The sequence below is a fragment of the Medicago truncatula genome, chromosome 5 (genome assembly GCF_003473485.1).
Source record: "Medicago truncatula cultivar Jemalong A17 chromosome 5, MtrunA17r5.0-ANR, whole genome shotgun sequence".
NCBI classification, from domain to species: domain Eukaryota; kingdom Viridiplantae; phylum Streptophyta; class Magnoliopsida; order Fabales; family Fabaceae; genus Medicago; species Medicago truncatula.
The window spans coordinates 35,324,229-35,466,122 of record NC_053046.1 but is presented as its reverse complement, the minus strand read 5'-3'; the positions used below and the strand labels follow the sequence as shown (position 1 = coordinate 35,466,122).

Below are 141,894 nucleotides of genomic sequence, written 5' to 3'. Positions count from 1 at the left end.
TACTTCAATTACATGAGAGAAATTAAGCAAGTTTAATTTGTGGAGTTCTAAAACCTACAATTTAAAAAGAAAAACGCTATTTGATAAGTATAGAGTTAGAACTTAGATTTCCTTTCCCTTATAGGCAAAACTCTAAAAATCAGCTCCAAATCAGGGTGATTGAAGTAACCATCCTTTGGTGGGACATTCTTCTTCGATGAATAAACCACCGGCTTCTTTTTCGGTGCAGAGGGACACATCGTCGAGGGCGGTATCCGACAACCGCTGTGTTTTGGTGTCCGACAACCTTCTTCAATCTTCAATTTCATAACCATTTTTCAAAGTGTTTTTTTCTTGTCTCTTTGAAATAAAAGTTTGAGTTTGTAACTTGTTATTTATAGGTACACGGTTTAGGAGTTCCTTGCTGAGGAAGTCGTAGAAAAAACCGCGTAAAAAGCTTGTGTTGGAATCTAAAGAGAATCCACGTGGCAAAACAACCGTGTTTCGATAGCAGTGTATGGGGTGTGGGACCCAAAGTGTTGAAGACAAGATTCTGCTTGATTCTAGTTGTTTCCAAATTGATCAAAAGGGTACTAGAAAAGTTTTGTGTTGTGTTTCAAATCTAGGCCACATATTTGGTTTTGGCGGGAATAATTTAGATTAATGGGTTTGGTTGTACCCATATTTTTCTGTGCAGTTATATCAACACACAAAATTTTGGATTTTAATTAATTGATCGATACATAAATAGGACAATAACACTATTTTGTATTTGGTCTATATCCCTTTAAAAAATTTCAAATTTCTCTTTTCGTGTCTCTAAAAAATTTTGTCAATTTTTTGCCCTTTAAATATTTTCCGTCACTATTTTTTATCTCTACTTTTAAGTCGGATTATGTGAATATTTTTGCTCCTGGCTCATTTTGGGGTCATTGAGCGAATCATTAAGTATGAGAATAGAAACATCAATCTAATAAAACAAAATTTATATATAGCCATTCAAATCAAATATTTACATTGGAATCATAGCTTACTACACCTAATCCCAACACAATGAGACGTAAAAGAGATGGTGTAACATCAAATGACTTTAATCTTCAAGTCTCCAATGATCAACCTTGCTACGACCAATTGTTCTTCTTCCCGTGTTTTTTCTTTGTTCTCTAATGGAAAAAAGAAGAAACTCACTATGATCTAAACTACCTTACCTTAAAAAAGATGAATTCTAGAAATGGAAGGAAAAAAAATCTTATATTTAGCTTATTTTTCTTTGTTTAGGAGAAGTTATCATGTTATATGTAACTTATTTTACATTTGTACAATACAACTTGTTTTACAGTAAAGCCATTCACGGATATTTGGTTTTGGAAATGTTGAGATCCAAATTTCTAACCCAAGCATAGACAAAAGTATTTCAATTTAATACATCCTTTCCATATCCAATGCAGTCTCTGTTACATAAGGTATAGTAATGAAAAATAAATAAATGAAAAATGGGATGCCCAAATTTTTAAGTACAGGATTTTAAATTGACTGTTACTTTTTGCATCCTATTAGTTTTTCATGCGCTTTCGAATTTTATAATACAAAAAGAGTTAAAACGCTCGGTAAACCTTCCAAACACGTTAAAATATCCGAAGAAACCCTCCATTTTTTCGGATTTTATAATTCGAATTGGGTATACGAGAAGAGAGAAGGGTGGGAAAAGAAAAGAGTCTTCTCAACTATAAGTAAAAAACATGACACCTTAAAGAGGACTTAAGAAGTACTGAAAATGTATTAGTGCATCTATCTTTGAGTTTAGTCTTCTCAATTTGGTAGACTATTACTTTCTTAAATATGTCATCTGATTATAGATTATGATTTCACTATCTTCTGCCAAACTGGTTTTTCTTTTCTACTTAGCTTAGAACTGTTTGCTCAGTGATCGTTGGCTGCATCAACCAAGGATTGGGGAATTTATTGCGGTAGAAAGGGAGAGAAAAATTTAGGTTAGAATTAGGATTGAGGATGCTTGAGGGTTAAGATAATTATGGGGGTTTAGAAGCAATTATTGCGTTACAAAGGGATGAGAAAATCAATTGTGGGAATTTATTGCGTTGGAAAGGGAGGGAAAAATTTAGGTTAAAATTAGGGTTGGGGGATGCTTGAGGGGTTAAGCTTTAATAATAAGAGATAAGAGATTTAATGCGTGACAATGGTATGAGAATGTCAAATGTGAGGCATAAATGCATGGTAAAGGGGGGGAAAAAATTAGGGAAATCTCCTTTAAATGAGAAGGGCAAACCTAAATATGTTGGTTTAGAAGCATTTATTGCTTGACAGGGATAATAAACTCAAATGTGGAATTTATTGCGTTGGAAAGGGAGAGAAAAATTTAGGTTAAAATTAAGATTGAGGATGTTTGAAGGGTTAAGTTAATTATGAGAGTTTAGAAGCATTTATTGCGTGACAAAGGGATGAGAAAGTCAAATGTGGTAATTTATTACGTTGGAAAGGGAGGAAAAAATTTAGGTTAAAATTAGAGTTGGCGGATGCTTGAGAGGTTAAGCTTTAATAATAAGCGATAAGTGATTTAATGCGTGACAATTGTATGAGAAGGTCAAATGTGAGCATTAAATGCGTGGTAAAGGGAGGGAAAAAATTAGGGGAATCTCCTTTAAATGAGAAGGACAAACTTAATTATGGGGGTTTAAAAACATTTATTGCGTGATAAAGGGATGAGAAAGTCAACTGTGAGAATTTATTGCGTTGGAAAGGAAGAGAAAAATTTAGGTTAAAATTAAGATTGAGGATGCTTGAGGGGTTAAACTAATTATGAAGGTTTAGAAGCATTTATTGCGTTACAAAGGGATGAGAAGGTCAAATGTGAGCAATAAATGCATGGTAAAGGGAGTGAAAAAATTAGGGGAATCTCCTTTAAATGAGAAGGGCAAACCTAAATATGGGGGTTTAGAAGCATTTATTGCATGACAGGGATAATAAACTCAAATGTGGAATTTATTGCGTTGGAAAGAGAGAGAAAAATTTAGGTTAAAATTAAGATTGGGATGCTTGAGGGGTTAAGTTAATTATGGGAGTTTAGAAGCATTTATTGCGTGACAAAGGGATGAGAAAGTCAACTGTGGTAATTTATTACGTGGAAAGGGAGGAAAAAATTTAGGTTAAAATTAGAGTTGGCGGATGCTTGAGAGATTAAGCTTTAATAATAAGCGATAAGAAATTTAATGCGTGACAATGGTATGAGAAGGTCAAATGTGAACATTAAATGCGTGGTAAAGGGAGTGAAAAAATTAGGGGAATCTCCTTTAAATGAGAAGGACAAACCTAATCATGGGGGTTTAGAAACATTTATTGCGTGATAAAGGGATGAGAAAGTCAACTGTGAGAATTTATTGCATTGAAAAGGAAGAGAAAAATTTAGGTTAAAATTAAGATTGAGGATGCTTGAGGGGTTAAGCTAATTATGAAGGTTTAGAAGCATTTATTGCGTTACAAAGGGATGAGAAAGTCAACTGTGGAAATTTATTGCGTTGAAAAGGGAGGAAAAAATTTAGGTTAAAATTAAGGTTAGGGGATGCTTGAGGGGTTAAGCTTTAGTAATAAGAGATTTAATGCGTGACAATGGTATGAGAATGTAAAATGTGAGCATTAAATGTGTGGTAAAAGGAGGGAAAAAAATTAGGGTAATCTAATTTAAATGAGAAGGACAAACCTAATTATGGGGGTTTATAAGCATTTATTGCGTGACAAAGATATGAAAAAGTCAATCGTGGAAATTTATTGCGTTGGAAAGAGTGAGAAAAATTTAGGTTAAAATTAAGATTGGGGATGCTTGAGGATTTAAACTAAATATGGGATTCATAAGCATTTAATGCTTTACAAAGGGATGTGAAAATCAACTGTAGGAATTTATTTCGTTGGAAAGGGAGGGAAAAATTTAGGTTAAAATTATGGTTGGGGATGCTTTAGGGGTTAAACTTTTTTTTTTTGATAGTGTTTCTAAATAAAATCTTTTTTTTTTTTAACAATAAGAGAAGAGATTTTGTGTCTATGTTTCTAAATAAAATCTTCCATTTATTTGAGATATAGATTTAGAGAAATTGAGAGGATCCTAATTTTATTTTATCTTGAGAAGGAGAGAATCCTAACTTAACAAGCCTCTTTTTTAAATAAAAAAAAACAAAAAACTTAGCAAGACTCTAGCTACACAATTTTATAATTGGCTAAATTATATTTTTGGTCCTCCAACTATTTAATTGGTATTGAATTGGTCCTCTAACTAAAAATTGATTTAATTATTTCGGTCCTCTAAGTTTCTCATTGTTATTACATTTAGTCATTTCTGTTGGTTTTATTCAAATAAACGTTAGAGTTTGTGTTATGTGGGTCCTCTAACTTTATTTATTAATATCATTTTGGTTCTATGCCTTGTTAAGATATTATGATTAAATAGTGACTGATATTATTGGTAACTGTTATGGTTCATATGTATGTGTGAAACATGAGGTCAGGTACCCACATAACACAAACCCTAACGTTTATTTGAAAGGACTAAATGTAGTAACGGTGAGAAACTTAGAGGATCGAAATAAATCAATTTTTAGTTAGAGGGCCAATCCAACACCAATCCAACACCAATTAAATAGTTAGAGGATCAAAAAGGTAATTAAGCCTTTTTTTTTTAAGAAAATTTGTTATTTATGGTCACTAAAATTCATTTTTTGGTATGAGTAACTACAATTTCCTTATTCCTTTTTTAGAAAATTGCTTATTTCTGCATGCTCATAGTATTAGTATCAAATGCCGGATATTCTTCCCATTTTTGTGGAATTCATCTCTTCTAAAATTTAAATATATAACAAAAAAACATGTATTCCTGTACGATATAACCTCAAACATCACAACAACAACAAAAACACACAATAGCAATTTCCTCAACAAAAAAAAAAACACACACACAATAGCAATGGAGGGTTCAGCACAAATCACTGTATCGGAATCTCATTCAATTGAGGAGGAAAAGACACCGATGTCATGGGATGAAATAATAGAAAAAAGTTTATCAAATTTTGGTTGGATGGATTTCTTTCAAGCTGTTCTTGTAGCATTTGCTATGTTCTTTGATGCACAACAGTCATTCATAAGCATTTACACTGATAATTACCCAAAATGGCACTGCACAAACACAAACACAAATTCATCATGTACTTCGTCCTCTGATATTTGCAAACTCTCAAGATCTTCTTGGTCTTGGGACACACACCCTTCAAACACAATCATTTCTCATTGGAATCTTGAATGTGCTAGCACATTCATCACAGGTTTACCACAATCTTCTTTCTTCATAGGTTGTTTTTTTGGCTTTTCCTTTCTTGCAGCATTAGCTGATTCATCTTTTGGTCGAAAAAACATGTTATTCTTTTCTTGTGTTCTGATGTCAATAACTTCCATTCTGATAATCTTTTCCACTAATGTTTGGATTTACTCTGCCTTGAAATTCTTGATCGGTTTCTGGCGTTCATCCATTGCCACGTGTGTTCTTGTTTTGCTTACCGAGAAAGTTAACGCAGAATGGCGATTTAGGGTTGGAATTCTTGAGTATTTTACTTTCACAATGGGATACATGTGTTTACCTGGTTTCGCTTATATTAACCGAAACTCTTCTTGGAAATCTCTCTACCTTTGGTCGTCAATCCCTGCTATATGTTACTCTGTCATTGCTTATTTCTTCGTTACTGAGTCGCCAAGGTGGCTTATTATGCAAGGTCGAGAGAAAGAAATTATAAAAAGGCTCAAAAGAGTTTTATCAAAAGAAAGTGTTGATGATGATGATAACACTAATCTAGGTTCGAGTTTACCAAAACCACCCACAAAAGAAAAGGTTACAATTTTTCAACATTACTCTTCAATAGGTGAATTGATTCATAAAAGATGGGCTCTTATAAGAATAATAGCTGTTATGATTCTTGGAATTGGAATTGGAATGGTTTATCTTGGTATGCCACTAGCAGTTGGAAATTTGGGATTCAATATTTATTTGGCTGTGGTTTTTAGTGCTTCAATGGAAATACCCTCATGTGTAGCAACATATTTCTTGGAAAACTATAGAAGAAAACCTTCAATTCTTGTTTTCTCAATCTTAGGTGGAATTTGTTGTGTGATGTGTGCTGTTGTTGAGAATAGAGTACCAACAGTTAAAGTGGTGTTAGCAATGGTTGCGTTTTTCGGCGCTTGTACGGCTTATAATGTGTTTCTAATATACATTATAGAGTTGTTTCCGACATGTGTGAGGAACACAACAACTTCGTTGGTGAGACAAGCGATTGTGTTCGGTTGCATATTCTGTCCCTTTTTGATATCTGCTGGGAGGAAAAATAATATTTTCTCTTATGGTGTGTTTGGAGTTGTTATCATGTTGTCCAATTTCACATTGTTGTGTTTGCCAGAGACCGAAGGGATTGTTCTTTGTGATACAATGGATCGGCAAGAGAAGAAAGAAATAGCTCTATGTGATACCATGAATCAAGAAAAAACATAAAATGTTTTCTTGTAAGAGGCGTTCATTTTCATTCAAACCAATTAGTTCTAAGGTTGTAGTTTTTTTTTTTCTTGGTTAAATTTAGTAGTGTTCAATCAATGTACTTTTTTCTTGTCAAGTATGGTTAATAATGATACATTTTAAGTTCTATATATTGTGCATTCCATTAATGGATCTGTACAATACTACCATAAGCCAATAGGTAAATGCAATTTGACTGCAAATTTCCTGATTGTGACACTCTTAATTGTAGAATGTTAATCAAGTCTCCTTGTTTGGATATCTGTTATCAAATATATTCATAATTTTTTTCATTTAGTTTTAAATTAATCATCATTCTAGTCCGTACAAATATCAACAGAGTGACGAATTTGATTAAAATTTTGTAAATTTAGATATCGTTATGGGATATCGGTAATGTGAGAGTATATGAAATATATTAAAAGGAAGAAATTAAAAAGTAATACAAGGTCAACAACACAAGATTACATTTGGTTTGAGTAAAACAATAATGTCAATCACAGAAAGTAGCAGTTTGTTCACTGACAATGTGAAATCCTGTTTTATGCATACATTATCATAAGGTAAGACCACTGTATTATGCTCCTAAATATCTCTACAAATTTACATGATGAGGACAGTTATACACTGATTGAGTATATACAAATTAAATCCCCTACACTAAATTCAATCAAGTAAACCTTTTTTTATTTTTTATTTTGACGAAATAATCAAGTAAATTACCTTAGTTACTATCTATGAAGTACATATATAGACATTACAACATGTCAGACATAGAAGTGATTGAATGTAATCACATGTGATGGCATCATATAAGTATAGTATCGGACATTAAAACTTGTCAGATACTAAACACATCCTCAATCTTAAATGTCAGTGTGCTATATAGTTTACTTATGATTACACTAAAATATACTACCTCTGTTCCTTTTTAATTGTCATATTTTGACATTTTAGACAAACCAAGACAATCAACAATTGATACTACTTTTGATACAATAAGCTATATTTTTACTATAATGACCTTATTCATTTAATATCTCATTTCATATATTTCTCTCTCCGCAATAAATAACTAAGGATAATATTGGTAAAACAACATTTAACGTTGCATTGAACTTTGAAAGTGACAGTTAAATAGAAACAAAAATTTTCTGCAAAATTGACACTTAAAAAAGAATGGAGGAAGTATTCTTCAATAGTGCATAGCCATAAATTTTATAAAAAAAATACACTAAAATATCAAACTTTGACATATTCATCAATGGTTAGAAACTTATGATTACTTCTTTTATTCTCTAAAGCAATTTGCTCACTTTTAATAGGCCAATTAGGATCCTCTAAAGTAGGCCAAATTCAATAATTAGGATTCTTAGTCATAGTTATAGCTGGTCAACAAAATCATGATCACTTACTAATCGAAATATAATATCAATCATTGATATTACTCAAGTGACACTCTAATAACCCAATTCGTTCATCATAGATAGAAGAACTTGATTGCCTATCGCAACCTATATAAAACCGACATTTTCAAATTAAATATCCAGTGTCCAGCAAATATCAATATCATATGCGGACGTGTGATACCGACACATATAATTACATATTAAAATCATATAATTATGATTATTACATGAACAACAGTTCAAATAATGCAATGAATTAAAGCAAAAATTATTGGTTTATAATTGTTGTGGTAAATATCAATCAAATAAACGTGTATAAATACAAATATACAACCACACTACCACGCTTTTTTTTTCAATGATGAAAAAGAAAACTCAAAAACAGAATATAAAGATACCTTCATACTTCAATTCAATTACATATGAGAGCAAGTAAAATTTTATGGAGTAAGCTAAATTTTTGAAGTTCTAAAACTACAATTGAAAAAGAAAAACGCTATTTCACAAGTATAGACTATAGAGTTAAAACTTAGATTCCCTTTCCCTTATAGGCAAAACTCTAAAAATCAGCTCCAAATCAGGGGGATTGAAGTAACCATCCTTCGGTGGGACCTTCTTCTTCGTTGAATAAACCACCGGCTTCTTTTTCGGTGCCGAGGGACATATCGTTGCGGGTGGTATCCGACAACCGCTGTGTTTTGGTGTCCGGCAACCTTCTTCCATATCCAATTTCATAACCATTTTCAAAAGTGGTTTTTTCTTGTCTCTTTGAAAATATACAAATATGAATTGCAACTTGTTAATTATAGCCACTTGAGTTACTTACTGAGGAAGTCGTACGTAAAAAGCTTGTGTTGGAATCTAAAGAGAATGCACGTAGTAGCAGTAAAGACCGTATATTTTGCAGTGTATGGGGTGTGGGACCCAAACTGTAAAAGACATTAAAATTCTCTTGATTCTATTTCTATTTCTAGTTGTTTCCGAATTTATCAAAAGTGTGCTAAGAAAGTTTTTGTTTTGTGTTTCAAGTTTAGGAGACATGTTTGGTTTTGGCGGGAATGATTTAGACATAAGACCATTTCTTTTTTATGGACTCGCGTTTAAAATTAGGAAACTTCTACGGTATACTAACAAAGTGAGGTCTACCGGTACTCCTGCTTCATAATTTTATAAATTAACGATCATTTTTTATGTAATAAATAACTATTTGTCAATATTTATATTTTATAGAACATCATTTCATAAGAAAAAACATCATTTCATTGTTTATAAGAATTATAGTAATTTTTTTTACATATTATCATAAAAAATAATGAATGTTCTCGATTATGAGTGATAAAAATTCAAAAAATAATAATTTTATTTTGTTGACATTTTTTATGAGTAAGATTTAATTATTATAGTTATAAATGATAAAAAATAATATTTTTTCTCAAAAAACAACTTATTTAACTATTAATTTAAAGAGTGGGTGTACCATAAAATTTGCCTTAAAATTAAGTGGTGTGAAAAGATAATGTACATTAAATTACATTGTTCTCCTTTTGTTTTGTATACCACCATCTCAACAACCTTTGCTTACACTAAGATGATTCTCAAAACAAACATCCACGTAGTCAAACAAACATGAATTGTTGGCATGGCAACAAAACCCGTGCCTCTGGGTATCCGTCCAAACCAACCCCGATTTGATAGGTTTTTCCTGATTTGACTGGGTTTGAATTTTCCTCGATTTCAAAATATGGGTACCGGACGGGTAACGAGGATATATGTACCCACCCTGAACCTATATCCAAACCCTCCCCGAATGTAGAAAAGTCATATTTTTGTTGAGGGGATTGATAATGATATGTCATGTTATTTGGTTTGATAATTGTCATGATATAAGAACTTTCATTGATAGTTAAAGGAACAACCGAATTTTTCAGTAAGGAAATGAACGTAAATTGTTGGATAATGCATTACAATATTACCATTGAAACTTAAAAAAAAAAAAAAAAAAAAAAAACTCTTTTTTTTTATTAAAAAAATTGATTCCCTGCGGGAACGGAGATGAGGCGGGAATACCCGAACCCATTGGGGACGGGGATGTGATTTAATTTCTCATCCTCGTTGAATATGGGTAGGGTAACAAGTAAGTATATGAGAGTAGGGGATGAAAAAGGCAAAACCCGTCCCCACCCCATTGCCATACCTAATTGTTGGATGCATCAAACAACATATGTTTGCTTTATTGTGTGAATGCGGTATTCTTTTGATTGTAGGGTATATCCTTGATTGATTTGTGAAAGCAGTTTCTACTTTCCCCGATCAACACTTGTCTAGTCACAAATTTAAAATAATTACTACCTCCGTCCCTTATTATAGGACCCTTTTAAAAAAAAGAGGGATATTTAGAAAGTTGATTGTTGGATTTGTATTAATTTTGTTGACAATTATTATTGTTTTACATGTTTATCCTTTATGAAAGAGAATTAGTTGATGTTTTCATTGAGTATTTATTATATATTGCAGTTTCATTGAGTATTTATTATATATTGCAGAAAATTATACAATATATTGCAGAAAATTGCAGTTTCATCAACTCGGATTAGCAAAGCTTTTATCTCTATTAGAGTACACACAATCATTGCTATTTGCTAGTACCAATTCTCTGATTCATCCATATACTGTATAACAAGGGTTTATTTGGGCAATCAAATTGATCCTCATCTTCAGTTAACACCACTTTTTCAAGAGGCCATCAATTATGTGAATCAACTTCGGGATGAAGAAACTACAGAACTCGACACTTGTGAGTTGTGAAGCAAACTTGGCTGGTTATTTTACCAAAAATATTCAGATACTTCATAATAAAACTAAAATGCATAAGTATTGTATTTAATGAATTTTGAAAACATTAATGTAGAAAATGCCAATCCTGAAAGGTTTGAAGTAGCACTAGCACCAAATAGACCTATCAGTTTCCATTTTCCAAATACAGGTTTCATCCAAATTTCAATCCCCATCTGTTTTCTAGAATAACATCAACATACTCATTTTATCTGTGTTTTATAATTATAGTTCAAAAGAAAAATAAGATTTCTCAATAGAAGAAAATTCACAACCATGCCAACAAAATTTTGTATTACATAATTTATACACATATTTCACAATACAAGCCTTAGACAAAAAGCAGCTTAGCTAAGTTTGAGTCACTTATATACATTGTTTATATACATAATTCACTAGACCTATGCTTGTTGCTCTTTCAAAACCATAAACACAAAGCAGCTAAGCTAACTTTTGAGTCACAAAAAAACGGGATAACCGTTGGATGCGTAGGCAATAGCATTGCTTCAAAAACCAAAAAAAGACTTGCCCAACAACAAGTATAGTCATTTGGGTTCCCCGCTTGGAAAATCTAACAAATGATGATCATTCAAATCACCTGGGAAAAAGGGATCCTCGGATACTTTTTCTGTCAAGTCCACCGCTGCGTTGTTTCCAAAAGAGTCGTTTGACAGAGGTTGTGAAGTTACAGAGTAGTAGTCACCACACACAATAGGTCTCTCTTCATCCCTATTAAGATCTTCAGTGCTCTTTTGGATCATTGCTGCTTTAATTTCTTCCTTTATCTTCATGCTTTCCTCTTCATATGGCTACATGAAATGTAATTAGAAGTGGCAAATTTCAAACATCATTTATGGCAAAAATATAAATCTTTCAACTTCTTCTATTCGATATTATTATGTCAATTTCATTTATCGTACCAGTTTTTCCAAGGGGGACATCATCTTCCAAGCATCAATAGCCTTGAGTTTTCTGTCACCTTGAAACTGATGATCAGCTTTCAGTCTAGCGCATTCATGCTTGAGGAATATTTGATATGCACTCTTCTGTCCCCTTGGAACACCTCGATGTTTCTTCTTTTCTTTGTTATTTGTGGGTGCTTCTTTAACTTCTTCCTTTATCTTCATGCTTGCCTCTTCATATGGCTACATGAAAAGTAATTAGAAATGGCGAATTTCAAACATCATTTGTTGCAAAAAGATAAACTTTCGACTTTTAATCGATATTATTATCTCAAATTCATTTACTATACCCGTTTCTCATTGTCTGACAACTTATTCCAAGCATCAATAGCCATGTCTATGATTTTTCTTCCACCTACGTCCGGATGATTAGCTTTAAGTCGAGCACATTCCTGCTTGAGGAATATATTATATCCACTCTGTCCTATTGGAGCACCTCTCCGTTTCTTCTTTTCTTTGTTCTTTGAGGGTGCTTGTTGAACCACTTGAAATTCTTGATATCCAATTCCTGCATAAGCACCTCTGAATTCACATAAGCCACCTTTAAACTAAATTTTGATTGTGTGAAGTCACACTCCTGTGACTGTACACAGACAAGAACATCGGTGGTGGTTTGATCAAGATGGTCTGGTCCATATTTCAAACTCGTGTTTTAGATTTATAAAAATAAAATAAAAAATCAAAATCTGCAAAGTAATCTGAACCGCAGATCTTGTTCAAACCACCAATGATATGGTTGATTTTGGCATCACAGAATCCAAATCCCTTTAAACTCTTCCAACAAATCATTGAGTTACTAAAGTGAATTCATGTCCACAATTCAGATCATAAATACACAAAGTAGCAAACCGGTCAGATCATAAATACACAAAGTAGCAAACCGGTTTTGGAACTTTAATAAATTCAGTTACCACAATGAATTAATCGGCTGTGTTCAGTTACCAAAGTTAGTTGTATTCTATTATGATACTTATTTTGAATCAGGTATATAGACACTTGAGTGCATTCTTTTTCATTCAATCAATGAATTCAGTTTTCTCTCATTAAAATTCTATATCTTTATTAACCTGTAATTTGACTAGAGTAGTGTTCGGATATCTTTCGCGCCTTCAGATAATCTTGATCGTCCATTAATTGAGATAAACTAGTGGTTGAGTTTTGATTCCTTTCAACTGGACCTTATAAAGAAGAATTTAAAGTTAAACAAAACATATTCAACTTAATACGAAAATGCAACATAAACATAATACAATGAAGTTACTGAAATGAAATGTATTCTGCTATGTCCAACAAGTCAAGCAAAATTATAAACTAAAACCGTATATGTCGAAACCGCCAATTAACCTGTATTGCTGCCAGTTGCAGGAGACCTGTAGAAGTACAATGTCTCAAATTTGTACAGAAGTTCTTTATAGAGCTTTTCAAGTTGATCACACAAGGTTGCATTGTTTCCTTCCAGTTTTAGTGCAGAAACAACTTCACCCCATTTCTTTTCTTGATCAACCTGCAAGAAGCATTCAATAGAATGCAGAATAACATCTTAGAAAATTCATACAAGGATATATTAAATTGAACAAAAAAAACATATTTGGATGGATAAACATGATCTCCAAATGGAAGCTACATATTTTTTTGGTTTCCCACATACAGGAGGAAACCATGTTTGAGGCAACGTCGAAAACTAAATGTGGACACCACTCTCAGAGGAGATTCGAGCTTTTGATAACCGAACAATATACCTGGTGATAACCTCCTCTTTTCGTGACCTCCAAGTAAAACAGGTACAAGTCAAGGGATGTTTTTCGGACATCATATCTGCCAAATAGAATTGGAAAAAGAGGTGCATGATGATTCATACATTTTATATATCCATAAGAAAAATTAGTTTAATTAGTATACACCGAAAGTGTAAGGTTGTTTTACACATAAATTGCACGTCCATTAATGAATACTTCCTCCGGTCACATTTATAAGCAACTTTTACTTTTTTAGATTCATTAAATAAGTGATGTATCTAGACTATATTATATTCCAGATATATCAGTGATTTAATGAACCTAAAAAAGCAAAAGTTGCTTATATATGTGATCGGAGGGAGTATGACAAGTCGTGTTTTGATATTCATTAATCGATGTGGAAATAAAATAATTTAGTGTATTCTAATTAAATTCTTTTATTTTTCAAATAATTTCATGAAAAATTACATATAATAACATTTCATGTTTCATATTTGACATCATTTCTACAACACATGAAAAAACCAATAGACCAGAAAAAGACATTTGAATGCATGAATTCTTTTAGCAACCAAAACAGAACAGTAAAGAGAATGACATGCAAACGGAAAAAAAAAAAAAAAGAATGCCAAAACAGAACATGCAAACGAAAAAAATGGCAAAACATAAAAATGAGAAAGAGATTAAAGAAAGAGTAATAAAGAAACTAACATGAGATTGAATCCAGAAGGGTCCAAAAGCTCCTTGAGCTTACGATAGAAGCTCTCAGTGAGGGTATAATATGGAACCATCTCCAACTCCATCTCTAATTCCTTTCCTTCTTCCATTGATGAAATAATCTCATTTTCATTTTCATAAGGAACCATCTCCATCACTAATTCATTTCCTTCTTCCATTGATGAAACTAACTAAACTTATTGGAATGGAGAGTTGAGCTTTCTTTATGTGTATGGACTTGTATATATATTATACAATCAAAAAGTTGACAGCTACGCCAAATATGTGTCACACTTCTGATTTTTCTCTTCTTTTATTTCTTTTCTTCAATTATTATTATTATTAATAATAATTTTTTAAAGGATTATGATTATTATTATCATGTGAAAATACATTACAATACAATAATATATGCTCCCTCAGTTTAACTTTAATTGTCGTCTTAACATAATTTTTTTTTCTATTCCGGATGTGTCAGAATATCGAATCTAGGACGTTACAATTGAAGAGCAAATGGTCAACCAAGTAATTATAGAGTAACCGACTTTTTTGTTCCTATTTATGTGTCATTTTGATAGTTTAATAGTACAACTTGTCAATTACATCTCTTCTCAATTAATCTTACATCTTTTCAATAAAACTAGTTTTCTAAACAAAGTTTAGTTCTTTGCAAATTTAATCTTTCTTGAAACTAAATTGTGTTCCCCGTAATAATGGTTCCATTTATTGAAAAAAGATTTAATAAACAATAAATTTATATAATACGTTAAATAAATTGATCAATAAAATAGTTAAATTTTGCTGAAATAAAGAACAAAGAAAATTGACAATCGTTTATTATGAAGGAGGAGAGGACGCATCAATTTTATTGAAGAGATGGAATGTGTAAAAGGAAAAAAAAAATAGGAATCTATTAGAAAGAGAGAGAAAAAAAAAAATTGAGGATGATGGAGAGCTTAAAAGAAGGGATAAGATACTGATCAATGTATAAAAAATTGGGTTACAACTTTCTTCACATAAATCTCATATTTGTTGGCAGTAACAAGTAAACTGTGCAGGCTTTGTTAAGTTAAGATTTTTAATATAACTACAGAGAAATGGGTAACTTGGAATACACTCCTCAGGTCTCCAATGCATTTCACTGACACGGGACCTCTTTTTGTTATTTTGGCTGTGCAAGTCTTGATTCATATTTATTGACTTGAATGACATTGTTTGATATTTGGAGAAATTGTATTGTAGAGTAATTCACATAATTGGACATCATTTAAGGCTAAGAAAAAAGATTAAGGACCAAACTAATTGATATGATAAGTAATGTTTCATATGATAGACATGGGAAAAGTTAACTCAAGTGCTTTTTGAACTAGTTATAAGAACTTTCTCCATTCACAAGTGGAGATGTTTCAATCCATAAGTGCTTAAATACTCTCCCTGTCGTTCACAACCAAGAATATTGCTCTACAGCAGATGCACAAACAAGAAATCTAGGAACTGCTGCAAATGCGCAAATCCAAAACCGGTGATGCAACAGAAAATAAAATAAACAAGAAACGAGAGTGTGTTGCTAGCATAATTCTTAGAAACATTGAGTTAAGACTACTTCACTGTAAGCTAAGATGGGAATCTAAATTTCGATTATAAAGACAAAACTAGCTCAAAAAGCATAAACTAAAAAAATCCCAAGTTTTTGACAGATCAGTTTCAGGCGAAATGCAGCAAATTTAAAGGAAGAACACTTATATCACAAGAGAGAGAGAGACACGAAAATTCAGATTTGTTATGCTTTGGAAATGGGATTATGAAGTGTAGCTTGTAAAGAATCTAGAAGAGCCAAAAATTCACAAGAAACATGCATCATTGGAAAATAGAGCAACAAAGATGATTGAGAGATGTAAGCTAGTGTTTCAACTTTCAACCTCATCAGATTTAGCAATATACAATAGAATGTTATTTTCCAACATAAATACATACTCCCTCCGTCCCAAAATGTAAGCAAAAATGGGTTAACATAAGTTGATGAATGTGGCATAAATTTTGAACCAAATACATTAACTTTTGTTGACCAATTTTTGCTTACATTTTGGGACGGAGGGAGTATTGTCTTACCACCCTTAACAAATCAGAAGGCATTGAACAGTTAAAGTTCGAGAATTATATTAGCATCAAAACTTAGATGTAAATTAATGAATTTCCCAATTGCACATTTCACATTAAGCAGTGCTGTCAATCGCAGATTTGCAGAAAATGACAGTTTGCTCAATTTTTGCTGACAACACTGCATTTCGAAGTTAAAAAAAAAAAACATCGAACTATGGTTATAACTTACAGAATTTGCAACATGCTCATGCCAAAAATTCACCAGGACAAACCTCATGAAAAAACCTCTCTCTTTTGATTTGGAAAAGAGAGCAACAGAGATGTAAGCTAGTGTTTCAATCTCATCAGATTTTGATTGAGCAAGAGCAATAAACAATAAAAATGTTACTTTTCAACATTAATTAATACATAATCTCTTGCAATCCTTTACAAATCAAAAGGCATTGCAAAGTAAGAGTTCAAAAATAATGTTAGCATCAAAACTTGAATGTAAACTCATGAATTTACTAATTACATGTCTCACATTACAGCAGCGTGGTCAATCCTAGATTGCAAAAAATAGCGGGTTGTTTAAATTTTTCTATGCCACCCTGCTATAGCCGCTACACTATAGTGGTATAGCCATTATTTGACAACACTGCATTATAGAGTAAAAAACCATCGCCAGGACATACCTCATAAAACAACCTATATCTTTATTTCTGACTTTAAACCTTGACATATCAAATAGATCTCTCTCGACGAAGGTCTTGTGGCTTTAGGTCTCAGCCACACTGACTTTGTAAACAATGGTTTACAAATCTGGTTGATTTCTGCAGCAAAGATAGTAAAATAAAATTAATTAAATAACATATACACAACCAAATCAAGCTTGTTTTTATTCAACAAAAAATGAACCACCTTTGGCATCTTCACTCTCCAAAAGCTTGACTACAAGATGGCCACCAACTCGCAACAATCCCCCATCATCTGCACCAGATGGATCACATCGCTCCTTCACCTCGTCCAGATTATCACCATCAGAATTGCAAACAGAAGCAACCTTGCCAACAGCCAAGTCTAGCGCTCGCATCCCTAGCTCAAATGACAAAGCTGCATCTTTAGTCGTGATTCCAGAAACCAACGGACACATGTCTGAAAGTATTACAGAAAACCCTTTTTGCTGCATAAAGACAAATCAAAGATGCAATGTAAGGATTCAAACATTCTTAATGAAAGGGGGAGAGGAATCTCTTGAAGAGAAAATGAGAAAGAAAGATTACATTTGCATTACTCTTTACATGCATATGTTCTACTTGTATGTAGCATTTACTCTTCTAAAACTGCAATTCACTCTAGACTAGATGATAAAGTAATCTTTGAAGCATAAATCAATTATTGATGTCAAACATACATTATTTAAAAAGAGATTAAGGAAAATACTGTCAACGTAAATTTGTTTTGCACTAAATCCAATCATAATTCGCCAAGACAATAAACATGTAAAATCTTTTATTTAAAAATGTATGATATGATGTGGCAAATTACAGATTTGTGATTGGATGTTAATGTAAAAAATTTACACTTACAGTGCATATCCCTTAATCCCATAAAAAGAAAATATTGAAATATCAATCTTTGACCTATTCATCAACAGCTAAGAACTTAGGATGACTTCTTTTCCTGTCTCTAAAGTGAATTGCTCACATTAGGTTGCTCAAATTCTAAAATTTAGCTTCTCTAAAGTAAATAACAAAGTGAAAAAATTATGGGCCAATGTGCATGTTGGTCAAGTTCTAGATATTGAACAGCCTCATATTGAACACAATTATAATATCAGTCATTAATTCATCAATAGTTGATACATAAAACATCTAAGTTGATTTTTGAAATTGTATGACTGGAGGGGGTAATAACGTGGCTTGGTGGCACAGGGCCAACCCAATAATTTTTCCTTAATAGTCTATAAGTGGAACCTAAAGCAAGGTTGAATATATAAGGCCTTTTATTGTTAGAACATGAGGCTGTTTTGCTTGTAAAATCTAATGAAAAATAATATTTTGTTATTCGGCCTAAAGTGAGGGCTTTAGTGGCCTTGCCCTTGAGACAGACCTGTAGTGGTATTGGTTGTGCGGATTTAGGGATTGAGACGTATAAGATGTGGGGTTCGAGCCATATCCACTAATGCATGTTTGGTTCCACTTTTGAAGGAGTTATAATTGATTCTAGATGTGTAGAATTGTTTTTGACATGTTTGGTTTCTCTAGAGTAGAATTGATTATGCCTCTAGAATTGATTCTACTTGATGCTAGAAATTGTAGCTTTTGATTCTACAATTGTTTTTCACACAAATTTTTTGTTCAACTTACTTTTTATGAATGTTTCCAAACATAAATCACTTTAGCTTCAACTCAATTATAGTCAAAATCAATTCACTCAAAATCAATTTTTCTCACCGTAGAACTAAACACACACTAACAATTAACTTTGGTTGTTTCAAACAAAAAAAGAATCGCACGCCCGGATCAACCTAGTCCTCCATATAATCAAAATTCTAAAATAATCCCCAAATTGCAAAGTATTCGTCAAGTTCGTTCATGTGTTATCAAAATGCATCTCTAACATCTTCGTATTTCAAATCCATACAGATATTATGAACTTAATTTCATTACGGTCATTACAAATATTAAGGTCGAAGTGAATTTCTAGCCAGTATTGTTCGCCAACATGATACCAGCACACGTAATTACATTTAACTTGTTCCGTTTTCACAAATTATTAGCTGCGTTAATGTGTCAGTATCGTGTCTGGTGTCTGTGTCCAAGAAACAAAGTCACAAACTAATGGCTAACAGAATGATCTAACTAACTAACTGACTAACCTTAGGAGAAAGGTCTCTAAGCTGCTGTTTAGGAAGAGTCATAACATCCGCCGCAACGGTTTTCACCCTTGAATCACAATGACTGGTCGGAACCTTAACTTTCTTATGATCAATGCCGAGAACGGAACCACCGTTATGGAATGGACCCAAGCTTTGACAAGCAACCTGAAGCCATGAACCGGGAGCACAACCCAAGTCGAGAACGGATGAACCGGGTTTGATTAATTTGTGCTGTTTTTGGATTTGAACTAATTTGAAGGCTGAACGAGCTACGTAGCCGAGTCGTTGAGCTTCTTTGTAGAAGAAATCTGGTGCTCCGCTCTTAGCCATCTCTCCATTCACTGTTTCCGCCCTTCCTCCGCCGTGGCTCGCCTCAGGTTTAACGTTTTAAGAATTGGAAATATGTTCAAATTAGTCATTTTTACAGATTAAAAAACACATATGTTATTTTTTGTCTATTTATCATAATAAATTTTTATTTTTTATAATATTAATATTAATAACATCTAAAGTCTTTTTGATGAGATAATAAGGTCTCTTTTGAATTAACAATTCTTAACTTTAAATTCAATTTTGAAAATGAAAAAGTGTTAAATCTTTTAAACATGTTGAATACTTTCATCTCCTCTTTCCTCCACATCATCTCTCAACCAAATTCAACTCTCCATTGCAACACCACCATGTGTTGAAATTGGCTTTCAACACCACCATTGTATGTGGTCTTAAAGAGTGTTTTGTTGTCTATTATGATTGTGATAGTTTGAGATATTAATCTTTGTAGCTATATGTAAACCGCAAAGGACGCTTGATTCATACTAAAAAAATTATTAAGAATGTTTTTAAAAGAATTAGAGTATGCTTATTAAAAAATCATTTTTCATTAGGGTTTATTTCTAATATTTAAGGTTGATTTGAAATTATATTTATAAAAATAAAAATGTCTAATTAAACCTTACAAGTTACATTGGCCTAAAGATATTAGGGAACTCTTCACCATACCATTCATTCTCATATTTACAAATTAAGGGTTTTCTTTTTTAAGTTAAGAGATTTTGATTAGATATTTTAGTGAAGAGATTTCGATTTTACAATTTCTGAATTTAAAGATCTTCATATTTTTGAATTTGGAGAAAAGAATGGAAAAATAAAATGGTCCCTAAATTAAATTATTTAAAGATGAAATAATCGCTTAAAATTTGTAACTCCTAGGCAAAATACTCCTTGAAATTTGTAACTCATTGGCAAAGTTTGCTCCATGATATGTCATCAACATGAACAAGCCACTACCATTTAATGTGACACCTCAACATCCTTAGTAGAGCTATTTGACATAAGCAACATTTTGATTGACATACGTTGTTAAAAAAAAAAAAAAAAAATTAAAGACCAAAAATCTATGTTAATGAAAAACTAACCAATGCGAAAGGTGTACCAAGGATAAATAATACAATTGCAAAGCATGAAGCATACGACCAAAGTTAAAGCTAAAACTAAGACAAAAACAAACTATAACCACCTAATTCAAAACAATCTCACAAAGAATAAAAAGTAGCATTCAAGTTAAGGATCTCAAACACATAATAGGATGTGTCCGCCAATAATGAAGTTCAAACTTGAACCTGTTAACATAGATTTAATAGTTTCTACAATGTTGCCCAAGACACACTCATTATGTTATTTTGAGCTTAAACCACATACAACAACACTTTGTGATGCGCCTTCAAAACACAATTCGCCAAAAGACTTGGCATGTTCCAATACATTATGTGGCATTGCACTGTCAACACTCAACACTAAGTTCCAAACATAACCAAAAAAAATCACACTCTACATATAAATGTTGAGAATATCAAATAATCCACAACACCTACCACATTGTAACTCTAGAGATCCACAACTACTAACACATCTATACAGATTTCTCCACTGCTTACAAGATTATCCATTGTCGGAATATCACATTAACCTCTGCATAAAGAGATACCTCCAATTGAACAATTTTGTTTCATGCAATTATTTGGAGGAATTTGGAGTTTTACAATTTCGGGACCGAATTTGATAGTTTATTCAAATTTCAATCTATAAAAGAGTGTATATGTAAAATACTAATAAAACAATGGAGCAAATGAAAAGAAAATATCCAACTGAAGAAAAACGATATTATTTTCCTTTTTCTTCATTATGCTGTCATGATCTTTTGACAATTCTACATACATGCATGAAATTTGTTAATTACAAAAATAAAAGAACACAAACTCCAGTTACATTTCAACAATCTAGTTCCTTATTTAATTACAAGTTGCCAACCTGTTTAAATTCAAGGCCAGCAAAGAATTTGGTAAGGAAGGACATAACATGAATATGAAACAAATGTACAGGTTTGTTTACCATAGTTACAAGTCAACAACGTTAATTCATGTCTTTCTACATAATCACAAGTGGTTGGACAACATTGGTTTGATGCTTGACATGCTGCTTGGATTGGTGGATAGACCAGTAAGCATGTGCAGCCAAAACCCTATCCAATAGCTCCTGAGGAACTGGCTGTCCTCTCCTTTGTTGAGGAGAGATTTTTGCAGTGTGCACTAAAGTTTTCCATTTATCCTGCACACAGACCAAAAGTTCAAGTCATTAGCAATTAAACAATGTTACCATTACAACATGTAGCTAATGGCCGGTGTGCAGGGTGTGTGAGTGTTGTAAACCCCGAGGTACCAAGTCTGATCTTTATGATAAGAAAAATTACAACATAGCTAATGATGTGATAACCAAAAACAACTGCATAATTCTATTTATTCAACAAGATATTTGATACAAAATGCAACAAACTTTGTAAAAATGCAATGCAACTAAGATCAAAATAAGGAAAATGGTATGGACATAATTTGTATGATCAAAAGAAACAGAAGTCTTTTCACACTAACTCGGCTGCATAGGTCAAACGAAGTTAAATGTGTGCTTCGATTCAAAATCTACTGTGACAAAAATTGATTTGAATTGAATTAAATTTGGTTGAAAGTAAATTAAATATAATGTGGTTTATGTTTAGATACATTGACGTGAAAGAACAATAAATTTAAGGCTAGAATTTTATTTTTTTTCATAGAAACTATAAATCTTAGTTTTAAGTTAGATTTGGCGATAAAAGCATTTCTGCTTGAGAAGACCTAAACATGTCAACTAATGATCAGAATCATTTGTTTCTAAATTCATTTTTACCTGTCACAAAAGTGAATCCAACCTTAAACTAAAATGTTCCGTCAAAACTTCTAAAGGCGATATTGTACCATGTTTCCATTATAGGTGTTACCTCATCTTTCTCTTTAAATTTACAATGTAAAGTAAATAACTGTTTTGGTCAAACGAATTAAGATATGATAGAAGGGAGTACCTTCAAGTCTACATAAGTCCTATGGTCTGCATTCTCAAAACATCGCAACTTTACATCACGCCACCTGCATAATTTAAAAAAATGTCAGCAACCCAATTTTGCTGCCTAAAAAGACAGTGAAGCTGATAACCATCAAACCTTCCAGTTCCAACTTCCTCAACTGCATGAACAAGTGCTTCAACTTCAGACACAGAAAATGGTCTCCTGGTTCGACGCTGTACAAGCTCGGATGGTCCAGTGTTCTGATTCACGGGAACAACAGTTAACGCCTCAGTGCTATGAGCTGGAACAGAAACCAGCGCTCCGGAATCTTGTGTTAGTTTATCAGATATAATGTCAAGTTTATCAGATATAGTGTCAGCAAGGGAAGAAGCTGATTCATGGTTCATGCCAACAAGGTCACCGCCAGTATTTGTATGCAGGGAGGAATCCTGTTTGGCAACAGAAATCCCTGAATCTATGGAGGGAGTTCCTAGAGACCTAAAAAAATCCAATTGCAAAAATTAGATAAAGATATAAGAATTATTCAATTGAATGGAGCTGAACCGTAATCAAATTTCTTCAGGATGACCACTGACCAAAAGCACAAGCCACTTAATTTATTGCCATTAAAGGCCTGTTCAGGTTGCCTTATTTGAGTCGTGAGACTGTTTATGACATGTCTATAATTTGTGATTTTGTTCTTGGCTTATTTTCATCAGCTCTCCATGATAGCTTATAAAAACAACTTATAGCTTATATTAAAACAGTTGGAATTTGTTTTATCTTTAGTTATAGAAAAAGATTATACATACAGACTTATAAGATAAACACTTATGTTATATGCACATAAATAAGTTGTTTATCCAAACAGGGTCTAAGCTATGATGAACAAGAGAAACTGTTCAACTTTTGCTCACCTGGTAGGCTGAGATGCTACACAGTGAGAAGGATCACCAGCACAGACAACTGGAGAAGCTTGAGAAGAGCTAGGCTCCAACACGAAACCAAGTTTATCTATATTTTCTTTACAAGATATACCAGTCTGACGAAGAGTTCTGTTGTCGTCTCCAACTTTTTTTCCCTTAACAAGAACACCAACATGCACCCCACCTCCTATTATAGTCATCACCGCCTCCATGACTGTCCTCTATAAAAAAGTTAAACAATAAAAATAAAGTGACGAAAATAATGCACCGCATTGCAACCGCTCCAAACTATTGATGAAACTAAATGAAAACAGTAATAAACATAACACTTAATATAGTAAAATAAAATTAAAACCATTTATTCATCATACCTTTAATGAAGCAACAGTTGCGGTTTCGGGAACCTCAACGTAAAGTTCTGGAATCCTGAATGACTCGATGCGAAACTTTACTGTACGCAAGGACAAATCATCAATGCCAGTAGGATGCAAAGAACATATGCTAACCAAAACTAATGAACTCCGCGCAATAAATTACCATTAGAATCCTTAGAAACACGAACTTTTGCAGATGAGCTACGGTTATTTCCTCCAATTAATTTCTTAGGTGAATTGGATACACTCTCATTGCTGAATCCTCCACCATGAGTTAGCATCGAACCCCTGTCTGATAATTTCTTCCTCTTCAAAAGAGTGTGACACTGAGATCTTTCGAAATTGTAATAAGTCTTCCTCTTATGACTCGAGGGTCGCATTCCATTATCTACAAATTACACATTCTTTTCAGTAAAAAAAAAAGGAAAAAAACTTGGGTACAATGTTCTAGACACTGATAGTAAAATTGTCGCCAACTAAAAGGGAGCAAAGAAAAACTGTCTTGGTGAGAGGAACGGTAAGAACAGGACTTGCGGTACTGCATCCAAGTTTAGTCCAAAAAAAGAACAGCCTAACTCATAGACATACATGTGAAAGATAACAAAGCATGACATTGCAGACAAGTTGCTAAACACCTTACCATAACGAGAAAGTTCAAAATCTTTCAACTTTGGAGCAACCTTCCAGTGTTTGGAATTGGAAGTCCACCGCTTCCTAATTATTTTGCGTGCAATGTATCGTGAAGGTCTAAAAGCCTTCGGTTTGGTGCAAACTTTGTTGCACCTAATAAAGTTTTCGTCATCATCAATAAAACCTAACTTACTATCATTCCTCCCATTCCTTGAAAAGGAAGCATTGGGAAACAATTCCCCACAAAATGGGGATTTAATGTTACCGCTCAAGTTGGCTAAAGAAGGAGAATGAACAGCAGATAATCGCTTGAAGCCTGAACTGTCAGCCTCATGATGGTTTGGAACTTCTACTAATCTATTAGTATTAGAATGATTTCCAAACCTATTCTCCAATTTGAAAATTTCAGACTGCACATTATTGTTAGCAGAAATACATTCTAGTATACAATCAGTCCCAGCACTCTGGAGATGTTTCTCACTGCTCTTTTCTTCACAACTTCCATTTCGAAATCGCTCTTCTGTTAACGTTTTAACATCAGATGCATTGCTAGAAGCGGAACTTTCACTCTCCTTCAGCAACTCGCCGGCTAAAGATGCAAGTAGTTCAAAAGCACAAGAGTGGCCATCCTCGACTGGTTTCTTGAAAGCAACCGTCCTCTGAAGAATTTCAAACTCAAGTAAAACACCATCCAAACAAAAACAGGTAAAAATCAATTGCAAGAATTGTGGCGGTTACTTACTCTTACAGATCTTGGACATCTAGGTACCTTAGGGACCTGATAGTCCCTGAATCCATTACCAAGTCTCTTCTTCAACACCATAGCATGAACATTTATCACTCATCAACTCATCAAAAGCACGAATGTATCAGATCCTATCTATCTCTGTCATAAAAATTGAACATTCATATATCAAGTCGATTTTCACAAATTGGAAGAGCAATCATCCACATAATTTTTTTCGATAATACGAGTAATACAAGTAAAAATAACATCAAAACTTAAATGTAACCAACATCTAATCAAATAGAGAAATCGGCAAATTGATCAAAAAGAAGCACTATCCTAACACAGGTTGAGATGAATTACAAGGAAACAAATCAGATTCCATCCAAAATCAGTACATAATGAGCCAATATTAAACTAATTAATTAAAATAAATTATACACAAATCAACTAAAAGATGAACCATATGATAAAAAAAGTCAACACAAGCAAAAGTACAAAGAATTATAAGGCTGCATAAAGTAGATGCACATATTAATTAATTTGCAAGACAAAAAGTAGATGCACATTAATTAATTTGCAAGCCAAAATATCAAACACTAAACATCTCAATTATGATCTTAAAGTTAGTAAAGTACACACTAAACCCTTGAATTTCAAGGAAAATTAACAACATGAAGGAAAAACCTCAAAATTCAACACCCCACAATATAAAAATCAAAACTTTACAATAAAAAAATCTGTTTCACCACAAACATGGCTTAATTTCCACGATCGGATCTCAAATTCCAAATCTATCCATCATGGCTACCCAATTACATAAAAAATAAAAAATAAAAAAACTAAGAATTGAGAATTCTTAAAATAACATGAAACTAACCTATCTCTCTTTGTTTGGTTGAATTTACGATCAAGTAACAGAATTTACAAGAAAAAACATTTGGGTTGGAGAATGCAAATCAAAACATAGAAAGTAACGAAAAAATGCAAAAGAAATCTATGGATGCAAATCCCAAAAATCCTCTTTTTCTCTCTGTTTCAAGTTATGAATATTATATAATAATAATAATTTGTGTTTTTGTTGTGAGAATGATTGATAGATAGATAAACATAAAAGAATAGTAGAAAAGAGAAAAACAAAACCCTTACCTTACCCTACCAAAGAAAAGATGAATAAACCACGCAAACGCAACAGTTACAACCTCTGAAAGCTTAAACCCTTTTTTAATGTTCTTTTCTTTTTCTTTTTAATTTCTTTGTTACTTTTTGACCGAACAACTTGAACGACCTGTGCTAGATTTGTTATATTTCCACAATCGTATGTACACGTGGAGTTTTCTTACTCTTTTAATGACGTCATATTAAATGCCACGTCGGAAATATAGTATAAACCAAAATTGATTCAAGTTGAGGTATATCCATCCATCCTTAGTTGTTATTCTAATTCTTTTAAGTTTCTGTGGTCTAACTATTTCCGTGGTTGATTAACTTTTTTCTTTGCGATAATATAGTCAATATGAATTCTTAAATTATTTATTATTGTTAAAAATCATCCTGACATTGGGTTGAATATTTTATTATCAATTCAATTAAGTTAATATTCAAATCATTTTTTATATATATTTTGTAACTTTTAGTTTAATTTATATACACTGTCAATATAAAAAAGTTTTAAACGTATATATCAAAATGAAGTGTTATCACGTCAATCAATGAGGTTCGAAAGATCATGATGTGTTTTGGTGGAAATCGTGAACCAATACATAAACTCAACTCAGAGATTAGGAAAAAGGTAGTTTCCATGATATAATTTTTCATTTGTTACGAGACTCAGTTTCTAGGTTAAATTAGTTGCTTAAAGATAAAGTAAAGTTAAACTACCTCAACATAAGCTATAAGTTGTTTTCATAAACTATATATTCTCGAGAACTTATGAAAGTAAGTTAAAAACAACTTATAGACATGTATAAGATGTTTGATAAGTCCTTCACTGTAAAGTACACGCATATAAGCTCTTCATTTCCTCATTCTCAAGAAATTATTCAAGCCTACTACCATTATGTCGAAAATGATGAAGTATAATAACACAGAATCAAAAACTCTAACTCCATTTTCATCCTGGAAAATCCAAAACATGAATGAAATGCTCATGCTGCTGCCTGCTAGTGTTGGACTTTCTGGGCATTTCAGTTTGTGTACTTGTAAAACTCAATTTTGTACTGATTAAATTAGATGAAAAGAAGCAAAACAAAAAGGCAAAGAAAAAAATGTTATAAAAACTAGATCAAATAAGAATGAGTCGATAGATTGTCAAACTCACATCAAAACTTATTTTAAACAGAGTAAAAACTAACACACAATAGAGAAAATAACCAGAATAATAAAACTATGACATTTGCACCATCTGATTCATGGTTGGACCATTGTTTCTCCTCACTTATGTTCTCCTATTCACTCTTCTCTTAGGATGACCACCAAATATCATCACAAACCATCTAGGCTTTCCAATTAAAAACATATAATATCCAAGGCCTATTCCAAACACAAATCCACATCCATAACCAATTGCCACTGGTTTCCATCCAAAGCCAAATTTCTCTTCACTCCAAAAGTTGTTGGCTGAAGGTGGAGAATGTTGTTCCGGTCCACATTTCTTTGACAAGGGTAATCCACATAACCCCAAGTTCCCTTTATAAGAATCATTTGTAAATGTATTGAATTGCTTTCCTTGAGGTATTTCTCCCACAAGATGGTTATTGGAAAGATCCAAGACTTCAAGACTGTTCAAATTGGTTAATTCTGCAGGAATCATACCAGTGAGCATATTTGACGAGAGATCCAACGATTCCAAGTTTGTCAAGTTTTGTATGGATTGAGGAATAGGACCAGTGAGTCTGTTATGTGAAAGGTTAAGCCCTTTGAGTGCGTGAAGTTCTCCTATATCATTTGGAATTCCTCCATTAAACTTGTTTCTTGAGAAATCAATACTTACAAACATTGTTGGAATTTTCGTCAGTGTCATTTTGATGCCTTTTGTCGTCACAGTCACAGAATCATAGTAACTCACATTACCTTTAGTATTGTCTGCACGATAACTCAACATCATTTCCATATATAACAAACTGTCGTCATCCTTAACTTGAGTAACTTTCTTCATGGCTTCAAAATATTTTAAATAGGCTTTTGGTAGCGGACCAGTAAAGTTATTGCTTGAGATATCAAAAATAACTAAACTAGGAAATGGATGCCTGATCTTTAAATTGGCAATGTGACCATGCAACTTATTGTCTCGCAAAACCAGCACTTTCAAGTATTGGAGAGTTTGAAGCCAGACAGGAAATTTGTCTTCCATTTTGTTGTTGCGAAGATTTAGAACTTGCAGGTTTTCGCAGTGGGACAAAGATTTAGGAAAGTACCCTTCTAATTGGTTGTCATTGAGATTCAGAGTAATAAGTTTACTGGACTTTGAAAAGTTATTAGGCAAAGTGCCATAAAAGTTGTTCATTTGTAGATCCAAAATTTGAAGGGATGGTAAATTAGCAAGACATTGTGGAATGTTACCTGTGAAATTGTTGTGTCCCAAGTTGAGAAATTCAAGGGAACTCAAATTGCAAATTGACACAGAGAGGTTACCAACAAGTAAGTTAAAACTAAGATCAAGGTCACCGAGCTGGTCACTGTTCCTTGAGATTTGGTCTATTGATGTGAACAAGTTTTGAGAGAGGTTCAAAGATCTTGATGTTTCAAGTAACCAATTGGACACTGTTCCATTAAGTTTGTTATTGGACAAATCAAGTGATTCTAGTTTTCCTAATAATTTAGGAAATTCAGTCAAACTCAAGGAAGACAAATCCAATTTTGTTAGTTGAGAAAAATGGTAAGTAACATTGTATTCAAAGTTTAGTGATAATTGGCTATTATGTGAAAGGGACAGAGAATCCAATTTTTGAAGTTTTGTAAAGTCTTGAAAATTGACAACACCACTCAAGTTGTTTGATGATAGACATAGTGTAATTAGGTTTGCAAGGTTGAAAATTGAATTTGGAATATCACCTTGTAGCTTGTTGTTGCATAGAGATAGATACTCTAAGGAATATGATGAGATTTCACTGATAGGCCCTGTAAGTCGATTGTTTGATAGATACAGAAGTACCAAAGAAGGCAAAGATAACAAGGAGGAAGGAATTGTTCCATTTAGCAAGTTGTCATTTAACCTCAAATAAATTAGCTTTTGAAAACCTGCAATTTTATTATGTAGTGGACCCTCTAATTTATTATAAGCACAATCTAAATCAACAAGTTGATTCAAGTTAAATAATGAAGATGGAATTTGTCCTTCTAATTTGTTAGAAGCTAGATAGAATACTTGCAGTTTGGTCATCCTACCAAATACATCTGGGATTTGACCGCTAAGTGAATTGCCTGAAAGATACAAGTGGATGAGATTTTGAAGGTTTGAAAATGAGGATGGGATTGAACCGTTCAAGTTGTTTTGTGCAAGACTTAGGAAAGTAAGACGTGTGAGGTTGGAGAAAGATGGAGGAATAGGCCCTTGGAGTTCACAATCTGTGAGATCCAAGGAAATGAGAGAAGATTGATTGAAGATCGCATCCATGGAGTTATGTCTTAAAGAAGACATATCTGAATAATCCAAAAACAGCTCCCTTAAACTTGTTGCGTTTTGCACAAGTCTCTTTAAGGTGGTCTCTTTCCAAACTAACTCATAATGCCCAGAAAGATGAAGTGATTGTAATTTGGAAAGGTATGAGATTTGAGAAGGAATTTCACCGCCAACATGAGTATTAGACAAGTCAAGATGTGTAAGACTCGTAAACCTGCCAAACTTAGAATCAAAATAGGAACCATAGAAACCATTGTTAGAAAGGTTGAGTGTTTGGAGATGAACAATATTGAAAAGGGTACTATTAGGATGGAGTATACCTTGAAAGCCTTCACAACCAAGGTTAAGGCCAATGACGTGACCAGATACGGTGTCACACGTGACACCATGCCATGAGCAGCAATCAGTCCCATTTTTCCATGTTGCTGTTTTCATAGGAGATTTAACACAAGGAGTATCTATAGTGAAGGAGGACTTGAACTGAAGCAAAGCAAAGCTCTCATCATGATGACATAAGGAGGAGTTGAAAGAAGATGAAGAAGAGAATGATGGAAAATGGAAGAACAAAAGAATTAAAGACAGAAGCAAGCACTTCTCCATGGATAATTTTGTGGAAAGTAGTTAGTATAGCTAAAGAATGAAAAACCAAACCAATATAAGTTGTTTGGATTGACTCTATAAGGTCATAGTCAACTTAAGCAAGTGTTGGAAAACACGGTTAGGACTTTGTGAAAAGTGAGAATAATCTGCATTGAACTTTCTTTGTTTGGGACATAGAATACTTCTGCCTTGACTTTGCAGAGATTGTTTACTTTTAGGTACCTAACAGAAGCCCCTATAATTGTTCACTCTATATTAATTTTTTTATCATTTTAAAAGAATAAAAAACCATAACAAAATTAATATTCATAAAAACATTTTTCTAATTTTATATATACAGTGATATCATTTTGTCAGTTATATACAGACTTGTACAAACTAAAAACCAAATAATGAAAAAAAAAGATAACTTACTGTCATTTTCTTATATAAAAGAGGTAACATTCTTTATTTAAAAAATAAATAAAATATCTTATAATTGAATGTTAAGTAGAACTGATTTTTCCCTATTCCATGCATGTTTTATTGGGACTTGCTAATTTATTCATACTCATTTTTTAGTCGGTGAAGTTAGCAAGCTAAAGTATTTTTTACTTTTTTACCAAAGCAAACTTAACTTGTATCATTAATTGAAAAGACATAATCTCAACAATACGGCAACTCGCAATTAGTCTAAAAAAGGGCCGCCATTGTCAAGGTAGAGCAATCATCTTTGTTTGTTGTCTAACAAACTTCACCTCAAAGTTAGAATGCAAAGACAGACTATTAATAATACTATAGATAATTGAACTAAACATTGAATCACCTTGTGAACTAGAATTAATAGAGTTTAGTACTACTTGTGAGTCGCGTTCAAACACTACTCTCTCGAGCCCTTTGTTGATGGCCATTTGAATTGCTTCAAGAAGCGTTTTTGCTTCCCCTTTGATTGTTGACATCTCACAGATTTCCAGTTTGTTTGAGCAAGAAAAAGTTCCAATGAAGGTCGCATTAACGTTATACTTAATCAAACCTTCCCTTGGTCTTTCTTCCCTGGATATGTCATAGTACTAATGTCAGCTTCAAGAAAATATGTGTGGAGAAAGTATATTGATTTGAGAATTTTTGCCACCAAAGAGTCCAGTTTCTGCAAGATACGCCACCCTTACGTTGCCACCATAAACATGTTGAAAGCTTGGAATTTCAAAAAAGATCATACCACCTTCTGATTTTGCCATTTAGGACATGATAATCTATCCCACATCATCCAACGAATCCCTTTGTTATTAGAACCACCTCCCCACCAAAATGAATTTAGCATTCTTTCAATATCATTTATAAAAATAGTGGTCAGAATGATGTAAGTGCTCATAATATAAGATAAAGTGGCTTGTAAAACGAACTTAATCATCACCTTCTTCCTTGCTTTTGTTACTGAGCGGCATCTCCATGAATTTATCTTCTTTCAAATACGGCCCTTGATGTAAGAGAAGATTGTTTTTTTACTTCTACCAATCATATAGGTAGTCCCAAATATGTACCCGTACCTAACACATGACGGACTCCTAGAATTCTGGAAAGATCTTCCCGAGCTGCAAAATTGATGTTTCTACTGATGAACACGTCTGATTTGGTGAAATTAATTCCTTTTAAACTTAAAACCATGAAGATAGTCCCACATCTGACAAAGAAACAAGAGGAGCATTTCATGTTTTATAAGTTTCAAATGCATTCTATATTTATAGATCTATAGGAATGATTATGATTGATAACCGTTCTTTATTAATTATTATCTTTCCTTTAACAGATCTCTTTTATTATTATTTTTTCTATGTGTTCTTTTTATTAATTTGTTTACATGATTAATTGCATTTTCGTTCCACCTTAATTTGAATTTGTTAAATAAAATAAAAAATTGCAATTTTACATGTCTTTGTTGAAAAATCCAAATTCGATTTTGCATATGATTTTGCTGAATTTCAAAATTTAAATTTTGCAGGTTTTTGCAAATCCTCTCTATATATTTTATTTTTGTGTAAAAAAAAAATCAACTCATAATTCGATTTTTAGGTTCCGTTGTTTTTTTTTTTAAGTTTTTTCACTATGAAAATTCATAATTAATTCGTCTCTACTCAGAAATTTTTAATTTTACATGAAAAATCATATTTTAACATCATAAACATGCCTACAAAAAATTATGAAAAAATTCCACCTCTAGATCACTGTTCTAGAATTTATTTCTAGAGAGAAACATAAGAAGTAAAAAATAAGTAAAATCTTAAAATGCATGGTTATTTTTTAGACTTTGCGTATATTATATATTCAATTTAAACAATTAACCCTTTATTTTTTGAAACTTTTTATATTTGTAATAAATAAAAGATTTTATAAAAATTAAAAATTTTGGTCAAATTTTTTTTTTTAGGCATGCTCAAAAATATTTCTTTGCGCGTAAAAATAGTTAGCATGTTAGGCGATTAAGGTTTAGGCGACGAAACCCCACAACAAATGAAATGTTAGGTGAAGGGTGTAACAATCTATTGACGAAAAGTTGACTCTTACTCCAGTCTAATAAATAATAAATAAATACATGGGTCTTAGAGGATCGCATATTGAGTCAATATATGATTCGTATAACTGAACAATGATGCTTTTTTAAGAGGACATAATGAGATATATTACTACCAACAAACTATCTTCCCAGCACAAGACGTGTCTGAGAAGAAAGACAAAAGTTACAGCAAAAGTGCAACAAAACATAAAAACATTAACCAATTCCCAAACATAAGAAAGGGTTTTGACACCAATTATGAGACGAATACGGGAAAAACAACAAAATGAGAAATATTACTACCAGCAGACTATTTTCCCAGCACAAGACGTGTCTGAGAAGAAAGCCAAAAGTTCAACAAAACATAAAAACGTTAGTCAATTCCTAAACATAAGAAAGGGTTTTGGCATCAATTATGAAACGGATGTAAGTTCAGTTTGTAACCTAGGAATATTGGTTAATTTTTGCAAGTTTAGCGTTCTTGATAATTTTTCCGGAAACTTAATATGAATGCGGAAAAATAAAAAGTAAGGGTAGAAGAAAATGCACTGGTTCCCCTCTAAACCTAAGGGTCAGTCCACTCCTTTCACACCCCGCGAAGAAATTCACTATGTTAGAATCTTTGTTGCAAGCAATCTCACCTCAAGACCCCCCTAACAATCTTTCTAACATAAACACAAGAAAAAAACCCTCTCTCTTGATTACAACACAAACACCAAACATGTTTGGTGGACTTTGAATTTTCCCGAATCAAAGAACCTTTTACAATAATCACAAGACAACACCCCCACTATCTTAAACAATAATTCTCACCAACAATGGCAAGAAACTTTATAACAAAGTAGTTGAAGAATAGCAAATATATGGGTGTATATCTTTATCAGTATCACTCTAACAAATGGACTTAGTGCTCAGAAAACTTTTTAATAAAAGTTAAAGTGTAGGCTAAAAAGTTTCAAAAAAGAATTACCAAATGAATAGAAACATATTTGAAAAGAAACCTATTCTTAAAAATGAGTATCATATGTATTTAAACAAATATGGCAATGACGTGCTTTAAAAGAAAATTAGCCGTTAATCCTTCAATGGAAAAAAAAATAGCCGTTTTGACACTTGATGCAATTAGCACATTGAAATCAAATTTACTATGTTAAAATTGATTTGTACTTGAGAAAGAAAATTGTGTTGCCCCATGATGTGCACACATTTACAAATCATAATTGAGTATGATAACATGAAAAATATATTTTTGAATGTAGAAAACAGTTATGCAGTTTTCATTGTTAATAATGGCTTTTCATGCAAAATCACTTTTAAATAAATACCATTGTAAGTGTGTGATTTATTTTCAAGAGATATTAGGCATTGCTTCATATGCGGACTTAGAAAAAATGTTTGTAATTATTTTCTGAGCATTCTAAATTATTCCATAAGTTAAGAATGATAAATCAAAAGATAAAGTGCCATACTTACAAAGAGTATAACCCAGAAGTTTATGCACTAATCTTCATTCTTAATCTTCATCTTGTGCCTCCATAGTTTTCTTCTTTTGTGATGTGAGTTTGTTATCATCAAAACTCAGCCAAGTCTAAGAAAGAAATCTTCTTCGCAACGGATACTAAAGACAACAAATTTAGATTTAAACCACCAAAAGAAGAGAAGATTAATTAACAAAGTCTTTCTGTTTGTGTACTTGCAAAACTCAATTTTGTACTAATAAGATTAGATGAAAAGAAGCAAAATAAAAAGGCAAAGAAAAAAAGGTTATAAAAATATGAATTAATCGACCATGATGCTTAGAATACAATCAACCAATCTTGTGGTGTCGGGTAAACAAAATACATTGCCATTCTGAACCACATACATATTACTCAAAAATTATGTTAGAATTCTTGACATCAAATATATAATTAATTATTGATAAAGAGCACAACAGTGTCAAAATATCATCTTATTACTGCTACGGATTAGCCAGGAAACAAAAATGCATGGCAAAATAGGAAACCAGTTTCAGTGATCCAACATTGCATTTTACGACTCTGAGGTGACTGCGGGTAATCCAGGAGTTCTTACCACACTTTCTGGCTCAAAAACTTCTTCAAATCTGAGTTATAAACAATGTTATGTAGTGTAGTAATGTGCGCGCGTGCGCGTGTTTGTATCTGGTGAGCATCCACCAAAAGAACAATAGGCTCACAGACATTCAGACAGTAGCTAGATGCAAACATAAAAATAAACTTGGAATTTTATTATATAACACATGTTGATGCATACACATATAAGTTAAGTAAAAATCAAACTAGCTAGATCAAATAAAAAAGACTAGATTGTTACACTCACACCAAAACTTATTTTAAACAGAGTAAAAACTAACACACACAATAGAGAAAATAACCAGAATAATAAAACTATGACATTTGCACCATCTGATTCATGGTTGGACCATTGTTTCTCCTCACTTATGTTCTCCTATTCACTCTTCTCTTAGGATGACCACCAAATATCATCACAAACCATCTAGGCTTTCCAATTAAAAACATATAATATCCAAGGCCTATTCCAAACACAAATCCACATCCATAACCAATTGCCACTGGTTTCCATCCAAAGCCAAATTTCTCTTCACTCCAAAAGTTGTTGGCTGAAGGTGGAGAATGTTGTTCCGGTCCACATTTCTTTGACAAGGGTAATCCACATAACCCCAAGTTCCCTTTATAAGAATCATTTGTAAATGTATTGAATTGCTTTCCTTGAGGTATTTCTCCCACAAGATGGTTATTGGAAAGATCCAAGACTTCAAGACTGTTCAAATTGGTTAATTCTGCAGGAATCATACCAGTGAGCATATTTGACGAGAGATCCAACGATTCCAAGTTTGTCAAGTTTTGTATGGATTGAGGAATAGGACCAGTGAGTCTGTTATGTGAAAGGTTAAGCCCTTTGAGTGCGTGAAGTTCTCCTATATCATTTGGAATTCCTCCATTAAACTTGTTTCTTGAGAAATCAATACTTACAAAGTTTATTGGAATTTTTACCAATGTCATATTGATCCCTTTGTTTGCCACAGTCACAGAATCATAGGACCCTGCTGAATCTTGTACATATAGCAAACTGGTATTCTCTCCCACTTGAGTAACAGCCTTCATGGCTTCATACTTTTTGAAATAGTCTTTCGGTGGTAGCGGACCACTAAAGTTATTTCCCGAGATATCAAAAATAACTAAACTGGGAAATGGATTCTTGATCTTTAAATTGGCAATGTGACCATGCAACTTATTATCTCGTAAAACTAGCACTTTCAAATCTTGCAAAGTTTGAATCCAGTCAGGAAATTTGTCTTCTATTTTGTTGCTGCCGAGGTTTAGAAACTCCAGCGTTTTACAGTGGGACAAAGATTTAGGCAAATGACCTTCTATATGGTTGCCATTGAGATTCAGACTCCGAAGGTCACTGTACTTTGAGAAGTTACTTGGCAAAGCGCCATAAAATCTATTCATTTGTAGATCCAAGACTTGTAGGGATGATAAATTAGCAAGATATTGTGGAATGATACCGGTCAATTTGTTGTGCGCCAAGTTGAGAAATCGAAGTGATTTCATACTGCAAATCGACAAAGAGATATCACCTTCCAGTAAGTTAGAACTAAGATCAAGACTACCAAGCTGATCAACATTCCTTGAGATTTGGTCTATTGAAGTGAAGCAATTTTGAGAGAGGTTCAAAGATTCTGCTGTTTCAAACAACCAATTTGGCACCCTTCCATTAAGATTGTTATTGGACAAATCAAAATAATCCAAACTTAGGAATTTTTCTGATAATATGGGAAAGTTTGTCAAGTTGATAGAAGACAAATCCAATTCCCTTAGATGAGAAAAATTGTAACTGACATTGGATTCAAAGGTTAGTGATAATTGTGTATTCTGTGAAAGGGACAAAGAATACAAATTTTGAAGTTTGCCAAAGTGTTGAAAATTGACAACACCACTCAAGTTGTTTGATGATAGATCTAATACAGCTAAATTTACAAGGTTGAAAATTGATTCTGGAATATTGCCTTGTAGCTTGTTACCGCCTAGATTTAGAGCCTCTAACGAATAGGACGAGATTGCACTGATATGCCCTGTAAGTTGATTGTTTGATAGATATAAATTTAGCAAACGAGGCAAAGATAACAAAGAGGAAGGAATTGTTCCGTTTAGACGGTTGTCATTTAAACGAAAACGAACTAGCTGTTGAAAACCTGTAATTTTATTTGGCAATGGACCTCTTAATTTATTATATGAACAATCGAATCTAACAAGTTGAGTCAACTTAAATAAGGAAAGTGGAATTTGTCCTACTAAATTGTTTGAATATAGACGGAGTTCTTGCAGTTTGGTCATCCCGCCAAATACATCTGGAATTTGACCGCTTAATGAATTGTATGAAAGATCCAAGTTAATGAGATGTCGAAGGTTTGAAAGTGATGTTGGTAGTTCACCTCCAATCTTGTTACCACTCAAATCTATTATTTGAAATTTGTTTGACAGATGAAAAGAATCCGGGATTTGACCATTGAGTACATTGTCATCGAGATACAGAAAGGTAAGATGTGAAAAGGTTAAAATTGTGGATGGAATTGAACCGTTTAGGTGGTTCCCTGACAGACGTAGGGAGGCAAGACGTGTAAGGTTAGAAAAAGACAGAGGAATTGACCCTTGGAATCCACAACCTGAGAGATCCAAAGTAATGAGAGAAGTACTACAGCTCAATTCTGGAAGTTGGCCTTCAAGGTGGTCATTATATGACATATCTAGCTCTTGAATACTTGGTAAACAAAGAATGCTCTTTTTCAATTTTCCACTTAAGATTGTCTCTCTAAGATTAAGAGTAACCAGAGAGAAAGATCGATTGAAGAGCAAGTTTATGGAGTTTGGTCTTATCAAAGACATGTCTGTATAATCCAAAAACAGCTCCCTTAAACTTGTTGCGTTTTGCACAAGTCTCTTCAAGGTAGTCTCTTTCCAAACTAACTTATCATTCCCAGAAAGATGAAGTGATTGTAATTTGGAAAGGTCCGAGATTTGAGAAGGAATTTCATCTTGAAAGAAACAAGAAGACAAGTCGAGATGTGTAAGACTCATAAACCCGCCAAACTTAGAATGAAAATGGGAGCCAGAGAAATCGTTAGAGAAATAATTGTTCGAAAGGTTGAGCATTTGAAGGTGAGCAAGATGGAAAAGGGTACTATTAGGATGGAGTATACCTTGAAAGCCTTCACAGCCAAGGTTAAGGCCAATGACGTGACCAGATACGGTGTCACACGTGACACCATGCCATGAGCAGCAATCAGTCCCATTTTTCCATGTTGCTGTTTTCATAGGAGATTTAACACAAGGAGTATCTATAGTGAAGGAGGACTTGAACTGAAGCAAAGCAAAGCTCTCATCATGATGACATAAGGAGGAGTTGAAAGAAGATGAAGAAGAGAATGATGGAAAATGGAAGAACAAAAGAATTAAAGACAGAAGCAAGCACTTCTCCATGGATAATTTTAGCTGAAAGAATGAAAAACCAAACCAATATAAGTTGTTTGGATCGACTTCATAAGGTCATAGTCAACTTAAGCAAGTGTTGGAAACACGGTTAGGACTTTGTGAAAAGTGAGAATACTTCTGCCTTGACTTTGCAGATATGGTTTACTTTTAGGTACCTAACAGAAGCCCTTATAACTGTTCTCTCTATATTAATTTTTTATCATTTTAAAAGAATAAAAAACCATGACAAAATCAATACTCAAAAATATTTTTCTAATTTTATATATATAGTGATATCGTTTTGTCAGTTATATACATACTTGTACAAACTAAAAAGCAAATAATGAAAAGAAAAAAAAAAAGATAACTTATTGTCATTTTCATATATAAAAAAGGTAACATTCTTTATTTAAAAAATAAATAAAATATCTTAATAAATTGAATGTTAAATAGAACTGATTTTTCCCTATTCCATGCATGTTTTATTGGGACTTGCTAATTTATTCATACTCATTTTTTAGTCGGTGAAGTTAGTAAGGTAAAGTTTTTTTACTTTTATACCAAAGCAAATTTAACTTGTATCATTAATTGAAAAGAGTTCAATACAAGGAGGTATAATCTCAACAATACGTCAACTGGCAATTAGTCTAAGACACGGCCACCATTGTCAGGGTAGAGCAATCATATTTGTTTGTTGTCTAACGAACTTCACCTCAAAGTTAGAATGCAAAGACAGCCTATTAATAATAATACTATAGATAATTGAAATAAACTTTGAATCACCTTGTGAACTAGAATTAAAAGAGTTTAGTACTACTTGTGAGTCGCGTTCAAACACTACTCTCTCGAGCCCCTTGTTGATGGCCATTTGAATTGCTTCAAGAAGCGTTTTTGCTTCCCCTTTGATTGTTGACATCTCGCAGATTTCCAGTTTGTTTGAGCAAGAAAAAGTTGCAATGAAGGTAGCATTAACGTTACACTTAATCCAACCTTCCCTTGGTCTTTCTTCTCTGGATATGTCCACAGGTCTGATATTGGTACAATGGAAAAATATGTGGAATTCCACGTCGAGATCATGATCTCACAGTGGACAACCAGGGGTACATTGAACTCATCGAGTTATAAACGTGGACGAGTCGGAATGCAGCCTCGAAAAGTTCTCCATATCAAATGACGGGCCTTCGGTGGGGCCTAAACACTCCACAAATCATTTCAGTCAACATCAACATATAGTTGGACAACCAAACCAACTTATCAGATTATACCCCGACTTAATCAAATAACAACTATTTCGATCCTCATCCCAAACCAACTTATCCTCATGCAGCGAATGAAATAAAGGGACAGCGAAAATAGAGTATACAGTTTGCAGTTTCATCTGTGAAAATTATGAACTTTGTCAATATCCCAATGTCTCTCTCCAATTACTATCAATTGATTAGCATGCATGTTAAACACACCTTGGTTTTGGTGTGATTGCAGCCATTTTCCTTTGTCTCCTCTGAGCAATGAATCCATCATGATTCTAACATTACTACCATCACCAATCCGCCATCTACAACCATGTAAAATCACATATCTAGTATTCCAAATACTACGCTAGGCATAACTAGGGCTGTGACTAATGTCAGCTTCAAGAAAAAATATGTGTGAAGAAAGTATCTTGCTTTGAGAATTATTGCCACCAAAGTGTCCAGTTTCTGCAAGATACGCCACTCCACCCTTGCATCGCCACTCCACCCTTTTCGAGGCATGAATTACTTCAATAGCCTCCACGAAAGCATATTCTTCATGAGAAATACACTTGTCAAGGCAGCATTTCAATCTGTTAGCAAGAAGTTTGGAAATCATTTTATACAAGACGTTACACAACTAGATAGGACACAAATCCCTCATGGAAATAGGATTTTCACACTTCGGAATAAGCCAGATATTCATCTCATTAAGGTTGTTTGGGAAAAATCCATGATCTAGCTATGATGTAGCGGCTGCAAAAATATCATCACCGCAAAGATACCAAAAACATAAGAAAGAACGTCGGATTGAAACTGTCTGGACCAAGAGACTTATCCTGATGCATTTGAAATAAATCTTGCTTAAGCCCTTTCTTTGTAATAGGTATCAGACTCTGGTTATATTCCAAAGTAACTCTACTATGAATGAGTTCCAAGACAGGTTTGTGGACACCATCATTAGGCCTGAACAACTCATCAAAATATTTCTTGGCTACATCACACAACTCCTCTTGGCTAGTAACCTCCTCGCGTCAATCGTTAACCAATTTAGTTACCTTCTTCTTCTTGATCCTCATCATTGTTGACATATGAAAATATTTAGTATTCAAGTCACCCTCCTGATCCGGTGCGTTTTAGCTCTCTGTTTCCAAAACAATTCCTTTGAATAAGAATATTAACAAGTTTTTCTTTTAACTCTAAGAACCTCTTATTATCCTTTGAATAAGAATATTAACAAATTCACGAGAAGGTTAGCTGCATATACCTATTAATGAAGCAGCTAACCTTACTTAAAGATCAAGTTGTGCACTATCTTCACTTATAAGCAACCTAATGTCAATCAAGTCTCCAAACCAAAGCATGCAACCATGAGACCCTCCATTTATGAGAGAGTTTGCATATGTATTACAAAAACAATCCTTCAAGCACTCCACCTCACATTCTTCAAGTCTCATGCTACTATTTGTCCAGAACTGCAACAGCATTGGCGATTTCACTGTGGTTAATTTCTGAAACCTGTCAGCTTGTGTGCAGTTCAATAACTGCTCCATAACTGACATCAGTATAGCTGCTTCTAAAGAAAAAATATGATTGGATCAAACTTTATATAGCATTCAATAGGAAAGAGAAATCACAGACGAAATCATCGCACTGGTTCTTAATTCACAATAAATTATTTCTAAGATAATTAGTTGTATGTCTAAGGTAGAAAATATATACAGCATGTAGCACAACTTGTGAGACACAAAACAAAAGTGTTAAGTACTTAAAATAGAATGATGAATTGGTGACAAGAGAGAATAAATAACTTCACACTATATTCCAAATGAAAATTTTTTGGGAATTAAGTGATGCAGATGTGTGATAAGCATAGAAGCTTGACAGAAGCAGATACCTTATACCAACAACTTTCTTGATATCATTCATCTTCAAGTGCACAGTTCATGTACTTAAAGAAGATATTCGGCTCACTAACATTGAACCAGTAGTCAAGCAAGCAATAGTCTGCATAGTTGGATACCAGAAACTAGTGTCGTTGTCTGCATAGTTGATGTGAAAAAAAAAAAACTAATCCGGATACCAGAAACTAATTATGTCTCAGAATTTCGAATCTCCTTCTCTGGCTTTAATATTTTCATGCTGCAAAATTATCACAATCATACAAGTAAAACAACCTTTGGAGTTGTCAATGATAAAATGAACTATAGAATGTTTCTCAGCTTCACAAAAAACAAACAAGAAAACAAACTATCCCTAACTGCTACAGAATTCATCAGTTTAAAACAAAGAATTTTCTGAAAATGACAAACAATAAATTCGAAACATGTAATTTTCATAATTGTCCATAACTTTACGCATTTGAGATAACCAATGTGGCACCTACATGTTCAATGACATGTTTGCATGCGAGTTACTTAATATATTACATCAACATTAAGTTAAGTTCAATATATATAATATTGATGCATTTGGAAATCAAAACTTAAAATGCATAAACTGCGAGTTTCAATATTTAAGTTCTAGAATTTTTCAAACATAAAAATAATAATAATTAAGTTCTGGAAAGTAAAACATAAAAAGCAAAGAAAAATAAAAAAAAAGGATTGAGAGATTAAGAGAAGAGATAGAGTGCAGATAAGGTGGTGGATAAATGCTTGCTTAGGAAATGGGCTGCTGAATTATTCTTTTTTGTGTTTCTTTCTTTTAAACATAAAAGCATAGTCCCACATCGATAAACACCAGCAGTATGTCAAATTTTATAAGCTTCAAGGTGCATCTAATGATAATGATTCCTTAAGAATTGTTATTAATATTAATTCTTCTATTAAAAAAGTAGTTAATAATCACTCTTCTGTCTCCTTTTTATTACTTTGTTTATGTAATTAATTACATTTTTGTTCCACATTCATTTGAATTTGTTAAATCAAACATAATTGCAATTTTAAATGTCTTCGTTGAAAAATCCAAATTCGATTTTGCATGTTTTTAATTGAAATTTTGTAGATTTTTGTAAATCCTTTCTATGTATTTTACATGGGTTCTGCGCAAAAAAAAAAAAAAAAAAAAAAAAAAAAAAAACTTAAAATTTGATTTTTAGGTTCCGTCGTTTTGTTTTTTTGAATTCTTTCACTATAAAAATTCATAATTAATTCGTCTATAGTTAGAAATTTCTAATTTTAAGTGAAAAAAAATCATATTTTAACGTTATAAACATATCTACAAAGAATCATGAAAAAATTGTACCTTTAGGCATGGGCGGATCTAGACATTTGATATTGGTGTGGCAAAACTTTCAAAGCAACTATATATATTAACAAAGTAAAACTTTGATAACTTAAATGTTATAGATAAGTGGTTTGGGTGACTGCATTTTACCTTGTTGTTACTAGTTCGATTCCCAGCAACACCCTTTTTTAATACAAATAATTTAAAAAAAAACATCAAAATAGCAACACACCAGGAATCAAACTCAACACATTCACAATTCATCCATCCGCACATACCACTAAGCCAAGAAAGAAGTTCTAATATGTTTGCGACTTATATTATATATATAATAATTTAAGTCAAGTATATGAAAAAAAAGAGGAATAATCTGGTGTGGCAACTGCCACACCATGTTTCAGTGTGGATCCGCCCCTGCTTTAGGTCACTTTTCTCATAAGAAGAACCTTAAATTGGAGGGTTATTTGTTAGACTTTGTGTATAATATTCAATTTGGACAATTACCCCTTTATTTTTTGAAACATTTTTATATCTGTAATCAAATAAAAGATTTTATAAAATCAAAAAATTTCGTCAATTTTTTTTTAAGGCAAGGTTAAAAATATTTGTTTTCATGGGTCTTTCTCAAATCAAATAACTAAATACATTGGTCTTTGAGGATCACATATTAAGTCAATGATAAGTAGAACAGGACAATGATGTTGAAAACCTACACTCCATACTTACAGCGCCACTAATTAAGTTGAAGAATTTTTCAAAAAAATAATAATAATTAAGTTCTAGAAAGTAAAACATAGAAAGCAAAGCAAAATTTAAAAAAAAAAAAAAAAAAAAAAAAAAAAAAAAAAAAAAAAAAAAAGGATTGAGAGATTGAGATAAAAGATAGAGTGCAGTAATGCATTCAAAACGGATAAGATGGTGGATAAATGCTTTGCTTAAGAAAGGGCTGCTGAAACATTTTTTATGCATGAAGATAGTCTCACATCGACAAGCACCAGTAGTATGTTAAGTTTTATAATCTTGAGAGTGCATTTCATGTCATGGACTTTTGAGGAATGATGGATTATTAATTGTTCTAAATTAATTTAAAATAGAGAAAGATACTAATTATTAATAAATAATCGACCACTCTTCATTGGTTCTTTTTAATCGATTTCGCAGGTTTTTGTAAATTCTCTCTATTTATTTTATACCCATTTTTTGTTTTTTTTACAATGAAAATTCATAATTAATACGTGAAAAAACATATTATAATGATAAACTTGCCTACAAAAATTCATGAAAATTCACTCAAAATCATATTATAATGGATTATAAGAATGGTAGTAATCTTCGGTTGAGTCTAAGAGGCTTTTGCGGAAACATACAAATGTTTGCTTAATGCAAGTGTGACAAACTTTTTCTGATATCAGAAGGCTATCGTGTTTATTATGTGAAAGCTAGAGACACAATGTAGTACCTTTTTTTTTTTTTTTTGCCAAGTCAAATGTAGTACTTTTCATCCCAGAAATACCGATGAATGCAGCAGAGTTCTTGCTTAACTTGGCAACTGGACAAGTGTGTTAGTTTGTTTTGCTAATTCAAGTTTGTTAAGTGATATAATCATACTAGTTGGTTAATCACATTAGGAGTTTTAGTTTGTTATGAAGTTGTTACAAAATTCCTATTATCTAGCTTATAGTTGTTAGAGTTGTTACTTACTTGTGCTTCAAGTAAAGTTAACACAAGTTCATTCCTTGTATGGTTTTACATATCTCAATAATACAAACTCATTACTTCATTCTTATCTTTCATTATTCTTCTTAATCTCTCTAATTCACAAACATCACAAAGACCCTAGAAACCCTAAAACAGTTGCTTAGGCAACAAGCTTCCATAGCTGCGCTATCAAAGTGAATGACATAAGTGTTCCACAAGATATTTTGAAAGATCAAGAATCTAATGATCCTTCTATAGTGTTATTATAAGACTGGATTTATTATAGTTTATAGGTATTAATATTATATGCATGCATGGTCTATTATGTTTATTATGTTCTTGTTTATTATGTTTCTTTCTGTTTTAAAACATAAAGATAGTCTCACATCGACAAATACCAGTAGCATGTCAAGTTTTATAAGTTTTTAAAGTGCATATCATGTTTGTCCGTTTCTTTCAATGCTTGCTAATTGTTCTTTATAAAAGGTATCAATCATTTCTAGACCCATTTCTAGACCGGTTTTTGTAAAAATAAACTCAAAATTTAATTTCTAGGTTTTGTTATTTTGTTTTTTGAGTTTTTCACTATGAAAAATTCATAATTAATTCGTCTTTAGTTGAAAATTTCTAATTTTATGTGAAAAAATCATATTTTAACGTCATAATCATGCCTACCAAAAATCATGAAAAAAATTTCACCTCTAGGTCATTTTTCTAGAATTTGTGTCTATAGGGAAACATAAGAAGTACAAAATAGGTGATGAGTCAATAATCAGTAGTTTTAATATAATATTTGAGTCCGTTTTATTTAGATTTCATTTCGTTTTATTTAAATATTATTTCCTTTTAGAACTATTTTACTTCAATTGCAAGTTATTATATTTCAGGAACGAATATTTGATAGATTGAGTCTTGGAGCAAAAGAAAGAGGATTAGAAGCTGATTCGGGATGAAAATACGAAAATATGGGACAAAAATATGTCACTCCCCAAGTCAGAGAGGAGGCACGGCCCGTGCCACCAGCAGCACGGCCGTGCCAAGCTTCAGGATGCTCTTTTGCTACTTTTGCTTTAGAAACAAGCTACCTATTTTGACCTAAAAGCCCATGGTTTCTTGTGGAACATTCTAGTGATGTATTGCTTAGGTCTTAACTCGTCATAAAACTATAAATAGAGTAGCTAGCTGTCACAACAATTCATCTTTTGTTCTTGGAATTCAATAAGTGACAATTGTCTTTCTTAATAAAAAGTTATTTCTTTATTCCTTTGTTATTTACTTTATGTTCTTCTTCTTCCCTTCTATGTCTACGATGAACATGAGTGAGTGGACTCTTCTTGTCTTGGGATTGTTGGATAAGTCTAATGACGTAATCCTAATCAAACCAAACCATAAACCCTAATTTTATATAAATCTAATTTCACTGTTTTTATAATGAATTAATAATTAACAAACTAAGAAGCGAACGCGGAGGGTTTAGTAATTGTTAATTCATCATCTCAAATATCAATTCATAAAGCGAACGCGGAGCTTTGATATTGGAACAAGTGAAATTAGACAAGGGTTGCGAAACATGAGAATAGTCTAGCAAACCTTGAGACATATAAAGTTTCGTTCTTCAAGGATTCTAATAGCAATCAACCATGGGAATAGGCGTGGTTGCTAAAGGAACACACTCACTGACTCGAGAGAAGCTTTGATACGCTAAAGAGAAGCTTTGATACGCTAAAGAGAAACTTGTCTTTAGAAAGTAGGTCAAATATAAAGTTTAAGGTTTAGGGTTTGTTTGTGAAGGATTCATTATTATGATGAACCAATAATCCCAAGACTCTTTTTATTATTATTTTCTTCCGTTAAAAATCAAACCGTTTCAAACTGAACTTTCTTCTAATCATCTTCTAAAAGTTAGTTAAATTGAACAACTCCATGTTGGAACGACACTCTATTTTTACTACTTCGGTAGAACCGTGCACTTGCGGTTTTATCCCATCAATAGGCTAAATACCATTTGAGGTACTTTAAGTTTGACAAGCATATGAGATTAGTCCTTTAAGTTTTTTAAGTTTCAAATAGGTCCTTAAAAGGGTAATAGTCTAATAAATTAACAAATTAAGGACATAATTGAAACTTAAAGAAAAGGACCAAAAAAAGGTATTTGGCCTAAAAAATAAGAAGAATCTCAATTTTTTAGACTTCGCAGTATATTACATATTCAATTTGAACAATAAACCCTTTATTTTTTGAAATATTTTTATATTTGTAATCAAATAAAAGATTTTTTAAAATTAAATTTTTTGGTGAAATTTTTTTTAGGCAAGGTCATAAATCTTTGTTTACACGTAAAAAAAAATTAACAAAGTAGGATATTAAGGTTTAGACGATGAAACCCCACAACAGATGGAAGGTTATGTGTGGGGTAAGACATTGTATATGGAGATGATGTTATTGCCATGAAATCATATGACTAAGATAGACATAATTAAAGCTACTCTTGATGCAGTATTCAAGATTAAAGATCTTCGAAAGCTTAAATAATTTTTGGGCATAAAAGTAGCTCACTCCAAAACAGGAATCAGTATATTCCAAAGGAAGTATTGTCTTGATCCACTTGAATGACACTGGGTTGCTTGGCTCAAAACCAGTTCAAATATCTCTTGATCCTTCTCTTAAATTACATCAAGACAGTTCAAAACCTTTTGAAGATGTATTTAGCTACAGAAGATTAGTGGAAAAACTATTGTACCTCGCAGAATCATCATCCACATTCTTAACCATAATTATAAATAAACAACATAGCATCGCAAAAATATTTAATTAATATTTAACGCCAAAAGAAGAAAATAGTGTAGTTCTCCCAACTGCAACTTACAACCGTTCTACCAACGGTAGTTAACTACAGTTTGATGTCAACGGTAATTAACTACTTGCGTGTGCATTTCAGAAACAACAAAAATATGACGAAAAATCCTTCAAATGTAAATCGGTTAAAAGATGCATTACTTGTTTATTAACGTCAAATGTGTGTAGAAGTCTTCTAACAATCCTTCTTTAATGATTTGAGATAAAGATTGGGGGGAAAATTACACTTTTGGGGGTTTTTTGTTAATGAGATAAAAAAGTTAATGAATGAATAGTGAGCAGGACCGGCCCTTAGGGGTGCGAACAGCTCAATGGAGCTGGACCTCCCTAAGGTATGTGTCTCATATAAAAATTTATAGCCCAGTAAAAAATAATAAATATATTTAGCGTTAGTTATATATTATGTTGGCTGAAGTAGCCTAGTGTTACAATAGTAAGCTGATAATGCTTTGGTCATGGGTTCAACACTCACATTTTATGATTTTCTTTTCCTTTTTCTTCCTTTCTTTTCCTTTTTGCTTCTATAATTAATATTTTTTAGTATGACAAGGCTTTGATTATATATTTACAAATGAAAACATAATATAATATTTTTTTTCTTATTTTGTTAGAACACTTCTTGTAATTTTTGGCCCATGCTTATTGTATAAGATAGTTAAACTCTAACAACAAATATTATAATTTTTTTATTTGCAAGAACAAACATTATAATTATTCTCTAAAAAAAAACATTATAAACCTTTTATTTTTGGCTTTGTACAAACTAAGGAAAAATATAACCTAGAAGATTTTTTTTTTGTGAATAATATAACCTAGAAGATTGATAAAGATATTCACTTGAATTGTATTTTTATATTATTGATTAGAATATTGATCTTTTATGTATTAGTTACAATAAACACCTTTTTTTAGTCTTTAAAGATCTTATTTTCAATTTAAATAGATAATTGCTATTTTAAAAAAAAGTATATGTTTTTATTTTATTGGGGGCCTATTTTTACATGAGAGTCGAACCCCTAATTACCTAGGGACGGCCTTGATAGTGAGCTAGGAGTAGGTCTGCTGGTTTTAGGAAAAATTCAATCACAACAGTAGTTAACTATCGTGGAGGAGGCAATTGCAGTTAACCACTGTTGCGATCGTTGATGGTAGTTAACTACAGTTGAGGTCAAATGTTTAACTTACATGTGTTTTTCTAGCAATTTTACAAGTGGGAAGAGCAATTTTCAACAAAAAAAATGCATTGGCCCGTTAGATTAGGTAGTTAAAACTGGTAGTCAGTCTAGCTTTGCTTTATGCATTGAAGATTGTTTTTTGACACCCCCCCCCCCCCATGTGTTTTTCTAGCAATTTTACAAGTGGGAAGAGCAACTTTCAACAAAAAAAGAATGCATTGGCCCGTTAGATTAGGTAGCTAAACTGATAGTCGGTCTAGCTTTGCTTTATGCATTGAATATTGTTTTTTTGACACCCCCCTCCCCCCGAGTTGCTCTCAGGCCCTCTTAAATTTCAATTTTTCCCCTGCTAATAGTGTTCGGGAGATTCGACCCGAACCATTCGGAAGTTATCTTTTGTTGGATGTGTTTTGGGTGTTATCCCTCGAATAGAAAACTAATCTGTCAGTTACGATTTTTATCTTTTAAAAGTTTCAAAACACTATTCGTTCACCTAAACTTACTTCTTCATCCAAATTTTGATTCCTAACTAAACATACCAGATTGCACTTCTCTTTTGCCACATTTCTTCAACAACACAACAAGTAAGTCCTAATAACTTGGTATTTTGTTTTTTTATTTTAGTGTTGTTTTTGTTATTGATGAAATAGATTATGTTGAGTTTGTCTATGCAATATCACAATGATTACTTTCACTCCATCATATGATTATACAATCCTGAAACAACACTAAAACTTTGTAGTTTTTTACACTAAAATAACCACGCAACCTAAATGGACATATGCATTTTCTTGAATTTGTGTTTTTACGTTTCAACTTCATCGACTTTATGCATCTGAAACCATTACCAGGTTTATCTATTATAATAGTAGTAAATCATGTCTTTTTTGCTTGACAACGAACCCAATTAATCATCCGTTATGGATCTTCACATTTCTTTTCAAGGACAACATATTATGCAACACAATAGAATAGAATTTCGGATCCAGCTTTGGAACGACAGAATGTTCAACCATATCTATGTATATATCACACCCAAAAAAGATCATTAATTAACCAATCAAATGATTACTTTAATAAAATTTATGGCAATCTAGAGACAAATGGTGTGTATCTCCTGAATTCATAGTCATTATGATTCGGGAGTTATCTCCTGAAGGTTATTTAACATCATAACAGGAAAAAAAAATTAACAGAAACATAATGTAAACAAAAGTAATAAGCTTTACCTTCTATTTCATCGTAAAAAAGTGAAGATCTATTTGATGGAATGATTGTGATAAATAACACCAAAATCGTCCAAAAATTGCAAGGTTTTAGAGAAGAATATTGAGTGTTAAAGTAAAAGTAAAAATTAAAATACAACCAGTTATATTTTACATATAAAATGATCTGTTCCAGAGATAACTACCGAATGGTTGAGGGATAAAATCATCCATAAAATCATCCAAAAATGTAACTTTTACAAGTTCTTGAAGTTGTTGATAAAACTATCTAGAAAATAAATTAGTTAATTTCTTCAAAGATCAACAAACACCACCACCGCAACCCTAACTGACGTCACAATCACCGGCGTCGAAATCTGAATTTCCACCGTCGGAATTGCAACCCTAACTGATATGTGCTCCCCTATTCATGGTTTGAGAACTCAGAGAAGAGAGAAAAAGACACGTTTCATTCTTTGAGTTTGTAGAAAATAAATTAGGTTTTGAAAAAAATGGACCCAAACAAGGGGCCAATTTTTTTAAAAAAAAAAATTAAACTCGTAAAACACGGTAAACTCGGTCGAGTTTACACGAATTTACTGAGTATTAACTCGGTCAAACCTTCTGATTTTAGCAGAAACCGAATTTACCTTCGAATTAACACGATTTTGGTATCTAAAAACGTAAACTTGGTAAACTCAGAGTGTTAACACTCAATTTGCGGAATATTGGTGGCAAGGCTAGCTTGGGCCCAATAAATGATTAAAACAAAGCTTTCAAAAAGAACAAAAACAAAAGTTTGGGGCAATGGTGGTGCATGGGAGAAGTTAAAAAGTTGAAGATATGATTTGCAATCTACTAGCTTGCTTATGGGGAAAACTTAGAATTTATATGGGGATTGCGTAAAGATCAATAGAGCTTGCTCAATTGAGTAAAGGGTTTCCATTAAAGAGCTAGGAAACAGAACATGCTATATATTATAGTACAAATGGTCCAACATTGTCATGTAAAGGTCGTGTATGAACAAATGTGATGCATTATATCATTTTCTCTCCATCACACAATAATTTATTTATTTGTTAAATAAATTGTCTCACAATGACGTAATCAGAAAAGAAAATTGTCTCACAATAATTTATTTACATATAAAATGATCTTGTTTCCAATGAAACTATTTTAGGCTAATGATGAAAATATTAAAGAGTTAGTTGTTGAAATAGTTCATAGTCATTGTAAAAAACAAATTATATCTCTATATTTTAAAATTTAAAATTCTTCTTATTTTGACCACTCGGCAGTTTAGTAACATAGTTGACACTGACGTGGAAGGAAATCTTACCACACAGTTATTGCCAAGTAGATTTTTGTGATGCCAGGGGCAATTTTTGCCTAAAATATATTCTTTAAAAAAAATTGCCTCAAAAGAAATTTGTTTTCCTAAAAGAAATCTAACATTAATTGAGGAGTTGAAATCAAAGTTCTCTCAATATTCAATAAAGATCGGAACATAACGAAAATTATATACTATGCAAACTATGTGCAAATCATCAAGGAAATATATGAGTGGTGAAGACAATATGAGTGGCCAACAAAAAATGAGGGTAAACCAACAAATGAGATAAATTATAACGTGAATATACTTAGAAAGCATGAGTATTTATAAAAACACTAGAGCACATTGATCGTAATAAAAGATGTTATAAACAATGAAAGAGCATCATGGGCGAAGATGCATAACGCTGCCAAAAAGAAGTAAATAGGCAGTTAGTTTCTGAAATTGTAAGTTTCGTCAATTATTCTTTGACATTAACAAAACTTTAATCACTCTTTTAAAATTGCACAACGTTAATCAGTTTACCCCTTCCGTCAAATTCTTCTATTAGTCAACATGATGTTTTGCAAATACCTCACGTTAAGTTTTGCACTTATGTGCAAAATGTCCGTTGAACTTAAAAATTTATATTTTTTTTCTTATACTTACTCAAAAGATATTAAAGGCAACCAATTAACAGTTAGCTTTAAAACTTAAATATTAAAGTTATCTGTTAATTGTTTGCCTTTAATATATTTTGAGCCAATGATAAGAAAAAATATATATAAATTTTCAAGTTCAGAGGGCATTTTGCACATGAGTGCAAAACTTCAGAGCGGTATTTGCAAAACATCATGTTGACTAACAAAAAAATTTGATGGAGGAGGTAAATTAATTTATATTGTGCAATTTCAAGGGTAATTGAATTTTTGTTAATTTCAGAAGGATAATTGACAAAACTTACGATTTCGGAAGAGTAATTGCCTATTTACTCTGCCAAAAAGTTTTTTTTCCTACTTTTTGTCTCTAACATTTGTGAAAACTCTGAGCTCAGTCCCTAAGATTTTATTTATTTTTTCTTCGGTTGCTCAATTAATGTTAGAAAGAAAAGTTGGCAAAAAAAAGTTTGAGGAAAAAATTTGACGAAATATTTTTTACCACATCAATCCTCATGTGTGATTGCTTGATTGGCTTTTGGTAGACCAGAATAAGAAGAATCTTAGATTATAATATGTTTTTTTACATAAGTTATATGTAAAAGAAAAATGATATTTATATAATTATTTTGTGACAATTTTTGAATAATTATTGTTCTCATACTTATATTAGCTTCTTACTTTCCCTCTTTATTTTACTCTCTCTATTATTTTTTATTAATAAAAAGAAGAAAATTAGTTGTCACAAAAATTAACATTAAATGGTCGTACAAATATCATTACTTTATGCAAAAACATCATGTAATACATCAGTATAACATACTAAGTCTCTCTAACATTATCAAAATCCTTATCTTAAGGCTTCCACTTAATTATTAGTCCATCGAAGGATAATAAATTAAGCAGCACAAATTATCATCTGTTTAGGCACAGCATTCAGTTTTTTTTCTTGTAGAATTCTGTCTCCTTTGTCTTCAACCTCAAGCTAGTGTGTTGATTACATAATTACTTCAAAGAGTGTTTCCATAAGTTTTTTTTTTTTAGGTTTACATAAGATTTTATTATCATCAATTATACTATGCTTGAATGTTACCATATGTGAGAGAGGTATTACTTCTATTCAAGTTAGCTTCTTAGGGTGTACCATTTATTAAATTATATGGTGACTTAGAAATGAAACTTCAATATTCTCATAATATGAATCAAAATCCTTTTCTTTTCTTTTCGAGATGGTATTAAATTTGTTGATAATTAATATTATTTTTTAATTAGTTTATCCTTTAGAATAGATTATATTTCTCATAATATGTATTGATTACTTGTTAATATAGAAAATATATAAAATAACTATGTGCTTATATTTTGATGAAATAAAAATAATTAATGCAGTTGAAAATATGAGATAAATATTGTAAAAATAGATAATAAAAAAATTCCAAAATTATCCGGTAAATGCATCTCATATGGTAAAAGGTTGTTGAGATATTTCATGTGTAATGGCGTGGATTTAAACCCGTAACATATCTCTTATTCGCGATTAATGTGTATGTGAGTTTTGTCGTTAAACTCTTTGAAAAATAAATCAAAATCATTGTAGTTAATTACACTATCTTTGAAAAATGCAATGAACAGTCTATTTTTAACATTTACACTAACATTCATTTTTTTATTAGGTGAAATTCGTGTGAGTCTCTCATCATTTTATATAGGATCTAATTTCAAAGTGTGATACTCACATGGATTTCACACAATAAAAGAGTGAGTATCAGAGTGTTGGAAATAGAGTGTCGATAACACTCCTCTTACATATAATTAAGACTAACTAATTAGTTTTCGTAAGATATTGCTTGATTAATAATGACTATATTGTTAGACCTTTCACCCTGATTTGAATCCGGGATCTCGCAGTTGCGTGTACGAGATGATATTTGTACCATCATACTAAGATTAAAAAAAACTTGTAATCAATTTTTAGGATGATTAAAGTTTCATAAGTTAATGCAATTATGGTCGTAATATACATAAATTTCAAGGGATTGTTTTGGTCTCTCTTAAAAACGACAAATTAAAGACTGTCTCTAATAAATCATCATATAATTTGGCGTGGTTGATTGTCAATGACAACTGAATTACCTACCACCATGTGATTGAGTCTTTTCACTAAAGGAAAAAATAAAAAGTATAATAATTATGTCTCTCGGCTTATGAAGAACTTCATGTCTTCTTAAGAGTAATAAAACATCTTAATTCATTTACAAAACAAAAATCATAAATCCCAAAAGCTTTTATTAGAAGTTCCCTAGTTCCTTAAAAAAAAAATAGAAGTTCCCTAGTTGTTGTGAAATCTAATACTAGAAATTATTTGATGTCAAACAATCTAAGAGTTGTTCTCTTATTTAGAGGTACCATAAAGTATTTGTTTAAAGAAAAGTTGTATCTAATATCAACCTCTAGTAGTGAACGCTTACCATGTTTTAAAGTTCACTTCTAAAAGTTATTGATTCAACCTGTGGAATAATTATTTGTCGTCATGAACATTTTAGAGGGAGAAGTGTAGGGCTCACTCGATCCTTAAGCAAATAATGAATGGGATTTAAAGTCACAAATATTTTAAGTTCAAATATATTTAGCTTAATTCATTTTTTTTATTCATATGATTTTAATCATCTAATTTTTAAATGAAAAAGGTTAACACGTACTCTTCAATTATTAGTTAAGAAAAAAAATATGAATATATGAAAATTAATTTGGAACGTGTGTAGTTAAAATCATAAAAGAGTAAAAAATGTTATTTTCAATTCAAACGTACTTTCTTTGTTTCAATATCTACGGTTTTAAAGGTACTAGTAATCCAATTTCACAAGTTTTTATTATTCTCTACACAACTCAATATGGAGCTTTTTTTTTATGATGTTTCATTTTCATTAACAATGTGAAATTATTGTCATTTGTTAATTTGGATAAAAAAATCATGTTACAAATTTTTTGGTTGCACTGATCAGATGTAAACATATTTTTTTAAATTCATCATCATTAATGGCTCAAATCAACAATATTGTAATTTCACATTATTAATGAATATAACACGTCATAAAAAACAAGCTTCAAACTAAATTGGGATTCAAAAAAATCTTGAACCTTAAGAAAATAGCGCGACTAATTAAAATTTCAAATTTAAAAATTGGGAATTAAAATTTAATATTTTAGTTAAAATAGAGACCAAATGTGCATTTGAGTTTATAAATTTAGAATTTGAGAGTTGAATATCAAAAAAGACCTCTTATTAAATGGTGAAGACCCCAAAAAGTTTAGAAGGGAAACTTCAAACAAAGAAAGAAGAAAACAAAAAAAAAAAAAACTATGCAACGAATGTATTGGCAAACAACAATGGTATTTAAACACCTTATATTATCAAACACTTATTCAACGTCTCATTTATTTTTATATATCTCACCCTATCACATTACCAATCTATCACATATATCACATCATTCTCTTATCTCTTTCTATCTTAAAATGTATACTTAATTTGAATATCCGTCAACATTATTCAGTAACAAAAACATGGGTCTTGCGCGGGAAAGAAAAAAAATACGCATGCTTGCATGGGTACGTGAACATTTGCAGCACCGTTAGATTTCTTTTTTTGACAGACCACCGTTAGATCTTAATTACATATTAGGTTAAACCATTAAAATCTTCACATGCACACAATGTTAATATCCCTACCTGGGAAGGAAATGAATGTGACTGATTGCTTTCGTATGACGTCCACGTCCTTAACTTGCGTGGCAAGAAACAATATGCTAGTATCATATCCATAAACATATATATTTTAATGCTTGCTAGATCCTAATTAATGGTCTCAAAAATAATTGAGAATTTGGGATCCTCAAGTCAAATAATGTTTGATACCGTTAATTGGATCACATTTCGCATTAGGATTTAGTATCGATAGTTGTTGAACTACACAGCTTCATTATATTCGCTACGTGGCAGATTTTGTTGATTTGGTAGATAATATTGATCTAAAAAATTTAAGCAAGTCACGTCTAAAACTTTTCTAAGGGAGGGTGACACAGGAGTCAAGGGTCACAAGATTTGATTATTTTTATGTAGTTGAGATTATTGGTATTTGAGTCTGACATAGTATTAACTTTATAATTAGAAGATAAAATTTAATTTCCGTTTTTATATAAAAAAAAATGTGAATTTTACTTCTTTTTTTTTAAAGATACTTATTAATCTAATTTTAAAATGTGTTTTTAATAAACGTTTTAAAAGTGTTAAAAAAAAAAAACATTACGCTGGTATATTTCAAAAATGAACTATACACTAACAATATAAAAAAATGTTTATGGTAAGAAAAACACATTCATTTCATCATATCTTATTTTGATATCATAATTTAATACTAATACTAATAATAATTAAACACCAACACTTGGAAGATGAACATTAAAGAGATAGTGAATCACATAAATAACTAAAGTATGCAAGACTTGCAAGTAAAGTACGGAAAGACTCGACGGCGTCTCCAAAAGGTACGGCAAAGACATGGCGTAATACGTGGACCGATAAATGCGGTGGAATTAATTGGGACCCACTTAACTACATCTACTAAAAACTTCAATTTATTCCACTTTGGCAGTTACGCTTAATTGAAACCCTATGAAGTGTGAAAGACTTCATAATATATTGTAGATTTAGTGGTAGAAATAGAATAGGAACACTTTATTATATTTTCTTCTTTATAGAATAGGAACACTTTATAAATTATAATTAAAATGATAGTTTTGTTCTATGTTTGCACTTTGCACAGTTCATGTGAACTAGACAGACAACAATTTAGGATACAATGTGAAGTCTAATTAACAATGTTTCATTCAACATTGGCGTTTGCCAATTTTCTATGCCTTTTTTTATAAGTCATATATGAAATGCTTTAATTCTAAAACTTTTCTTAGTGGATGTCGTAATTCTACTTGATTTTTACTATTATCAGATTCTTTTTAAGTATTCTTCTTTAATTTAGTCTATCCGACTTATTGTGTGGATAAATTTTGACTATGTATGTAGCTCACCTTAAGAAAAAGAAAAATTGACTATGTAGTTGAAAATATAGAAAAATATGTGTACATAGTTAATGGGACTTTTCTATTTCATAAGGCTGTTCTAACTCTACCTTATACCTTCCTCTTGACACACACACACTCCCCATTTCAAAAGTTAGACCCAAACCTATCAAATAAGTCTATGATATATTATAGGTCGGTCTTTGACCAAGCAAAATCGCTCGATTTAGCTAAAAAAAATCTCTCTCGGTTCAGCTAATTCTCACCCCTAGGCATTAGGGTACACAACCATTTATTAAATTAGTATTAATATACTTACCATTATTATAAATGTAAAATAAAAGATATTAACTTGAGAGTACAATATTAGAGTGATACAAATATAGTTGGTACAAATAAAAACATTCATTAATATTGTATTGAAAATTGTAAAAAAAACACATTTATTTTGAATCATATTTTTATAAATAGATCACTCGTAGTATGGGCAGTGGCGGAACTTTTAAGGAGTCTAAGGGAGCAGTGGCTCCCCCCACCAAAAAAAAAAAAAATTATATAGGAAGATATCAAAATACATCTCATATTTGGGGGAAGTTACTAGACCCTCCCTCTGTTGGCTCCTCCTAATTGGGTAACATTGTATGACTTTTATGTTAGTATTTTTCGCTTCCCTTAATATTTTAGACAAGATCCGCCACCGAGTGTGGGGACTCGTAATGGGAGGCATGGATTAAATAAATAAGTTTTGTTAACAAATACCCTAAAGATATTGTTTCAAAAATCCATAAAAAAAAAAAAAGAAATTGTCTTGAAAAAGCAAGTTAAATACATATAAAAGTCATAACTACACAATTTTCAATGTAAAAATTACAATTTTTGGATGTTTAAACAATGATCTAACGGCATTTGTTAACATTTTCTAAAATAATATTGTTTGCTTAAACTATTTGACCAAACACACTTCTTAAACATCGCTTTAATTATAAGGTTTCGTTTAAATCTTGAAAGTGTACGGTGTGTAAAATAAAGAAAATGTTAACAAGTACATTGAGACATTCTTTAAAGACCTTAAAATTAAGTTTTTATAAAAAAAATTGTGTATGCAATACATTAGAAATTGAGTATTCAACTTTTTCAAATATTGTTTTCTTAATTTAAAATGTTTAAAGACACTCTTTAATATGGTCTTTAGAATAATGAACTTGTGTTGTAATTTAAATTTTGATTAAAAAAAGCGCGTAGTCATGATAATAATGGATAGTCTATTGTACCAAACATTCAACAATGATGTCCTTTTTTCCCACAAATAGAAGAATTATGGTTCTATATTTCTTAAATATTGCTTCAAAGTCAAACTGTCCAAAAAAAACATCAAGTATGAAAGTACAAATTCATGTATATCTATCGGTATATACTATATACAACCATTATCCACCACAACAAAACTGAAATTCAGATTTCATCAGAATCTTACATTTCAGTAACTTTTGACCAAAGTCCAAGCAAACCTACTTTTTTAACTTTCAAATTTCATCCTTGAGTTGAGAGTTGAGACAGACGAGTAAAATAACAAAAAAAGTGAACAACCCAAAAATTATAAAATCGAAATTGTTCAATATCAAATGTTTTGATTTTGGTAGCAGATCTTGCATATGAAGCAAAGAGATTTGATTTCAGTCTTTTGGTCCTCAAGGGTCCTAACCTCTTTTGTCCCCTACACACACTCATCATGACTCAATATCCCACCCCACATGCCATAGTTCTCTTTGCCCAATTTTCACTTCTCACCATTCCCTTCTTATTAGTGAAGTTTGTTGAATTCCAATTACCGCTAAACACAAATAACAAATTAATTGACCAATATTTTAATCAACGCAATGCAAAAACAAAAGAGCTTAAAGGGCATGCCCCGATAACTTCTAAACCGTTAATCTCTAATATCATATGATTTACTCAAAAACGCTTAGATAAAATGACACAAATCTCTTTTAACTTAATCAAGATTATGGGTTCAAATTCAACTTTGTGCATGCAGCAGCGTTAAAATTCTTAAACGAGTTTGTCATTCATTTGAGTCCCATAAAGTTCGAAGAATTAGTTACGACAGTTGCGTATGCGGAGGATACACAGTTTACAACAAAAAAAAAGTTATTATACAACTATTTTCAAAATATTTCTATGATATGGCGAAATGTAGGATGTTCATTGGATGTCGATAAACTCTTTTCTATTGTGAGAGTATCTTCTTTTTTCTCAAAACAAAAACCAAAACCAAGGGTCATAAATCAATTGTAAAAATTAAGTCTATGCTTACTCTCAATTTTTTTAAAATTTTATTTACAATTTAATTCATATAGATTTTTTTTTTTATATTGTTCGTCAATAGTTCGATCATAAAAATTGTTTAACTTAAACCACAACTATTTTTAAAGTCACTTGTATGAATCATTGTAATTTGTTGAAAGTGAAAACATTTTAGATTGATAGTGTGTCAAAATTAAAGTATTTATTTATTTATTTATTTATGAGTTTTAAATAAAGATGATTTACTTATAGAATGAGAAGATAAAAGTAGTAGGTTTGCATAGAATGAGAAGTTAAAATAAGTAGATTTTCAATATATTGTGTCTATATTTGTTTCTTTAATCAACGTCTTAAAACACTCCTTAACATTTCTCTTTGTATAGCCTTTCAAATTATAATTTAAACAATTTCTAGTCATATTTTCCATAAAGTTCGGCAAAAACCTTAAATTATCAAACTCTTTTCCCTTTAAAATATGAGGGCTACGGAAAAAAAACAGTGAATCGAAAAGATTTTATGCACCGTACGTTAATCTATGGTAATCTTTGTTTTTTTTTTTAAGGGAGTAATCTTTGTATTATTAAAAAAATTCAACTTTAATTATAATTTACTGTAAATTGTTTACACAATGATGAGTCAAAATTAAATTATACATAAAAAAAAAATGCATCATTAGATATAAATTAGTTTTACATAAATATTGATTGTGACAAAATATTACTCTCTCCGTTTTAAAATGAGTGTTGTTTTAGCCAGAAAAAAATTGTTTCAAAATGAATGTCACTTTCAGTTTCCAATAATGCAATAATAACTTTTTTTTTTCAATTATACCCTTCAATTAATATTATATTACACTACTTCCAAAATATTATTTTTTTCTTTAATGAAAACAAACTAATTTGACTACTTTATTTCATTCCTTAATTTGTGTGCAATTTGAAAAAGCAGACACTCATTTTGAAACACGGATGGAGTAGGTTTTTTATTTGATATAACTTTATACTCCCTCCATTCCTTTTTTTTTGATGTTTTAGCTCTTGACACAAGTTTTAAGGAGTAATTAAAGTATATAAATATTTGTGTATTTTTTACTTAAATGTCCTTATTTATCATTAAATTCACATATGATAAACCAAAGGTCACAACTACTTTAATAGTTTATTGTGTTTTCCAACAAGGGTAAACTTGAGAAAACAATAACAAATTCACTAAAACATCAAAAGTTTTGGAATATAGTTGAAGTTCTAAAACATCAAAAGAAAAGGAATGGAGGGAGTAACTTTATTATATTAACCTAACATGTCCCATTTTCTTTTTTTGTCAAGTAGCCTAGTGGCTAGAACTCACACAATTAATTGTGGAGAAGTGGGGTGTCTGGGGTTCGAACCCCGTTCGAACCCCAACCCCTGCATATATTATGCAATATCCCTATCAATGTCCCAATTTCTTTTTATTCACACTTCTCATGGATCCACATTTTTTTTTCTCTATAAATACCACCACTCCTCCATTTTCCCTCCTCAAAAACACAAACTCTCCCTTTTCCACACTCAAAAACAGAGCAATGACTAAGCTCAACATCACCACCATTTTCTCCTTCTTAGCCCTTCTCCTCACTTCAACCGAAGCCAGACTCCCCGGTGTCTACTCCGGCGGAGCATGGCAAACCGCTCACGCCACCTTCTACGGCGGCAGCGACGCCTCCGGAACAATGGGTTAGTACTAGAAAAAAAAAACAACCACCAACCATACCACAATTTTATTTATTTTTTGTTCTAAAATACCTAGCAAATTCAAACTCGTGTTGCAACATATCAAATGTCTCTGATATCTTCGTTTAATAATGTTCTTTTTTTTTTTGTTGTTAATGTTAAATTTTGATCACATTTCAGGTGGAGCATGTGGTTATGGAAATCTGTATAGTCAAGGTTATGGTGTGAACACAGCAGCATTAAGCACAGCACTATTCAACAACGGTTTGAGTTGTGGCTCGTGTTTTGAGTTAAAGTGTTCCAATGATCCTAGTTGGTGCCACCCTGGAAGTCCTTCAATATTAGTAACTGCTACAAATTTTTGTCCACCAAATTTTGCTCAAGCAAGTGATAATGGAGGTTGGTGTAACCCTCCACGACCACACTTTGATCTTGCTATGCCTATGTTCCTCAAAATTGCTCAATATCGTGCTGGTATTGTTCCTGTTTCTTACCGCAGGTAACTACTTCTCTTGTTACTTTCAATACAACCCTATATTTTATTGCCCTTGATGTTGTGTTTTATTACAACTTTATACCCTTGCTGAAAATACTTGTGTCCTTTGATGTGCATGTAGGGTACCATGCAGAAAACAAGGAGGAATAAGATACACAATCAACGGCTTTCGTTACTTCAACTTGGTTCTAATCACCAACGTTGCAGGTGCAGGTGATATAGTGAAGACTAGTGTTAAAGGTTCAAAAACTGGTTGGATGAGTATGAGTCGTAACTGGGGGCAAAATTGGCAATCAAATTCTGTTTTGGTTGGTCAATCACTTTCTTTTAGGGTTACATCAAGTGATAAACGTACTTCAACTTCTTGGAATATTGTTCCCTCTAATTGGCAATTTGGTCAAACTTTCACTGGCAAGAATTTTCGAGTCTAAGGAAGAAAAATTATAAAAGCACTTTTTTATACTATTTACTAGTAATTTTGAATGTTTCTTGGTATGTGGATAGAGGGAAACAAGGTGGAGAAAAAAATGGAAGAAAAAAAGTAGCATTATGATAGTGACTAGTGATGCTTTTAGGTTTTTATTTGTCTTGTTTGTTAAGGTTTGTTTGGTGTTTGGTATAATGGGTTTTAACTTTTTTAGTTTTAGAGAGAAAATGGAGGGAAAGATTATGTGAAATTTGTAAGGAGCTGAAGTGGCTTCAAAGTTAAAATTCACTAGCCCGCAGCTATGGTTCTATATATTCTACATTATGTAATATATATTATTATGTGACAAGACAAGATCAAGTGTGTTTGTCTTTATTCTCTTTTTTAGCTTTATAGTATGTTCTTTTTTTGATAGAATAGAGTTTTATACCAATTTGGTTTAGTTAAGTTGTTATTAGGATCTGATTAATTGAATCGTTATGATGATATGATAAGTTACTAGTAAGAGTTGAAATTTGACAAAAGTGTGTTTGATGCATGCATGTTGTTAAAAGCACGCTTAGTAGCGCCGAAAAGCTAAAGTAGGAAAAGAGAAAAGATTATGCAAATGGGTTTGTGTTAGTGTTAATCAATTAATTAACTGTATTTGTCTTTTTGTAGATTGGTATCAAAGTATACCTTGCGTAATATCTTTTGCAAATTCCCTTGATGTTTATAATAAATTAAAGTAATATTTATAAAGAAATGCTAGCCTACATTGTATCATTTTATATAGTTTGCCATATATCTAGCTTTAAGATTTAGACATATACCTTATTCCATTGCTTATCGTTTATCAAGTTGAGTATCCTTTTACAATAGGTCACTTTTTTTTTGTGGTGTCCGGGGTTCAGGGTTCGACCCCGAACCTTGCATATATTATGCATTGTCTTTACCAACTGAGTTAAACTCACGGGGACATTACAATAAGTCACTGTGTGAATAACATTTACTTTGTAATAATGTGTGAAAAACCTTATTGATTATTTTTCTTATGCCAAATCTAGAACTCCACAAATTATGTCTCTACTTTAATGCCACCACAAAAACAAAATGTTCAAATATTTATATAATCAAACACAAGTAGAAACTTAAATACACCCACCTTGTTGAATACATAAAAGCAAATTAATGAAGCAAAAGTTAACAGAAATGATGTTTATTAAATATGGTACAACATGTTTTACATTTAGTGTAAAAATTTAGGGGCTTAAAAGTTTAGGTTTAAGTTTGAACTTCGCCTAAATGAATAAGCATAAGCGCAAAGCATGTGGTTATGAAAGCAGTGACGATAGAAAGAACTCCACGGAAGCATGAAGTGTCAAGGAAAGCCAAATATATGATGTATTTCCTAAATACGTTCAACCGCACGATTCCCTTCGAGAAAACAATGTGTGATGATTCCTGCAGCCAACACCAACCTTTCAGCAACATGATCCACAGTTACGTCATAAAATAGCAGAATTTATTTTGTCTCGTGTCAAATGTGATTTTAGTGAACATACTTGTGTTTGGTTTATGCGAATGCAATTGCCAAATTGAACCTTAGTTTGACGCGTAATATAAGTTTTTGCATTGAGTTGAAAAGTTACCACTAATTTTTACACACAACTTGCATTCAGAGTAAAAACATCTAAATATAAACCACTTTACTTCAAACTCAATTGCTAACCAGCTCAATTATACACAATCAATTATACTCAATATCAAGTCAATCAATTAGGCAGGGGAAAATAAAACCAAAGATCTGTTTGGATTGACTTATTTGAACTTATTTACTGACATAAGCATTTATGGAACTATTTTGGAGAGCTTATGGAAACAACTTATGTCATGTTCATAAGTTGTTTTCACATTTATTTCCATAAGCTTTTTCAAGATAGCTTATGAAAACAACTTATAGCTTATATAAAAATAATTTGACTTTACTTTATCCTTTATTTATAATAGAAATTTGTACATAACAACTTACATGATAAGAGCTTATGTTATAGGTGCTTAATTATACCGTTTATCCAAACAGGACTTAAATGTTGTCAATACTATAAAATTGGAATTTTAAGAAAGGATTTGTAGCGTATATATGCTTATATACGCATCAGTAAAATCTTTTTCTAGCTATGTAGTTCAAAAGCAAAATGCAGTTTCATATTCCATTAGAAACATACCAGGCTTCACATCATTCCCCTTTTTTGTCTATTCAATTTCCACTGATTCAATAAAACTTTCACCCCTTCCTGCAAAGTCGCTCTCTTTCCCTCTGCATAATTCCATAATTCTGAGGTTATGTACCGCCCACTTGGATTATATTCATTTATCTCTTTCAATGCTGCCACCACAGCTTTGTAAACTTCTTCGCCCATCTCGTTTCTCAGTTCATTCAGCTTTTCATCTTCATCGTCTATAGCTTCCTGAAATTCAAAGCACAAAGGTAAGTTTCACAAGGAAAATATATAGAGAAAAATAATGCAATGTACTTGTAGGTTAAAACGAAAATGAAATCCATTGTGTAGATCAATTTGCTATATTAAAAGATATTTTCCTAAACAAGTAGCACGAGTTTGACAACATGAGCTACGTCAAGTTTTAGGTCTTACGTGCTTTTATTAAATGACATTAATCTTGACGTACTTCAGTGGCACATCAAATCATTTTAGAATAACATAAAAATTTACATAGATTATCTATATGATATGATTTTTCAAGCCAACGGTCAATTTTGTAATACAACCTGATGTTTCCCTTCGATTGTAGAAATTTTAAATGGATGCCAGTCAGGGTCCTTCAGATACTCTTCCCATAACGAACACAGTTCAGAAGCTCTATCTTCTGCAACATCTTCATTATATTTTTTCTTCATAGCTTCTAGAAATGGTCTAAAGTCTAGCTCCCCCATTCTCTTCACACGAATATCGGCACGACTCGGCATCTCTTTAATGGTCTGTGATAGATAAAAAAACCAAGAGAGTTTAAAAGATGCGAGGAAAGAAATTCAAAACACAAATCATTAGAAAAATTAAAAAAAAATTACAGTAATCAATTCCTTTCGAGCTTCCTGCAGTTCATCATTGCTCTTACGCTCTTTAATGATCAGAGTTTGGTTCAATGCGTCCATGTCTCGAAGTGACTGTTCCTTCTCTCTTAAATCTATATGTAAGGCATCCATCATATCCAGAACATCAAGCTCTCCATCATCTTCCATGTGCTTCATGACATTTAGTTTTCCTTTTAGTTGCTGAATCTCCAATTCCAGTTTTTGTTTCACATTTAGTTGTTTTTCAAGCTGGATGATTTTGGCATGGAGTTGTTCTTTTTGCCGCTGGATAAATAGATAGTCAAGTACCATTATCAGCTTGCCACTTGATGCTGACTAAGACTGTTAATAAAACCAAAAACCGAATCAAGCCGTTAAACCGAACCACACCGAAAAGGTAGTTTTGGTTCAGAACCACTGAACTGGCATATATATTTGGTGCACCAGTTCAGTGTATACCAATTGGGTCCGGGACAAACCCTCAACGGTTTGGTTCAAGTTTACCGAATATGGTTCGGATCAGTTTTACCGAATGAGATTCGGTTTTCCTTCCTGAACCGAACCATAAACAGAACTAATCCTGACATTAACACTTTTGGATGTTAAAAAAGCATTAAAACAAATTATACGGACCTTTTGATCTGCGGCAAGTTTCAAAACATTTTCACCAGCTTTTTGTTGCTCCATAGCAGCCATTTGAAGAAAGTGGTTTTTCGTTGCAGTCTAGAAAAAGCAAAAAACATAAGCATGGACCTAAATGAAACATTCAACAAGATTCTTAACCATATCATTATTATTGAAGAATTTCAAAGACACAAAAAATAAATAATGCAAAACTTTTGATTTATAGATTCCTCAGCAAGATCCTTGTTTGGAGAAAAAAGGGAAAAAAGAAAAAAAGAAGAAGAAAAAAGGAAAATCTAAACAGATAAATTTAAAATTATCTTAATTCATCACCCTTGAACAATATTTTCACTTTGATCTTCATTTCACAGGAATGTGAGTCACAGAACGATAAAAAAGATGAAACAAAATTAGAAAAGCAACACACCTTGTTAATCTCTTCATCCAACTTTTTCCTCTCACTTTCATTACGTGCCTCACGTTTTTCCAGTTCAATTCTTCGCAACTCAAGTTCTCTTTTCTGAGATTCCAGCTGCAACTTAAGCCTTTCATGACCATTCAAAACACTCTGAAAGTGTTGATTTGCACTTGACTGTATTTTCTTCATCTCTGAAATACAAGCAATGATGACATAAAACAATGTCATTTGCAAATGTGTTTAAAAAATCTAGCAGAATGTCTATAAACAACATTTAGAAACGATTGGCAAGTAATAATCAAAATTAGAGAAAAACTAACGCAGCTTCTATAATAATAGATACCTTGACTGTGAGATTGAGCAAGTCTGTCTATTTCGCCCATCACAATGTCCATGCGAAGTGTAATTTCATTGCATACTACTTCCATTTCTTTTATCTTGTTGTTCTTTACTTGAAGAATGTTATGCATACTCTGCACGAGTCTATTGAACCTTCTAGCATCTTGCTCCATGATTTCAGGTATTGTTTTAACATCCATCTTTTGTAGTTGCTCCCCGATTATGTTGTTCACTTTGTAGTCATCAGCTCGGGCAACCCACGCATACAGACCGGATTTTTGTTCAGTATAAGAAAGCCAGTCCTTTTTCCCGTGACAATCTAATTCATACGCCCTTTCAAATGCCAATGCATTATATAACCCTAGCCAACTTTTATTGAATTCCACAACTGCAGCTCCGGTGTGACCCCATGAATTCCAAAGCGTTCTGACTCTACGTGGATTAAAACCCCTTATTCGGTATTCATCCCTTAGCTTGGAACCACTTTCACCAATACATCGTCCATCTTCGGTTTGGCTAGTGGGAATATTAACCACAATCCCAGTCCATGGCCATACAAACTGCCTTTCAGAATTGACAAGAATGTTTTCATTCACTGGTTTTGTTCGATTTTGTTCCACATTCATAAGATTGTTTTCCAAATATTTGTTTGCAGGCTTTAATGGACGTTCCACATTCATAGTCATAAGATCCTTTTCCAAATATTTCACTAAAGCTAGATGGTTGGCCTTCTCCAATACACTTCTCCTTTGTGCGTCACTTTGACCTACCCCTAAAGCATGATTAAGGAGTTCGCTGTACCTATAATCGCATTTTCTCTTAGGGCAATACGGACATGAGAAAGTATCTTCTGATGTTTTGACCTTGTGAACTCCCTTCTTGAGTTCTGCATAGGATTTATTTACAAACAACGCATTTATTTGAGATGCACTATTATTAGTATCCTTCTCAGAGTGGCGACCTGTTACAGTTACTCCTCGGTTCGACGTTATGGTGCCTGCAAAACAAAATAAGGAGTTAGTAATGATTCTTGTTAAATGCTTCATAGATTACTTCCATTCCATTAAATATCATTGTGAATTGGCCAATGTCTGCATATCATTCCCTTTGTTTCTTTAGTTGTCGTTTTAAGATTATTTACTTTTGATGAAATTATTAGTTTTTTTACCTATAATACCCTTAAATATTTATTATGCCATTCCACTTATTTCTCATTCTGCACCAAATACTTAAGGGTATTATTGACAAAACAGTAGTTAATATTGCATTGAACTTGGAAAATGACATGAAAGTAGGAACACAATTTATCAACAGAAGCGGCATTTAAAAAAGATCAGAGGGAGTAAGTAATTGGAAAGAAAGGTTAAACAGAATTTTTTTTTCATAAATGTTTCATTAAGAGCGAGATATCACCTCTCTCTGTTGGTTTTGAAGGACCACCGACATTTATAAGATCCTTTTTCAAATATTTGACCAAAGCCAGATGATCCGCCTTTTCAATGTCAGTTCTAGTTTGTGAGATACTCCAACCCACCCCGGAAGCATGTTCAAGGATTTCCCTGTACACGTAATCCCGTTTTATCCTTTTATTATTAGGGCAGTATGGGCAAGTGAAAGTCTTATCTGAGGTTCTCACGTTTTGAATCCCCTTTTTGAGCTGTTCATATGTTCTTTTTAATTGCCCTAAATTTATTTGAGATGCACTTTTATCAGAATCTTTGTCGGAGCAGCGATTCGTCGCATTTTCTTCTCGGCTTTGTATCATGGCTCCTGCAAGACAAAATATTGTTTTAGTACCGATTGTTACGTTTTGATAAAATGCATCTCTTCGACACATGTTACTTCCACTAAATATCAATGTGAATTGAATTAGTCAAATTCAGTATATTCAATAACTAGGAAAAATTGAACTGAAGTTTGAACAATTGCTTACTTACCAGAAGAATCACCTTCAGTCACAGGTTTTGATGGAGCAGGCACATATATAATATCCTGTTTCAAATATTTCATTAAAGCCAGGTGAGTTGCCTTCTCTCGGACACTTCTCTTTTGCGAACTGCTCTGACCGACCCCAGAAGCATGTTCAAGGATTTCCCTGTACACATAGTCCGGTTTTTTCATTTTCGGGCAGTATGGACAAGTGAAAGCATCGTCTGAGATTCTCACTTTGAGACTTCTATTCTTGAGTTCTTGATAAAGTTTATCTACATACAACCAACTTATTCGAGGATCACTTGAACCGGTATCCTTGTTAGAGCATGGAGCCGAGACAGTTTGTCCTTGGTTTATCAATTTTGTACCTGAAAGACAAAAATTAGTTTTTAGCACTGATTTTTACTATGCTGCTTTACAGAATCAGTATTCTTTTACTAGCATGCAAAAAGGCGCCTGTCTTTCTGCTTTTTTATAAAAATAATTCAAGTTACAAATTTTAGTTGATTATTGATAAAAAAATATTAGTTATTTAGTAAATAAAAAGTTTAAATTAAGGGTAAAATTTACAGAGTAAAGACCACACCAAATCCCAATATTACTTTTATGTATAGTATAAAAAATAATATTACTGTGATTGGATAGTTTCAGCCTATTCAATTACTCAGAAAAATATATTAACTAGAACGAAAAAAATTCCGTAGTGTATTGCAAACAGCAGGATCATGATCACCTTTATCGACAGGCTTTGACGGTCCAGGCATACTTGTAATATCCTTTTCCAAATATTTCAACAAAGCGAGATGATTAGCTCTTTCTCTTGCACTTCTCTTTTCTGAACTACTCCGACCAACCATAAAAGCATGTTCTAGGAGTTCCCTGTACAAATAATCCTGTTTTCTATTAGGGCAGTACGGGCATATGAAAGTCCCGTCTGAGGTTTTCACATTCCGAGTTCCATTTTTGAGCTCTTCATAAGCTGTATCTACATACCACCAACTTATATCGGTATCCTTGATAGAACAGTGAGACATTACTGTCTGTCCTGGACTTATTGTGTTCGTACCTGAAAGACAAAAACTAATGTTAGCAAAGATCGTTGCCCTGCTGATTTACAAGGCAAATAATTTAATCAAAAGTAACAATATTAATTACTTTTATTGGTATATGTAAAGTCTAATGTAATTAACCTTAAAACGACGACTAAAACGGAATATAAGACTAACAACAGATCACCTTGATCTATAGGTCTCGATGCACCATCCTTACTGTTAAGGTCTTGCTCCAAATATTTTACCAAAGCCAAATGACTACCCTTCTCTTTAGCACTTCTCTTCTCTGAACTACTCCGACCAATCCCGGTGGCATGATTCAGGAGTTCATTTAACTTATAATCCTGTTTCCTCTCGGGGCAGTACGGACAACTGAAAGTCTCGGCCGAGGTTTTCACCTTTTGTTTCCCTGTTTTGAGTTCTTCGTAAGATGATACGAGATACCACCAACTCAACTGGGATTCTGCTATACCGGTATCCTTGATAGAGCAGTGAGCCATAGAGTTTCTCCAAGGCTCAACTCAATATTATGACACCTGAAATACAAAAATCAATATTCGTATTTGTTGTTTAGGTGCTACATCAACGGTTACTCCACTAAATACCATCGTGAAGTAGCCAGTTTCTTCAAAGATCCTTCATTTCTTGAAAAAAATATAAAATTTTAGAGCTTTGAATATAGGATTGGATTGGAGTATGGACTAACACTGCCTAATACAAAAATGTCACAAAACAGGTAAAACTTTCAATCAAAATGATAAAAGCATGACGAAATTGTTTGTAATAACATGCAATGTTTGCGGATTTCAATTCACTACGTTCACGCAATTACAGAATTGTCGATCTAGACTGTCAGATCAAATTTTAGATTACATGTGTTCCTACTTGAATTTTGGCGCGAATTACCAAAGCCGAAATATGGACTGTCCACATCATGTGACTGCGTAAAATGTGTACTTTCTTAGCTGCATGATTCCAGATTTAATGCTTACAATGGATTTCGTCCAATCTAAATGTATTGCAGTAACCAATCTGAGAAGTTATTAAAAAAGGATCGATGAAATTCAAATTTCCGTATTTGCGGAAGTCACAATGTGAGTCATCTAATCTTCATCCAATGACTTAAATTCACTAAATTGACGACTAGATTCACTGATAGAATGAAAGTCTGTTTGGATTGACTTATTTGAGTTTATTTACTAACATAAACACTTGTGATACCATTTGAGCGAGCTTACGGAACAGCTTGTGACATGCCCATAAGTTGCTTTCAGCATATTTTCATAAGCTCTAGTCTACAGAATAACTTACATGAAAACAGTTTGACTTAATTTTATCTAGTCATAGAAATAGTTAGCTTGTACATAAGCACTTATATGATAAGTGCTTAATTAAGTTGATTATCCAAATTGGGCACGAATACAACAAGTCCTTATAAATTCAACATCAAGTATAATCAAACAATGAATAACAGAGCAGATTAAATTAGAAAACATTGATCATGAGAATTAAACTAGAAAATAATGAAATGGAGTTTGTATATATAATTAAGAATGTGAGATGCATGAGCATCATGAAGAAAAAAAGAGAGGAAGGAATATTAACCTTGAAGAGATTGAAAGTACTGTGCATGTGAGAAATTGAAGAAGAAGCTATGGAGTTTGTTTGGTAAGAACAAGGAAAATAGATTGTTACAGTTGCTGTTCTGTTTGGAAGACACGCACGTTAGATGTTCCAAACATTTCAATTTTACTTTGACCCGACAAAACAATCTAACTACTACAGTACTACTTTGTAACTTGTGATAAAAGATGGTCCTTGTAACATGGACCATCTTATCTTATGGTCCATCATAGACCACCCAATTTTTACTGCAGTTATAAATATTTTATTTGGTTATTTGGTTCCAAAAAAAAATTATTTTTTAAATTTTTTAATAATTGATGTATTTCGTCTGTAGATTAGATACATATTAGTTATTCAATAAAACTAAAAATTGGTTTTTTGTTTATGATAGTGATCAGAACGTGTCATAATTTTAACCGGTTTGATATTTGATTGATGCGTATGAAAAAAATAGTGTTCAATCTCTTGAACGAATTTTGGTTATTTTGAGAGATCGGTTTATATAATTACGTGTAGATAATACATTTGGTTTAACAAAAAAAGAGTAATTATCTTAACTTTTATCTATTATTTGTCAACCTCTCAAAAAAAAATTGTCAATTTTACAATAAAATCAAAACGATGATTTTTTTGTGATCATTCAACTTTTTTTACAGGAAGGGTTTGATAATTCAATTAACTCCTCGAAATGTACCATTAAATTTTAACATTTTTTTTAGAGGAGCAATTTTTCATAGCTTGAACAGCACTATACATAAATCATTTATGTGATTGATCTATTATGTAATCAATGCATGACTTGTAGCCAAATCCCTTCTCTAAACCTTGACCTTATATGAAGTTGAACAATGACTACTCCTGCATTCAATGTTGATCTTCTTCTACTTGGGCTAGGTTGAATTGATGTTCAATTCATTTTAATTGATTGTGTTTGTTTTGGTAGGTCATTCAAATGTTGCAACCTTGTTATGTCTGCTATTGTGCTAGTTGTGATGCAGGAGTATACGTAGGTAGGCTATTTTTTTGTGCTAATTTGGCTTTTTAGCTTGTTTTGGCCTGTTATCTCTTGTATACCTCCGCTTTTGACTTTCTTAGCTTTTGGCTGGGCTATTATATGTGCTTGTTTTTATAGGGCAGATTTTATTTGGTGGAGTTGGGAGGTTTTGTTGGTTTCATCGGGTGTTACGTGTATATTCAACACCTTGATTGTTTGCCTCTTTGGCATGCCCGTGAATGTTTTATATCAGGAGGAAAACAATTGAAGAAAAAAAACAAAAGACTAAGCAACTTGGTGCCTAAAAACTCCAGAGTAGTCGGCGAACAAGATATAATCTAGCCGCGGAGGAGGAGGAGAGGTCCATATCTTTAAAGTGTCAATGTTGCCAGCCCCATATTTAGCCAACCAATCGACACATTCATTGCCTTCCCTCAAGGTATGGGAAAAGGAAACCAGCCAAGGAAGAGCAGAGAGCTTTCGAATAAGCAAAAGAATAGTCACACGAGGATGAAATTCATTCTGATGAGCATCAACAATCAAATCCAAAGCCGCCTGAGAATCATATTCCAAAGTAATAGATCGATAACCAAGGTCCCAGGCTAGTTGAAGACCTCGCAAAATTCCCGAGAGTTCAACAAATAAATTAGACGCTCTACCACAAAAACCAGAAAAATCTTGAATCCAACCCCTATAATAATTTCTTAAGAGGTCGCCTAAACCAGCATTGCCCGGATTACCGAAGGAGGAGTCATACACATTAACTTTTATATAACCATCTTTGGGGAATACCAACGAACCTGGCGATGAATAGGATGTTTGTCTCCGTGACCAAGAACTTGAATCATGGAAGAGTGATAAGAGTAAGTCAATAAAATTGCTCATAACTTTATTAGAGCGCCTCTAAAATGTATCTTTTTCTTGATCTCTTATAAATGTATTAATGTTAATATCTTTTAATTTTAGAAATTCAAATTTTATAGTATACCCTCAAAATTTTCTCATTTATGATTTATCATAATACTTTTTTTTGAAATAATTTATCATAATACTTGGAACCTCATTCACAATGTCGTCTATGCTAGAATGTCAATTTTAGCTAATACTCCATGAAATGAGTATATTTTTAACGGTTACTAATCTTTCATTAGGCGACAAATTAGAACACTTTCCTTTCCAATAGGTCTCAAAAGTTTGCTTCTTACTCGATACGCAAATCTCAGTCGGAGAAAAAATGTTCCACCAATTCGGAGCGACGGCGGAATCACTGAGCAAAGCTTCAACGGCGGTGTTCCGAATCGGTACCGACGCCGCCCTCTACGACGATCCCGAAGACGTTAACATCGCTCCTCTTCTCGATAGCAGATTCGATTCCGAGAAATGCGAAGCTCTCAAACGGTTACTCGCTCTCATCGCTCAAGGATTCGATGTTTCCAATTTCTTCCCTCAGGTCACTCCCTCCGATCAACGCTATTCGATCTGCTTCACCTTCGTTGCGTTGAAAATTTTGAATCTAAATTGTGATTTTGCATTTTTTTTGACTTGTTTTGATTTGTGAATGAAAATTGCAGGTTGTGAAAAACGTTGCGTCGCAGTCATTGGAAGTGAAGAAGCTGGTTTACTTGTACCTTCTACATTATGCTGAAAAGTATGTTGTATTCTACTTTCACAACTGCTTCTATTTTTCTTCGTTGTTTTGCTGTATTTAGCTATGTGTTTTTGGTTACGCGAAGACGAAATTTGATTTCGAATGAATTCATTTTTGTAAAATTGATTTTAATTAAAACTCAGTTGAATGTAAAATGGTCTTTGTTTGGTTACATATTTGTAAAAGTGAGTTGGATACTAATTTGAGTGTTAAATCACGTTTGGAGTTAAAAGATACAAATCCTAGCTTAAAGTTAAAATCAATTATACTGAAAGACATCGCACATTACGAAATTCATTCTACACCTCTAGAATCAATTTTGTTGTTTTAAGCTATTTGAGTTGATTAAATGTGTATATTTATTTAAGCATTTGAAGATAATATGATTTGAAGCGTGTTTTTGTTCTTCAGTTGGTTTGTGGACTCGTAGGTCTTTGATTTATTTTATCAATTCTTTCTACTCCTTTTTTCTTTGTTTAATGGATTTATTTATAACTACTTTTCGCAGATCCAAAAAATTGTTGTATGTTGTTCCTCGGGAATCGGGATACCAATGACACATAAAATTGTGGACGTGGTTTCTTAACCTTAGCACGAAAAATTAATTGAGCGTAGTAGAGAATAGGATGTTGTGTTGGATGTGTGGTAAAACTAGACAGGATAGGATTAGAAATGTAAACATTAGAGAGAGTTGGGATAACACCTATAACATAAAAGATGGTGGAAACCAGGCCTAGGTGGTTTGGGCATCTAAAGAGAATACCGGTGGATTCTGTACTATTAAGAGAAACAGAGGTAGACTTAGAAAAATCAATTAGAGAAATATGGTACTATATGATAGAACATGATGACCTCGTTTGATCTATGTTGCTGACCCCACTTAGTGAGATAAAATTTCGTTGTTGTTGTTGGCTCTTTAACCTTCGCATTCTTCCGTCTTTAATTTGCCACATAATTGGTTGTTGTTTGCTGTCGTTCTTATAGTTTCAATTTTATTTCTTTTGTTCAGGCGTCCAAATGAAGCATTGCTGTCGATCAATTGTTTCCAGAAGGACCTGGGGGACACTAACCCATTGGTTAGGGCATGGGCACTCCGAGCCATGGCGGGAATCCGCCTTCATGCAATTGCACCTCTTGTCCTTGTTGCTGTGGGAAAATGTGCTAGAGATCCGTCTGTCTATGTCAGAAAATGTGCTGCTAATGCTCTTCCTAAGCTTCACGATTTACGGATGGATGAACATGCAACTGCAATTGAAGAGGTCTGGTATACGTGTCTACTGTTATCATACTTGTTGAGATTTACCTTCTATAGGACATAGGTTACTTTATAACAATTAATAGAAAACACCTTATCTTCTCCCTGCTTTTCTTAAGTCTCATACATTTGAACTAATTAACTAAAGAAAGTTTTATGCCAGTTGCTTTATTTCATCAATGTATGGTTGAAAGGCTATAAAAGTTGTCAATAGTATAAATAAATTTTGATGCTTCATTTGGTGCAGATGGTTGGATTATTGTTAAACGATCATTCCCCAGGGGTTGTTGGAGCAGCTGCTTCTGCATTCACTTCTGTTTGCCCAAACAATTTTTCACTTATTGGAAGAAATTACAGAAAGTTGTGTGAGATTCTCCCCGATGTGGAAGAGTGGGGTCAAATAATGCTAATTGGGATTCTTTTACGGTATGTGATAGCGAGGCATGGGCTTGTCAAAGAATCCATCATGTTTTCTTCGTATAATAAAGATCATGGCAATTTAGATGAAGATGAGCATGATGTTACCTTAAAAAAAGATGCTGGGTATGCCACTGAGAAGACTGTGTCGGAATTAACACATATGATCTTTCAGTGTTACATTGAAGGGCCAGATGAGTACTTATCACGATCAAGTTCTACTATTAAGATTGCTCCTAAATTGGATGAATCGCTATATACATCTTGCAGCAATGAAGTTGTGAGGATCCTACTGCAGTGTACATCACCATTGTTATGGTCTCATAACAGTGCAGTTGTACTTGCAGCTGCAGGTGTACACTGGATAATGGCGCCTAAGGAGGACGTTAAAAGAATTGTTAAACCACTCTTGTTTGTTCTTCGATCATCGCCTGCCTCAAGATACGTGGTAAGTAATGTTCCTTGAATTGTTTGTTTATCTTGGTTTATTTGTTCCTCCATCTACATTTGCTACTAATTCTTTTGATTTTCTTTTTAAAATTATAATACTTGTATTTTATTCATAGGCTCTTCTAAGAAACTTGTATGTATAGCTGCTCTATGTCACTATAGGTTGTGTTTTATTGTCTAATGTCCAATGAATCGAAACTTCAATAGAAAAAGTTTTTGGGAAAACAGTGGATCAAACCTTGATATTGGCATTTAGTAACAGCCTAACAGTTATGGGTTGTCATTAGCAGTTGTGAGTCTATGTTACTATGTTAGTGTGTTAACATAAATAGGAAAGAGAGTGGAAAGCTGGAAGGGAGAGGATCTGATTTGGGTTAGAGTGAGAGTCCAGGGGCACTTACCCTAGAGTCGTAGTCTGAGTCCCATATACACTAGTAAATTGTGTGCAATATATGGTGTAAAGTGTAAACTTATTCTTTCTCATTTCCAGCCTTTATTACATTTCTGTTTATTTTGATACTGGTTGAAACATATCATGCCCACCAAGAGAAGAGAATTATCTACTGTGTCACTCTTAGGATACCAATACTAGTCTAGACATGGCAGTTGAAGTTATGGTTTGCCTAAGATATAAAAGGATTATTATTTTTTAATTTTTGTCTATGGCCAATATATGAATTGAATGGACATATCATGATCACTGAATTACTTAATGCTAGCGGGATAGGTATTAAACTCATATTGCGGGATCAAGGGTACAGCCATCTCCTAGAACTTAGTAGTGACCTCTTCCTTAGGAGTTAGGAGTCAACTTTCCGTGATGATTTACCCATATAATAGGTGATATCACAATATTTACATGGATGGTTTGAGTTTGATTTTAGATATTTTTCATGGAATTTATTAATTACACAATTTAGAGGTCAATGTTAATGGTTTTCCTTCAAAAGCATGATTTTATTTTACTTTTTTGTTGGCTTATATTTGAATGACGCAGAATTACCATAACATGTTGCCACAATTGACAGTTTAACATTTACTCAAGGCAGTCTCTAGTCAGTTGTGGTAACAAATTACAGAATGTGCTTATTGAACAACTTTTTGCTAATGCTCTGTTTCTGGCATGGGCATAAGTTCATAACATCACATTGCTCATTCATTCATTCATTTTCTGAAGAGTAACATAAATGAAATTAATGATTTACTGACTTAATTCTATCAGAGTTAATGTTGTATTTGCAGGGTGTTCAAATTTATATTACTCTTATAAATCTTAATCCTTTTAAGGGTTGGTGTTGTTGGGTTGTTCTTGAGAGATTTCGCACTTACTCTTACTATTGATATGCATTACTTGCAATTCAAATATTGAATTCTGACTTTTTTGGTTGGATAGTAAAATCGTGTTACGAAGGAAAAGGAAATACACAGAAAATTTCCTTAGATAAGGCAAGAAAGTGATAAATTCTAGTTAATCATCATGTATGATCAATTTCTTTGACATTTGACTTAGAAGTTAATGATTATTTGTTCATTGACTTATGCAGGTGCTGTGCAATATCCAAGTGTTTGCTAAAGCTATGCCCTCTCTATTTGCTCCACATTACGAAGACTTATTCATTTATTCTGTAGATTCCTATCAAATAAAAGCGCTTAAGCTGGATATACTTTCTATTATAGCTTCGGATTCCTCGATTTCATTCATTCTTAAAGAATTTCAGGTATTTCACATCAAGTATATGTTTTTCTGGACAGTGTTGGAATATGCATTTATTTGATCCGTCAAACTTTACACTATCTGAACTTTTTGTAGCTGTGCCTTTTCTAACTATTTTCCCTTGTTTTTTTTGGTAGTGGCCGGGGTTTGAACCCCGGACCTTGCATATTTTATGCATTGTCCCAACCAACTGAGCTAAGCTCACGAGGACCCCTTGTTTAGTTGTATATGAAGTGGACTTGATACCTCTGTTAACATTATCTACTAAAAAAAAGAATACAATCTAGGCAATTCTAGAGCCCTAGTGTCTCCCAATCTAGGCAACTTCTATTCTTCTCTCATTCTCTCTAATTTTTACAATCAAATACTATTCTCTGCCCCCTTTCTATTTTGCCCAACATACATCCTTTTTATTAATGGTCTAAATCAGTGTCCAAAGGTGAGGGTTTTGGTCCTCCCATACTCAAATATGTGTCTCTTTTTATTTTTTTGGTACAACCAATATGGGTCTTTTACCGCACTTAAAAAATACAAAAATAAAAATTGAGGACCTAGACATGCTTATGCAGGGATGAGGAATCCACTGTTACCTGCTCACATGTTTCATTAATTATTTATGGTTATGTCTTTGCCAACCCCACTTAGTGGGATAAGGCTTGGTTGTTGTCATTGCTGTTGTTGTTTTATGTCTTTTGCTATGACATTTAGAATCAGAGTTTGGTGCATTGATTGATGTTTTTCTTAGTGTGTTGCTAGGATTATATAAGAGATCCAGACAGGAGATTTGCTGCCGACACAGTTGCTGCCATTGGTCTATGTGCCCAGAGACTTCCAAAAATGGCAACTGCATGCCTGGAAGGACTGTTGGCTCTGATTAGGCAAGGTGTGTGGCCTGATTATTAATTCTATCTTTTGAAGAAACATTTCATGTTTCTTGAATTCTTGTTTAATATCTATATCTGCAGAATTTTTGTGTGGTGAAATCAGATCACTGGATGGAGAAGAGGGCGTACTAATTCAGGCAATTATGTCCATCATATCAATTATAAAGTTAGAACCGCCCAGTTATGAGAAGGTACTCTTCTGATTCTTTTTCATATAAAATTATTTCCAATGGTACTATTTTTTTTTTTTTTTTTGTATTGGTTTAAAAGTAAGTTTCAAATGACAATATGGAGATATGGAACAAAGTAGGCATGGGTTTAGTATATTAATATCTTGTATTTGGTCTAGCGATTATTTAGTTGTACTTGCATTGCAATTTTTTGATACATTGCTTGTGCAGTTATGACTGATCTCCAACTCTTTTAATTGTTATTATAAGGTTATAATTCAGTTGGTACGTAGTTTGGATACAATCAAGGTCCCTGCTGCCCGTGCAATGATTGTCTGGTTGTTGGGGGAGTATTGTTCTTTGGGTGAGATGATTCCAAGGATGTTGAGTACAGTACTTAAGTATCTTGCTTGGTGTTTTACTTCAGAAGGATTAGAAACTAAGCTTCAGATTCTTAACACAATCACAAAGGTATATCATTAAATTACTTTTGGTTTTTTGTACAAAAAAGCTGGTTCTTATATGCATTGTTACTTATTGATTGATTGACATAATAACTGGACAAAATGTATTCTACTAGTCTTTTCATTTTCTTGTTCTTCTGTGGAAATTTTTGAAGACGTGATGTTGATATCTGCACATGGTGTCATCGGTTTGTTTAAAGATCAACTGTAACAAAATATAGCTAAATCCTGCTCAAGAGTAGTTGTCAAGGTCCTCGATCAGATAGTTTGGTTGTTCAGATAAATGCTTGTAAACTGAACATCTGCTTTTATTGGGTGAATAGCTTATGTTTTGAGGTGCTGTTTTAGCTTCAGAAAGTAAAGAATGCTTTGCTTAATTGATTTTTCCTGGTGTTAATGTTCTAGTATTTTTCTTTTGAATTTTGTTTCTTAAGTAAGTAAAGAAACTAAGGATGATGCAGCACCCAAAGCAAAAAATAAAATAAAAATCAGAACTGGAAGTAGTCAGTACATCAACGCTCTCCAGTTCCACTGTACATCAGCCAAAGGAAAAAACTGAAAATGATCAATTTAGAGACTAGATGACTTCCATAAATGTGGCATAAACTTTTGTTTACAGCATGCATTTTGCATGAGATCCTAATTCTGGAGCATCTTACATTTATTGCATGTCTCCAGTCCAAAATATGTAATCTGTGTTTATGCTTGTCTCAGCATGTCTCGTAAATCCACCTTCCTATCCAAATAGAAATGCTGGATTGCTAACAACTTACTTATTGTAAACTGTTTTTTAGTGATACTGATAATGATAAACTTGAGTAAGTTTCATACATTTTTAGTCGTGAATGTCACAATTTTCTGCGTGCTATCTCTTCATAGATATCTTTAACCTTTCTTCCATTAATTCTAAGATGTTATTCATAACTCCCTGCTTATCCTTTTACAGTCTCATAAATCTTATTGCCTGTGGCATTTTTACTTTCCACTGTACTCCTGCACCTTCTACTTGAATTTTCTATTTGGATCACTATAGAATTTATATAAAATAGTGGTAATGATTGAAAGTTAGTGAGACTTGTAAAGTTGATATTTCTAGAAGTGTGTAGAATAATCTATTAAGAAGGTGGGCATCCACACATTTTGAATCTAATCATCTATAACACTTGAGTGCGCTTCAGCTTACCTTCACTTGCAGAGTTATCTCTTTCCATGATGTATAGTGTCTGGTTAATGTATATCATATCACTATGCATTCTATATTGTCCTGTTAAATTGTGCGTACCATTGTGTGTTTTCCAGTTGGATTTTAGAGGGCTAAGTCTATATATATATTTTGAAAGAACAGCATGATAAATAAACATATAGTATCATTTTGTTCTTTTAATTTTTTAAAAATATCAAAATATAGACTTGGCCCCCCAAAGCTCTCCCCTCCAAAAACCAATTCTCAAACACACCCTAAATGGATGTAGGACCATATAATGAGTTAATGACCCATGTCAGAACTTGGAACCTTAGTTCTTGGCTCCTGAATTTTATATGCATGGGTTTACATTGAAAGAAAAGGAGTTTACGATTTGAATGGTTTTTGTCCTTAGGTCTCACTGTGCATCAAGGGAGAAGATAGTTGGACCTTGAGAAAAATTTGGACGTATGTAATTGAACTGGCTGAGCGTGACCTGAACTATGATATTCGTGATCGTTCGCGTTTCTTGAAGAAACTTCTCTCAAGCAATTTAGAGTCTCAAAATGTGGAAGAGGAAAATAGTGAATCACGGAAGGACCAATCTAGTGTACTTGCAGAATGCATATTTGGTGGACAGACAAAAACTGTGACAGTTCCATCTGAACCTATCAATGACAGGTTTTATCTCCCTGGATCTCTTTCACAGTTGGTATTTCATGCAGCTCCAGGATATGAGCCTCTCCCAAAACCCTGTAGCCTTCCATACATTGATCAGTATGATGGAGCTGTTAACAGTGATTCAGAGGAGGTGGATGATCCTGGTTCATCTGGGTCTTCTGATGATGAAAATGCTTCTGATTATAGCTCTGAACAGTCAATATCTGGTTCCAGCGAAGGCAGTGGCAGCAATGAGACTGTATCTGGCGATGAAGGTGACAACAATGATGATCCATTGATTCAGATTTCAGAAACTAGCAATGTTAATGAAAACCAGAATGGTGGGGATCACTCTGGCTCTTCTGGTTTTAATGACTTGATGTCAACGAAGTCTCTCGAGTCTTGGTTGGATGAGCCATCCAAGTCATCTAAAGGAAGTGAAACTGAACAAAGCCAAGTTCGAAAATCTTCGGCAAGAATAACCATTGGAGATATTGGAAGCCGTGTTAAACCCAAATGTTACACTCTCTTGGATCCTGCAAATGGAAAGGGTTTAATGGTGAATTACTCCTTTTCATCTGAAACTTCAAGCATATCCTCCCATCTTGTATGTTTAGAAGTATTATTTGAAAATTGTTCTTTGGAGCCGATGTTCGATATAGTCTTACTAGACGAGGATTCTAGCAAAAGTGCAGATTCTACCGATCAAATATCACAAGCAGCAGAAAAGTAAGTATTAATCCTCCTTTTCTTATAACTTCCAAGTTTCTTTTACTGGGTAGAGTACAAATCTGTATCTATAACTTAAAGTTAGATTGCCAGTAAATTGGTTTCCTATTCAAAGGCTGTGGCCATTGAACCTGCAGCAAATCCTGCTTGAATATCTCAAGTTTTACTTGCTCATTGTAATCTTCTTACGTGCTTATCCCCACGAATTGTTTTATGTTTTTGTTGCAGTACCTTGAAATCTCATGTTGATAAACCAGCGCTAGTTTCCATGGAGGCAATCTCTTCTCTGGAGCCTAGTCAGAAAGCGAAACGGACTCTACTAGTTCGCTTCCATCACCACCTTTTGCCTCTAAAATTGGCTTTATTTTGCAACGACAACAAATTCCCTGTCAAATTAAGGCCTGACATTGGATACTTTGTAAAACCACTTCCGATTAATATTGAAGCTTTCATAGAAAAGGAATCTCACCTTCCAGGGATGTTTGAATACGTGAGGAGGTATGAAAATTTTGTTGTTTGTTGGGCACAAATAGTTTCATACTCTGTTACCCTCTTTGCCCACAATTAAAGATTTTTAATAATGAACGAAAAGATGGCATACGTATGCAAGATGAAGGTTAAAATGTCAGGAGAAAAATGGAAATTTAAATTTAAATTTGAAATTTAAACCATCAAGAATAGGAAGCTTGTCATAAGTAAATGCCGTACTTGAGTGAATTTAAATTACATTGGTCTCTTGAGTTTTGGCCTATAGTTCACTGATTTAATGTAAAAAAATGGACACTTAAATTTTGAATAGTATGTTTTATATGTTTCTGTGGATCCATAAGTTGATATACATCAGAATGAAAGTTAAAAAAGTGAAACCTGTGTCCATTTGGTTTTAAAATATTCTTTTGTCAGAATGTAGAATAATTGTATTAATTATAATTTGTCCACTGGGCTATGCAGACAGCCCATTATAGATTTGTGTAGTATAACTAGTTTTTCACCATTTTTCTTAAAACTTTAGAATCTACACTTGTCAAACAAAATGATCTTAGCAATTACTCCCTCCGTTTTTAAATATAAGCAAAATTGAGTTTTTAGGTTCATTCAATTAATGATGTATGTGGTCCATAATATGAACCACATACATCATTAATTGAATGAACCTAAAAAGTCATTTTTGCTTATATTTTGAAACGGAGGGAGTACTTGCTAGCTTAAGGAACCTTCTCTTTTTCTCCCTTTTAATTTTTTCCTGTTTCATTTCTGTGAACTCTAACTATGATTTTCTTGCATTATTGGCATCCAGTTGCACATTTAACGATCACATTCTAAAGCTGAACAAGGAAAGCAACTCTTTAACAGAGGATACATTTCTTGTCATATGTGAAAGCTTAGCATTGAAGATGCTGAGCAATGCCAATCTTTCTCTTGTATCTGTGGATTTGCCAGTAGCTTCCAACCTCGATGATGCGTCCGGTTTGTGTTTGCGTTTTAGCAGTGAGATCTTGAGCAATTCCATGCCATGCTTAATTACAGTTACCATTGAAGGTAAATGCTCCGACCCATTGATTACTTCTGTAAAGGTCAACTGCGAAGAGACTGTGTTTGGCTTAAATTTCTTAAATAGGATTGTCAATTTCTTAGCTGAGCCGCCTGTTACCCACTCATAAGTTTGGATAGAAAATGCACAAAAAGTAATTAATTTGTGGACATGTACATGGAAAACTTGAAGAGCATGGGTGATTGTTTTGAATTTATGTTTGGTGAGGTATTGAATTTCTGATGTTACATTTTCACTAGTATTGGGAATTTTGTTTGGGTTAATCCTTGATTTTCATAGACTTGTATGTCTATTCAATTTTAGCTTTATTTTGTGGATCTCTTATTTTTATCAAGTGTTACTGTTGTTTCTCGCGGAAAGGAACTCAACTGACGCGCTGCACTATATCAAGTTGCACCATTTATATTTTGCCTGTAAGTTTTCTTTTATGATGGAGTGTAAGCAAAATCCAAAAGTGATTGTTGTATTGTATGATTAATAACGTTGCACTTAAAATTTATGGAGAGAGTTGTATATTCTGCAATGTGTTGCAGGATTTTAAATTGAATATGAATGATATTACTGAGTTATCTTCCTTAATTTCTTTCTTCCAAAGGCATCAACACTGAATGAAGTTTTCAAATACTTGTTAGGTTGAAGTAGCATTTCATGTTGTCAACCTACCTGTAAACCAAAACAACATATTGTAGCAGGTCATGTTTAGTTTAGCTTGCAAAAAATGCAGGCCTTTGTGATTGCTTAATTGACCATTTTATAAAATATTATAGTAGTCATCTTTCTTGAGCTAAGGTACATGGTGTAAATATGGAATGTATTCACCTCCATCAGCATGCACGGCACGTTATTTTATTTTTTTGCTTAAACAATTTTTTATCAACACCTTCAACCATTTACACCTTGACAAAAAACACACTGATTTATTTGATCAAGTAATACGATATATTAATCTGGTTCTTAAGAATCTCAAATATAGATCAAATTAGTCTTTTTGAGGTTTAAAGGACACTTTAATCTTATCAGAGACTAATTTGACTTGCGTTTACATTAACGATCAAAATAATAGTTTTTATTTCTTAATTAAAGCAAATTATGTTCTAATACTTTTCGATGGACCATAATTTGCTTTAATTAAAAAATAAAAACTATCACGTGCATCACCATTTAGGTATTAGTGAATGTTTAGGTATTAGTGTGATTTAATTAGATGCACGTGTAAAATAGTTATAGTTGGTTGTAAAATAGTTAAAGTGGTCTTATGTTTTATGGTCATTCAATATCTTACGTGTCAATGACATTGTTCAATGTAACAATGCAGTGCTCTATCAATATAGGACATATAGTGTAACACTATTTTTTTTCTTTTTCTTTTAGTGCTTCAGTGAAAACTAAAAAACACCATCTTAGATACTTTAAAATTCAATAGGTAGGATGTAGCGGAATTCAGATTCATATGGCTGGATTTCCACCATTTTAGACATGGGATGTTTTGTTTCCCTTATTACACATTCCATCATAGCTCTCTTCAATGATCCTGTGCGTGGCAATTGGCTATATATCCATTCCACTAGCGATTCCATCTCATCAGCAAAATCATGCATATGCCATTGCAAAAGTTTAGGCACAATTATCTTTCTCTTGTTTGTTATACCAACTGAAGCTTCCAAGTACTCAACTTTGGCCCTCCCTAATTGGTTCACAACTTCTTCTGAAGTATACACCCTTAACTGTCACAAGAAACACCTCATATTAATTTCTTTTTTCATCACATTTATACACTGGTTCCTCAATTTGGATACACTTAAACAATACACATACCGCTGGTGAGGACCAAGTGCCTCGACAGAGAGCAAACGTGACATTAGGTTCTGGATACCCCACACCATAAGCATGCCTCAACAAGACTTCCTTCTCGTCCACCGGACCCTAACCAATTTTGTTAACTTTATAGTTATATGAGTGAAGTTGAGACGTTATTGTAGGATAAGAAAATATGTTACATACATGTTTTGAGTCACGTGGATGGCGAAGAATAAAGTGTTCAATAGCCAGGGCATTCAGTACGATCCCGCCAACATTCATTGCAGCCTGAGTCAATGCATAGCTACACAGTTATTATTAGCACACTCATTAACAAAAAGAGAGTTTTTTTTTTCTTTTATCATAGCTACATATATGTATTTTTTGTTTTTTTGAGGAAACCAAAGCTACATATTCTGTAATTACCATCCATTCTCTCTCACATATACCTTATTCATAAGAGACAACAATTTATCTTGTGTACTTGGAAGGCCATGATCCAGAAATGCCTGTAATTACATATAAAAATTTAGAAAGGTTTATATGATTCATAATGTAATAGGTAATTTCTTGTTAATGAAGACTTGAAATGCCTTACAGTACATTCATTATGCAGGCATTGTATATGTTGATCCAGAATGCCAACTTTTGCTTGTAGCTCAAGAAACTTAAATCAACATCACATAGCTTATGCCTCAAGACCCTAAAAAAGAGGGGGGATATAAGAATAAAGATATATAAGGAAAAAAAAGATTGCATAACATGTAGATAAAGTTTAAACAATTAGTACTGAGCTACTAAAAGCTCGAAATGAACCTTAATTTTCTGAATGCTGGCAGGCATTGTGAAAAGAATTCAGTTTCTAATGAGCTGCTACTAATTTGGATGAAATTCTTATAAGGTCCTACATCTCTTGCTTTGCAATCCAAATCTGCTGATATGCCATATGGGTCAAGACAAGAGGCATTGCCATTTGAAAGATATGAATGTGTTTTGTAGTTTGATGAATTAGTCATTGAGATGAAGCTTTTCGACTGCATGCATGAAAGAGTGAGTCTTGAGACACTAGTTTCTGATTCTTTGATATCCAATGATGCTTGGTTCAATTCTAGGAAAATTCCTATTAGACATTTAAGAAGTTCCTCCGACAATTCATTTGGGTTCTCAACGGAATTTTGTCTTGAGATTTTTCCTGTTTTCGTTCTTGGCACTTCATATTCTGTGTTCAACAAATATCCAAAATCACACGGTGAGAAAATTCAGCAACCGAAGAAAAAGAAAACGAGTAAATAGTCATTTTGATCCCTAAATATACGAGATGATGTTGTTATAGTATATGAATGTATTGAAATTATAAAAATATTCCTTCCCGAGCGTCTTTTGTTAACAATTTCATGGACTAAACTGACTAACAACCGACACATTTGAGAATCAAGATACCTACAAAAAGACACATTCGAGGATCAAACACGCTAAAAAAAACTCATTCAAGGATGTGTCTTTGTAATTTAGATACATTCCAAAATCATTCTTTACTAAAAGAAAACACAAGCCTTAACCCTTATCATGTATTTACCTTTTGATCTTCTTGGGGTGGAAAACAGGCTATGGATATCCATTGCTGAACTTAAAGATGCCCTCCTATCTTTTGACTTTCTTCCTTTGGTGAACACTTCATAATTTTGTGAAAATGATCCTTGGAACTGGTTACATAATTTAGGCTGTCTTCTATGGCGTACTTTCCAATCCGCGTCGTCATTTCTTTCTTGGTACAATTTATCTTTTAGTTCCTTAACTTTTCTTTCAAGCAAAGTGATCTCTTCCTCTACTAATGCCAATTCTTCAAGAAGCTCATGAACCTACAATATCTTATATTTGTCTTAATACTCCAAATGTATCATATCATTTTTAAAAGAAAATGTACATACATGTATGTTTGTACATATAATATGAGCAAGATGGAATACTAAATCACCTGAGGTGGAAACACCGAAGGAATGTGTTGAAGAGAGCAAACAGGTCCATGCAGTGATGCACAAAGTAAGACCCTATTGAGTGACTCTTCATCCTTCAACCGTGCTTGCAATTGAACAACCTACATATATGAAATAAAGGAAAGCCACATTATAGTCACCATTAATAAAAAAATGGTTCATACTTGAATAGAACTTTGAGGTTAGTTAATAAAAAAATTGTTACAAAACATAAGCACCCCCCAAATGATGCCAAATGATGGATGCTAGCTATTGAAGAATTTACACACCTCATTTTCAAGTTCTTGTCTCTTTTGTGGCTCTTGGCTTTTCTCCATGAGATAGTCTTCGAATTTCATTTGCCTTTGCCTATGTGAATTTCAAAACAAAGTACCCTTTGACTTTAAATATATGTATTTCTTATGTAAGGAGGAAGTTGGTCACGGTCAAAGGGTTCTTCTATAAGTATAACATTGAAAGTGGTAGTTAGTACTTATTAGTTGGTGCCGTTAAATTAAAGTATATAGTTAGTTAGGTATAAAGTTAGAGGGGATGAATATGCTTTATAGAGAAGACCCTTTATATTTAATGAATTTGAGATAAAAACAAAGACTTAGAATGGCAAATGTGTGAGTTTATACTTACTTTTATAATAAGAATGTGTATGCGGTGGATTGGTTTCGGTTAGGAATGAGATTTGGATAAAACTTTTGCATGTACATCATATGTTTATGAACCTTTTTATCTTTTTGGAGAATGTTGAATTAAATGGTATAGGTGGTAACGTGAATGTCATCAATGAAATGGTGGTGTCATGAAGCCCATGAATCCAGATGCATGTCATTTGATGACAGAGTAGATTTTTACCAATTCATTTGACTTAATTCATGGGTTAATTAAGTAAATGATTTTTATAAATATTCAGAATTTCATTGTTAATTCTTACAGCAAAATTTTACTCTCTAAAATTTTTTACATCAGACATTTTTAGTGGCAATAAAATTTTCCGTCAGCATTTTTGATATCTAAAAATGTAAAGAAAAATGTTATAGGGACTAAAAAATGCAAACTTTTTATAAGGACTAAAAACGAAATTCTGAATATTTATAAAATTATTTACTTAATTACCCTTAATTCATTAAGCTGTAAAACATGCCACTGGTCAAAATAATGTAGCACCTTTAACCCCAATTAATGAGGTTCAATTGAGAAATGACAAAAACAAAAATAGTTAAAAATGAATGTGTATTCGCCGACTGTGGGGATCGAACCCACGACCACGTGGTTAAAAGCCACGCGCTCTACCACTGAGCTAAGTCGGCTTGTGTTGTAATAGTCGCATAGACTTAATTTAAATTCATTTAACAGGAAATCAACGTTGTTCAACAACTCAACTATCATGGTAATTTGGACCACACCCAGTCGAAACAAAAATGTTAATTAAGGACCTTGGTTTAAGAAATAAGTACAAATTAAGGACCTTGGATCGAACCTACTAATAAGAATTGAGCATGTAGTAATATGATTTATTTAATGGTATAACAGATCAAACCTATACTCTCAAATGAAAATTTTCTCTATTTTCGATCTCCACCTGACAGAAATTGAGAGAAATTCCAATATAGAGAATCCATATCCGTCAATTACATGAAAGTAAGTATCCAATTGATCGAGCAAAGTAACGTTATAATTAATTAACATGACATTTCACTATTATATACTCCATTGAAATGGCTTTAGTCTTACATGGCTTGTCCAAGAAAAACATATTGCTGATAAGCTATCTTTGTCCATTATTTTGAGAATGAGTTTGTTTTTATCACTTGATCCATAATTTTCTACTTGGAATATAATTTCTCATTCCATAAAGAATTTTTGCCACAAAGACACATTAGAAAGTTCATTCAATTATATGTTCATACAAGATATTTATGATCATTAGTTGTCTTCTATATCAATGGCATACACAAGAATAGTCGTAGACAAGTTTTATTTTTATTTTTAGAGGAGTGGTAGACAAGTTATTAATTAAGCTCTTGTATTTTACTTTTAGTTTGCCACTCATATCATCTAGAAGCCACATTGACCATGAACTAATTCAAGTTGAATTTGAGTTGAGAAATATAAGTTCCTTATAAAATTGAAAATAAGACCTAATATGTCATCTTACATTTTAAAAGGACAAAACTGTCGGAACGTTATTTTTTTTATTCATGATTTGAACTTTTAACCTAAATAATATAAAGTTTCTAGTGACTTAAATAAATCAGCTATAGTATTAATCTTTCTATGTATTTGTTTTTGAGTGGATCTCCTCATATATATATATATTAATATACTTTAACTCATTAATTTATTTTTGTTTTTAGAGTAAATTAAAAACCCAAATAGGCCATTGAGAAAAAATATATTTATTTTATCCTAATTTTTTTAAATATACGTTAAATTAATTTTTAGAAGTCTGCATGAGCCACGTTACACCTCAAGGTTTGAAGTAGACTTCTACTTAATAAAAAACAAACTAAAAAAATATTGCATATAATTTATATGGGTTAGCATAGTAAAAAAAACGGACAGTGTTTGTCGGAACGCTAGTTAAATGTAATAATTATAGTAAACTTTTGCTTATATTTGAAATTATGAGAGAAATTTTTTGTTGTTGTTGTCATTGTTTACATACAAGACTAGAGGAAGTATGTTGGATTGTTTATCCCTCAAACTAAAATCAATGACCTTCGCCAAGGAGCCCCATGCGTCCACAAATCAGGTAAATCAACCAATAAGGTGGAGCCCGCACTCTTCCAATCACGTGCTCCCAGGCCACCCGATGGTGTTTCCTCGTGTGAAGCCAAAATTACACGTGTAACACCCTAAAACTCATGCACATTAATGATGCAAATAATCGAATAAATCAATGAGTTTAGATGCTATATCTACATTTTTTCAAAACATGCATAATCTTGTTTTCATAAAATTTTGCAACGGAAGTCAATATCATATATAATATCTCATCGACATGCAACAATCCTCATATCCATGAGTAATAAATCTCAACCTCAAATCTCAAACTTCAAATACATAATCAAGTCTCAACAAGTAAAATCCAACAACGGAATAACGACGATAAACATAAATGTCCGACACCCTAATCAGAGCCCTAACTAGACTCAAGCAGAAAAGAAAGGAGGTAGTTTCACGCTATCCTCAAGCAACTCACTATCAAAGCAAAGCAAAGCAACTCAATCCTGCAATTCGTCTATCCATTCATAGAAATAGGCAGATGGTCAAGCAAACGACCAATGGGGTTAGATTATATTCCACAAATAAACATAATCAAATAAACATTAATCCAGATTCCACATGAACTGTCATATCGACATTATTTCTCAAACATATCAATTGACGATAATTGACGCTAAAAAGACTTTTTATTTCTGAATGACCTAAAAGGCCTTTTTTAACCGACTTAAAAAGACTTTTCTACACTAAATGACCTAATTGACACTAATTTGATTAAAACAATGAAAAATAAACATGTAACTTGTATCAATCGAATTAACATCAATCAAGTCATCCTCATGATTGTTATATGAGAAATGGCACGAGTTTTTATTTCTGAATAATATAGATGATCATCGTTGATTTTTTTATAGTTTTAATTATCGATCGAAGGTAGACACTTATGAAGTTGGTCCACCAAAAACTCATATTATTTTTGAAGAAATAAATACAAAAACATTTAAAAGTACTTTTTGAACTTTAAGATTTTTCTCCTCTCAAAAAAAGAAAAAGAACTTTAAGATTTTTCTCTATCTTGAATCGAGAGATCATCTTTTCACCTTAATCTTTTTTTAAAAAATGAATGAATATGCCTTTGGCTTTTAGATTTTTTTTTTCCTACCCTCCATATGAATTAAAAAGTGGAGTATCCATTGATTTTTTTTATTATTATATAAAGGGTCATGTTAATTTGTGCCCTAAGGGCACATGTTAAGGATTCCATATATTAATTTTCATTCTCTAAAGAAATAAATTAGCACAATTTCCTAGACATAATTTCTACTTTGGGTTCCTTAACATATGCCCTTAGGGCACAAGCTAATATTTCTCTTATATAAATACCCTTGTTTGATGTTGAATTTGGCGAACTTGAATTCTTTTTCATGTTTTCCATTTAGTTGGGCAAACATGATTTTTTCTCTTCTTTTTCTTTCGTTTTTTATTGATATTTTATATTTCTTTTTTTTTGAAGAGACTAAAATGAAGTATATTACCACAACGAAAAGGCCTTCCTAGCACAAGGTGTGCTAAGGAAGAAGCACTTTAATACAGTCAGAGTCGGAAACAAAAAACAAATAACTACAATGCTGAAAGTGAACCACCAAAGGAAAACAAAGGAAAAGCATTCAGCCTATATCCAGGATAGTAAACGGACTCTGCCACCAACCATCGTAATTGAGAGGAAGATTGACTAGTTTCCCCTTTAACCACATGTAAGTTAAAGCCTTGATTTTGTCCACCACCAGCTGAATAGAGCAATTTTTGACATTGAAAATTCGATTATTTCTTTCCTTCCATATTTCACACACCGTTGCAAACCATATGACCAACATAGATCGCCTTGACTTTGCTACACCACCAATATAACTAAATTGATAAAAATGACTTGAAGCTTCATAAAGAAAAACGGTAAATACTCCAAGCCACCGAAGAATATAGTTCCAAACTGAACCAAAAAAATTACAATGAAATAATAAGTGAGAAGATGTTTCCACCTCCCCACAAATATCAATCATTCATATTTATCATAACATTTATCTCATAACATTTTTTCTACTACCATTTTTATCATGCACTCTCTTCTACTATAAACTACGGTTCAATTCATTCATAGAATTAACGTGTCTATTTAAAATGTAAATAAATCCAAGAATGGTTTTATTATTGTTAAAGATGGGTACAATTGTACAAACTGTTGAATATATAAAATCGCATTTCTTGGAACCTCCAATCAAATAAGGACAAATTGAAGACGTGACATTAAAACGAGACTTGGTTAAAAATTTGATTAGAAGAATTGAATTTGATTGAATTGAATATTACAAAAAACAACAAGCATCATAGAGGTTCCATGTAACAACATACATTTATGCCTTTAATACTTGCTAGAAAGAATAAAAGAATACAAACTAATGAATCAAATGTTACATAATGAAATTCAAAACTACTTATAGTTTACAAATAGGTCATGCATAGTCTAATTAAGATATATAGTAACTACTTTCTTTCCATCCTCCTATGTCTTCTTCAATTAATTCCTCTTCCACCTGTGAATGAATTCCAACAATGAAAAATAATCAACTAAACATGAAACAAAAATTCAATTACCATAACAATATACTTTTACATGCCTTAACAAAAAATGAAATGTGAATATATTAATTAATTACCTTTGGAGTAAAAGTAATAGAAACATCAATTTCTCCACGATAAGATTGGTCTGCACGAACAACTCTATACTTGAGAGGTGGTAGCTTAGCAACTCCATTTTGGACACCTTGAGCCAATAAATCTTTACAATATATTCTGTTTAAGGAATAATCAATATTTTAATTAATCAAATCATGAACATGTGTATTAACAAAAATGAGACATTATTGTTAGGAGTGTATATATGTGGAAGACATTAGTCTTACGTGGCTTGTCCAATGAAATCATCAGCAGAAAAGCTATCTTTGTCCATTATTTTGAGAATGACTTTGTTTTTATCATTTGATCCAATATTGTTTTCTACTTTGAACATAAATATCTCATCCCATACATGATTTCTTCCTCTACCTTTAGCCACACGGCTCCTATGCTCTTGACCTTGGTATTGTATCAAAACATATGGATCTTCCATTCCACCTATATTAACATCATAAAAATACTAATAAATATATGATATGATATGATATGATACAAAGCCTTGTTAGAATTGGATCAACAAGGAGTAATTAACTTGAACTTGAACATGTGTAAGATTTTTTATACCAATCATTTTTTTTAAATAAAAATAAAACCAAGAAAAAAAGATGAATGTAAGGTCAAAGGAATTTGCTATATACCAAAGAAACAAGTGCTGTTGAGTCCTTTAGCTTTCACAAGATGTACTTCCATTATCCCAATTGCCATATCTTGAAGTGTACGAGAACTGTTTATAATCTAACCCTAAATATAAAAAGATTCAAATTCAAAAAATAATATTGTTGTTTGTGATGTATACAAAGTATATGTTTTAGGCTTTAAGTGGATCTTTATAACTTTGGAAGAAGTTGAACCTTGTTTATATAGAGCCCTAGCAGCCCCTATAATAGGATGAAGACTTGGTATGGTGGTATTGTACAGAAATCAAAGAAACGATGTGGACCATACTTGGTCAACTATTGCAATCTTAGTCTTCTTAGTTCCAAAACTAAAATAAAGATCCTTCAAAAAAAAAAAACTAAAATAAAGAATTGTCAAATTGGTATTGGTAAATAATTCAAATGACAAATTTAAATAAAGTTAACAAGGTATTAATTATAATAAAAGTTCAACATGTGTATTAATTTTTACACCATCATTATCAGAGAATAGTAACATGGTGAGTCAAAAATAAAATAGATTAGTAACAAAAATCCACAATCACGTCTCACATATACATAATAACATAAATGACTTGGTAAACAATCTTTACTCAGTTGGGGCTGCTACTTTAAAATAATTCATTCAAAAGGCTAATTATTGGATCCAGTTTGTGTAACTGTCATCAAATTAAAAAAAAATAAAAATTGCTTATACATTAAGGACGAGTAATCCTCCTTTGTTCTTTTTTTGGTGTTAAGCTTTTGACAATTCAGAGTCCGATCAAATTAAATTAAAAATTGCTTGAGAATAATCCTTTATTATTTTTGTGTGTGTGTTAAGTTCCAGTTTTCAGAAGAAATAATTTTGATAATTTAGAATTCGATTATAAAATAAATATAATTTAATGAAAATTGTTTCATCCCATAATCGAATTCAGAATCTTTTGAACAATTCATTATTGATGGAGTTCGTTAACTACTAAATTTTTTTTTTTTTTCCTCCCTTGTTCTTTGCCTCTAGTCCAAAATGCAACAATGAAAAGTGAATCTTAAATAAAGTAATCATATCATATAGTACCAAGTTTAAGTTATCGCGCGCACTAGTTGAGCTATTAATTCTTTTACGTTAATTTTTTTTTACAGAAACAATTCTTTTATATTGATATTAATGTCAAAAATTCAAAATCTAGACAAGACATAATTTTATTTCTTAAAAGTTAAGACTATTTCATATTTACGCTCTATCAAAGAAAAAATACTAGTCAATTTCTAGAAAGAAATAGGAATATGAATAGAAATAGGAAGGAGAGAGGGTAATATCTAACGTGGAATTGCAAGTCTTGTAATAATAAGACATGAATTTGTACAGTCAAATATATTTTATTTTGTGTCATACTACTCTAAGGTAAGGTTAGTGGAATGTGTGAATGAGAATGATTATGGTAGGGACTAGGGATGCATGCAAAATTGCAAATCTTACATTTCAACCATTGTCTCAGTCCAATGTCACGTCTACAATTTGTTCTTATTTAATTGAGGGTTCCAAGAAATTCGATTTTATATTCGACAGTTGACACGCTATACTGAGTCTTCCGTACCATCATTTGATCATCATCATGAGTAACCACCAACTTTTCCAATTTGTAATCCTTAATTAACTTTTTTTTTATAGATAGACGAAATTGCAAAGTCATTATAAACTCACATATACAAATGAAGATACCGGAGTTTGAACCTCAGTCATGGCATCCGGTCTAACAATTTTGTCATTTTACCAGTTGAGCTAGGACTTCTCAATTCCTTAATTAAATTTTTACAACGATTAAAAAAAAAAAACTTTGACACTCTCTAAAATGTTATTTAATTTCTCCATAAAAATGAAGTTTCCTAAAATTTTTTAGAATAATAAAATATTTTAAGAATAATACTGTATCATAAACAAGATAAAACCAATTAAATTAAAATTTAATTATTCTTTTACCACTAAACATGAATTTTTCTCCTTATTCTTTCAAAAAAAAAGAATTTTTCTTCTTATATTTGAAATTGGATGAAGTATTTTTATAGCCACTTTCAAGTAGTTAGCTAATATTATGTACTAGTTTTTTTTAGGGTAATACAATGTTCTAGTTGAATTGCTCACAAATCCAATTATATGTTTAACTCACAAGAACAATGTGTGTTGATAGATGAGTTAAGCAATGTGTCTTGTTGACATATGTGTCTTGTTGACATATGTCTTGTTTACTATTACTAAGTTTTCTGACAAACCATGAATATTAATGTTGAAGAAAATGTGACAGTAAGTGTTTCATGTTGAGGACTTAACTGATAGTAAGTATGCATAATTAAAGACCTTAATGATCATTTAAATGTTTTATGTTTGTTTATTTCATATGTTCGGGACAACTTCATTGAGGAAGATGACCCATTCTTGACGAATGAGCAACACTTCGTTGTGATGAGTTTGCACCAACATCCATCATCATGTTACTTGATTTTGGCGTTTAATGGAAGATTTGATTTTGTACAAAAGAGAGAATTAGATGAGATTCAGGGATTTGAAGATTAAATTCAGGATTTAGGGATTTAGTGATTTGAAATTCAATTTGGGGATATTGATTTTTGGTTCAGAGACCAAAGTGATCATTTTCTACTTTCAGTTTAGTCCCTGTGATACCTTATGCACCTTGTCAGCACAAAACATTTGTCACCTCATCAGTTAGCATAAGTTGTTAACGCCAGATACTAAAATGATAAAGAAGTGGACATTAAGGGACTACTTTGTCTTTAATTCTGAGTCAAAGACCCTTATAACAGCTAGGTGTAGGGTTAAGGACTAAAGTGACCATTTACTTATTTTATAACCACTTTCAATAAGTTAACTAATATTGTGAAATTGAATCGCTCACACATATCCAATTATGTGCGTAACTCATCTGACAACACACGTCTTCCTTAAGAGCAAAATGACATATGTATGATTTCCATGAAACACAAATGCATGATTCTAACAAACATTTTTAGGTAGGGGAGATGAGTTATAATCGTGTGACCGATTGTGGAAAAATAGTGAGAAGCGAATTATATATAGTTACGATCAGTTGACACCAAAATTTGGCATGGTTATACCTCAATACCTTTGTATATTGTACATACACCTCTTCAATCAATCACACTATAAGAGTTTATTTAAAAAATTAGATGGGGATTTATTTTATTTTTTTAGGATTAGATAGAAAAATCTTTCATCTTTTTTAAGAGAGTGAGTTTGTAGAAAATAATATATGAAAGGTTATAATGAATATATTTTAAATTATAAAAATATTATAAAAACATAAATTGAATTTAAAGAATTTATCTAAGCCCTATATAATCCTCCTCCAATGCATTTTTCTAGTTTTCCCACATTGAAGCAATTTTGTATTCCCGTAAAAAAAAAATTGTATTATGAAGAGAGAAAAAAAAGTAAAACCCCTTAAAGCTTCTTCTCTCAAATTTTTCTATTCCTTCCAATGACTTAAAAAAATAAAACCCCACAAGTTTCTCTCTCAATTCCTTTCCCTTTCCCCTTCAGTCTCCAAATACAAACCGCAATGTAACATAAAGTTATTATGAACAGGTCTGTGTTCAGATGGGAAGGTTGATTCCTTTCCTATCATGGAAAAGGTGAACTATAACCATAGATATATTAATAAACAAATTGAATGGCTAAGATTGTCCACTTACAACTTATTGATGGCTTTTTGTTTTTAAAAATTTCACAAAATAATTGACCCCACCCCTTCCCTCTCGCGACAACATCACCACCAACCTCGTTTTAATCAATTGAATTATTTAGCTTCTCTTCTCAGAAGTTTCAATTCGACTTCTCCCTAAGTCCCTCATAAAATTGAATTTTCCAGATCCCTTTTTCAGAAATTGCAACTCTTCAATCCGTTTTGTTGTTTTAGAAATTCGACTGTAAAATCCCCTTCTCAGAAATTGAATTTTCCAGATTCCCTTTTCAGAAATCCTCATAAAATCGACGCCACCAATGAAAGTGAGAATTCAATTTTGATTCAAAAAATCATAATGGATGAGTGAAAACATATAGAAATTATATAGAAAAAAAATCAAAATTATTGATATTAAAATTATATGGAAAAGCTATGGCTGTTTATGGTTTTGGAGGTAATGGTACTAGTTTTACGGCCACAAATTGTCGAATTTGTCATAGGGGGAGTTTATAGATGGGGAGAAAGTTAGAGTTCAACAATAAATAGATTAGTGAAAGCAGATCGAAATTAATTGGAAATAATTCTAAATTATTGAGAACAAAATTGTAAGATGTTTTCCAATAACATTTGTGCAGCGCTTCAAACACAGAGGCAACAACAATGATAAGCTAAAATGAAATAAATTCGAAATTATTGAGGATGATTGTTCATGAGATTCAGATTTTTAACAAAGTGTAAATCAGATATTAGTTTAATATTGCATTCAATTATTTTTGTCAAAACCAACAAATCAAAAACAACATCTTTCACTGCCACATGTCATTTAAAACTCACCTTTTCCATGGCGGGAAAGGGATCACCCTTCCTATGGGAAATGCCACCTAGTTTGATACATACCTAAAGTTTCATTGCCAGCGCAATGCCCGATGACTTAATTGCATTTCAAATTTTCCAAAGTAACTTGTTTTCGTCAACATAATGCTTTTTAAGTAAATTTTTGTACAACCTCCGTTTTAAAATGAGTGTCGTTTTAGCAAATTGCAGGCGGATTAAGGAATGGAATTCAAATGTCATAGAAATTTTACTAAAATAACCTTACTTTATAAGAACAAGACAAACTTAAAGTTGCATTGAAAATTCTGTGAGAGAAAAGTTTGAGTATTTATTGAAGGTAAAGTTGGAAAAAAAAATTAAAGTTGTATTGAAAATGTAAAGTGACATTCATTTTAAAACAATTTTTTTTTTTATAAAACGACACTCATTTTAAAATGGAGGAAGTAATACATTTTCTATATTGGTGTTAAATAGCCTGATAAAATCTGTTTTTAAGCCTAAAAAATTGTGCTATTAAATTGGCGTACAATAATTAGTTGTTTTTTTCTTCAATAAAATAACTATTCAACATTTTGTACGAAAAAAAAATATTCAACATTTAAAAGAAACTTAATAAAAAAACTTTAAAAAAAACTATTCTTTAAAAAAAAAACTTTAAAATAAATTGCTACATAATAGTTACTCCCTTTGAAATGGCAACAATGATAATTAAAACAATCAACGTATGTGGTTAAAAATTCAGTCTACTTACACTTTTGAACTACACTCCAGACGGAGTATTCCAATTTTATATTTGCTTTCACATTAAGTTGGAATATTAGCAAAGTTTGCAAATTTAAGTTTATATCATCAAAGGTTGATTGAGTTAGAGGGTTCGATCATATGGAGTTTTTGAAAGAAAGTGTTTGGGCTATTCTATTGGTCAGTTGAAGGATATGATCAAAAGTTTACAAATTACGTCGTTCAAGATGTTTATGTCATAGAATATGATTGATTTGGATGACTCGATTAACCAAATACCAATGTTATGCTGCTAACAGCCTAGTAAAAGGATGGATACGAAGAAGTTGAAATTAAGCTTTTTGGAGTTTTGGGTTGATTGTTGGTCTTTAAAATAAGGGAATAATTATGGTTTTCGAACTTAATTTTACAATAGAAGAAACATCTACACGGTTGACAGTTAAATTTAGATTTTACGAGATTTGTAACAATCACCGTTTATACGATGTTGTACATAATGATTAAATCTTAATAAAATGCATAATCAACTCTTCAATGAAAATTAACATACACATTTATTTATATCCTAAAATAATGTGTGTAAATTACTTTCTTGTTGCTGGTTACAACTTTGAATGATTTTATCTGATCTAAAAGACAGCAAAAGCTCACCTATAAGTTTGATGAAATACTTTCTATTTTTGTTGCTAATTAACAAATCAATAGTCTTTTTATTTTATTTCTTGTTTTTAACTAATCCCTCCGTCCCTTAATACATGACACAGTTGACTCAATTACGCATTCTAATGTATAATTTTGAGCTTAAATATTTTGGATAATATGTTAGAAAAAATCATGAAAATTTGATATTTTGAAAATACTCATCGAGACGAATCTAACGACATCTTATATGATATTATTTATCTATGTATATTAGTAGAAAAATATGGTCAAAGTAAACTAGATCAAAATTGCAAATTTTCAAATAGATCATCTATTGCGGGACGAAGGGAATACTAACATAAAAAAAAATCTGTTAAGATTGGACCAAGACTTAGACCTAATCCTAGAGTTGGACCCAATCCTAGAGTCAAAGACCCAATGAGGTGCATAAATCAAAGACAATTGCTCTTTAGGCACCAACAATTACTCTCATGCACTTATTAGGGAACAACAAATAACGATTATTCGGTACTTTCTAGATCAGTGAAGGTGACCGATTTTAAAAGTGTGTCAAATGGCATTTAATTACTCTTTGGCTTTTACTAAGTGCCTAAAGAGCAATTGTCTAAGTTAAACTTCAAACCACCAATGAGGTCCAATAAAAACTCCTTGAATTACCTCACTAATTTAAAAGTTGTGATGTTTTTGCGTATACATCACCCTCGCTCTAATGAAGAACAATTGCAAACCACTGCAGCCGTCAGTTCTAGTCATCGATAAATCAAGAAACAGCAAAAAATTTATCTTAAAAGTGTTGTTTTCGTCATTTTCTATACCAAAAAAAAAACTATGCAAAGAAAATAAAATGAAACTTTGTTTTTAGGAAGCTACTAAACTAGCCCACTCAACTTGACACCAGAGGCACTCCAAAATCACAAGTCAACACTATAGATAAAATGAAATTTATTTTGTTACAAATGAAAATAACAAATAAAAATAAAATGTTTTTGAAAGTTCAGAGACTGTATAGTATCCCTCATATCAACAATATAAATGACCTAAGAAAGTATGTAAATATTTGGCTTAATTGCACTTTTGGACCCCTATCTTTTCAAAAGTTGCGGTTATGGACCCCTAACTAATTTAAATACAAAACAGCCCCCTATGTTTTGATTCTTTAGTAGTTTTGGACCCCCAGTCCATTGTTGACTCGGTCAACGCTGACGTGGCACCCTAAGTGAGGTGCCACGTGTCAAATTTTTTATTATTTTTTTGCCTTCGGGGACCAAAACTGCCAAAGAATCAAAACGTAGGGGGCTGTTTTGTATTTAAATTAGTTATGGGTCCATAACCGCAACTTTTTGAAAGATAGGGGTCCAAAAGTGCAATTAAAAGTGCAATTAAGCCTAAATATTTTGAAGATGTAATTTTCTAATTGAAACAAAAACATGATCATAAGTAGATCGATGATTCCAAAGTTTCAAAATGGTCCAAGAATATACATTATTGAGAGAATATTTCACCGCTACATAGATGATTTCAAAGTAGATAGATAGATGATTCCAAAGTTTCACCATCATATTGTACCAAACGAATATTGACATAAACTCTAATCTGAAAACGATAATTTCAGGCTTTTAGTCAAATACCAAAATTCCAATTAATGCTCATATGATTAACTCATTGAGTGATTACAAATTGTAAGATGAAACTCATAAACAACGATCTCAGTTAATTGCAAGTGCTTACAACACATAACCACCATTAGAAGAGATTTCAAATTCTATGCACATTCAAATGTTAATGAAAATGCTTGTCTTCAACCTTCCATTCCAAATCCTACATCTGCTGCACTGCACAATGAACTAATATTCACTATCCCTCCATCCTCCAATGTCATCGTCAGTATATTCATTTTCCTGTGATGAATTCCAAGAACATTAGAGAAAATATTAAGCATAAGTTTGGTTTAGCATTAGCATAAGTTTGCTCACGTTCCAATGTAATTGACAGTGAAAATTAGGAAGCTACAAATTGTAGCAGCAGCCAAACATGCAACCCGACCATGAATGCAAACACATCATAACATGATATTGACTAGATTAATTTCAAATTTATCATTGTGAAATCATAAATAGGGCTTTTTATATCTGTGAACTCAAAAATCACGTTCTTAACAATTGTTTACATAACAAGAAATTTGAGCAATTTCAAGCTATTAACTTCAAAATGTTTACCTTTCGAGTGTAAGTTATACCAACTTCGAGTTCACCGCAATAAGAATTGTCGGCTCGAACCACACTATACTTGCGAGGACGAAGCTCAGCTGATCCATTCTCTGCTCCTTCCGCCAATAGATCCTTTACATAGATTCTGGACACAGGAAAACAATACCCATTATCAATTATCAGGTTAAGAAATAAAAAAGCACTTGTGTGCTATATGATCTAGTTTTAATGAATCATGACTCTGGTGTAATGTCCTACTCATTTAGGGTTTTTTGTCACCCTTATTCATATGTGCAGAGTGTTGCCAATTGCAGATCACGACAATAGCTATTTGCTCAAATTCTGCTACAAAACACTGCAATAGTGCTATAGCTGCTATTTAACAAGCGTATAACTGCTATTCAACAAGCGTATAGCTGGACAATAGCAATTTGTTCAAATTTCACTATGCAATCCTGCTAGTATAGCTATTATTTAGCAACATTGAATGAAACTGCATTTTTGAATTGGTTAATCGGAGAAACTAATCATGATTCATGACTGATGCAATTAGTTTATGAAGCAATTGAAGTCTTACACGGCCTGACCAACAAAATCATCGGAAGAAAAAACATCCTTGTCCATGATTTTAAGATTGAGCTTGTATTGGTCTCCTGATCCAGGGTATTCCACTCTGAATACGAATTTCTCATTCCATACAGGACTGCTACCCCCCTCTGCATCATTTAATACACCAGTTAAGCAACTAAAAAAAACTATATTGTAGTGAAATTTTATCTCAGGTTTTTATTAGCATTTGAATTTCTTTATGGCTCTAGTGATATGATATCCACTGTTGATAAAGATACTAGCACTTAAGCAGAAGTTAACTTTTACTGGTCCATTGCATGTATGTAACTTTGATCCTTCAAATTACATATAGTGGAGCAGTTGGAAAAGGAAGAAGAAAGGACTACCTATGTAGCACCGGTCTGTCAGACACTAATACGACACCGCCGTATGTGGTTACATTCAATCTCTTCGATTTTCTCAAAATATTACCAAGTGTGTATGATTAGAGTAACTAGTGTTCGGTGTTTTTGTCAGTGCTTCATAAGGAAAAACATCTACTTTGCTATTCCCATCTCCTTGAAAAAGCGGAATGCACACAGGGATGAAAATTGTTTCATTCCATGAACATGCCACTTCATAATGAAATGTGTGGATTTATCCATGTGTGACAACTGGGGTAACCCTTATGCGTGATAGTGTCAGATTCTTTAGCTCTAAGCTTTTAACCACAAAATGTTCAATTCCTTTATAAAAAAATAGTTATTCAGTTTGCTTTATCAACCCCCTCCTCCACAAGAAATCAGAAAAGAAATGCAGAAGGAATAGATTACAGCAGCATACGACTCACACATGAACTGCATCCCCCTAGATTAGACCTAACCTAACAAATATCTTCCTATTTCACTTTTACTCTTTCAATATCACAGCAGAAAAATCTGAGTACAAGTGTATGTCAAATCATTATACTAATCCTTGTACCCGTCAGGGAAGATTAACTAACTTACTATCTTGAACCAATTTAACTAATGGTTCCACCGTCGAATCATGAACTAAATAAGCAAATCTAACCACTTATAAAACTTAATCTATGAAAATGAAATAATAACAATCAATGGCATGTGATTTGAAATTGAAATACTCCACCATTCACTTCAGCTGTCTTCAACATCACATTGAAAGTGTATGTCTTAACCCATGTGCCCATGTCGAGGACTGACACAACCCTAATGTATGTGATTACATTCAATCAATTTCATTTTCTTAAATTATTATTGATGTCTACATGTCGGTGTCAGTACTGTGTCGGATGTCTTTGTTTCATAGTACAAACACAAGGCAATTGATAAAAAACAACTAAAAGTTTTATCTTTCTCTATCAATCCTAACAAAGGTTTTTTTTTTTTTTTTTTTTTTGACAAAGGTTTAAGATACCATAAACACAGACACACACAAATGCCAAAAAGTTAACATTTCATGTCAAGATTGTATGAACTTTGTGAGAGAATGAGGAAAAGGACTAACCATGAACAACACTGCTCTTGTGCTCTTGCCTTTTGTATTGTAACAGAACATATGGATCCATGCGAGCTATCAACAAAAAAAAAAAATCATTTTAAAAAGATGATAAAAATAGCATTTTCAACTTGCATGTAAATCTGAAATGTCAGATCAGAAGATAAACCAAGAAAAAAAGAAAATTTAGAATCAGAAAAAATGTTTTAAATCTGAGGAAAAACATTGCATGCAAACATTAACTAAATTGAAAAAAAATGTTTTGTACCAAAGATATCAGTCTCTTGAAGACCCTTTGCTTTCACCAAAAGCACTTCCATGAACCCAATTGTCATCTCTTTCTCACTCTTCAAATCTCTATCTCTTCTTTTCTCTCTCAACAGTGGAGAAATGAAATAGAAGAAGTTTCTTTGTTTTGGTACTAATTAATAGAAGGAAGAAAAGTGAAAGTCAATATACATCAGCAACCCATAATATGACAAAAACGTGTGTAACTAGAAGATTTGACAAAGACAAAGCCACCTTACCTTCAAAGGCAAAGAATGTGAAACTGAAAGTATCCAACAAATAAAGAAATACTAGTTGTTAGTTAGCCACGTAAGAAATGGAAAGTCATCAATCAATGCTATTACGCGTTTTCCATTTTCTGATCCTCACTTGTACAATAATCACTTGCTTGCTACATTTGAGTTTTCTCATCATTACAAGAAACATTCAGCTTTACTAAATAACAAAATTAAGGGAACCTTGGAACATTTCTGATTTTCCTTTTTGAGAAGAAAATGCCAGTAACCTTGAACATTGAGCTTTACTAGTTTTTATCACACGGAAATGCAATATTCTCAAGTTTACATTCCTAAAACAAAATTTATGACCTTAAACACAAATTTAGAACAAATGCTTACAGAGTATCTCGCTCGAATCAAGTCTAACTAGCAGTCACAAGACTTTTATATAGGCTACATATTATAACATATAATTTCTGATTGGTATGGACGTATTTTGTAAAACTTGAGTTCCTATAGTTACTACATCAATGAAACCATGAGATTGTTACACTTGATACCACATCTGATGACATAACAATCAAGAGTTAAGCAACTCCAATTTAATTGCAACAATAAGTTCTTCGTCCAACATGATTGATTTAGAACATTTATTGGTTGCTAGAATTGGTTCTGTTGAGCAGTTGAAACTTACATCATTGCATATTCTATTTTTTTTTTTACTTCAAATTAACCACTTGCCCATGCTAAAATGGTGATTGTAACACATGCTAGCATTATACATTCTTTTAGACAAGATGAAGGTATCAATCACACCTAAAACATACATCCCAACACTGTAGCTTATGCAAAATCACCATTTTAGCAAACCTAGTACTATGTTAGTTACCAGTCGTTGACGTACAACTGCATTAACTATGTTGAAATCATTTGAAGAGTGTTTGACATGAAAAATAAAAGCTTAAAATCCTCAACAATTCATCAGTTACATAGGTATTACACAAGTTCAAAGTCCAAAAAGCCCCACATCACTACCAAGTTTAAAGATTATACAACCATCCATCATAATACGCTAACATTTCAATAACAAGCTTAAGGATTATACATCCATCCATCACAACAATTCGAAACTTTTAAGCAGTCTACATGTTTCTGATAAATTGAAGAAATTATACATAAGCCCAAATGCGCATTGCCAATAAACCTGCAGTGCAACCTGCATGAATAAAACCATCAAAATAGATTCTAAACAGAGAAACTGATATCCTAATAAATATACTCTTAACATTAAACAGTTTACCTCATCTGCCACGTCTAGGTGACAAATCAACAGATCTTGATCTAGATCTAGATCCTGGGGGTGATCTTGATGACTTCCACGGGCCTCTATCCGCCTCAGATTTGTACACAGATTTCCTTTATACAGAACAAAGTATAAACATACAGCGCAAGAGAGGGGAACCCAGCACATTCAATTAAAGAAGCTAAACAGAAAATAGATGGGCTCACTCAGCATATCCATTGCTTTGATTCTGATCAACATCATTGCCATAACCTAGAGGAGAATACGACCTGCGTTTATGATCTGCATCTCGCTCCACAGGAGGACTTCTAGGAGGACTTCTAGGTGATCTAGGGCGTTCTGCATGCCTTCTAGGAGAAACAGAGTAGTCACCTTGCCTTCTTGGGGCAGGAGAGAAGGACCTGGACCTGGCATATATCAATTCAAAACCATGACTTCGTGATTCAGTAACATATAAAAGGAAGTTATTTGAAGAAACTTGCCTTGAGCGATAGCGGTTTCTAGAACCAGAGTGATAAGGAGGTGATCTTGATCTGGAAATTGAGCGAGATCGAGAACGCCCTGATGGATTTGACATGATTATAAAATTGTAAGTATTTGTAAGAAATGCAGAGCAATGCCATATTACATTTGGGCAACCTAAGAACTAAGATTCAATATAAACAATGCTTCATACTCCCTCCGTCCCAAATTGTATGACGTTTTGGGCATTTCACACATATTAAGAAATGTAATTAATATTGTGTGGTAAAGAGATATTATGAGTTGTTTTACAAAATTATTCCTTAATAAATGATATAGGAAAGATAAATGAAAAAATTGAAAAAAGAAAGAGTAATAAATAGTTAAGGATATAATAGGAAAAGTAACATTAATGTTTCATTGGTATTCTAAAGTGACATACAATTTGGGACAAATATTTTTTCTAAAGTGACATACAATTTGGGACGGAGGGAGTATATATATATATATGAAAACATTTACCAAGATGAATGAAAAATTGTATAACTATAAAGTGCAGCTGATTTAGCACATCAAAAGACTAAACGTGGTCAACGAAAGTTGAGGAATGGGAGAAAGAACTGTCATAGCATCTGAAAAATACCTCACCACACCATGAATGATGAATCTAGTGTTGTAAAATATGTCCAAAGCATCTTATCTTTTATCTTAAAATTAGTTTTCCATATTCTCTTACTTTCATGATTTGTTATTTTTTACATATTTCATTAGGATTAAGAGTCTAGTAGAGTAATACAGTAATAGATTAATATAAATAAAGACTCGTGTTTTGACTTCTGTAGTTAACATTCAACATACCATTCCTACTTCTATCATAGTTCTGAGTACCCCCACCTTCCCTTCCTCTATGCCTAAAACTAGCCCAATGACTTTAACAAGAAATATGAAAAAGCATATCTTCAAGCATGGCACCTATGCATACTCTTAGTAAAGTAGCTTAAAAATTGGCAGTCCCCAATGAACGCCTTGAAAAATTAGCAGTATATGTATCCCCATCACAACAATCATTGATGAGATCTACCGCTCCAACAAAAATCAGTCTTCCAATCCTGTTATATCTAGTATGGTTTTCAGTAGGCTAGCTAAAATCAATTAGTTAAATAACTTTTAGACACATAGAAAAGTTTAGTATAGGAGCGGGAATCCTGACAATAAATCTCTGGAGCATCAATACTATGACAACAAAGGTCAAGGACACAGTCTGAATACTATTTCCTACTCACGAAATACATGGATATGACATTATAGAGAGAAAAAAAATACATCATTGTTTCTTCACATCAGCATAAATACAAAATAGGCTTAAATAAGCCACAATTCTATTGTCAAATTAATTCAGATAAAGCACCCATGTCACACACTATCATTCTATTGTCAAATTCAAGCAAAAAGGACAAATTCTAATGTGGTGGAAGAACAATATGCATCACAAGTGCAGGTGGAACAAATTTCATATCTAGCATCTAAAACATGCTTCAGCCATAAACAGCATTAGGTGTGCTCAGTATAGGTTTCAAGAAGTTAATACAATTTGTAAAAGTAATATTACCGTGGTAGGAAGACCTTTGCCCTCCATAGCTCCCTCCTGGTCCTCTGTAAAATACAAAAATCATGCAAATACATATAAATGGACTTTTTTTTTTGGTGGGCGGTCTTTAAATGTGACAAAGTAAGATATACTACAGATTTGTAATCTTCTACATGAGGGCAGACAAAGCAGAGAAATCAAAAGACATACCTGGACCTACTAGTCCTATGACGCATCTCCTCTGGCCTTTTTCTTGTCTCTGCAGCCACAACAACAGATATTTCCCTTCCAGCAAAAATTTGTCTGTCCATATGGTACTGCGCCTCAGAGGCCTCATATGCATCCACAAACTGCACGAATGCAAAGCCTCGAGGTTGTCTGTACGGGAAAAAACAGAGCTTCATTCTAACACTGCTACAAAAATATTGGCAGAGAAAGACTGCAGAAAATGCTGATTAGGCAGACTTCGCATACCACAGTAACCACCTCAAATCACATTACATAGTATAGCTTTCTTTAGACAACCTATTAATGGCTCTCTTGAGACATGCACACAGCAGTGGACGCTGAATTACTAAAGCCGCTAAAATCCAAAGCTTAGTTGTGACTGGGCCTTATCTTTACATTCAAGTAGTAAAGTGACTTGAAAAATTCTTCAACATTCTTGTTGTATTTATAATCACTTGAATTCAAAGCTTCCCACAACCACAAAATAAAAAAAACCTCCTCACAAAGTCTTCAATAGGACAACCAACCAACTTGCATGAAACTTGTATTCATTGAGTTGCGTAATTATATAGATTCTCTATCTTGGTATGACATTAACACACTTGGAAACCAACAAGTTAAAGAGTGAGTAGTTCTCTTCAAATGTGGGGCTTGGGCTTGTTTTAACTTCAATTTCAAACCAACATACCCCCTGACAAACCAGTCAAAATTAATTCATAATGCAAAAGTTTAAACTTATAAACCAAAAAAAAATTACATTTTGGTCCCATCTATTTTCAAATTCACAATTTTGGTCTCCCCGCATATTATCTTTTACAGTTTTAGTCCTTGCACTTTCAGACTTTGGTCCCTCAATTTTGAGTATTTTAAGTACTTCTGGTCTCCAACATAACGATTTTTGGGGACCAAAAGTTTGGAAAAACCGTAATACTAAGAGACCAAGTGCCTGTTTGGATTGGTTTATATGAACTTATCTATTGGAATAAGTTGCTTTAGCTTGTGACACTGTTCATAAACTGTTTTCAGCTTATTTTCATAAGTTCTCCAAGATATCTAATGAAAATAGCTTATAAATTTTACGAAAAGAATTTCAATTTATTTTACATTCTGCTATAGAAATATCTTATACATAAGCATTTGTGCTTTAAGCTGCAAATCAGCTGTTAATCCAAACAGCGCCCAAAAGTACAATAAAACAATTACAGAAACCAAAATCCCAAAAAATAATTCGCAAGAACCCAAGTCATGAAAAATAAAATAGGGAACCAAAATCGTAAATTTAAGAAAACAGGGGGCCCAACACCAAGACATGACACAGAACAGACCACCCCAACCCAACAATCAACCTGTCAAATCTAACTCAAATCTGAAAAACACAAACATAACAAACAACACACAACAACAAAACACAAACAATAAATATGAATAATTACGCAGAGTTGATCACAAATGTTAGCTCACCCAGAGTAATAATCCTTCGGTATGTAAACATCGCGAACCGGTCCAAATCGCTCGAACGGCGCTCTCAGCTCCTCAGGTCTACAATCCAAAGGAATGTTCCTCACCAAAAGACTTCCATTGTTGCTTTCTCTACGTCTACCACCACCTCCACCACCACCACCATATCCCCTCCTACCACCACCACCTCCACCGCCACCCCTACCGCCGTATCCTCTCCGTGGAGGACTGTAGTAACCTGGACTGTTCCTCCGCATCTCTTAACCTAACCCTAATTTCAAAATTAACAAAGAATTAATGCAAATTAGCGTGAATTCGAATGTGTTTAGTGTTGTTTGAAACGAATTAAAGATTGGAATGATGAAAAAGATTATGAATTTAGAAAATTGTTACCTTGATTTGAGTGATTAGAGAGAAAAGTACCAAAAAATTCGTATGCACGGGAAAGAATAGAAAAGAAAAAGAAAGCGTTGAGAATGTGTTTGTTTTTTCATCTGAGAAACCTATTTTAAACCCTAGATTAGATTTCACGTGACCACTCCAAACGCACCGTTTCATTCATAAGTAAATATTATATATATATTTTTAATTATCTTTCTTTTTTTGAGGGAATTTTTTTAATTTACACACCTCTTATTGAAATTTTTGAGTTTGGTCATTCACAATTTTTTCTGTAAATTAATATGAAAATATCATGGATTATTTTAAATTTTATTTTTCTTAGAGAATAAATTAGTTCATGAGAAAAGTGTGATTCTAGATCTTAGTCAAACTCATTTCAAATAGATTTACACAAACTTATATGAAGTACTTTTTTTTTGTTACAAGTACATTTACATAACTTAATTCATGAACATTCTAAGTTATTAGATTTTATTTTACTTAAAATCAATTCAAGCACATTTGTCTAAACTCAGTTCAAGTACATTTTTATAAAGTCAAAATTATAATTTTAATCTATAATCTTTAAATAAAATATTCATAAACAAAGATAAATGAAAGATTATAGATTTAAAGATTGAGAGGCCATAAGAAAATAAAGTCATGAATTTGAAGCTTAAAAATTCATATGCAAATAGATAAAAAGGACAAAATTGAAATGAAAAAAAAGAGATAAAAGACCAAATTATTGCCTGAAATTAAGTTAAAAGATTAAAATTATAATTTTGCCTTTTCATAAACTTAGTTCAAATATGAGTTACTAGATTTTACTCAAACTCAGCTAGAGAACACTTACACAAACTCAACTACGTAAACATAGTTCAAATGTGTTTACATAAACTTATTTCATGTACCATATATACACTTTGTTTTTCCTTTTTTGAAGTCATGTATACTCTGGGTTGCTAGGGTTTACTCAAACTCAATTCAAGTATGTTTACATAAACTTTTATGTACGTTTATGCAAATTCTATTCTTCAAGTACTTTATGCTAAGAGTATTTTGAGTTAGAAGTAAGCAAGAAAAAAGGTGTTGTAATTACCAAATGACTGAATTATATTACATTATGAAATTTCTACCGGAATCCAAATTCTATTTTTTCCTTCACAATGCCAACTTCTTGGAAAGGCTTTCTGCTGATTTTGAGCAATGCAAGGAGAGGGAACAAGATTTACCCTTAACTCAATGATAACAATAAACAATCCAAACTCCTTAGCTCATTGAAGAGCTTGAAGAAGTTCTATGGCCTCACCTTCCTTGACGGTTCCCATACAACTGCTATACCATAAAGCAGCTGTTTAGGATCTGAATTCGTGAGATTTTGCATTTATAATTTGCAAAAACTAGAAAACTTTAACATTGTAAAAATGACATGGTGCATAGTGAACCACTTAAAGGATTTGTATTCCAAACAATGCCTATGTTTTAACAGCAACAAAAAACAATAAATTAACAAAGGGGGAAAAAATCTGTTTTAATAGTCAGATTTTTACAAGCTGGATCAGCAGTTGCGACATAAATAAATAAATAAATATATAATGCAAAAGGGGTCCAATACATGAAAAATATCTCCCAAGTGCACCATATGAACTACAAAGTCCTAATCACTTATAACCAACAATATTTGCTTGTGGTAGTAACTAATTTCCAGTAGGTTGTTTCTTATGAAAATTTCTCTTAGCTGCCAAAGAATCTAAAGACTTTCTAAGTTTCCAAACCTGCATACCACAAAAATAGAGCTAACAACCACATAGATGTTTCTCCACATTTCTCTGCTAGCAAGAAAGTTGACATTACAACTCAGGCAGTAACAGGAAACACCTCTATCCCTTCATAATTGGTAATTGAGATTATACTCATTTTGGTTGATCAAACCTCTCATTGTTTTAGTCCGAACTTGTTTAGTATATGCCATATAAGTAGAAAGTTGATAACGTAAGCAGCCACGAAACTGACACTATCAACCTGTAACTGCAAGGTCCATATTTGGAAGCTGGGATTCCAGATTGTTGTCAGATTCTGTGACCAAAGGAGTTTTCTGGAAATTGTTCCGTAGCTGACCACAAGCTGCATTTGCGTCCAGTCCTCTGGTTTGGCGTACACTAGTGGTTATTTTAGATGACTCCAAAGCATTAACAAATGCTTGCACCTACCAAATTACAAAGTATGGATTAAATACTCTAAAATTATTGAATACATCAAGACATAAATTATAAATCGTAATCAGAATGAATGAAAAATAAGAAAATTATCATACTGCTTTTCTGTAAGGACGGCGAAACTCAGAGCCTTCTATTGGATTAAAAGGTATAAGGTTGACATGATAACCACTGCCATATTCATGTAGTAGTTTAGCGAGTTCTACTGCATTGTCTACTGAGTCGTTGATTCCGGCTGCTCAAACATAATGCCAGGAAAGTGGAAAATACATCGTAAGAATTTCATTAACCTTACTGTACAAAGGAGAAACAAGAATTTGTTGGAAACTTTCTGTGTACCTAAAAGTGCATATTCAAAGGAAACCCGTCTACTTGTTTCGTGGAAGTATTCCTTGCAGTCTTTCATAAGTGCATCCAATGGGTAAGACTTTGCACTTGGAACAATTGTCTCCCTTAGTTTCTGGTTAGGAGCATGTAGGCTGAAGTAAGATACAAAAGGGAAATCATATGTTAGAAAGAGAATTATTTACATGAACGAGTATGAAAGAATCCACTAAAACAAGCCACCGAATGATATATTTTGCAGCCACAAATCAGACCAGACCAAACACCAGAGTATGAACAGTGAACGAAGAAAGGCATGAAATAAAGGCATATTGCCTATTCATTGTGAAGTTCTATTTCTTGACTGACAAGATCAGAATCAAGGACAATTACCTCACAGCTAAAGTGGATTGAAGTTTATGAGTAGCTAACTTCTTTATTGTATTTGGAACCCCCACGGTGGAGATAGTCATCATTCTTTGCCCAATTTGTATATCCTACAAGAAGCCCAACCAAAATCCAACATTAGCACACTTACATGCTATTACTATATGCTCTCTATCATCATAATAAAATGAAATATAAAAGGTGAAATAAGACCAAGCAAAATGTTATTCTGATCAGTAGTGTCAATCACCAATCGCAGAAGATAGCTGTTTGTTCAAATTCTGCTATGCAACAGTGCTATAGCACAAATATAGTTGCTATTTAACAACATTTTGCACTAAATAGCGTATCACGGAGCAAAAGCGATTAGTTCAAATTCTGCTACGCTATATTGTTATACCCGCTACTTGACAACACTGATGCTGATACATGATTTCTTTTGACGGATGAGTATATGTATGCATAAATATTTTTATGCATGTGAGACTGTCTATTCTGTTCTATCTCGTTTATCCTTTCCAATGGAACTAAAACATATCACTTTTTACGTTGCAAGTGTATACTGTTCTGCTCTACTTTTAAGTTTTAACATGTACCAAACATAAAACATAACTAATTTGCTCTCTTATGTTCTGGCCTGTTTTAATTTCTATAAAACTTCTGGAAAGAAAAAAAGAAGATCCATAAAAAAATCCATGTCCCCTCCTCCTCACGAAAAGATAATATTACGTAAAACAACCAATTCAGTAGCAAGAGAACCTAACACTTACTAAGATGGAATCAAATTCAGTAGAGTAATATTAGATTTTTATATTGGGCTTAGCTCATCCTTACAAAACCGATCTATAAGGTGAGGAGTACCACTCATTATAAACTCATTTCAGGCTCTATTTCTATTCTATGCAGATTTGGTTTTTTTCCCCAATAAGTAACAACCAATGAGTCCCAGAGTTTAAATGATAATGTTAACCTAGTTAAGAGCAAAGATGGCAGATGCAGGTTTAAACTCTAAAAATATCATATAGAGAACTGTTACAATTACAAGCAAGCATTTGATAAGGAAATAATGTCACATATGATAGGCATTCATTCACCTTATTCAAGCAACGGTGTGCCTCAAGTACTGCCTTCAGGTTTAACATTGGTTCACCCATTCCCATAAAGACTACATTAGTCACCCTGCGTTTGAACACCTCCTCAATGGCCAAGACCTGTTTAAATAAAGAGCTCGCTTAAAAACAATTGCGAACCCGAAAATGATCTCATTGCTTTATTTGATCTTTTTCCTTTCTTTTCTGTTAACATTTTTATTTCTTTTAATTAAATCTAAATTTACAGATCACGTGGGAAATCTAACATCAAACTACTCTAATGTATGTATGGACAGAAACCTGCTCAACAATTTCATGGCTCCGAAGATTCCTAGAAAAGCCGCCTTTTCCAGTGGCACAAAAAGAGCATTTCAGAGGGCAACCTACCTAAATATCCAAATAACAGAAGGACATAACAAAAACAAATGGAAAATATCAGTTTCTTGATCAATAACACAAACATTACTGCAAAGAAAGAAAACAACAACTCATTCATCGATGATTCAAAAGTAAGTCAAACACCTGTGATGAGACACATGCTGTCAGGCGAACTGAACCCTTCTCATCTTCAACAGGAATACCAACAGTTTCAATCAATCTGTTGTCTTCCAACTTTAATAACAACTGCAAAATCAAATTCCAACAAATAGAAAAACAAGAATCAGTGCATAAAAAAAAATCAAGGAAACATCAACAATCCCATCCTTTAACAAGCAAGTTAATATCCTACCCTTCTTCTTAAGAATACCAAGTAAAACACCAAAAGAAAACAACTTGAATCATTGCCGGAAAAATGAGAACAATGTCAATGGAATCAAATTACATTTGTGTTTAGAGGTAAACATCTCAAGATATAAAGTGGTCACTAAAACAGAAATTTAAATCATTTAAAAAAACTAAAAGCTACAGAGCACAACAATACAACAACGTTAATGCTAGAACCAGTGCCACACAAGTTTAAAAAAATATAAAGTTTTTCTTATTGAAAGTATAGCTTTTGAAATAAAGAATGTATTGAATGTTGTGATACCCCATAAATCAGGGTAAGGCTGCGTACAATACACCAAATGGTGGGACCCCTTCCCGGACCCTGCATATGCGGTAGCTCTAGTGCACCGGGTTGCCCTTTATACCCCATAAAAATGGTTAGCAGGAACCATAAATTAAAAACAACAACAATAGGTTTGCTGAGCTGTGATTATATCTTTTACCTTCACAGTTCCATCCGTTGCAACAACAGTGTTGAAAATTGGAGACCGTCCCACCTTCCATCCAGCTTCCTCAAGCTCATTCCTAAATGCCTGAGGCACTGCAATGCAAGCAAAACAACAACACCACCACATCAAAAAGTTAGTACTTTCATTGTCAAACACCAGACACTACACTAACACGAACAAAACCGACACCAGTGATAATTTTATAAAAGTAGAAGTGATTGAATATAGCCACATGGGTCCATGTCGTGTGAATAACACTGACTCAAATGAAAGTGATTGAATGTAACCACCTGTGTTAGTTGTTGTATTTTATTTGGAATTTATTTTAAAGTTAATTATTAAATTATTATTATTCTAAACCGTTTTCTTTTGACCAAGTTATTTAGCTGCACACTAATAGGGCATACAGTTTTGCAACGTTATTATATTTTAATTGGCTATATATATGGGAGATGAGTTTTCCTGAAAAGGACGAAAAACAAATTATCTTTACCTTTTGTTATGTTGCTTACAAAAAATACAGTGATATAGTACTGAAGTATAATTGATTCTTCCATCACTTAGTCACTAATACCAAATAACAATTAAGTTCCCATGAGCATCCAATAGTGGTTCCTGTGCCCTTGCTGGTTCACGTGCAGTGTTAGTGAAAAGTGGCTGTTGTATCCTGGAGAGCACTAGCTTTGAGGCCAACTGCATCAGGTCATTGACCTGTGGTGGCGAAATGCTCTTAAGCCCAGTGCAATTGCACGCCTCAGCCCAATAAGCTTTTCTTTCTTCTTTATTTTACTGAGGATTATATCTATAATTGCTGCTATATTTCTTGATTATTATTTCTATTTATTTAATTAATTCTGTGTCAATTTTCCAACATTAGTATCCTATCAATGCTACATTGAAACAGACGCAAACGATACTGACACCAATAATAACTTGATACATAATAATTGAATGCAACCACCGGTGTCCGTGTCGTGTCGGTTGTTCGAACATTGGACACACCTTCTTACTCAATAATACATATCTCAACTAACACAAACTCAACCAAAAACAACAACAAACTAAGATTAAAACTAAAATACACTCACCTTGAGTAAACTCTTGAATATCTTTGACCTTTCTCTTATATATAAGATGATAAAGTTGCTTCCCCCTAAAACCTTGCTGAGAAAAATTCAATCAATAAAAAAAAAATCATCAAAAATTCAATTTTTTTATTCATTTCAAAGTGAATTGAATAAATTAATAACGAAGGGAATTGAAAAATGAGAAGAGATATACCTGACCAAAGTCAAGAGCAAGTTTTTGGAGTTCAGTTTCGGATAAGCCAAGGAGAACCTGAGACTGAGGAATTGTGGTGCGAGGAGAAGAAGAAGTTGCGAAGGAAATGGCGGCACGTGTGCGAGGTGAAGGACGCACCACACGTGCGAGGGGCATGGAATAGTGGTGAAGCAGAGACATCATTATCTCTCTTACAAGAAAGAAGATAACGAAAACAAAGTAGAAGCAAAAACCTCTTAAACCCTCCACCCAGTATTTTGTTTGGACTAATTTTAACTTCTTTCCTCTCTCTCTCTTGATAAGTAAACAACTAAAATTCCATGTTGTTGATATTTTTATTTTAAATCACTTCATTTTTCCCTATTTTTAATTTTTGTCACTAAATTTAATAAAATTATAAGAATGATGTTAGGAAATTGTCTTAAATAAAATTGGATACTTTATGTTTACATAGGAGAATGGAGGTTTGGGGGTCAGGAGGCCGAAGAAGTTTAATTTATCTTTACTTTGTAAATGGGGTGTGGAGGATGATGGAGGAAAGAGGAAGTTTGTGGTATAATGTGTTGTGTGGGAAATATGGCAAGGAGTGGGGGGGGGGGGGGGGGGGGGTGTTGGTGGAGGAGGGGGGCTCCGTGTGGTGGTAAAACTTGAATCTTATTAGGATAAGGAGTGGTTGTTAGATGATCGGTGGCTGGTGGATAATATTTCTAGACAGGTAGCGGATAAGGCTTCTTCGTTGTTTTGGAAGGATCCTTGGTTAGATGATGTATCTTTAAATGTTATATATGCTAGGTTGTTTGACCCTGCTGTTAATAAATTTGTTATTGTTGCAAAGATTTTCTTTTTGGGTTGGGAGGTTAATGGAGAGGCGTAGAAGTGGAGAAGGAGATTGTTTGCGTGGGAGGAGGAGTTGGTAAGCGAGTGTGCGGAGCAGCTTTCACTTGTTGTATTGCAGGTTGGTGTGAATGACAGGTGGATTTGGAAGCTTCATTCTTCCTATAGGTACACGGTTAAAAGCGCTTATAATATTTTGACTAGCTCAGATGTGGAAATTGATGACTGTTGCAATCATGTTTTATGGCTTAAGAAAATTCCGCTTAAGGTCAATATTTTTATTTGGTGTTTGTTCCTGAATAGATTAGCAACAAAGATGAATCTGTTTAGGAGAAATATCTTGGATTATAATGATTCTTTTTGTTTGGACGCTTGCGGATTGGTGGAGGATCAGGATCATTTGTTTTTTTCTTGTGCTTTTTATGGTCAACTTTGGCTTTTGATATCGGGTTGGTTAGGCATTTCAACGACCCTTCAAGGTTCCTTATTTGAGCATTTTCTTCAGATTGGAGGTCTTGGGGTTTCTCCAACAAGTCTCGTTTGACTTTTATTGGAAAAGGTTAAACTCCAAGCTTTTTGGTGGTTCAAATCTTATTATTTGGTTTTTTATTGAGTATTCAGTTTGGAGGTTAAGTCCTTTATTATGTCATGTTGTAACGTAATTTATTGGCTACAACGTGGTAGTTGGGTTTTTTCTATCATAATTTTTGAATAACTTCCTCTGATACACCTTATTCTAGAGAAGCTTGTGTTGATTTTTAATATATTTGTTTAGCTTTTTCAAAAAGATTAGTAGAGAAACATAAGGGTTTAAGTGATAAAGAAGTTATGAGTTTGCATCTCTTGTTAAATAATCATAACAACTAACATTTTGTTATTTTTCCTCAAAAAAACATTTTGTTATTTAAGAAAATTATTCGAATTATCAAAATCAATAAATATCACTTGCATATTGACCAAAAAAGAACTCCCCCAACATTACATTGTAGATACAACTTCCATTAAAATGGTCACATTACTACAAACTTTAAAAATGATAATTGAGCTGCAAAGGGAAGAAGCATTGGAAAAAGAAATGAAAATTTTAATAATTTTACTGAATCAAAAAATCTGTACAACAATCACAGATATCTCAAGACACATATTTAAGTTCATCAAGATATACAATTATGCCACAACTCAAAATCAGAAACACAAAGCTACCTACATAACTAATAATTCATTGTTTATTGTTACACTTGGCCTATTACTTCTATGTTGTCTAGGACCGTTACTGTTCCTTGAGACATGAACACTCCTTTTAATGTCATGAACACTCCTTTTAATGTTTTGATCTCGAGAACTTCCGACTCCTCCGGCCGTGTCAACTGAAGAACTCTGAAGTTCCTCCAATACTCTTACAATCTCGTCCATTTTCGGTCTGAATCTTGGTTCAACGGACAGGCATCGGACTGCAAGGTCAGCTACTTTCATTGCTTGACGCACTGTGTATTGGCCTTCAATGCGAGCATCCATAACTTGGAAAACCCGACGTTTGCTGTTGAGGTATGGTTTGGCCCATTCAATTAAATTGTGTTCCCCAGATGGCCTGTTGTTGTCGAGTGCGCGTTTTCCAGACATAATTTCAAGGAGCACAACGCCGAAACTGTATACATCACTCTTTTTGGTCAAATGACCTGTACAAAAAAGATAATGTGGAAAGCAATGTGTTAGAAGTGACAAGTGAAGTCAAGTTCACACTGCTAAGTTTTCAAACAAATTAATAGTTTCCAAGACTAAATGCATGTTTGGATTTGTGGAGATTTCGGCAGAATCGCTGGACCACAATGTTTTTAACTACGTACATGATTATGTCACATGTGAAAGAAATATCATGGTACAACAAATTAAATTATTTTTTTTGCACAAAGGTACAACAAATTAAATTAATCGTAAGTACTTTGTAAAATTTTGTACCTGTGGCCATATATTCAGGAGCAGCATAGCCGTATGTGCCCATAACCCTTGTAGAGACATGACTATTATCACCTGCCGGTCCATCCTTAGCCAATCCAAAATCGGAAAGTTTTGCATTATAATTCTGTCATTGACAAAACGGAATGTCAGAAAAGCCCAGTTGACAATTGAGTTGTAAGAGCAGTGAGAGTATACTTACTGTGTCGAGCAATATATTTGAAGTTTTAAAGTCACGATATATCACTTTTGCTTCATCGCTGTGAAGATATGCAAGACCCTTAGCAGCATCAAGAGCAACCTTCATTCGGATGCTCCAAGAAAGTGGTTGAAAATAAGAAGCTCCTGTTCCAAAAAGAGTTGATATATTAGAGTTTGAGGTATTTGATAGTGTTAAGCATAAGAGAATTTTGAAGGAAAATCAGTAACTTACTCCTGAATAAGTGATTATCCAGACTGCCTTTGGTCAAAAACTCATAAACCAAAAGCCGATGTTCATCTTCGAAGCAGTAACCGATCAGTTTCACAAGATTAGGATGATGCAGCTGTCCCAGGTAATTGATTTCTGTCTATAGCACAAGGCTAATTAGTTACATCAATACAAGAAATGTATCTTAAATTCTTAGGTTTTGAGCAAATTTCCAAGGTGTAGATGCTAGAAGACACTTACCAACCACTCACTGTGTCCTTGTAAACCTTCTTGGTTAAGCCTCTTGACAGCAATGACAACTCCAGTCCCTGGTCTAACCGGTACTAGTGTGTTCTCATCGATCCACCCCTTAAATACAGCTCCGAATCCACCTTCGCCAACCACACTGTCGGGACGAAAGTTTCTTGTAGCAGTTTTTAGCTCACTAAAAGTGAAGCTCTTCATATTGGAAGACTTCAAGATCTCGCCCTCAGTTCGAGGAGTTGGAGGTGCAGTAGGTGCAGTGGAGACCTTGCCACTGCTTCGACCACTCAAGCCAGTTTCTCTGCTTCTGTCCTTCGAACTCGAGCCTACATGTGTCATAAAAAAAATGGATCAACTTTTCAGGACATATACAAGCACTCTAATCAAGTTACTAATTGATCTTAATTATGCTTTTTGATAAACTTACACACTAGATTTTTTGGTTGTTACAAGAACATGAAAAGGTAAAACACTTAATAAATTAGATAAATAAGCATAAATTATGCTTTCCAAGTGGTGAAAGTTCTCATGTTCATCCTTGATTTTTTCATAACAATCTAAACAAAGAAAAATTCAATTCAATACCATAGGAAAATGCTCATACAAGGAGTGGATCTTGCTAATTTTCATAACAAATCAACAATTTTCACAATCTTGTAACTTAAATCAAAACTATGATTCAATTTATTGCTTCATTTTAATTTACTCTGGCTCTCTCTTTACCAAAAATCACATAACTCATTATCATCAACATACTAGCTATTAATTACCAAACAAAAATGATTCACTATAAAAAGGAACTTGCTTTAATTGACTATTCTTCAAAAACAAACACAAACTAAAATAAGAAAATTAATATGAACATCTTCCTAGTCATATTTCATAGTCTCAACTCAAATCATAAACACAAACATATTCAAAATCCAATTAATTACTTAATCCAAAAAAACTCACAACAAGGTGATCAATATCAAAACTTCTAAATAAAAAGGGTAGAAGAAAAGATAAAAAAAAAAAAAAAAAAAAAAAAAAAAAAAAGAACACAATTTTAATGAAAAAGAAGACATGCAACAAATGTTTCATACATACCATTACGTGGAGGGCTTTCAGCTTTGATTCTAGCACTGAGGCAACAACCCATGAAGTGAGAGTTAGATGAAGAAGAAAGAAGAAAGAATAGCTAAAGAGGGAAAGAAAACAAGGTTGAAGTTACAAAGAGTTTAAGGAAGTATAGGGAAAGAACATAAAAAGGACAAATATAAAAGTGTGAAAGCAAAATTGTAAATTCCACATGAAAAGTTAGCTGTCAAGTTATGACACAAAACCGCCCAATATTCAATGCACTGTATGGCTTCTAGTTCCAAACAAAGACTAGTTGTTGTTTTGTTTTGTGACTGTGTGTGAATGGAGGTGATGAGAAACTTCTTGGTTTTTGACTTTTGACTTTTTTTAGAAAGAGAGAGAAAGAAGGACAAAAGGATTTTGGGGTTGACTTTACTGACACCATTAGATTGTGGTTAGATTATGTGCAAGTGGTAACTATTATGTGTCAGTTGTTCCAACCTCCACCCTTTTTTTTAATGATGTTGCTTCTTTTGGGGTGGGGTCCTTGCTTTTAAACCTTATCTTTCTCTTACTCTTTTTTGGTTGCTCCTTTTTTATATTGAAAATTAAAAGATGTTAAGTGTAAAATACAAAATTGGCATCATCTCATGATGCTAAGTTGTTCGAATCTATTAAGAATATGGTCACAATTTTAATTTTGGAAAATATTTGGTGTACACCTTATATCGTATATACAATTTAAAAGAAATGTAAAAAGAAACGTATCAGTGATTTGATAGGAAGAATAAGATAAAAGATAGAGTGTATAAATTTAAAAGTGTTCTATGATATACTCCATCCGTTTTAAAATATAAGTAAATTTTATTTTTTAGGTTCATTTAATTAATGATGTATGTGATCTATATTATGAATCAAATATATCATTAATTGAATGAACTTAAATGGTAAAATTTGTTTATATTTTGAAACGGAGAGAATATTTAATTTATGGGTTGTGAGTATTAAATAATTTCATTTGAGAGAGACAATTATTAAATATAGATTTTAGAAGAGATTAAATGCTTAAGAAATATGCTTGAGAAATTGAAAATAAGGTGGCAAGAGAATCATCAATTAAACAAAGATTTATGATAGAATTGACTTTTAGTGCATTTTTGGTTGAGTTTGTAATAGTCAAACGTGGTTTGACTAGATGTAAAGATATTTGGTTTTCTATGTTATAAATTTATTCTAAGTTGAAGGTTGTAGCTTCTATGATGGCTTAGAACTGAATATGAATTTCAATGTAACGTGATAGTTATCTTCACACTATATTTTATTTTGGTAATTGTAACAACCGAATTTATAAAAGGCTTAATTGCACTTTTTCCCCCTATAGTTTGTCAATTGTGCGATTTTGCACCTCGTAGTTTTAAACGAGCGATTTTGCCCCCTATAGTTTTCCCCCTTTCTGATTTTATGGTCCCCGTGACATTTAGTGATGTGTCTGTTTTTTTATCAATTAATGTGTGTCACGTGTGTAATTTTATTTTTTTAAAAATAAAAAAAAATGGTATTTTTCACACATTAATACAATTTTTTTATTTTTTAAAAAATGGAATTACACACGTGACACACATTAATTGATAAAAAAACAGATACATCAGCACTAAATGTCACGGGGACCATAAAATCAGAAAGGGGGAAAACTATAGGGGGCAAAATCGCTCGTTTAAAACTACGGGGTGCAAAATCGCACAATTGATAAACTATAAGGGAAAAGTGCAATTAAGCCTTTATAAAAAGTACCTTTCTCATAAATTATTCAAATATAAATTAGGTTCAACAATTAGAATTTGATCTTTAGTGGTAATAGCTTCACACTATTTTTTTTTTCACAAATGAATGTATACAAAGCACCCTTCTCTTGGGCTATAGTTGTAAGGTGTGATAACTTACATGAAATGGTTCTAGATTTACAATTAGAATTGAAGTGTTGTGGCGTAAGACGTGGAGTATGCTGGGTGGTGAATTTGAAAACACTTCAATAATCAAATTAGTTCGTGATTGAATTGATGATAAGTTCTTTTTTGTATCGCATTACTGAATATATGATAGTAAGTATGAACATAAATATGACTGTTTTTTTCATTGATCAATACTACTAGATGTATATGACCCCTCCAAAAATAAAATAAAAATTACTTGTATATGGATATGACTTTCGAGCTTGTAAATTTATTTTGCTAAATATTCGGAGACAATAGAGTGTCGTCATTCTCGATTAGAAAAGATCTTATTTAGAAAAAAGATATACAACATTTGAAAAAAGAAACATTGAAACATGTTTTTTATTTTATAATATTGTTTGTGTAAATTATAACTCCACTTCCCAAATTTATTTTAACATCTCAGTATTGTAGTATTGTATCGATCCTTTAATTTTTAATGAAATTAACTAGTTTTCTCTCAAAAAGAAATAAAAGCAAAAAAATGTAATTGATGATTAAACATCGTGCAATCACAAAAAAACTTTATTATTGAAATATGAAATTGCATTGAAACCAAGTACATGTTTAAGATTAAAATGTCGAACAATATCACTCATTTTATCATTCAATCAAGTGACTCCTACTTGATCAAGTCCTGGTTGATGAGACTATGGAAATCCAATTGGTCCACTAACAATTTGTCATTGAAATACTCGAACTCTATAACCTGTTTATCAAGGTCTGATGTAACCATTGCACATGATGATATTGATGTGGAGCAACTGACCAATAAGTTTAGATTGGTACCTTTAACACTAGTGACAAACATTAAAATTGAACAAAGTTGGGCAAAGCCATGAAATATGATCAACATACTTAATTTCAGAATTGTTCAGGCTGATACGAACAATCCTATTTCTACAATGAAAGTAAATGCAATTTCTTTCAAATCCATAATAGTCTTTAGCTGATAATGAAAAGTTTGAGTCTTTGCCTAACACAAACAGATCATCACCCAAGTCTGATACACGGAACCATCTACTTAAATCGTTATCAACAATTAAAACACTGGTATCAATGTTTAAATCGTAAGCATTCAATCTTTTTCTTTCATAATACATATCGACAACAAAGAGTCTTCCATTTGATTCCACCAAATACTTCTTTTTACCACCACTATTTAATGGTGGTGACGACTGAACCAACGTAAAGGATGAACAATTAATCCGAAAAATAATTCCATTTGTATCCACAACATAAACCTTCCCCATATAGAGGATTAAATCATCATATACTCTATTACCATCCCCTACTATTATCAAATTGTTATATCCAACATTGCAAACACGCAATTTTTTGTCTTTATTAAGGACAAATGCCATTTGACCACGACCCTCAACGGGAAACAAAACAACTTTATTAACATCATTACCAGGCTGAAATGTAGTCCAATGACATACATATTTAGAAGAATAAAAATTATATGCTTGAAACAATTCTCTTACTCGCAAGTTCATGAAATCTAACACGTTGAATGGGTATGTGTGTGTTATGGATGTGTTAGTCAAGACATCTAAGTGACGAAATTTTCCAGATTTTGATTCTTCAACCTTTATGATCCACCCTATATTAGAAAAAGAATTAGAAGAACAAGTTGGTATTAATGGTTCTAGACGGTATACTTTAGTTTGGACGAGTTGCCAAAATTTGTCATCTAGAGTGCGAAGTCTGTAAGAGGGAGATTGAAGAGGAGGGGGGATAATAGAGCGCAATAAATTACAAATACTACGAAATCGAATAACATCAATTGTAGTATTCATATTTTTTGCTATAACTAACCATAGTTCTAGAGGAAGATTTACCCATTCAACCAGATTACCCATCAGTGAGGCAGACACTTTTTCGACTTCAAGTCTCTCTATCGATTATCCCTGTTCGCTTTGCCTTTTTTGCTATTTGCTGCCTTTTAAGATTCTTATGCCTGATAAATGGATTAGTACTAGAAAGAATTGAGTCACTCTGATTAACAAAAACACACTCTTTGATTTCTAATACTTGAATGATTCAATAAGTAAACTATGAACTCATATTTATAGGAGAAGAAAAATTAAAAGGCTTTCATGCGAGAACACAAGTGTCAAAAAATAGCATGCAACATGCAAAGTGTCAAGATAAACACATGCAATAAGCCAAGTGCACATCATGCAATAAGGTTAGGTGTATCTCATGCAACAATGCAATATGTCAAGTGTGGGTTAGACAATGGTTTGGGCTTTGGTCATTATGTGGACCTAGCTTGAAACAATATTGAAATTGATCTTTAAGCTTTTAAATTTTTTCTCATGCACCTCCAAATTACCTTAATACCCAATGACATTTAATAGTCATTCACTCTCAAACGACATATAACAGTTGTTCGTTTTTCCAAGCGGCAGTTAACCATCGCTACATTCTGACTAATATGAAAATAGCAATGAGCCAAGAATACAATGTGAATATTGTTCAGACTAGGTTTAAGTTCAATGTGGTCGTTTAAAACTTGAAATAACACAATGAATCAAGAATATGTATTTTTCACTCCAAGTGTTTTATGAAATTCCTGAATGAGTTTTTAATTGATTTTTTTTCATTGTTTTTTGTTGTGTAGATATGGCTGACAACCCACATAGGTGTGTACTAGACAAGGAGACAGCGACGAACAACACTCGTAGAGAAAGAGTGTAGGCAACCATACTAAATAGAGGGGGCATAGGAACCCAAATGGGGTAGATGGCTCGCATACGATTCGTTCTCATTTCTAGTCATTTAAGGATAATTCACACTGATGACATCTTGTCATTACGTAATTTTTATGTACTTTTTATCACATTTTGGAGTTCACAAAGCAACTTATGCAGCAAGAAAAGCAGAAATTCTGTAGAAAATACAAAGAAGCAAATCGTGTCACGATTTCTAGAAAACGTGCCACGATTCCTGAAGACTTAATCCAGTTTCGACATTGAAGAAATCGTGTCACGATAGTCTAATCGTGACACGATTGGAGGAAACCCTAATTCAGTAATTTGCGATTCAAAGAGGATCGTGCCACGATTTACTTAAATCGTGCCACGATTTTAGGCGAAATTCTATGCCTATTTAAGCTGAAGACTATTCTGAAAAGAGGGGTTACGATTTGGAGAGAGCAAAGTGCGATTTTGAGACTACAAGACGGCAAGAAGGGCGATTTCTTCACTCTTTTACCAGTTCATGTATGTATTGATTCCTCTAATGATTATGTTATTTGTAAACACCATTATGAGTAGCTAAATCCATTAGAGGTTAGGTCTGAGATGATTCTTTGTAACCCTAATTGAAACATGTTGCTGTGAAACTTTATTATTTGTGAATGACAATCTAGTTTTTATTCAATTCAATTGTTCTTAATGCTTTTTATATCCTGATCAAATATAAATATGATTTAGTGAGAACGAATGACTACTGACCATAGCGTTCGACTTAGACCTAATTGAATTGTTCTAATAAACATGGTTAGTCTAGGAATGGATAATCCTTTATTAGTGATATTAGGTTAACGTGCTTAAACCTTCAAAGGTTATTAGACCACCTAAGGAATTAGGGGCTGTAACCCTAGAAGAGGGTCCTAACTCAAGGGATTGATTAGGACTATTTTGTTAACTATCGTAAAACTAGTGACTCTTTCACAAGAATAGGTGCAGTATACCAATTAGGGGAACATAGATGATTCGAAAGACCTAAACTCATCTCTCTCTTAGTCTTAAATCCAATCTTTATTTTCTGTTATTGCTTATGCAAACAAAACAATCAACCGCCTAGCGGCAATTTAAAAGAACTTTTATACATCTTAAGTTACAACGTAATTGAATTATTGAGATTAAAACCAGTCCTTGTGGAACGATATTTTTACTACTTCGATAGTATTTGGTACACTTGCCAAAATTCTATCAAGTTTTTGGCGTCGTTGCCGGGGACTGTTGATTTATTTCAACAAGGCAATTGCGTTTTTAATTTAGGATTTCTGCAATTTATTTTTCTGTTTTAAAAAAAAATAATAATAATAAATATTTCTTGTTTCAGTATTCATTAATTATTTTGTATTGTGCAGTACTACTAAGGTATTTTGCTGTTTATGCGAGGTAGACGTAATTCCGAAGACCTCGAGTACGATCCTGAAATCGAAAGGACTGCAAGAGCTAACCGGAAGGCTGTCCGGTTGTCAAAGTCAGTTCCACCGGGTACACGCACACCTATACCAGATCCGACACTTATTGAAACTGAAACAACCACCCCTCCTCAGGTAATCAAAATGCAAGAGAATCCACCACCAGCAAGGCCTAAGTTGGGAGATTATGGGTTAGCAAATCACCGTGGTCGCCTAACTCACGTGTTCCGACCTGCTAATCCTGTTGCTTTCGACATCAAGGCATCAGTTCAGAATGGATTGAAAGAAAGGCAGTTTGATGGTACCGAGGCCATCAGCCCTCATGAACATCTAAGTCACTTTGCTGAAACTTGTGAGTTTTGTGTTCCTCCAGCAAACGTCACTGAAGACCAAAAGAAACTTAGGCTATTTCCGTTCACTTTAACCGGTAAAGCTAAAGACTGGTTATTGACTTTGCCTAATGGGACTATTCAAACATGGGAAGAATTAGAGCTGAAGTTTCTTCCCTATGTCCAAGTACTTGGATAAGAAGCAAGAAATAGCAAGCTTTCGGCAAGGTGAGAGTGAATCATTGTATGATGCTTGGGAAAGGTTCAATTTGCCACTGAAGAGATGTCCAGGCCATGAGTGTTCTGAAAAACAGTATCTCCAATTCTTCACTGAAGGGTTAACTCATAGCAACAGAATGTTTCTAGATGCCTCAGCTGGAGGTAGCCTAAGGGTAAAAACTGATCACGAAGTCCAAATTCTGATTGAAAACATGGCCAGCAATGAGTACCGTTCCGAAGCGAAAAAGAAAGAAAGAGGCGTTTTTGGGGTAAGTGACACTACTTCCATACTAGCTAACCAAGCAGCCATGAATAAGCAACTTGAAACTCTAACCAAGGAGGTACATGCTTTTCAATTATCCAACAAACAACAAGCAGCTGTAATACGATGTGATTTGTGTGGAGAAGGCCATCCTAATGGTGAGTGTGTACCAGAGGGAGCTAGTGAAGAAGCTAACTATGTGAACTATCAAAGGCAAAACCCTTACTCCATGAACAAACACCCTAACTTGAGTTACTCCAACAACAACACCTTAAACCCTTTGCTGCCCAATCCTCAACAACAACAACAACCAAGGAAGTCTCCAAGTATTGAGGAAACAATGATGAATTTCATGAAAATGACTCAAAGTAACTTTGAAGAAATGAAGAAGAGTCAAGACCTTGAAAGAAAGAACAATGAAGCCTCAAGAAAAATGCTTGAAACACAACTTGGGCAATTAGCTAAGCAGTTGGCTGAACAAAACAAAGGAGGATTCTCAGGTAATACTCAAGAGAATCCTAAGAATGAAACTTGCAATGTTATTGAGTTAAGGAGCAAGAAGGTGCTGACACCTTTAGTTCCAAAAGTTCCCACGAAAGTTGATAAAAATGTTGTGGAGGTAGATGAAGATGTTGAAGAAGAGGAAGTAGTTGAAAAAGAGAGTGATCAAGGTGTAGTTGAAAATGAAAGGAAGAAAAAAACAGAGGGAGAAAAAAGTGAGAAGTTAATTGATGAAGACTCGATCTTGAAAAAGTCTAAAAGCCAAATTTTGAAGGATGGGGATAAACCACAAATTATCCCATCTTATGTGAAGCTTCCGTACCCTCATCTAGCCAAAAAGAAGAAGAAGGAGGAAGGACAGTTCAAGAAATTCATGCAACTCTTTTCACAACTTCAGGTGAACATTCCTTTTGGTGAAGCTCTTGATCAAATGCTGGTTTATGCTAAATTCATGAAAGAAATGTTAACGGGGAGAAGAAAGCCAAAAGATGATGAGAACATCTCTCTTTCCGAGAATTGTAGTGCTATTCTCCAAAGGAAGCTTCCTCCTAAGCTTAAAGATCCTGGTGCTTTTACTATACCTTGTTCCATTGGGCCGGTTGACATTGGACGTGCTTTGTGTGATTTAGGGGCAAGCATCAATTTGATGCCCCTTTCAATGATGAAGAAGATTGGAGGTGGAGAGCCAAAACCTACAAGAATGACCCTCACTTTAGCTGATCGGTCAATCTCCTATTCGTTCGGTGTGCTTGAAGATGTACTAGTTAAAGTGAATGATCTAATATTTCCTGCTGACTTTGTAATTCTGGATATGGCTGAAGATGAAGATATGCCACTCATTCTAGGAAGACCTTTCCTTGCAACCGGTCGTGCTTTGATTGACGTTGAGATGGGACAACTGATGTTGAGGTTCCATAACGAGCAAGTGGTGTTCAATATCTTTGAAGCTATGAAGCACCGGGCTGAAAATCCTAAGTGTTACCGGATTGATGTTATTGATGAAATTGTAGAAGATGACTCTCGTGCACCTCAACCAACACAGCCTCTAGAGAGAACAATTGTTAACTCTTTAGAAAGTTGTGACCTTGACGAAGATCTTGAGGTGAAGGAATGCATCAAACAACTCGAAGCAAGCAAACAAGAACTAAGACCGGTAAACATTGAAGAGATACTTGGTGAAATGTCTAAAGGGGCGCAATCTTCAAGCAAGGAGGAAGAAAAAAATCCAGAATTAAAAGAACTCCCTTCAAACTTGAAGTATGTTTTCCTTAGCAAGGATACCTCTAAACCAGCAATCATCAGCAGCACCTTGACACTTTTAGAAGAAGAAAAATTGATGAGAGTGTTAAGGGAAAACCAAGGAGCTTTGGGATGGAAAATTTCTGATTTAAAGGGTATTAGTCCGGCTTATTGCATGCATAGAATTCACATGGAGGCTGAGTACAAACCTGTGGTTCAACCTCAACGAAGACTAAACCCAACAATGAAAGAAGTGGTTAAGAAGGAAGTTCTCAAGTTGCTGAATGCAGGTATGATTTACCCTATATCTGATAGATCTTGGGTGAGTCCGGTTCATGTGGTGCCTAAAAAGGGTGGAATGACGGTGGTAGCTAATGACAAAAATGAGCTGATACCTACACGTACCGTCACTGGTTGGAGAATGTGTATAGACTACCGGAGGTTGAATTCCGCAACTAGGAAGGATCACTTCCCGTTACCATTCATGGATCAAATGATTGAGAGGTTGGCTGGCCAAGCGTTTTACTGTTTCTTGGATGGGTATTCGGGGTATAATCAAATAGCGGTGGCCCCGGAAGATCAAGAGAAGACCGCATTTACATGTCCTTTCGGTGTGTTTGCTTATAGGAGAATGCCCTTTGGGTTATGTGGTGCACCGGCAACATTTCAACGGTGTATGCTCTCTATTTTCTCTGACATGATAGAGAAGAACATCGAGGTATTTATGGACGACTTCTCTGTGTTCGGTAAGTCTTTTGATCAATGCTTGTTTCATCTCGATGCTGTCCTTAAAAGATGCACCGAAACTAACCTTGTTTTAAACTGGGAAAAATGTCATTTTATGGTGACCGAAGGTATAGTTTTGGGGCATAAAATAAGTGCTAAAGGCATAGAGGTGGATTAAGCTAAGATAGAGGTTATAGAAAAACTTCCCCCGCCTGTTAATGTTAAAGGGGTGAGGAGTTTCTTGGGGCATGCCGGTTTATATCGGCGTTTCATAAAAGATTTTTCAAAAATTTCAAAGCCCCTTTGTAACCTCTTGACCAAAGAAAATGAGTTTAAATTTGATTCTGATTGTGTAAATGCTTTTTCTTTGATTAAGACCAAGTTGGTAACTGCACCAATAATCATTGCTCCCAATTGGGATTTACCTTTTGAACTTATGTGTGATGCAAGTGATTATGCTGTTGGTGCAGTCCTAGGCCAACGGAAGAACAAATTTTTCCATGCAATTTACTATGCAAGCAAAGTGTTAAATGAAAATCAAGTTAACTATGCCACAACTGAAAAGGAGTTGCTTGCAGTAATTTTTGCATTGGAAAAATTCCGTTCTTATCTAATAGGCTCCAAAGTCATTGTTTTTACAGATCATGCAGCTTTGAAGTATCTATTGACCAAAGGAGATTCGAAGCCTCGGCTGTTGAGGTGGATTCTCTTGTTGCAAGAGTTTGATCTAGAGATTCGTGACAAAAAGGGAGTCGAGAATGTGGTGGCTGATCACCTCTCCAGGTTGGACAACAAGGAGGTGACTAAGAAAGAAGGAGCCATCATGGCTGAGTTTCCCGACGAAAAACTATTTGCTATTGGAGAAAGACCTTGGTTTGCTGACATGGCGAATTTTAAGGCTGATAACATAGTACCTGATGACTTTGAGTATCATCAGAGGAAAAAGTTTTTCAAGGATGCAAACCACTATGTGTGGGATGATCCTTATCTCTTTAAGGTAAGCACTGACGGTTTGATGAGACGTTGTGTTGCAGGTGAGGAAGCTCATAGTATCATGTGGCACTGCCATAGCTCAGCTTATGGAGGCCACCATAGTGGAGAAAGAACAGCTGCTAAGGTGTTGCAAAGTGGATTCTGGTGGCCCACCCTTTTCAAGTATTGCCACGACTTTGTTGCACGGTGTGACAAATGCCAAAGAACAGGTAGTGTTTCTAAGAGGAATGAGATGCCCCTAACAGGAATCATTGAAGTTGAACCATTTGATTGTTGGGGCATTGACTTTATGGGACCATTCCCTTCCTCTTACTCTTTTCTCCATATACTTGTTTGTGTGGACTATGTCACTAAATGGGTTGAAGCGATACCTTGTGTTGCTAATGATGCCAAAACTGTTGTCAGCTTCTTGCAGAAGAACATTTTTACTAGGTTTGGAACACCTAGAGTCTTGATCAGTGATGGGGGAAAGCACTTTTGCAATAATCTTCTGGAAAATGTGCTTAAAAAATATAACATCCGGCACAAAGTTGCAACTCCTTATCACCCACAAACTAGTGGTCAAGTAGAGGTTTCAAACCGACAGCTGAAACAGATACTAGAAAAGACAGTTGCGTCAAATAGGAAGGATTGGTCTAAGAAATTAGATGACGCACTGTGGGCATATAGGACAGCCTTTAAGACTCATCTAGGGTTTTCACCCTATCAGTTAGTCTATGGGAAGGCATGTCATCTTCCAGTTGAGCTAGAACATAAAGCTTATTGGGCCATTAAGGCCTTGAATTTTGATCAATTAGCCGCTGGTAAGAAAAGACTCTTGAAACTTAATGAACTTGAGGAGATGAGGCTTAGAGCGTATGAAAATGCGCTCATCTATAAAGCCCGAACAAAAAGGTACCATGACAAAAAAACTTAGTTTCTAGGGATATTAACTCTGGGCAACTAGTTTTGTTGTATAATTCCAGGTTGAAGCTGTTTCCTGGAAAGCTCAAGTCAAAGTGGTCTGGACCTTTCCTGGTAAAAAGTGTGTCACCTCATGGAGCTGTTGAGTTGATGACACCTGAAGGTGACCGAAGTTTCAAAGTCAATGGGCAGAGAGTTAAGCCATATCTTGGTGGCGACCTACCAAAGGAGAGGGTAGGACTCGTTCTAAAGGACCTATAAGGTTCTTGGCAGTCAAGCTAGTGACGGTAAAGAAGCGCTGGGTGGGAGGCAACCCACCATTTTTTTTATTTCAGGTATTATTTTTTTTATTTTTTTGTTAAAACAAAATTTTGCTGAAACAAAATAGAGGAAAAAAAAAAACAATTTTCAGTCAATGCTGATGAAAATCGTGACACGATTTGGGCATATCGTGGCACGATTTTATCATACCTCTGATCCTTTAAAATTTTTTCTAAGTTAAAATTGGGGGTCATTCGACATTTGCCAAATCGTGACACGATACTGAAATCGTGACACGAATTTTGGCCTCCAAAATTTTTTCTAAGTTAAATTTGTGTGTCTCTCGACATCAGAAATCGTGGCACGATGGGCAAATCGTGACACGATTTCTGGGCAAATATTTTTCAAAAAAAAACAAGATGGATCGTGACACGATTTCGCCCAATCGTGACACGATTTTGGTGGTTTCAAAATATCTGACCGTTACAAAACCCAATTGTGACACGATTTTACCCAATCGTGACACGATTCTCCCAGCCTATATATACACCCTACACGATTTTCATTCCATTCACTTCCAAAAGTAGCCAAACTCTGCCAATTTTTTCCCAGAACCCTAGCCTACGAAAAACCACCTCTTTTCCATCAAAATTCTTCATCTTTTCATCTTCTAATCACCAAATCATCACCATAACCCTTCATCATCAACCACAAACAACCCAATTTCATCATCTCCATCACAAAACCTAACCTTAACCTTCATAACCCACTAACCCAAAATCATGGTGGAGACTAGAAACAAAGGCAAGAGCCAGGCATCAACTCAACCATCAAAGAAAGCCAAACCCACTCCAAAGCGTCAACAACCAGTCAAACCAAACCCAAACGCCCCCCCCACCACCATCCGTCAACCATAGGTTCTTCAACAATGCCGCGAGAGACCGCTTCAGAGACATCCGTGGTTATAGGGTGATTCCCGAGAGAGGTTTTGATTTCCCTAAACTTATATCTAACCCTGAGTTCTTTCAAGTCTTCACCACGAGAGGATGAGAGTCTTTGAACACCATGATTTTCGAGCAAGCCAAAAAAACATTGGGGATTGAATTCTATGCTAATGCTCGGTTCATGGGGCAGAGGTATGTGTCCTTTGTGAGAGGAAAAGAAATTGACTATAGCCCGGAAAGGATTAATGCTTTGTTGGAAATTGTGCCACCGGAGGAGTGTGGGGTCAAGAGAATGATGGAGGAGTGCAAAGACTGGAGTGATGAGAGGTGGGAAGAATTGTTGCTTCAACTTTGTGTAGAGGGTGCCCAATGGCGAGGAGGATCTCATATGCTGTTGAAGGCTGATTTTAAACCTTACGCAAAGGCTTGGGCATCTTTTGTGGTGCAAACTTTGGAGGGCACCTCTTGTACTTCAGAGCTTCCATTGGCCCGATTGCTTACTGTGTCTGCTATTCTTGATGGTTTACCCATCAATGTTGGTGAGTTGATTGCCAACAATATTTATATGTTTGCTTCAGGTACGAAGAAAGCTATTCCTCACTTGAGCCTTATCAATTGGCTCTGCGAAAGTCAAGATTGCGATCTGTTCGCTAATGATCTAAGTGCAGCTATGATGAAGCCACTGAATGATACTTATTTGGATAGTTTCACTAAGGACTACCAAGAGCGGCTGCACGCTATTCAGGTCGCCGAAGCAGCTGCAGCAGGACAGCCAGAGCCACAGCCGCAGCCAGTGCGTCGGCCACAGCCACCACCACCTCAAACTATACATGGAGAGGGGAGTAGCCAACAAGGTGCTCATGCACCTCTTCATCCTATGATGTTGGACTACATGTTCGGCCATGCTAACTAGATGAATGAGGTATCTGATCAGGAGTATTGGAACCGTCCTAGGTTCGGGCAGGAGTTCACTAAGGCGATGTGCCTCAACAGGAGGGCTATGACCGGGTCTTTTGAGAGATTTGATGGGTCTGAGGAGGCTATGGATAACTACTTTGATGTAACCAGAGGTCGAGCTCAGGATAGAGAGCAGGAGATCAGGAACGACTTTGCTGCTGGATCTCGTCAGTCTAGGTATCATTTTGGGGAAGACACTTTTGCTGAGGAAAACCGAGCCACATGGATTCCGGAGGATCAGATGCAGGATTGAGTGGACTACTGATGGTCCAACTCATTTTGAGTTTTTTTTTTCTGTTTTTGTTTCAGTACTTTTGTTTGTTTTATGTTCGAACAATTTGCCTTTGCATTTTTAGTTTATTTAGTTTGATCCCCGTTGATGTAATTGCGCCTGAACTTGTTTATTATTAATGAATTTGCTTGTTTACTTGACATTTTCCAGTTTAGTAACAAATAGTTGTTCAAGTGGTATTCCAAAAGTTCAAAAGGAGGAGTGACTTGTGATTTGAAGGCAAAGTGTACGGCAGCGAAAGATAGGTAGTCACAACTCCCAGATATCATAACTGTCAGGTTCATGGCCATATTTTTTTTTTTTCCAATTTACTTCTAAAGAGTGTTCCATGCATTTATATTTCTAGAACTTGCAATTTTTCTCTACTGTCGATTGATCTTTGTCATTAGCACACTGAGGCAAAAGTGCTTGGTCCTGTGAGCCTTTTGAAGCCTACCCTGATTGTTTTGAAATTTTATCCTTTCTTTAGCCAAATTGAGCTGGTAGGTTTAGATCTTTTTGTTCGGTGACAAACTACATTATAAGCTTAGAGACTTTAGGATTTATCCCTTATTGTTTTTCTGAGTTAGGCATGGTAGGATGTTGCTTAGTATTAAGTTTGGGGTTGCTATTGGAATTTGCAACCAATTAAGTTTGGGGTGGGGATACTAGAGAAGAGAACAAATTCAAAAAAAAAAAAAAAAGAACTTTCTCATGAAAACAGTATGCCAAATGGTGTATTAGAAAAAGAAAAAAAAATGAGAAAAGAATGAAAAAAGGACAAACATTGAAAAACCGAGTAACTTCAAGCTTGATTGTCCTAATTGTTATAAATAATCTCTAGTACCCTTGCATGAATTGTTGTTCCAAAAGGTGAATGAATGATGGATTGAAATTTTGCGCTTAAACTTTCGTAGGAATGCCTAACTCAAATTTTGTGTAGCCTACTTATCCAAATATTATCCCACCTTCACCTAAGCCCCGTTATAACCCTTAAAGACCTCAAAGTGTGCATTGACAAATGATTTTGATTGACGTTTAGAAACCTTTCAAGCTTATGGTAATATGTAGATTGCATGTCGACTGTGTGTGAACCCTTTCATTTGTTTGCGTGGAGTTGTGAATTGGTGGTTGCTAACAAGTCAAACTAGCTCATCTTTAGCTAGTAAGGTGTTGAACTTTTGGAGTACTATCACTTGACCAGGTAATTGTTATTTTACTGTAATTTGTCAAAATTTTCAAGTGAATTCCTTGAGGACAAGGAACGGTTCAAGTTTGGGGTTGTGATGACATCTTGTCATTACGTAATTTTTATGTACTTTTTATCACATTTTGGAGTTCACAAAGCAACTTATGCAGCAAGAAAAGCAGAAATTCTGTAGAAAATACAAAGAAGCAAATCGTGTCACGATTTCTAGAAAACGTGCCACGATTCCTGAAGACTTAATCCAGTTTCGACATTGAAGAAATCGTGACACGATTGGAGGAAACCCTAATTCAGTAATTTGCGATTCAAAGAGGATCGTGCCACGATTTACTTAAATCGTGCCACGATTTTAGGCGAAATTCTATGCCTATTTAAGCTGAAGACTATTCTGAAAAGAGGGGTTACGATTTGGAGAGAGCAAAGTGCGATTTTGAGACTACAAGACGGCAAGAAGGGCGATTTCTTTACTCTTTTACCAGTTCATGTATGTATTGATTCCTCTAATGATTATGTTATTTGTAAACACCATTATGAGTAGCTAAATCCATTAGAGGTTAGGTCTGAGATGATTCTTTGTAACCCTAATTGAAACATGTTGCTGTGAAACTTTATTATTTGTGAATGACAATCTAGTTTTTATTCAATTCAATTGTTCTTAATGCTTTTTATATCCTGATCAAATATAAATATGATTTAGTGAGAACGAATGACTACTGACCATAGCGTTCGACTTAGACCTAATTGAATTGTTCTAATAAACATGGTTAGTCTAGGAATGGATAATCCTTTATTAGTGATATTAGGTTAACGTGCTTAAACCTTCAAAGGTTATTAGACCACCTAAGGAATTAGGGGCTGTAACCCTAGAAGAGGGTCCTAACTCAAGGGATTGATTAGGACTATTTTGTTAACTATCGTAAAACTAGTGACTCTTTCACAAGAATAGGTGCAGTATACCAATTAGGGGAACATAGATGATTCGAAAGACCTAAACTCATCTCTCTCTTAGTCTTAAATCCAATCTTTATTTTCTGTTATTGCTTATGCAAACAAAACAATCAACCGCCTAGCGGCAATTTAAAAGAACTTTTATACATCTTAAGTTACAACGTAATTGAATTATTGAGATTAAAACCAGTCCTTGTGGAACGATATTTTTACTACTTCGATAGTATTTGGTACACTTGCCAAAATTCTATCACACACTATACCCTTGACTTGCCACGCGTTGTACGATTCGTTCTTAAGATCATTCTCAGGAAGGGTCATGCTACACTGTAGTCGTACCGAGTGATCTTTGATTGTTTGGACATGGAAGTTGTGATATTTAGCCCATACGGTAAGCATGGGGAAGTCTAGACGTTCGAGGAGATATGGTGGTATTTTAGATGGATTATGTGAGACCGATGGAGGGTATACTACTACTTCCCTAAGTGGGTGGAGAGGTTGTACATGCACGTGCAAGACATCCCTAGACATCTATCATTTGTGCATGTTTGTGGATTATCCTAGATAGTTCCGGATTTCTTGAATTCTGTGTGCACATCATATCTCAGGATGAGTGGGGTTGGGTAGTGGTAGATCCATGTCAGTACGTACAAGGTATGTGGCGTTGTTATCGCGAGAGATCCTCCAAAACGAGCTAATGAAGATGTTATCACTTAGCATCACTATGCTAGAGATGTTCTCTATTCACTGAGTATCATTAGGGTTTGCATTAACATGACGAAGAGAGGTTGAATGGTGATTTGACAACCGAAGAACATTGATGGCATGTCATCTTACTTTATTCTTAGCATGTTTTTCAGCTATTTTCATTAGGTTTTAGCAGCAAAAAGGAGAAGTATTAGAACGACTGCCTATGATTTCGGGACTTTTGTAATATTTTCTATGTCTGAGTCTGTAATTCTAGTTTTCACGAAACATAGCAATTTTAGGGGTTTTTTGAAGTAATTCACGAAGAAATCATACAAATCGTCAAATCAAGAACATCCGAAGAATTATGAAGATTCAAGAAACAAGAATAAAGATTCAAAAGGCCTCAAAAGACTTGCAAATGGGAGGAATTATATTCCAAAGTACCGAGGAAAGTTATTTGAAGACGAAGACCTAAAAATGACGGAAAATCGAGGATTGGGCCCGGAAGAGAGACATAATGCGCCTAGGGCATGAATTTAGCAATCCATATGCATAAGGCATTTACCATGCGCCTAGGGCATGAAAATTTCTCTACTCTCATACGCTTAGGGCATTTTCTATGCGTCTCGTGCATACAAAAGTTGGGGCGCAACCGTCTTTTCCTGATTTCGTTTAGGGTAAAGCCTACACTTTTAGCCCAAACCCATGTAGAAACTTTCAGTAGAAATACCAGCCTTCCTCATTTAGAATTTCTCGTTCAGAATTGTGGCAATTCAAGAGGAAGGCAACTTTGGAGCTTCGGGAGAGTTTCTATCTTCTCCTTGATTTTCTAGGGTATGTTTTTATCTTTAGTAATTTGTTTTTAATTACCATATGTAACTAAAAAATTTTAGTTTAGAGTTCTAAGATGAACCTCTTGTTGAGGCAAAATCCCTAATTAATTTTAAAGATAATAAACTTTAATGATTAAGGATTAAATGAACTTTGATTAATTCCTTGATATTTAACTTGTGCTCTTGAGTGTTTTCACTAAGACATGAACAAAGGACATTGAATCCATGAACTAATTCTGAAGTTCAGAAAGTTAGTTCAGAATGTTGATCAGAACGTTCTGATGATAGTTCAGAAGGTTGTTCATAAGCAACCCAGATTCATCAAGAACATGAAGAGCATGCAAGTACACTTGACATGAATAAAAGGTCCAGAAAAGTACATCTGCATGGATCTATCAACAAATAAAGGCATGGACAAGGAACTATGTCAAAAGGATCTTTAATATTCATCCAAAACTATGAACATTAAAGTACTAGGAATATTCCAAAGAGAATATTGTCCTAGATGATGCATTCACTGCTCTTCAGTTGTATCTTACTATTAGGTTTTTATTACATTAAAAGTTAAGTCTTACAAATCAACCTAAAGTAAGAAGAAATGGAACATTCTGAGATCAGAATGTTCACTTCTGCACATGCTTCCAGCCATGAACAGTGTAGTTGGTGGAAAGATGAAAAAGCTAGCAAAAGGAGATATTGCATCAGAGATAACGTGTACTCTGATATGAATCAAGCAAATCTCCTTGAAGCATGGGCCTGAAGATTGCAGATCCACTATCCTCTCTCTCCTGCACCAAATCCAAGACAGATTTGATTCAACTTTTTTCTACTTTTTCAAGCAACTTTTGATGCATTTGGAGAAGTAACATTTGAAGGATAAAACTTGAACAAATCTCATGTCACGTATTGGATGGTCCCAGAAACTCATCAGACATTCATCCTTGATGAACCCAGATGAAGAACATCATGAATATCAAACATTCTGATGAAGAACACAACAACATTCTGATGTTCATCCTGGGAACTCAACAACATTCTGATGTTCAGAATGTTCACCCAGATTTTCAAGTAAAAGCTTGTGGGGCCCAGGACACGTGGCATAACACCATTGATCACCTTACAACGACTATATGAGCCCAAAGACTCTATAAATAGAGATCAAAGGCTCAACATTACTTGCATCATTGCAAAGTATACAAGAAAACAACAAAGATTGTTTGAAGCTCTTGCAAAACTGAAATTGATCAATCTCTAAGGCTTTCGTTTACTTAGTGCAAATCAATACTCTCTGTTATCTTAAAGATAACTTCTTCCTTCTCCTTTGTTTGATTCACAAACATTCAACCTCCATACAAATTGTAACAAAGTCTCCTCTAGCTTTAGGAGTACTAAAGTGTTAGTTTGAGCAAAGGTTGTAAAAGTCTAAGTGGTTAACTTAGCAACAAGGTGCAAGCCTGCTGAGGCTTAGAGAATACATAATTGTAGTTGTTCAGGTGAACAAAAATTGTAAGGTGCAGGATTTGAGAGGTTATCTCAAGCATCATAGTGGAAACTCTCACAAGATTGTGACGAGTGGACTAACCCACATTGGGGGAACCACTATAAATTCTCTGTGTGTTGATTCTCTCTTCCCTATATTCTTTACTTACTGCATACACAACACACACAGACACATTTACTTTATTAAACTGTTTTTGCACTTAGACATCAGAACGTTCTGAATTCTGCTTTTAACTTAACCATTCCAAGTTTCAACTTGAGAATCAATTTTAAGTTACAGGTTTAATTTTTAAAGGGTCACAATTCAAACCCCCCCTTCCTTGTAACTATTTTATCTACTTCACCTCTGTATATTTTTGTTGGATATTTATTTAATATAACATGTCATTTATTTTATTTTATTTATTCTTTTGTTCGCTATTAAGTTTTATTAGGAAGTAGTTTATTTCTGTGAGAGGTGCAACCCTAGATTAGGTACTTAGGTTGTGACAGGGCCTAACATTTCTATCACTAACTGGATGCTTATATCTAGATATTTATATCCATTTACTGATAACTATCTATCTAGGAAGTAAGTGATTATTAACTAGCCAAAGATACTGTAATAATTGTTGACCATAGTCGTAGGTATTCGGTGGATGATGCCCATTGAGTCGGGCGGTGCCTTACCGAAGCTAGGGATTAACTGGTTAGTAATTAGGGAAACAAGTGCCTAGCTGTCCGAAATAAGTTGTAACCTAATAAAATCATTCTCTTGAAACCCTTAGTTAGGTAGACGTAGATTAGGGTTTTCCGTTTGTAGAACTACTAAAAAAGCTTAGAGATAGTGTGCTATAAGTGTCCTAAGATTCATAGATGGGCAGACCTAAGGGAACCTTGGCCTTCATTGCCTTGGGAAACACTGGAAAGCCAATATGAAGTTTATGTTTCAATTACCTTTGAATTAGCAAGACCCCGCACATAAGGATCACCGTGCGACCAGCAAGTGCAGTTAGCCATCGGAGGGATAGACCAAAGTAGGTTAGTAACGTCCCAACGACCTCATCACTTGTATAGTCTACCTAAGATAAATAAACACGACATACTATTACTTATTATCCAACAATACATATTCATAGGGGGATTCGAAGAATCCTAACCGTTGCTTACTTTTCTGCAACCAAAACAGGTAAACTTGCTCTATTGCAAACAAGTCAAAATTTCAAGTCTTTTTAACCCTTAACTTTTATACCTTCAACTTATAAAAATAAGAAACGAGAATTTTTTGGACGAAAGGACAATTCCTGTGGATACGATATTCTACTTATCACTTTATTACTTGGTCAACGATTGGTACACTTGCCATTTCCGACCATCAACCATCGTGATGTTATAAGGAGGGTTATGACTGCAAGCTTACCGGCCACTACATATTTGGTGACCATAATGAGGAGATGATTGAAGAGGCAGAACATGACACCACGACTTTATTATTAGTTCTTGTTCATGTAATTTGAATGATTTTGGTTTTAAATTGGATGTAAATGAATGACTTTATCGTTTCTTCTATTATTGAATGAATGACTTCAATAATTTTTTGTTTCTTTTATAAATGATTTGCATGAATGATTGAATGAATGTATGAATGATCGAATGAAAGTTTTAATGAGAAAAAACAGCAATTTTGTCAAAAATTGTGTTTTGTCTTTGTTTTCAAAGCGCAACTGCAGTTAAATGCCGGTGTATGCATCCTTGTGTGGTTGAGGTTGCACTGAATTTCAATAGTCCACGACGCATAAAAACTTCAATAAATAGGCATGTTTGGTTCATTTGTTGTAAAACTCAATAAAGAACCGTAAACACTTATCTCGAGGATCTAAACACGAAGAGGTTGTTTTAAACTTGATCCTGCTGCCTTATCAATATAAATATGTCAGTTGGTAGGGTAGTATGACCAAGTTCATAACAACATCTTGGAACATCATCCCTTTCAACATCACTCATCTTATAAATTCAACTATAACATGTTAAGCTTCCTTAATTGTGTTTACGTAATCATCTTATTAATTCAACATTTGTTTTATATTGTTTTATATGCAATGTTTTTATTTTGGTGATTTCATTTTAGAAATTCTAATGCTACATATATCTCAATTTCTGTTTGTTTTTGAAGAAGTCTGGGAGTGAGAGTTGTTTTTCAGGTACAACGGGATTAAGTTTCGATGGTACAACGACAATTAATTGTGCGGACATTGGTTAACTTTTGTTGGGGGTATTAAGGTGATTTTTGGATGTGTAAGAGCAAATTAAAAGCTTTAAGAGCAATTTTTAACAATGGTTGGGTCTACATCAATCTCATTAGATTTAAAAAGACTCATCCTTTAGTTAAACTTAACTCCATCATCAAAATAAGGAGAAGAATCAGCTATGTTGAAAGTTGTAGAAACTCCATATGTTATGAACATTTTGAACTTGTAAGGATTATGATGATTCCTCACCAATCACTATTTTTAGAATATTTTTAACTAAATTTTTCGTCTATTTTTCTAAGTTTTGCATTTGATTTAGAGTCAATTTGAGTAAATTTTTGTTTTTTATTTCCTTAGTCAATTAGGTAGTTTTTGATAAACCCCCAAGTGAACAATTTTATCATCGTAAGAAAAATATTGATCTAGAAGGACTTTTGATAGGAATGATAATTTTCTACGTGTCTAGATAGAATGGTCATTTAAGTATCTTGGGAAATTTGATGATTGATTGGTTTTTGGAAAGTATCCAATATAAATAAAGAGTCTTGGAATTATTAGATTTCATCACAATGATGAACTAACCAAATCCCAACTCCTCCTAATGATATATAGAACCAAGGTCTAAAGGTTAGGTAATTACTAAA

At 33.4% G+C, this 141,894-nt stretch overlaps 16 protein-coding genes and 1 non-coding gene across 21 annotated transcripts; 3 read left to right on the top strand and 14 right to left on the bottom strand.

The window, feature by feature from the left end:
- Positions 1–4,932: 4,932 nt before the first annotated feature.
- LOC11431667 (organic cation/carnitine transporter 3) lies at positions 4,933–6,780 on the top strand. Its single transcript, XM_003616372.2, has one exon. It carries the CDS (start codon positions 4,949–4,951, stop codon positions 6,518–6,520), a length of 1,572 nt encoding a protein of 523 aa, XP_003616420.1. The 5' UTR covers positions 4,933–4,948; the 3' UTR covers positions 6,521–6,780.
- A 4,269-nt stretch (positions 6,781–11,049) lies between these two features.
- On the bottom strand, positions 11,050–14,941 carry LOC11442145 (high mobility group B protein 10). Of its 2 annotated transcripts, none has more exons than XM_024783415.2 (7): positions 14,192–14,941; positions 13,484–13,559; positions 13,089–13,248; positions 12,812–12,916; positions 12,035–12,252; positions 11,703–11,927; positions 11,050–11,591 (listed from the first exon to the last, which is right to left on the bottom strand). In XM_024783415.2, exons 1-7 carry the CDS (start codon positions 14,374–14,376, stop codon positions 11,328–11,330), a joined length of 1,233 nt encoding a protein of 410 aa, XP_024639183.1. In that variant the 5' UTR covers positions 14,377–14,941; the 3' UTR covers positions 11,050–11,327. The 2 variants fall into 2 exon arrangements, with proteins under 2 accessions (XP_024639183.1, XP_003616418.1); XM_003616370.4 differs by having other exon boundaries at positions 12,812–12,922; positions 14,192–14,939.
- A 1,725-nt stretch (positions 14,942–16,666) lies between these two features.
- Positions 16,667–19,573, bottom strand: LOC11442144 (ribosomal RNA large subunit methyltransferase E). Its single transcript, XM_003616369.3, has 3 exons — positions 19,158–19,573; positions 17,198–17,459; positions 16,667–17,109 (listed from the first exon to the last, which is right to left on the bottom strand). Exons 1-3 carry the CDS (start codon positions 19,485–19,487, stop codon positions 16,985–16,987), a joined length of 717 nt encoding a protein of 238 aa, XP_003616417.1. The 5' UTR covers positions 19,488–19,573; the 3' UTR covers positions 16,667–16,984.
- A 1,795-nt stretch (positions 19,574–21,368) lies between these two features.
- Positions 21,369–26,469, bottom strand: LOC11436475 (telomere repeat-binding protein 4). 2 transcript variants are annotated; one of them, XM_003616368.4, is made up of 9 exons: positions 26,337–26,469; positions 25,203–25,346; positions 24,471–25,119; positions 23,994–24,218; positions 23,828–23,907; positions 23,448–23,677; positions 22,687–23,028; positions 22,549–22,612; positions 21,369–21,761 (listed from the first exon to the last, which is right to left on the bottom strand). In XM_003616368.4, exons 2-9 carry the CDS (start codon positions 25,281–25,283, stop codon positions 21,582–21,584), a joined length of 1,851 nt encoding a protein of 616 aa, XP_003616416.1. In that variant the 5' UTR covers positions 25,284–25,346; positions 26,337–26,469; the 3' UTR covers positions 21,369–21,581. The 2 variants fall into 2 exon arrangements, with proteins under 2 accessions (XP_003616416.1, XP_024639088.1); XM_024783320.2 differs by lacking the exon at positions 26,337–26,469 and adding an exon at positions 26,068–26,261.
- A 968-nt stretch (positions 26,470–27,437) lies between these two features.
- On the bottom strand, positions 27,438–30,364 carry LOC11433185 (receptor like protein 22). 2 transcript variants are annotated; one of them, XM_024783318.2, is made up of 2 exons: positions 30,129–30,364; positions 27,438–30,030 (listed from the first exon to the last, which is right to left on the bottom strand). In XM_024783318.2, the coding sequence occupies exons 1-2, from the start codon at positions 30,219–30,221 to the stop codon at positions 27,625–27,627; spliced, it is 2,499 nt and encodes an 832-aa protein (XP_024639086.1). In that variant the 5' UTR covers positions 30,222–30,364; the 3' UTR covers positions 27,438–27,624. The 2 variants fall into 2 exon arrangements, with proteins under 2 accessions (XP_024639086.1, XP_024639087.1); XM_024783319.2 differs by having other exon boundaries at positions 27,438–30,022; positions 30,129–30,217.
- Positions 30,365–35,165: 4,801 nt separating this feature from the next.
- Positions 35,166–38,518, bottom strand: LOC11427517 (receptor like protein 27). The gene has a single exon (XM_003616366.4). The coding sequence runs from the start codon at positions 38,461–38,463 to the stop codon at positions 35,398–35,400; it is 3,066 nt and encodes a 1,021-aa protein (XP_003616414.2). The 5' UTR covers positions 38,464–38,518; the 3' UTR covers positions 35,166–35,397.
- Positions 38,519–60,708: 22,190 nt separating this feature from the next.
- LOC11426926 (expansin-A4) lies at positions 60,709–62,184 on the top strand. Its single transcript, XM_003616364.4, has 3 exons — positions 60,709–60,910; positions 61,088–61,406; positions 61,525–62,184. Exons 1-3 carry the CDS (start codon positions 60,760–60,762, stop codon positions 61,832–61,834), a joined length of 780 nt encoding a protein of 259 aa, XP_003616412.1. The 5' UTR covers positions 60,709–60,759; the 3' UTR covers positions 61,835–62,184.
- A 769-nt stretch (positions 62,185–62,953) lies between these two features.
- On the bottom strand, positions 62,954–71,027 carry LOC11433765 (protein INVOLVED IN DE NOVO 2). Its single transcript, XM_003616363.4, has 12 exons — positions 70,874–71,027; positions 69,453–69,804; positions 68,950–69,282; positions 68,222–68,584; positions 67,698–68,054; positions 66,289–67,281; positions 65,955–66,136; positions 65,537–65,626; positions 64,901–65,188; positions 64,601–64,810; positions 64,038–64,280; positions 62,954–63,273 (listed from the first exon to the last, which is right to left on the bottom strand). Exons 2-11 carry the CDS (start codon positions 69,766–69,768, stop codon positions 64,044–64,046), a joined length of 3,369 nt encoding a protein of 1,122 aa, XP_003616411.1. The 5' UTR covers positions 69,769–69,804; positions 70,874–71,027; the 3' UTR covers positions 62,954–63,273; positions 64,038–64,043.
- A 1,967-nt stretch (positions 71,028–72,994) lies between these two features.
- LOC11433764 (AP3-complex subunit beta-A) lies at positions 72,995–83,593 on the top strand. The gene is made up of 11 exons (XM_003616362.4): positions 72,995–73,338; positions 73,460–73,536; positions 74,546–74,795; positions 75,039–75,656; positions 77,203–77,376; positions 78,129–78,255; positions 78,338–78,447; positions 78,697–78,897; positions 80,489–81,462; positions 81,691–81,960; positions 82,760–83,593. Exons 1-11 carry the CDS (start codon positions 73,123–73,125, stop codon positions 83,121–83,123), a joined length of 3,381 nt encoding a protein of 1,126 aa, XP_003616410.1. The 5' UTR covers positions 72,995–73,122; the 3' UTR covers positions 83,124–83,593.
- A 648-nt stretch (positions 83,594–84,241) lies between these two features.
- LOC11430241 (uncharacterized) lies at positions 84,242–87,377 on the bottom strand. Its single transcript, XM_003616361.4, has 9 exons — positions 87,075–87,377; positions 86,787–86,906; positions 86,388–86,670; positions 85,628–86,030; positions 85,415–85,514; positions 85,261–85,320; positions 85,016–85,099; positions 84,830–84,937; positions 84,242–84,738 (listed from the first exon to the last, which is right to left on the bottom strand). The coding sequence occupies exons 1-9, from the start codon at positions 87,141–87,143 to the stop codon at positions 84,424–84,426; spliced, it is 1,542 nt and encodes a 513-aa protein (XP_003616409.2). The 5' UTR covers positions 87,144–87,377; the 3' UTR covers positions 84,242–84,423.
- Positions 87,378–88,034: 657 nt separating this feature from the next.
- TRNAK-UUU (transfer RNA lysine (anticodon UUU)) lies at positions 88,035–88,106 on the bottom strand. The gene has a single exon. It is a non-coding gene; the product is annotated as a tRNA-Lys (tRNA).
- Positions 88,107–91,836: 3,730 nt separating this feature from the next.
- On the bottom strand, positions 91,837–93,094 carry LOC11438424 (elicitor-responsive protein 1). Its single transcript, XM_003616360.4, has 4 exons — positions 92,892–93,094; positions 92,481–92,691; positions 92,235–92,370; positions 91,837–92,111 (listed from the first exon to the last, which is right to left on the bottom strand). The coding sequence occupies exons 1-4, from the start codon at positions 92,956–92,958 to the stop codon at positions 92,046–92,048; spliced, it is 480 nt and encodes a 159-aa protein (XP_003616408.2). The 5' UTR covers positions 92,959–93,094; the 3' UTR covers positions 91,837–92,045.
- Positions 93,095–100,305: 7,211 nt separating this feature from the next.
- On the bottom strand, positions 100,306–103,787 carry LOC11427516 (16 kDa phloem protein 1). Of its 2 annotated transcripts, XM_003616359.4 has the most exons (6): positions 103,647–103,787; positions 103,388–103,540; positions 103,129–103,194; positions 101,633–101,771; positions 101,065–101,200; positions 100,306–100,746 (listed from the first exon to the last, which is right to left on the bottom strand). In XM_003616359.4, exons 2-6 carry the CDS (start codon positions 103,452–103,454, stop codon positions 100,693–100,695), a joined length of 462 nt encoding a protein of 153 aa, XP_003616407.1. In that variant the 5' UTR covers positions 103,455–103,540; positions 103,647–103,787; the 3' UTR covers positions 100,306–100,692. The 2 variants fall into 2 exon arrangements, with proteins under 2 accessions (XP_003616407.1, XP_039690183.1); XM_039834249.1 differs by lacking the exon at positions 103,647–103,787 and having other exon boundaries at positions 103,388–103,606.
- Positions 103,788–104,565: 778 nt separating this feature from the next.
- Positions 104,566–109,200, bottom strand: LOC11433183 (serine/arginine-rich SC35-like splicing factor SCL30). Its single transcript, XM_003616358.4, has 8 exons — positions 109,058–109,200; positions 108,668–108,935; positions 107,189–107,356; positions 107,000–107,043; positions 105,411–105,489; positions 105,135–105,335; positions 104,926–105,041; positions 104,566–104,841 (listed from the first exon to the last, which is right to left on the bottom strand). Exons 2-7 carry the CDS (start codon positions 108,919–108,921, stop codon positions 104,927–104,929), a joined length of 861 nt encoding a protein of 286 aa, XP_003616406.1. The 5' UTR covers positions 108,922–108,935; positions 109,058–109,200; the 3' UTR covers positions 104,566–104,841; position 104,926.
- Positions 109,201–110,554: 1,354 nt separating this feature from the next.
- Positions 110,555–115,846, bottom strand: LOC11427515 (probable dual-specificity RNA methyltransferase RlmN). Its single transcript, XM_024783305.2, has 10 exons — positions 115,565–115,846; positions 115,372–115,447; positions 114,278–114,375; positions 113,589–113,690; positions 113,367–113,453; positions 113,070–113,186; positions 111,982–112,085; positions 111,604–111,743; positions 111,363–111,499; positions 110,555–111,254 (listed from the first exon to the last, which is right to left on the bottom strand). The coding sequence occupies exons 1-10, from the start codon at positions 115,745–115,747 to the stop codon at positions 111,066–111,068; spliced, it is 1,233 nt and encodes a 410-aa protein (XP_024639073.1). The 5' UTR covers positions 115,748–115,846; the 3' UTR covers positions 110,555–111,065.
- Positions 115,847–117,461: 1,615 nt separating this feature from the next.
- LOC11433182 (receptor-like cytoplasmic kinase 176) lies at positions 117,462–120,421 on the bottom strand. The gene is made up of 6 exons (XM_003616355.4): positions 120,114–120,421; positions 119,022–119,350; positions 118,785–118,920; positions 118,554–118,696; positions 118,355–118,478; positions 117,462–118,074 (listed from the first exon to the last, which is right to left on the bottom strand). Exons 1-6 carry the CDS (start codon positions 120,163–120,165, stop codon positions 117,602–117,604), a joined length of 1,257 nt encoding a protein of 418 aa, XP_003616403.1. The 5' UTR covers positions 120,166–120,421; the 3' UTR covers positions 117,462–117,601.
- A 2,168-nt stretch (positions 120,422–122,589) lies between these two features.
- Positions 122,590–124,103, bottom strand: LOC11442143 (F-box protein SKIP23). Its single transcript, XM_024784578.2, has one exon. The coding sequence runs from the start codon at positions 123,940–123,942 to the stop codon at positions 122,875–122,877; it is 1,068 nt and encodes a 355-aa protein (XP_024640346.1). The 5' UTR covers positions 123,943–124,103; the 3' UTR covers positions 122,590–122,874.
- Positions 124,104–141,894: the final 17,791 nt, after the last annotated feature.

Bases quoted from the DNA above. Each gene is read 5' to 3' on its own strand.
- LOC11431667 (XM_003616372.2), top strand. From the start codon at position 4,949: ATGGAGGGTTCAGCACAAATCACTGTATCGGAATCTCATTCAATTGAG.
- LOC11442145 (XM_003616370.4), bottom strand. From the start codon at position 14,376: ATGGAAGAAGGAAATGAATTAGTGATGGAGATGGTTCCTTATGAAAAT. The intron at 13,249-13,483 runs GTATATTGTTCG...TGCTTCTTGCAG, and splicing joins AAAGAGGAGGTTATCACCAG to GTTGATCAAGAAAAGAAATG. The intron at 12,253-12,811 runs GTTAATAAAGAT...GTGCTTATGCAG, and splicing joins CTACTCTAGTCAAATTACAG to GAATTGGATATCAAGAATTT.
- LOC11442144 (XM_003616369.3), bottom strand. From the start codon at position 19,487: ATGGCTAAGAGCGGAGCACCAGATTTCTTCTACAAAGAAGCTCAACGA. The intron at 17,460-19,157 runs GTTAGTCAGTTA...GTCTTTATGCAG, and splicing joins TTAGAGACCTTTCTCCTAAG to CAAAAAGGGTTTTCTGTAAT. The intron at 17,110-17,197 runs GTGGTTCATTTT...TCTTTGCTGCAG, and splicing joins GGAGAGTGAAGATGCCAAAG to AAATCAACCAGATTTGTAAA.
- LOC11436475 (XM_003616368.4), bottom strand. From the start codon at position 25,283: ATGGTGTTGAAGAAGAGACTTGGTAATGGATTCAGGGACTATCAGGTC. The intron at 24,219-24,470 runs GTAAGGTGTTTA...TGTAATTTGTAG, and splicing joins TTTTGAACTTTCTCGTTATG to ATAATGGAATGCGACCCTCG. The intron at 23,908-23,993 runs GTAATTTATTGC...CCTTGCGTACAG, and splicing joins TGTTTCTAAGGATTCTAATG to TAAAGTTTCGCATCGAGTCA.
- LOC11433185 (XM_024783318.2), bottom strand. From the start codon at position 30,221: ATGGGACTGATTGCTGCTCATGGCATGGTGTCACGTGTGACACCGTAT. The intron at 30,031-30,128 runs GTATACTCCATC...TTTGATTCTAAG, and splicing joins TGGTTGTGAAGGCTTTCAAG to TTTGGCAGGTTTACGAGTCT.
- LOC11427517 (XM_003616366.4), bottom strand. From the start codon at position 38,463: ATGGAGAAGTGCTTGCTTCTGTCTTTAATTCTTTTGTTCTTCCATTTT.
- LOC11426926 (XM_003616364.4), top strand. From the start codon at position 60,760: ATGACTAAGCTCAACATCACCACCATTTTCTCCTTCTTAGCCCTTCTC. The intron at 60,911-61,087 runs GTTAGTACTAGA...ATCACATTTCAG, and splicing joins CGACGCCTCCGGAACAATGG to GTGGAGCATGTGGTTATGGA. The intron at 61,407-61,524 runs GTAACTACTTCT...ATGTGCATGTAG, and splicing joins GTTCCTGTTTCTTACCGCAG to GGTACCATGCAGAAAACAAG.
- LOC11433765 (XM_003616363.4), bottom strand. From the start codon at position 69,768: ATGGCTCACTGCTCTATCAAGGATACCGGTATAGCAGAATCCCAGTTG. The intron at 67,282-67,697 runs GTGATATCTCGC...TTTGTTTTGCAG, and splicing joins TTCAAAACCAACAGAGAGAG to GCACCATAACGTCGAACCGA. The intron at 66,137-66,288 runs GTATCTATTATT...CTTGTATTTCAG, and splicing joins TGCTCAATCTCACAGTCAAG to AGATGAAGAAAATACAGTCA.
- LOC11433764 (XM_003616362.4), top strand. From the start codon at position 73,123: ATGTTCCACCAATTCGGAGCGACGGCGGAATCACTGAGCAAAGCTTCA. The intron at 73,537-74,545 runs GTATGTTGTATT...TCTTTTGTTCAG, and splicing joins CTTCTACATTATGCTGAAAA to GCGTCCAAATGAAGCATTGC. The intron at 78,898-80,488 runs GTATATCATTAA...TTTTGTCCTTAG, and splicing joins TTCTTAACACAATCACAAAG to GTCTCACTGTGCATCAAGGG.
- LOC11430241 (XM_003616361.4), bottom strand. From the start codon at position 87,143: ATGAAATTCGAAGACTATCTCATGGAGAAAAGCCAAGAGCCACAAAAG. The intron at 85,321-85,414 runs GTACTGTAAGGC...ATGTAATTACAG, and splicing joins ACAATGCCTGCATAATGAAT to GCATTTCTGGATCATGGCCT. The intron at 84,739-84,829 runs GTATGTGTATTG...TTCTTGTGACAG, and splicing joins GCACTTGGTCCTCACCAGCG to TTAAGGGTGTATACTTCAGA.
- LOC11438424 (XM_003616360.4), bottom strand. From the start codon at position 92,958: ATGGCAATTGGGATAATGGAAGTACATCTTGTGAAAGCTAAAGGACTC. The intron at 92,692-92,891 runs GTATATAGCAAA...ATGTTAATATAG, and splicing joins CAACAGCACTTGTTTCTTTG to GTGGAATGGAAGATCCATAT. The intron at 92,112-92,234 runs GTAATTAATTAA...ATTCATTCACAG, and splicing joins CTATTACTTTTACTCCAAAG to GTGGAAGAGGAATTAATTGA.
- LOC11427516 (XM_003616359.4), bottom strand. From the start codon at position 103,454: ATGACAATTGGGTTCATGGAAGTGCTTTTGGTGAAAGCAAAGGGTCTT. The intron at 103,195-103,387 runs GTACAAAACATT...TTTTGTTGATAG, and splicing joins TCAAGAGACTGATATCTTTG to CTCGCATGGATCCATATGTT. The intron at 100,747-101,064 runs GTAAACATTTTG...AATTCATCACAG, and splicing joins GTATAACTTACACTCGAAAG to GAAAATGAATATACTGACGA.
- LOC11433183 (XM_003616358.4), bottom strand. From the start codon at position 108,921: ATGCGGAGGAACAGTCCAGGTTACTACAGTCCTCCACGGAGAGGATAC. The intron at 105,490-106,999 runs GTAATATTACTT...CAAATCCATCAG, and splicing joins GCAAAGGTCTTCCTACCACG to GGCGTTCTCGATCTCGCTCA. The intron at 105,042-105,134 runs GTGAGCCCATCT...TTCTGTATAAAG, and splicing joins CAAAGCAATGGATATGCTGA to GAAATCTGTGTACAAATCTG.
- LOC11427515 (XM_024783305.2), bottom strand. From the start codon at position 115,747: ATGATGTCTCTGCTTCACCACTATTCCATGCCCCTCGCACGTGTGGTG. The intron at 113,691-114,277 runs GTAAAAGATATA...TTGATTTTGCAG, and splicing joins CAACGGATGGAACTGTGAAG to TTGTTATTAAAGTTGGAAGA. The intron at 112,086-113,069 runs GTGAATGAATGC...GGCTTCTTGTAG, and splicing joins CACACCGTTGCTTGAATAAG to GATATACAAATTGGGCAAAG.
- LOC11433182 (XM_003616355.4), bottom strand. From the start codon at position 120,165: ATGGGTTGTTGCCTCAGTGCTAGAATCAAAGCTGAAAGCCCTCCACGT. The intron at 118,697-118,784 runs GTAAGTTACTGA...TTTTTGGAACAG, and splicing joins GGATAATCACTTATTCAGGA to GAGCTTCTTATTTTCAACCA. The intron at 118,479-118,553 runs GTAAGTATACTC...TGTCAATGACAG, and splicing joins CAAATATATTGCTCGACACA to AATTATAATGCAAAACTTTC.
- LOC11442143 (XM_024784578.2), bottom strand. From the start codon at position 123,942: ATGGGTAATCTGGTTGAATGGGTAAATCTTCCTCTAGAACTATGGTTA.